Here is a 122,844-nt window from a genome sequence, read left to right on the forward strand (position 1 = left end):
CAAACATTAAAGGCTAAGAAATAGACAGTTCCATTCTCAACATTCGCTGAATTTCAAAAATATTTTTTAATATGGTAGAAAACGCTATTTTTAATATAAATCGCAATATTTTCAAATCTTTAAATATTTTAACGTAACGGAATTTTTGAGAAACTTAGCTTACTTTCATTTAGATAACCTGTAAGCTTATGATGGTCAGATTTTAAATTAATAAAAATATTGCTGAGATAATATATCTGTATCGTGGTATTATGTTCTAATATATAAAAGTAAATAGCTCCGTACATATCTCACCAAACACACATAGACGTAATCCGTCTTTGCTGTTGATAAATCCTTCTTATCCTTATTTTTTTAGTGTTTTTTCAGAAGATATTTCGCTATATCTAGCATGTATTATTTTTGCATTACATATCACAAAAGCCGTCCATAGCCTATTTTGGAAAATAGGCTCATGAGTCAGCTACTTTCTAAGCATCCAAGCTCATTTACAATTTTATTATACATACTTTAAAACTTTGCTTCTATAGCATCCATAAAAATATAAATAAAAAAGCCTCCAGTGTGTCTAGATTTTCTTTGAATGACACATAATGTGCTCTAACGATGCGTTCGTATTTAAAAATCCAGTGTCATCGCGTGTCACTGACGGATCGCCGACAAGATGGGATAAAAGGACTCTGGAATCCCCGAGGCGGTCTCTTTCGTCATCCTTTGTATCCAATACATATTCTCTGTACGCATATATGACACACATATAAGAGAGTATTTTTCTTCATTATTCAATTTCGGATGTAATCGCCGTGACAATAAAGAGGACAATAATTCTACGCATGTTTTTTTCTGACGACGCATAATTATGTCCTGACATTCCATCTGAGGTCAAATACTATATATTGTATTTGAATGTACCTTGCATAAAGTATCTTATATTCTTCAATTCAACATTAGTTTAAGACATGGTTTTTATAATTGTAATTTGCTCTATAGCTTAATAAAATAACTAGACCATTTCTTAATGATTATTTTTTTATAAGTTGTATTATGACAATTTTTTAAATAGCGGTAAAATATGAAAAAATAGTAGCATTATGTTATGTATTAATTATAAAATTAATTAATAATATGAAATACTAAATTTATATAGGCAGCCAAGTTAATGGTAAATTTATTTAACGTTTTACTGTTTACTTCAATTAAATAAAACATTGCTTCTTGTCTTAGTAAATATTTTAACATCTATAATATTATCTTTCATATTTCTTGGAAAGAAGAACACCAGCAATCGCTTGCTTTATTTAATATAAAATTATTAGCGAAAATACTCTCAACTCTTGATACTTTCAGTCCATTTTGGAGATATTGTTTATGTTTTATTTCCATGGTTCATGGACAGCGAAAAGTTTGGCAATACTTTAAGCTTGAAGAGAGCCAAAGTCGTAAATTTGTTTCTTAAATATTACACTTTTAAAACGATTACAATATATTATATCCGTATGAATGGATCACCGTCATATTAGTTCTTTCATATTCTACAAATATACGGCACCATTATATTTTATTAGAGGGCGTCATAACCTTCTTGACGTTTAGTCCATGAATGAAATTTCGATTTGTCAGAAAATTTCTTAAGGCACTATATACCGCGCTCATTCACGCATTTCTTGCCCTTTGTAATTTCCACACAATGCGTCGATTTCAACCCCGGACACAAAAGGATACTCGATGTTGTAGTGTGTAGAGAAAAAATATCGGGAATGTCAGCGACGCGCGTTATAATATTCTATGTACTCGGCGGTCACTTTAGCGAGGTTTTACTCCCTTTTTAATTCATGAATACCTAGGTATATGTGTATATATAGCGCATCGATAAGGGCTTTGAGAGATTCCCCCGGCTTGCGGCATATTCCAGGTATTTTTGCGTTATTCAAGCGTTCCACTGTTATCGTCGCTCCCTTACATCGCCCCAGGGGCGAAACGCTAGTACTCCAAACAATGAGGAAACCAAAAAAAAATCCAATCCTCGACGGAGATGAATACCTGCGGAAGAGATCATCGGCGGTCATTGTCGGTGGTTAAAATTGCGCGAAATTACAAGATGAGTTGCCTTATCGCGTTTTTGCCTCTTGTCATACGCACAAAGTAGGAATATTTTCAGATATTTTAGATTAGATTATTGAAAAAATCCATTATTATTATTTAACTTAGAAACAAATTTCAAAATAGCCTCATTATATAATGCATTTGCCTCTTCAAACTAACTAACATAGCATAAATTCTTAAGATTATCAATTAATTAACATTCGCTCTTAGTTTGATTATGTTCGAATTTTTACGACGTTATATAAAAAGTGTCGCATTAACCGAGATTAACAATTTATGGGGTTAAATTTACGTTGTGGGTTGGGTGCTCGTTAAATTTGCGATCGCTATAATCGATTATGGCCATCGTTAAATCACTGGTGTCCTTCATGGCAAATTAATAATGCACATAATCTTCGTATCCTTATGCTGTACGAAAGGGCGACATTTAATAAATGTCATGTTTTCCTGTGTTTTATATGCGTTATTTACATTAACAAATATTTTAATTTTGTCATATAATTGTATTGCTATCATATCATAGCTAATACTAATAATGAACTGTGATTCACTAATTAATGATTTAATTCTTGTTTCGATAATTAAATTAATATTGCCAATTATACGAGTTAATCTGATTGATAGAATATAAAGCAAATCACGTGTATTAAAATTGAAATTAAAATTTATTGTAAATTGATAAAATTTTAAAATAAATACAAATTAATACAATTAGTGTAAAATATGATTCATATTGTTTATTTATCATTTATACATATGAATGTATTAAAAACACAATTTATTTTTACAAATCTATGTAGAATAAAGGAAAATAATTTGATAAATATTATCTCTATTATGTTATATACTATTTTAATTTATTTATTATTTTTAATTCCATATGATAAAATATTTGAGATAATACCTTTAAAACAACTTAATAAAAACGCTAGCCAAAGGTATGACATTCAAAAATTAAAGTATTTACATATTAGAGTACGCTCGGGATAAGGATTCCGGTTTGTTATTGTGTGCGTGTACATGTATATGAGAGGGAGAAGCGATGTAGCGTGTACTTCGTTGTCTCGCTTTCTCTTTTAAGGACAGTCGCTGATTCGTCAACGCTGGTATTCGTCATTAAAGTGCAGTGTGGCACAGAAGTACGATCTTCTCTAGTGATTTATTTTAAATAATTTTGTGTTGATATTGGTTTAAAACCCATATATGCCCACTGTCCCATGGGTAGGTCACTAAACTCGTGCCACTGTTTTTTATTTATAAATGAAATTTTAAGAGAACAAAATTTCTTGGGCATATCTGGGTTCTTTGATATCAAGGCTTCAAATATACACTGTAAGTAATTCGTTCTCTTACCCGTGGATTAAAATATTTTAATTATTTTTCCATTAATCAGTTCGTTGTTGGTTTTTTTACACTATTCTCTGTAAGGCATAAAAAAGTTGTTATTCTTATCGTTGCGCCAATGATAATTTTTTAATTCATTTAATGGATTCTAATGATTTAATAGAGTCGTCGAGCCATTAAACAGTCTGCGAATAATTTCTTTCCCCATTTTATATTTTTTTGATTTTGAAGAATAGCTAAAGACTTCATTATTTTTTTGACTAGTGAAAGATTTTGAATTTTGCAAATATTTAATTAATGACATCAATGTCTGGTTTCTTCGATTATATAATATATTTTTAATTGTCCGTTGAAATTTCCAACTTATCTCAAATGTAATATAAAATAAAAAAAATAAATATTCTGAGCGAAATTGTTTCGAGCCACACAGTTCACGCACACAATAACAAACCGGAATTCTTATCCCGAGCGTACTTTACCAAAATTATATGTTTTTTATTACAACTACATATGAGCTCATCTTAAATTTAAGTATTTTTAATAAAAATAACTTCATTATTAAATTAACATTAGAACAGACTAGGCTATATTTTTTTTAAATGTCACCAAAATTTTTATTGACTGTAATAATATATTATTATAGAGATGCTAATAGTGATGGATTCCAATAAAATATAGCGGTATGTTTATTCCCTCGACTCTTTTGATGCCTACCGAAGCGTGTCTGTTTGAAATGCATCTGGTATTAGGAAATTTAAAATTAAATTATGAGCCTCGGGTATTGAGGGGGGGTATTCTTTCGTATTTTAGTAGTATATTTGAGTAGATAATATAATTTCAGTTCAAACTCATCAATTGAGAGCTTTCGAAGAGCTTTCGCGGCGGAGCTTTTTCGCCCGTCGGATAACTGTTGCGCCGTCCGTGGAGGGTGTTTTGTGGAGATGGGTGGTGGTGGTGGGGGGTTGCATCGAGGGATGAAGGGGCAGCGAGTGTAGCGCGGCGAAGAGGGGTTGCCACGTCGGTGGAGGGGGTGGTTGTGTGCGCGAGCTGCGTGCGCCTCATTCCGCCTGCGGCCTCCGTCGCGGGCGCGCGCGCTCCATGCCGCGTTTAAAAGTAAGGAATAGTACCGTTCGCGAGTCATAGTATTATATACATAGTAGCAGTGACCAGTGATATGCGAAGGGCGCCGTTTTGTGTTAAGTGTTTCGTGAACCTGGCGCGTCGCTGCCAACGCAGGCTGATGCTGTTAGTGAGGGTTCCCCTTGTCGAGGATTAGTATCGATATGACGATGAAGTCGCTGGGTAGATACGGCGAGCGGTACGGGGACGGCGACGAAGCGCTGGGGCCCGTGCCGCCGCCCCTGCCGAGGCGCGCACACAGGAACATCTACGCGGAGCCATTCGCGGATCCAAGGTATGCATTGTGATAGTGGAAAAGCTTGATTTTTGTGTTATTGTTTTTGTTAAGGGATGAACGGAAATGGTTTTTTTTCATATTGCCCCAGAACAAGATCGTGCGTTGCGATTTATATCAAAGCAAACTGAGCGGAAACAATACGATACATTTAATATTGCATACAAGGAATTGCAGAGCTTTCTAATCAGTCACCGATTAATAATTTATTTTATTCATCTACACAAATTTTATTATATTGTAGTATATAAGATATTATATTATTCGCTAGATGCATTGGTGTTAAGCTTTTATTAAGGTCTTGTGTGTTTCTTTGCAAATAAATGAAAAGTGTTGTGTACGCCTATTTAAAACGAATGGAAATGCAGTAGCAAAACCAAACCAACATCCATTTCTATAAACCTCGAAGAGTAATATAGCAATTAAAAAGTTGATTCCAGAATATATCTTATACTCTAACTATACAATAACCTAACCTTGTCGGATGGTGATTAGACCCATGAGTTTAGTTTGCACTTAATATTCTAAAACCCTTAAATAACTTTGTAGTCGAATCAGAATCTACCCCTTAATATTCTTAACGCTTCGTATGTATTGTAAGTGTCCCTTTTCAAACATACCAAAATGTAAATTGAATGTTCAAGAGAGCAAAAAAGCTTAGCTTTACGATTTTGTAAGGACAGCGACTAAGTTACAGCAGTTTCTATTACAACTAGCTCTCTTTTTCGTAGCAAATGAGTAGCTTAGATTATTTTTTAGATAAATCAAGTACCGAATTCACATATATCAAAACAATATTATATTTTACACGAAAATTTTAATTTTATGGTCTGTGTAAAAATTGCAAATTAATAAAACTCAACCCAAAAAGTCGTAATATATAAAAAAAAAATATTTTTAATCAAAATCATATTTAAGAAACATACTGTGTTTGTGGAAAAAATAATGAAATTAATATGTAATTCTACATATTTTATGTGCTTAATTATATTTTAGATTTATTTTTCAAGTTGATAAAAATTTAAGTTTTATAAAATTGTATCTACTCATTTATTACTCCATATTGTCTATAATTTAGGATCAATATGTATGTTTCGCTTAATAGTAAACTAAAAAGTTTTTTTTTTAATTTACGCAAATTCCAAAGTAACTAATGTAAAGTTCATGACGATGTCTTCAATCAAAATGCTATTTTGGGACTTCTGAGTGCCAGCAGCACTCACGAGATTGATTTAAAACGCTCGCGTCCATAAATAAACACGTTATGAATCATTAAAATCATGATCTTTTTTAACATTTTGTAATGTTTTGATTATCTTTTTTTTATACATTTTTGTCATTTACAAACCGACTATTTACGACTCACGAATGTCGTAACTCTTTCAATAACCCAAAATCTAATCATCAGAACATTAAAAAAAATAACACATCAACACATAAAACACCATCATTCGATAAATCACAAACCATTGGGAAACTTCCTGCGTTCGATACCGTCCATATTTATGTCTCTCGGTGATTTATCCCCGAGCGTTATAAATCGACACCTATACAATAAAAAATTTGACGATTCTTCTTCTGCGAAAGATACTTTTCGAACTTTTAACGATCGGTTCTTACTGAGAGCGCACGATTATAGACGAAAAACTATAAAAAAAAGCGTGAATCGCCTTTTATGACATAGTAATCGTAAAATATTTCCTTTTATGTACCGGCTATGGAGATTGCTTTCTGGGGCCGCATCAAAAATTTAATTCCGACAAATGAGTTTTTTTGGTGGCTCGAAGATACGTTATATTATTCGCAATCTTTCAGTTTTATCTGTGACAATTTCGGATGTGCGATTCTCAGCATAGATTGACCCTAAATATATGTGATATCTTATTATGTACACATACATGTGTGGTTAGTTTGTTAGAGCCGTGTTATACATATATCTTATAGTCTTGACAGTTTTATTCGTGGCGTTGAAGAACTTCATTCACGAACGTAATTTAATTTTACACTTCCTTTGCCGCATCGCGAGTTCACAAATTTATTTATACAGTGTAATGATCATTCCTGTTTCTTGGTAGCTGAAAATTCACAACCCACGCGCGTATTACATTACTATTATGAATAAATTAAGAACAATGCAGGAAATAAGTGTAATCAAAACATTGCACATTACGAGAGACAGTTCTATTTTCATGCTTAAAAATATTTTAGCAACATATATATGCAATTTTTGTTCATTAAATAATAACTTTTAAATCGAGTGCAATTATATTTGACTACACATATCCAATTTCTCTGTAATAGGGTTTTTACAGTATTTATTGTAAATTATTATTATACAATTTTAACGGTAAGTTACACTTACTTATATGCAAAATCCAAACCATTAAATTGTATACTAATGGTTAAATTATTATTCGCTATTTATATAATAATATTTTTTTATGTATTATAATTCATACTCATTTTCTGCCTAAGCCATGTAGTGGGCGTGTAACGAATGGACTAGGTTTACACACATTGCCTGTAACATTTTCATATATACATATATGGATTTTCCATAGTCGTTTCCCTTATTTACATTCGCTTCGTTTGCATTCGCATAACGAGCGGTCGGCCGGGCCACAATTTCCACGGAAGGATTGCGAGGAGTATTATTTATGAAAGGACCCCCCCGCGCCTATAATTTCCACAAATGGACCCTAAATTTTCATTCGCACAATTGGCTCTGATAACGCGAATTTCTCACGTTCTCCTCCGCGGATATTTTCCGTTTCGCGCTTTTCACGCCGCCAGATGCGAGCCGTGGAAAGAATTTTCCTTCATTTCTTAAGTGTTGAGATAGGCGGATACATAAATTATCTTTTTACGTTGCGGATGTTTTTTTTCCTTCCTTTTCTTCCTTCACTCGTGCTCAAAATAATGTAACGCCATTATTAATTTCGTTAGACTTTATACGAAAAAGAAAATATAGAACACCTCCAATAATAGTTTGCCGCTTTTCACAGCTTTAATTAGCTTTCAACTCTGGGGATGTTCGAGAGTACGAAAATAGTTTAATGATGTAATTTGAAAAGGGAATTAGGTTGATAATATAATATGCTAAAATCTAAGAATAGCTCAAACACCCACCATACGGAATATGTTATGTCCCTTCATCCCAACTTTTAATTAGGTTTCAATTGGATTAAATATAAAAGCTCGATAGAGTAACAATAGCACAAGTCCAATGCGTGATCAAATACAAATAATTTGAGACAGATTTGTAAAATTTTATGATAAAATATTAGTTTTGATTATCAACATAGGACTAGAAAGAGTTAAACATAGTATAGTGTATTGATTATTTTTTACAGATTTTCAGCCATCTTTATATCAAAACTTTTTTTTTAATTTAAATTAATTTTTCATTTCATACTAAACAGATTTTATGATACAGTATCACAAATAATGATTTAATAAAACATATTGTCTTTAATCACAATATATGACTACATCAAATAAAGTCAAGTTGTAGTAAGCCTTCTTATTAGATAGCAGCATTTTTATTTAGCGCTAAATTGAATGTCTAAACAATATTTTATTTTAACAAATCTGTTTCATCAGAAAATCTTTAGCGGTATCATAAGATATTTTTTTAGTCTTTCATTCAGCTTTCACATAAAAAAAATACGAGAAACGTTTAAATATTATTAAAACAATAGTTAAAGGCAGCAGGAAAAAGCTACTTTATTGAAAAATTATATGCGGTATATAGAAGCTACTATGTGTTTTATCATTGTAAATAACTCACTCTATAAAAAAATATACGATATGTTATACATGAATGAACCTAACATCAAACCTAAACATCTCTGACCACCAGTTATTATATTCCTTCATTCTGATAAACTATAATGGGTGTTGTGGTGTAGAATAGACACATTTTTTTAATGTTTATGGTTCGTAAATGCTCTATCCTAATCGATTTTATGGCGTGTCCTTATCTTTATTTTACAGAAACGTGATCATTACTCATTCTCTATTTTATATGAAAAAAAAACGTAATGAAACATTTATTTTTACGATTTTCTATGTAGTCACCGCAGATACGATGTGATGGAAAAAGTTTGCCGAATCATTTCCCATTTTTATCTAAATAAAATGGTAATCTGAATTTGTAGCTTTTATCGCCTAAATTTAAATTTAACTATTTTTTTTAGATAATGTTGCACATCCCTGACTACCATTCAGCGTGATGAAATTCCGCAAAACGGAAACTAGACTCGCAAATGCTAAATCTCTAGCGTTTCGTACTCTCGGACGAAAGCACAGTCGCGCAGCTATTTTTAACCACATATTTATGAACAAACATACTATATATATAAGCTATGTTTATATATATATATACATATTCGCATATAAGCACAAATAATACAAGTGTTGAGTCCCGAGTCGCTCGTTAGAGAACTCGCGTGTAATGAGGATATAGCGTAGTTGGTTTGTATGTGTGCATTGTGTACTTGGCGCGTTTTGATAAATCTCACCAAAATCACAAAGTCCGGTATCGGCAAGCTCGTTTGATTGTATCGAAAGCATTTTAATTGTGCCCCTACAGGGCCGCATCGGTAAACATTAAACGGACAATCGATTCGAATTCCCAAAACAATGGCAATTAAAAGGTCATAAATGGAGCGTGACCGTGGGTGGCTGGCGCCGTTTCATTTGCAAAACAAAGCTTCTCAAATATCATTGAAATCTTCGTGTTCTTATATTTATATTAGCTTCTGACTATTGATTTAAAGCGTTGCTTAAAAGGTAGCTTATATAGTATTAAAATAAGTTGGATAGTCATACTCGTGTATCGTACTATAAAAATATATTTTGCGTGTCGATTTTATATACAATATAAAACACACCGTTTATTTTTAAATGACAGATAAATGCCCTATGGTTCTTATATATACCCGACTCATTGATAATTTACCTACTAGTCTGTACTTAAGTATCAATATAAATCTTTAAAATCATCAACAAAGAGATATAGCAATTTTACGCTCGTTATAGCGCCATAAATATAAATGAAAAGTCGAGTTCATAATAACCGCCTGCCAGTTGACGGCTAAATCATATACCATTACTATCGGTAATTGATAACGTAGGTCGGCGGTACCTTTTAATAAGGAGGAGCTTTTAAAGCGAGCCCAGGTATGACATTTCACTCAATACATTTCGAGTCGAGTGGCGTCGGTCCAATTGGTCTTTAACGAGAAATAAAATCCATATATGGGGACACAGTCCATGACGGAACCCATTAAAAGTTGTAAAGCGAACTTGGCATGGGAAAGTCGCAAGGCGTGGGCGAGTGATTAAGCGCCAATTAACTGCTGCCCAAGTTGTGTACATGTATTATATGCGTGTGTCAAAAGATGTAAATGTTTGTATTCGGCAAGTCCGAAAGTTAAATTTTGTATTTGTAACGTCAGCGATTAGATCTGGGGTGGCCAACCCGCGGATTGAACATTTTTCCGGCTCGTGAGATTCATCACACTTTTACAAAATATATTTATTTTATAATCGCCAATTCACTATATAGACAATTTTTCACTCCAAAAAATGTCTATAGTGTATCGAAATCTAATATGGGGATATATAATTTTATAAAATAAATGGCCCGCAGAGTTATGATGTATTTCAAAAGTGGCCCGCAAGATCATTTGGGCTGGCCACCCCTGGATTAGATGATGCTGCAGTACAAGCATCAAGAAGCAACGAGTAAATACTAAAGTTATTGATTTTTTTATTATGAATCTCCCGTTCTTACATGACAGGCGTAAAAACAATTTTTATTATAAAAATATTTCTCATAAGAAACAATTTTAGAAAAATAAAAATAAAACGATAAAATCAAAAATAGTTTAATCATTATTAATTTACTTTGAATAAATACAAAATATATTTCATGTTACATAGATTGTGGTTCTTTGTATTGATGAATGCTGAAACTCGCTATTTCACCTCAAACATACATGCCCTTTGAATCATATATATATATGATTGGTTTTAAATTAATATTACTCAGTGATTGGATGGATTTATATTTATTTTAAAATAATATATATATGTCCCTACAATAATATTAATTTGTATAAGTGATTCAATTTAACGTTCCATTAACAATAATAAATTATCGAATCAAAAATTGATTTTAATAATCAATTAAGCAATGTACTTAATTATTACTTTAACAATACAAATATATAATTATATCAATATAATATATTATATTAAAGTATAGGAACATTTTCTGCATTATTAATTTGCCATAACTATTGACATATTTATTCTCTACATTTATCCACATCGTATTTATGTTTCATAAAATTAAAAGCAACACTGATGGACTGATCATTGTTGTATTTTTTAACCATATGCTTTTTGATAATATAATATAATTAAACTCAAGATAAAAATACTAATACTAACTAGCATCAATCGTGAGATTGCTGACATTCATTCTTGTCATATTTATCTTAAGTAATTTATAACTTTATCGAAACTCTTAATTAAGAGACGAAATTGACTTGTATAAAATTTACTAAAATATACATAAAAAATTTAGATAGTAAGATGACTTGTCATGAACTTTCGGACTGGCCTGGAAATCGTGACAAGTTTCTATGAAGACAGCATTGACCGAAATGTGCTCGCGTTGCGATTAATTCGTACAGCGGGACTGATTAATCCCTCGTGGAGTTGTTGCCCTAGGTTGTTAATTAAAACTGTGGTATGCCGCTCGAAGATAAGAGCGTTTATTGTGCTAAATCAACACGACTTCGGATAATCCTAATTTGGAATTCACATAAGAAGCGAGCGCGTGTGTGCTTTCTAGGTTTAATATTATAACATACTGAGTGTTTGTTTGTTTGTTAAAAGTTTTATTTATTTAGATTTTAGGGTCTGGCTAAATAAAATAGCAACCCTTATAGTTTTATAAAATAAATTTTATTTTATTTCTAGTTTATTATGTCACAAAGATTTATTGTTATAAATCGACGGATCGCCATAAAATAATTTATTATCTTTACGAAAATTTATTTAATAAATGCTTTCATAACAAATAATTCCCACATTTAATATGTTAATTATTAATCTTCGCGTCTAAAAATATCTATGCAACGCTTGTTGCTACGCAAAGTTGGCGTGCCGTGACTTATGAAAATATATATAAAAAAAAATTTCAGTCAGCAAATAAAATATGATGAATTTCACATTTACATTTAATTTTTAAATATTACATTTCTTTATTTCAATTATATTAGTGTAATATATCTGATGGGAACAAATGAAAATTAAAAATAAATGAATTAATACATTTTGCTAAAAATAATAATTGACATTCTTTTTTCGTATATGTACAATAAAAATCAATTATCCGTAATTTATATGTAGTATTTAACCGTAAAATCTAACATACAATGCCACAATGACAAAAACAACATTTTTTTTTCAAAACTTAACCTACTTGAAACATAATTATGTAGAGCTGAAAAAATAGTTTTAAATGAGTTCAATATATACTAAACATTTTAGTTTTGTAGCAAAAATCTTGGTATCGATTTTCTCTATGCTAGAGTCTAGGCGAGAGCATTGCACTTCCCCTAGTAATTTCAAGCAAATTACTCATAATTTATAAGGTTGTCATGACGCCACTCAAAACGAAATATGAGATAACATCTCAACCGATGCGCCACGCCCAAGTTATAATATTACACACACACACAATACGTGTATGTATATATTATACATACATATAAACATCATAACGCATATTCACCCTATCATCTCGATTCGATATTATGCCCGTATCGCAATGCATACATAATGCATGACGGTCGTTTTAAAAGGCCCCGATTCCCAATGAAGGGGGCGATGTAGAAAAAATACGCGCGGGCTCCCGAGCTTGTGGGGGCGCTCGATTTGATAAGTCGAAAGCGTTTCTGCGGCGATTCATAAAGTATTCAAGATAAGGCCGCGAGAAGTCAAGCGCTCGAAACAACCGAGAACCTCGTTGCCTTATTCAGGACTTTCAGGATACGGGGCATTCATTCTTCATGGCTTTCATCCAATTCGAGTGTGTTGTGTGCACACGACACACGTGCGAAATTGAAAATAAAGCACGCTCGAAAACACGGCAAAACAATACGTTTTTATTGCGTTTTGCGCTACACGCGATTGCACATTCACCAAATACACTAATGCATGTAATATATATAAAAACATAAACGGTTATGTATATATCATTCTGTAAATGCCAATCTATGCACATAAAAACAAATATGTGAGTATTATATGATATTTTACTGTCAGGTAACGTCAACTAAATTTATATATAAGGTTTTTTTTAACTGAAAAGCGAATAATAGGTGATTAAATCGTCTTGTAAGTCGAAAGCCATGTTTAATACTCTTATTATGATAATACTATCACTACCTGTATATTAAATGTGCGATTTCCAAGCTGTGTGAACTATTTCAGCATCCATGACAATAGATAAGAAATGACAGGTTCTGAACTAAATTCGTCATTTTTATTAAAAATAATTTTTAATTCCCTTTTAATGATTGATTATGAAATACTATGATGCAAGGAATGTACATATTTAATTAGCTAATTTTTAAAGAAAACGTGGAATTTTCCGCATGAAAATCTTTACAAGAAATTGATATTTTTATTTAGAAGCGAATCATTTTTATTACGTGATAAATTATATTTTATTTATCATTCGTATGCTGTATCATATTTTTAACTAAGATAACTCTAAATAACCTTTAATTGTCCCATAAAAATTTATATGAAATATGTTAATTTAAAATCAGTTATAAAACGACGAAGATATGCGGCACACACTTAAATTTAATTTAAAACTGAATTTTATGCCTGCACTACACTCTCTGGAAGTTGGTCAAAGTTGGCCAAGGACGGAGAATATAGTGGGTTACTTCGGTCGAGTTCGGTTCTGCCCGCTCTAAAATCTCCCGGAAGTTGTCCGAGGTTACCGAGAATGGGAGGTAAAGTGGGGGTAATTCAGTCAACTTAGCCAGCTTCGGGCGCTTCCGAAGTCAGAGCTGCTCTTTCGAGCGTGAGTTGTGAGACACTTCCCCTTTCGCTCTCTTGCGTGTTAAGTGACGAGAGTGAGAGAGATAATGATATTGTTTTTCGCAAACTGAGATAGAACGAGTAGCTCGGTTCAATTTCAGTATGCGCGTAGGCGTCCTATGGTTAACACGCACGTTAACGTCACGTGGTCAAGTTATAATACCACATGCTTATCGATGACTTCAACAGACTCTTACTGACATCTTTGAATATTTTAAGGCACCAAAAGGGATTAATTATATTTTTAATAGTATATTATTCTAACAAATATCGTTAATATATTTTTTTTCATATAAAATTAAATAATTAAAAAATAATTAGTGGTACTTGATTTTGTTAAAAAAATCGTTTCGAATATCCTTATGTATTTTCCTAGATCGGTTTATATAAATGTCACACCATAACGAATTCTTATTTAGAATCGATGGCGACAAATTCTAGGATAGTCACAGATGTGGTGTTCGTATTCTGAAGTATAATTTTTATGCCTTATGACATTATAAGAAAGCCGACAAAGATTTTGCGCAAATTGAATATTTACGACCGAAAAGGTTTCACTGATATTGTATTGGTGAATGTGCACACAAACTTTTATAATTATCAGTAGCGTAATTTTAATAATATGACAATTTACAAATTGCGATTATTTGGCACATTTTTCGATCGCATGCAAATATGCCGCCTGTACGTGACAGAAGCCGCCGTCCGGATGGCATATGAAATTTGCGACAGTGTGGTCGCTAACTCAAAGTCGTAGATCTCGGCCGATTTCAGTTGTAACTTCAGTTCGGACAACTTCCAGAGAGTGTAGTGTAGTGCAGGCATTACGCTATTAATTAAAACTATGATTTTTTCATATAAAAAGGGAAATATTTTTTGATATAAAAATATCATATAATATTTTTAAAAAATATAAATATATTAAAATATAAATAAATATAATAAAATATATAAAGTATAATAAATAAATAAAAAAATAGGATACTTAGCTCAGATTTAATTATTATGTAATATGTACATAAATTTATTTAAAACTAATCATAAAAAAACATTTTTAACCCTTTAAACGTCACCGATTTTTTTTGTGAGTCACCTCTTATTTCTTTTAGCGCGTTAATTTCACTTTCTAAAAATAAATATAAAATACTTGGCTTACTGATAAATAAATTTAGTACAATAATCTTTAATAATTAAAAAAATGTAAATAATTCGTTAACTTCTTTTACAAAATTAATTTGCCTAAGAAAATATTCGACAAGTGACTCACCGGTGAATAGCTGGTATTCAAGTGATTATGTAAAATATTAAAAAAACAAATAATTTAAATAAAATTAGTATGATATTATAAGTATAATTCGAGTTATCTTATATGTGTGTAAATTTTAGTTATACATTTATTACCCTTTATGCTTAGTGGTTACGTAACACGCGTTTCTACGTAAATGTAAATGGCTTTTGAAGAAAGACATTTACATTTACATCAATTAATTATTACTACACAAGAAATTAATATTAAGAATAGCCATTGTTATTTTGCCTGAATTTTCTTTGAATTCATCGTCATAAAATAATAACGTTTCCAGATATCATTCATAGCAGAAAAGGGTTTCCTTGAGTTCATTTTTATTTTCTCAAAAAATTCTCCGTTTCTTTGTAAACGAACCTGAAAAAACATACAATATTCATTCATAATAGAAACGGTCCTTTCCAGAGGGAAAGTCGTCCTCGAAACACACAAGAATTTACGACGAACCAACCGTCGCGCGCCCCTGGCCGCCGGGGAGGAAAAACAAATTCATTCCGCGGAATAAATGTGTCGCGAATTTATGAATAGCGGGCAAATGGGCGCACTTTAAAAATGTAAGCACGCCGTCTGAATGTGGAACAGTTTTCCCTTTTTCTTGCATAGAAAGCAATTACGTTTCCGGTGCGCTTCCACTCCTTTCGCCCTAAATGCGTAATGAACTCTCATCTGCATCCCTTCCTCCTGACGAAACACAGTGCGTCTAAACAACCTATAGTGTCAATGATAACGAAGATCATAAGCAAATATTTTTAAAGCAAATATACTAAAACTCAATATTTATTTTTTAATAACAAAATTTTTTTTTTAAATGACGACAAAATATCTTAGTTAACAGTCATATAGGATTTTTTATGATGTTCAGTGTTTATTTCGTTTTGATTCTTAGCTTATGATTATATTAATATTTAGTCACACTGTGCGTCACCTCTGAACTCCTAGCGGAGATGGTACTTTAATTTATTATGATTATTGCCGTCGAAAAATTCGCTAATGAATTAGGGTGGCACTTTGCAGACTTGCTAATTGCTTGAAGGCAGACATTTGCATTCTGGACATGTCGAAATGTCAAGATAAGAAAAACTGACGAGGGAAAAAGCGTGAGAAATCGTTACTTGAAGCGTGTTTGTCCGAAGTATTTACGATTATATATAAGCGTATATGGCGCGAGCTTTAAAAGTATCTTGATTGATTTTAGTTTTGTAAGGTTATTGACAATCAATCAATGCTCCACATTAGTAAAATAAATTTTAAAATAGTATGAAATACAATTGGGGTTCAAATATAACTAATTAAGAGCTAAATATTTAAATAAATATAATACGATTGAGGGTCGGAGGATAAGTTATTATCTCGACATTAAATACAGTGAATAAGTGTGTTTTTTATGCTATGAATATAAACTATACATCAAAAATATAATATATAGCACTAATTAGTTTTATATATCATAATAAAAAGTTATTAAATAAATCTATTTCAATGGTTAATACTCTTCACAAAATATTATATGATCAATACAAATCTACGTATACATATTATTTAATGTATACTGCTCTGATAGGATTGATTGATTTTCTATAGCTATATAAATATTTTCTGATTTTAAGCTTCGCCAAGCTTTTGTAAATCATACCAACCGTTATTAATTTATAATATAAACCGAATTTCTACAACTCATGAATATTCGACAATATACAAGTTAAATACACATTTATCATATGTGTATTATATTAGCTTTAGAAAATTTAACATCAAAACACAACAAACACCATTCATCATTTATATGATAATAAACGGAATACGTTGACAATATTTTTAGTCTCGGCTCATTTAGCGCTTGCGAGTAACGGTTATCGCTTATAATAACATAAATTCAGAAACTTTTAAAGCATACACGTGTATACATGTGTGCGCTATTCGAATAGATAACCGGATTTTTTTCACGTGCGCCTTTTACCGCAGTGATTCATTCTTCTACCTGGGCCCCTATGTATATAGATAGATGTATGAGAGGAAGAGGAGGAGAGCCGAGTGAAAAAAAACGTGTACACCAATTTTAAACCAATCTCGCATTCTGATCTGTCAGGTCTACCCCTGACTGTATCGTACGAAATTATCTCGGGTAGTCTAGATTGCCTCATGGACCGTTTTTGGGTTTGGTAGGTTGGAAAAAACTGTGTACAAGGATTCGATTCCAGACGAACGTCTGGCGCCCGAAACCTTCAAATTTAATTTAGCATACATGTCGATAGAGCTTTTTGCAGGTATTCGTCAGACTGTTAGAGGCTTGCTTGGGTAAAAATCGAATTTAATGTCGCAGCAACGAGATTGGATTACCAGAACGGGTATCGATTCCTGCGTGGGTGTAATGAATTTGTTTTTAGAAATTGATTCTGTGCATGTGTGTGCTTGATACTGTTGAATCAATTTTGTAGATTGCTTTTTTATTGGACCTGTTCATGCGAATATTCTGCGCATAGGTAATCAATCGCTCATGAGTAATAATGATATTTTACTATATTAGCTCATATTTTAATACATATATATTTAATTAATTTAATACTGATTTTCTATTATTAAATTTGTAATAAATGTTTTTAAAATATGTTTAGAACACTATGTAATGTTAGAGATTAACTTTGACAATGATTATTATTGATAATGATGTATCTGGATTTATATTTGAAAAAAAAATCTTTGTAGCAAAATATTTACATGTCATATGTAGCCATTAAAAATAATATAATTCCTAACACAAAAAAACTAACCTGTGAGTAAAAAACTACATAGCATTTTTTTATTTTTTTATAAAATATATTATTTTTTTTAATTAATTTGTAAAAAATGATATGATCGTGTTTAAAATATGAATTAAGCTATTAATGCTGAGTTGATGTTTTGACAAATTAAGAATTATTAAGTTGCAAAACAATTGTTTGAATACGTCTATGCAACTAACTGTACGTGAGGTCATAATTTTGCCATTCAGAAGCACATATCCCCCGTTTAACGATAAAATAAAAGTTTATCTGTCTCGAGATCTTGGAGCCAGACAAACAAACGATGCTTTCGAGTGATCTATATCATATTTGGCGTCAACGTTTGTTCTTTGTCTCCTAATCTATACGGGTTGACGGAAACGAGATAAGTTTTTCGTTTGACAAACGTTTTAAACGAAAAGAAATACAATATTGGGTCCATCTAGATTCTTGCTGCGTTTATATTTTTTTTTCGTCTCCACCTTCGTTACTTTGTCATAAAACAACGCACTACACATTCCGAGGGAAAAAAAGAACCGAAACTAATATTTCCCCGAGTCAAAAGACCGAATCGTGTACGTGCGTGTGTGGTCAAATCGAAAGCGTTGTTTCGTCCGAAATAAAAATGAGATTTTAATGCGAGGCCATAAAGCATGGTTGACACTAACAAACCGAAGGATCGACCTCATATAATTTTATTACTCCGTTTCGATTCTGAGTAGGTATGTGATACATACACATGGGGCAATGGTCAAGATTGTTTTTTCACGCCCCAAGCAAACCAATTTGATAGATTAAATCCTAGCATTTATATATTCATTATTGTTGCCACATTGATGAGATTCGCGATTAAGTGTATCTTATTGGTAAATTATTTTTGCAGCAATGCTATTTTCCTTTAATTTAGGAATTAAATTTTACGTATCGCGACAATGATGCTTAATATTTAAATAATGGGAGAGAGACAGGACCACACACGAAACAATTGTTTATCTCTGAAAGTTTGGTACTATATTATTATTATTAAATCTTATCTTAAAATATTTAATAGATTTTGTTATGCTTAACAAACTATTAAATAGTTCTGCGGAAAAATAATTTAAAACATAGATTAGTCTATTAATATTCTCAGGGGAAAATAAGCAGAAGAATAAGTACAGACAGACATCGCATTTCATATACTGCTCTACAGTTTGTCTGCATTTCAATATTACACTATGTTTTAAAAATATGATAGCTATCCTTACCGATATTACTATGGACTTGTAATATAAGAGGGCTGATCAAAGTATTTTGAAACCGAATTTTGGTCAATAAGAGAGCGCAAAAACAATTATCACTTCTCAGAAGGCAAAAATTCACGTCAAAAGCAATAAAATTGTGTTGGTGCCGTCGCAGTGGGAACGCTCGTTACCGAGCGTTCCCACTGCGACGGCGCCGACACAATTGTATTGCTTTTGACGTGAATTTTTGCCTTCTGAGAAGGGATAATTGTTTTTTGCGCTCTCCTATTGGTCAAAATTTGGTTTAGATGTGGTTTATTCGATTCTCACTCATAATATTTTTATAAAAAGTGTTAATATAAACGCTTGATAATCGAGTGTTTTCACTGCAATGGCACGATTTTATTTATTTTGACCTAGAGTGGAAATTAAGTATATGGCAACACTGAGCAGCATAGAAAACACGACTAATTATCAGGTAAATATTATGAGTAGATATTTTTAATGCCTAATTAAAATATTTCGCATGAAATATTATTTCAAAAAATATGTCTATAGAAAAAAATAAATAAAATGCAATTTTTTTAATGAGGCCCGGAATCATTGTTTTTCCAGGGCCCGGGTTCGTTCTCGGTGGCCCTGCTTGAGAGGCAACTTTCTTCGTGACGAATACTGATCTCTAACCAGCTTGTTTGTTATACGATTAAAATTCTTAATAACCCATTAATTTATATTTTTCCAAAAAAAATGCCAAATAATATGCAATTTTTAATACTCACTCAATTTAATAACACACCGCTACACCTTTCCACACTCACACAGATCGGTCAAGAATTGGTGTGGCAGGGGTGAAAAAATTTACGACACATAATCTTGCGACGCGAAATGGAAATGGGGTGTTAAAATTCGACGATAACTTTGAAACTTGTTGAGGCGCTCTTAATGCAAGTCTCCTCGCCACCCTTTTTCCTGCAGAAGTCCCTGCTACGTTATCTGGCTGAAGTGCTGACGGCAGTAAATTTATCTTTCTCCATCTCTCTCTCGCTCGCTCCGGCCTAGACAGGGCCGCGCTTCCGACCTTCCGGATCGATCGCCGCTGCCATTAATCTAGCTAGGGCCGGCCTTTTATACGATATTAATGATGATTTAAGGCCTAGGTAATTATTTAACGCCAGAAACGCTGAACATCAACCGCTATCGATCCCGCATCACTTTTTCACGGGTGACAGCCACCCGCCGGGAAGCTTTTGATGCGCCCGGGGCGATTAATTCCGATCTATTGCCCGATTTCGGCGAGCTTTTATAAAAGCCCCAGATAACCGCGGGTCACGTGGGGTATATGTAATAGAGTTTCTGTTGATAGAAAGCTATTCTCAATACGGCAGATTGTGTTATATAGTTGTGTATATGTATGTATATATAATATTATATATACATATACATAATTTATTTTTGGAGATTTATAAAAAATACTATCTTAACATACGTTTTTTAAATATGACGCGGCTAAATTCTAGGGTCCGTGAGATAAAATTAATTAAACATGAATACTTTTTTGCGAATTATTTAATATACAGAGCAAAGAAGAACATGTATTGTTACTGGCAAGACGAAAGTATGTTAAAAACTTATGTAGCTGTTCTCAAATCTCACATATTTGGCTTCCGTTCGTAAGTTGATTGACCTTATTAACCTTGATTAATGTCAAAAGCCTTGACTCTGTCATTGTGATGGCAGCCCGTCATTATTATCTGTCTCATACTATGATAAAAATTCCTTATCTTTCATTTCACCGCCTAACGACAAAATCTTCTCACGCCTATATAAAAGGACGCAGGATAGAAACAAAGGCGCCGAGTACTATTTAAGTTTGTATATCTCGGTGATTTTTTAACTTGACGTTAATCCGTGTAATGAGGCGCTCAGGTATCGCCGACTATAAAGCTGTTTTACATTGTCCGGTTAATTAAGCGGATCACGATAAATTATCCAGGCGTCGAGTGAGTCTGTTTTATACCATCTCTCTCCGGTTGCATTAAAACGCGGTCATCTAAATTAACGACGCCGCAAGGAGAGCGTTAAAGAAAATGAGAAAAAAGAAGTTGAAGGAAAGAAGCGTCGGTTTTCTACAACTGAGAAAAACCGCTTCGCTATCCGCGACTAATTACGAGAATTGAATTTATCGGCTTGAACTGCAAAAATAATTAGTGCACATATAATATTATATTATTTGTATTGTTGATATTTTTAAATTTTATGTAAATGATTTTAAGATCCTACCCTCTGGTCAAATGACGGCAAGCCACTGCTCTTTATATCTCACTAAACACAAAGCTAATTTGCTTGGATTTAAACTATAGAAGAGCTTAATTTCATCTCTTAATGTTTTAACAACATTTTTATGCCATTCATCTTTACTCACCAATCAATGCAAATAGTACTTAAATAAACACTTAAACGTCATATCTTAAAAAGCATCCTCATGTGATGCAGATGTCTCACCATGAATGATGGTTGACGTGAATTCCTTAATATTTTAACGCGGCTCAACATTCATCAATCTTAAAAGACTGGACGGACAATGAAAAAATAAATTTTAAATACAACATTGCATACGAGTATGACGAACCTTAATTGCTTTTATATATTGCCGTTTGTAAAAAAAATCACCTCTTCGAACTTCTATTCACATGCTAAAATTAAATATTTAAAAGGAAGTGTCCTTTACTTTTACACAATAAGACTAGCTGTGAAAACAGTGCGTTGTAAAATTATGTTAAGACTTATGCCTAAACTTAGCTATCAACTACCAATAATAATTTTTAAAAATGATTATAATTTCCAGACTGATTACGTCCAGAAACCATACTATTACAAATAATGTATTCAAGCCGCGAACGCTCTACGATATTCGCTTTTTTTCCGTCTCTCATCTGTGGGTGCCCGAGGGTAAATTTTACCCCACGGTCAACCGGTTCGATACTCCATTTGTACGGTGGATCCTTATTTATGTGTCCCGGGGGGAGAGTGCGATGGAGCGCTCCTCTGCGCAGCCAAAGCATAAAGAACAGGAAATTTGTACATTAACCACCGAGTGCGGTAATCCAAAACCTCGCCGAGCACGGCATCTGTCAAGCGAGATCCTCCTTTGTTAGCCACCAGTAATAATTTACACACTTTTTAACAATAAGTCACGTGCAATGGCAATTTAAACTACCAGTGATAAAAGCAAAAGATAAAATCGCGTGGGTGCTCGCTCTTCGCTCCGATGCTCGATTTATGGATTTATAGCGTTTGATAATATCTTCAAAATGCTATCTTTCAAAAGCAAATTGATTTCAATGTCTCGGTGTGTATAATTCTGAGAAAAGGTATGAAAATCTTACCGCAAAATATAATATCCGATCGACTGACACTAAAGAGTAACTGATTCTTTTCATTTGATACTATACAGTTATTTATTAAAATCACTAGACTGTGTAAAAGCCGCTTCATTTTACTTATATCGGTCTAGTTAATTTGAAAATATATAATATTAATAATTTAAAGCACATGTGTGTCTACCGAATTTTATATATAAAGTTTTTTTTTATAAAAACACATTTTTCCTAGATTACAACTTATTTCATATGATAACAATAGAGACTATAAATTACTTAGGCATACATTGATAAACTGTAGCTTTATATCCTATTATAGAAATATACAATAAAATTGTGAAAGGCGCGTAAAATCTTGATAATTAGTTTTAGACATAAATTTATTTTTACATATAAAATATTTTAAAGTAGCTATTATTGTGTTATGATTTGTTATTATTTTTTTATGTGTGCTACACAAATTTAATAAGCTGTCATTAACCATATTTGTTTTATTTTGTTACAGGTTAGTACAATGCTCGTAGACTATCTGGTAATTTTTTTTTAAATATAATTAAAATAATATTTTATACTGGCAATTTTTCTTATATATAATTGTTATAAACCGTCGCTTGCGGACGCGCTTATTTAAAAATAAAACATTCTCCTTTCAATTTTATTTTGTTAGTCTGTATATAATAAAACACGTAAACAAAAGAAAGATATTTAATTATTATAATAATAAAAATAAAAATTGAATTGATTTCCAAGCCTCCGGTAATGAATTCTGTTGTTTCGACCAATGAAAAATAAGCATTCAAATATAAATCAAAATGGCGGACAGTAACGTGGCAACAGTTTTAAATAATTTTGCTACGCGACAATAATTTTCATTATTTTTTCTTGTGCGTTGTTCGATTGGAATGAAATATATACATAATGTGTGTGTGGATTAGAAGAATAGATTGATTAAATCATATAAACAATCATAAAACAGTCTTCGTGTTGATATCTTCCAATTTTGAGTTGCGTTGACGAGCTTCCGAGGCCGAAAAGTGAGTTTTTCTTTTACAATACATAAACATTATTACTGTTTCCGATTTAATGTGTATATTCGTTTGATTTGCCTGAATATAATAAAACTAATAAAACTATCTTTCACGACGATCGCGTGACAATGATTGTGATGAAGTCGGTTATTTAGCTGAAGAAATTTGGTTCCATTTTTGCATAGTAATATTATTGCTCGCTCATGGCTTCAAAAAAAGAAACACATAGTGTTGCAAAAATCTCATTTACTACCTAGTTCTAGAGGAAATTACACAAAATTGTAAAACACTAATTTAAATATTCTGACACTTTAATTGGGTCAATCTATAATTAAAATGCCACACTTCTTAAACAGTTTTGTTTTTAAATGCTGATAGTTTTACTTATTGTCCCAGTTATTTATTCGAGCTTTATTTTAATTAAAAGCCATCACTTAAAATACAGTTTTAACACCGTCAATACATCACATTAATCGTACTGGAGAAACACGCGTCGATTTTTTTTATGGACAATTATTACAGAGACTAATTAGTAAACATAATAGGGCCCCGCGTAAATCACGCGGCTATATTGTGCGAAAACGTATAATTAAGCCGTTAGTTTACACGAATTTACATATTTAAAACATTACCGAAAACACGTAGGAGTGAGACGCATACCACTCATACACACATGAGCTATATTTATAGAATAATGAAAAAAAATCATCGCCTTCCCTCGATTCTTATTTTGATTTACGCCTACTATTTCTGGTGCTGTGTGATAAGCCATTTGTCCAGTGTTTTTTTCTAAGTTTCTAGTCGCACGCCCGATTAATTAAAGACGAGAGCCGATCGCGTGGGGACTGTAAATAATTTATGCCATGCATAAATTAAACTCGATCGCTTTTAATCAATTAAACGCGTGATAGGATCTTAAATTGGTGCTGTTTTTTTATTAATCGCTTGGGGGCTGTTTCGTAATGTATGTTGCAACACGTTCTTGAAGATGCTTGAATTTAATTAAAGTGCTGTCAACGTGCGAAAACAAGATTTGCAGTTTACGTGTGTTTAATTTAGGCTTGCTAAATGTAGAATGTTAATTAGCATCTTGAATTAATATACTATCTTAATAATTACATATGTACTTATGTGTATATAAGTTGCCTGTTGGGAAAAAAACTAAACTTATATTTGTTCTTTACGTTATGTAAATTAGGGGCATTTAGCATTTGATATATTTCATGACTCTAGAATGAATTTAAAACATCCTAACCCTAGTTTTATCGATCAAAAACATGTCCATTGTTTTAGACAAAGGACCGAATTAGTTATGTTTACACACATTAGAATATCTATACACCATCGTGACGCTTGTAAAAAATAATTGTCAGCCGTTAATCATTATAAGGGTGTCCCCTCCCTTTACTATGCATAAGTCTGCTCCAAGGGAAAACTCGCTCCTTTTACCCATCCATTCGGTGAGATTATTCATTTTTACAATGGGCGCCTCCGGGGCTCAGGGCGCCTGGTAAATGGGGTTAAAACTCTTGAATATTAATGCGAGGTTAAAATATTTTATGTAAGGTGCTCTCGCGCGCTCCCGCCACTTTGAAGTGAGAGACCATAAAGAGTCCCTCCTGTCTTCTTCCCGGGGACACGGAGCGGGTAAGAACCCGAACCCGGGATCGACGCTCCAGATTTTAATTAAGGCCGTAAGCTATGAAAACCGGGCCGCATTCACCTGTTGGCGGTTGACGACCCATTCAAAACTTCAATCTGAACGAAAATGCCCTCGAAACCTCCGACGTATGTGTATGAATTACTCAATTGATCCAGAAATGGCTGGCATTTTGCGGTTCTGTTCTACGAATTTGCTTACAGTTTCACACGAAAGCTTTACATGTGTTTGTTTTTTTTTTGTTGAACATATGTTCAATGTTTATGAAATTTTCGGCATTGTTTATTTCTAAAAGCAGTTACTAAAAGCGTGTTTTTGTTTTCTGAGAAATCATGGTAACATATGCCACGCTTATTTTTATTACAATATATACTAAACCGCAAAAATATAATTTAAAATACAATTAATAGCGTCATGAAATTTAAAAATACATAATTTTGTCAACTTCTTAATAATATGAAAGCTAAACTACTTTATTCATTATATGTTCTTATTAATATACTAAGTTTAGAAAATATTTATAAAACCAGTATAAATTTGTGCGTAGTCTTACTTAATAATTAAGGATCTGACGGATACATTACGCTAATTACTAGATATAAAATGTGAATGACTGTTTAATTTTATAAAGGGACATACATATAATATGTATGTATATACTATTTATTAGGAAAATGAATTTTAAAATATTATATATTAAACAACTAGCGTTTCTTTTCGAGAATTTATCAATAAATATTTCTCATTTCTCCAAAAATTTGCTGATTTCTCGAGATTTTTTATAGAACATTTTTTATTAAAAAATAAATTTGTACGAATATTTTTAAACGTTTTACAACCGCTGTATAAAAAAGGGTGGTTCCGTGTCAGATGTTTAAAAATATACATGCTATCTTGGAAGCCTTTAATAGAAGTCGAAAGTATTTAAATGGCAAAAAATGTTTAATAAATATTATCTATATAATCTTCAATTTGATAATCTAAAAACTATTTGATAATCTAAAAATTCTCGGGAAAATCGAGAAACCAGAATCCTTATAAACAACCAACCAAGAATAAATTTTCACTTACACCAAAAAAGTCAATGCAACACCATTTTATATTTTTTATTCTTGTAAATATATACTTAGTAGCTTTCTTCCTGATACATTGTCGTCGTTATAAATGAATAATATTTATTTGGCATATACTATACAAAACATATTATTTTATAGCCAATCCACGTACAGTCCTCGAAACCTTGCTTGCATCCAAAGCGATTTTCCCAGTCTCAATAGTTGACATTGCTTTATTAGGTTTTAGTTTTGGATGAACTCTCGTGTGTCCCAATCGGGATTCTCAGGTGAAAATTTTTGGTTAATTGTTTTCCGAAGCGAGTTCCGAATGGAAGTGTCGTTTTCGGTGCTGAATTCCAGTGGTAGGGGATCGGTGCTCGTCCACTTTTTGCTGCGATGTCCAATTACAGCGCTATGAATTTGTTATTATCTGTTTGTTTTATTACTTAAATATTTTGTATTGGATGATCTTTAAAGTTAAGGTAATTTAGTAACTTGTCTTTCGATTCCCAGTCAATATAAGCAATGCTTTTAGCTAATCACTAAATTGTCACTTCAATGCATAACAAAGGCATCGCAACTTGATGCTATGTCGTAATGATTCTGTTTATGCCACTTTTAACGCGTAATTTTTTTTTCGATGGACATGTATGAATTCTGATTTTAAACATGTTTATTTCAATTAAATGAAGAAAAAATGTTTTTTTTTAATATTTATTACAATAGGAAAAATTACAATTAAAATAGATTTGTCTAAAGATTTAGAAAATTTGATACTGTAAAACCTTTTGTAATTGATATAAAAATAAAATTGTATTTTAAAATAAAATATTTACATCAAAACATATTTTAAAAATTATATTTTAACCCAAAATGTGTTGAGAAAATATAATATCATGAGACGAAGTAACAATGAAAACGTTACTCATAAGTCTTAACTTTTCCATGCAAAAATCACATTTTGCTAAACCTTAGGGTGAGTTTGCATTTTAGCCCCTGGACTAAAACATGCTAAATTTTTCATTTTCTTGAAGAAATAATTTCTGAATTCTATAACACGATTTAAGACTTCTCAGCTCTAACTTTTTGCCAGTGTTTTTATACTTATAAATAAATAAATAACTTTTTTCAGAATAATGCATATGAAACTATTTATTTTATAAATAAATCATTCTTTAGTTCAAGTACATCAAAAGCTTTTGTATTGCATAAGTTATTCTTTAATGCACATATCACTGACGTATCAAAGACCAAGAGTTGACTGCATCTATTAAATATAATACAATAGGTTGGGTCACTTTATTGAATTGATCGAAAACATCGTTAAATTAACATATTCCTAATTACATAACTTATGCTGACATTTGATTTAGAATATATAAAAACACACGTGTTTCATCGATTGTGTAAGATTTGCTTTAATATGTACATATATAACAATATATAGAAAGTTAAGAAAAATATTTTTTCGGTAGTAAGTAGACATACCTGATTGGTAAAATATATTGCTTCGGCAATTCAAGCGAATCTCAAAATATTCTTGAGGTTTAAGTAGCCTTAAAGTTATCTTTTTCACATAAAATAACTCTGAGGCGTTTTAATTCAATATTTTCCAAGGGAATACGTAGATCAAAATTTCAATTATTACCACACTACGTATTTTTCTTTGACATTTTTGTCTTGTATAATTTATTAACTAGTTTAATAACGAGCCTCTTTTTCAATCAACTGATTGTTTTTAAAATGTTCTATAGCTCTTAGTATTGATATAAGAGATCCTTCAATTTATCATTACTTAGCTTTTTCACAGCATAGCAACAATGAAAGCACAGAATTATTGCATAGCTTTTATATAATTTCCCAAAATAGTACACCAAACCCGAATTGCGTCAAGTGGTGTTTTAGGCCGCCGTCCCGGGGATTGTCCGTGGACGTGACCGGTTTTCATAACTCGGTCCGAACTCTGCGTACAAAGTGCCCTTTGAATTCGACCGAAGAATGGCTCGGTTTTAGCTTATCATACGACAATGGTGGTCTCGAGCAAAAGGCAAAAGTATCGCCCGTTTGTCCCCCGTGTCGTGAGAGACCATTCACACGAGAACCGCTTCGCGGAATTCGAACCGTGAGCTTTTGTTAGTGAAGCCGAATCGTCACGACACATCACAATGCCGCTGCGGGGCTTAATTAGACGGGTTCGTTAGTTGGATTGTGTGGTATATGGAAAGTCACGTTTGTATTTGCAACAAAAAATATTCGTATATAAATAAACAATAAAAAATCTTTTGGTTAGAATGAATGGTACGAGAGATTCTATAATAGCTAATCCCTCGGGGGAGATAATGTGATGAGTGTTTATATAACGTGAAATAATGAGTAGCGTCATTAGATTCTTATTTTTATCTTTTCATATATTCTCTGCCATGTAGAATTATTTACGGTTTTAGTTAATACATATTTTTATAGCTTTCTTATTATCTTAATCGCTTACGATTAATGTTTATTTTTAGTTTATGACATCTTTCTACATTTATTTCGATACGATAAAACATTTTTAGGCGTATAAAAATAGCTACACGTTATGCTAATAAAACAATATAAGTTCACAGATTCGATTAAATAAATATAATATGTACTTATAATATGAGTGTTTCTTTTTATCATATCATTCAACACTCATCATGCTTTTTAATTATATTTGCCAGCAAATATACGAGGTGTCATATTTTTCATGCCAAGCAAAAAGTATGTATTTATTCTTAAAAAATAATATGTATTCTCTAAAGTAGTCTCCATTAGATATGTTGCTTGTTACAATCCGCAAAACATTTATGGAATGCACTATTTGGTATAATTTGTTCACTCGAGGATCTCTTCTATGGTTGCAAAACGTTTTCCTTTCAATGTCAATTTCGATGTAAATATGAAAATGGTAACTGCGGCATTACATTTTTGTTTTTTAGCTAAATATTAAATAAAAAATGCGTTGTCAGTATTTGACTGACAAGTGCCACTTGCAGTATTCACAAAAGTAGCTACGTAGTTAAAATAATGTATGAAATCCAAAAAAAATGTTTTTCGATCATACCTCGTATGATACAAATAAAAATGCAGTGTACTCTCGATTAATCGTGCCTTAATTAATTTTTTAATGATTTCATTTTATTAAATTTATTTATTTATTTTAAATTTTTGGGATTCTTGCACTTTGGTGCGTTACTTCGCAGCCAGTAAGACGCAGGTGGAAACTAGTGAGAATTTTATTAGATTATATTACATATGATGAGTGAGAATTTTTCTCTGAACAGTGGTGGAGAAGCTGGCGCAGGGATGTTATCCATGGTTGGTGTGCCAGCAACGGCATTGCGAAGGTTGGTCCCTCTCTCAGGGTCACATCCTCCATGATCGTTTGTTGTCCGCGGGCGAGCGGGCATCTGCTAGTCTCTTCGAGTGTCTTCCAAGTGACTGTTCTCTCCTCATTACAGTTCAGGCTTAAGTATTCAAGGCTGCAAAGCTTGCTGACCAATCATAATCATGCAGTGATCATCCAACCAATCATGGCACTCGCTTCTTAAAACAACGAAATAAATATACGCCTTTAGAAAGTGACATTTGCTTGATGAATATCTCCAATGTCGAATTGCGCAACGGGAATTTTGTAGCCTTACGGTTATTTTTGTCTTCCGGTGATATATTGTTTTCCGTGACTGTTTCGTAACAAAGAAAAATTTATTCAATGTACCGGAGAATCATTGCGTGTTAGTTATGGAAAACCCTTTAGTTCTAGTCGTAGCGAGAGCTTTGTCTTATTCATCTTTATTGATGAATGATTATTTTTGATCACAGATTTTATTTCGAGTTATTTTTGTAAAAAAATGACGACATTGGAAGCTACACATGGAATAGCACAATCTTAGTCAAAAGTAAAGCCAATAACACTTGTTCGATCGTGGAGAAATACCACAAGACGGCACTGACTTTTGTTGAAACTTTAATCAATCAAAGAGGATTTGAATATATCGATATAAAAACTTTTATTGAGAGATTATCAAAAGCAAACAAGAATTATCGATTTTTTAATAAATAAATAAAATGATATTCTGTATCGTAAAAATATATATTTTATATTTTAAAATCAAATTAAAATATGATAGTTCGGAATAGTACTCTATATAAAAGTATCTGGCAAAAGATTGCTCTCTAAAAGATGTTTATATCTTATTATATTATATATTTATTTACTCTTCTCGTATAAAGTACAGAGCTATGTCGATCCATTAAAATAGTGGCACATGTTTTTTTGTACGTATTAATTTCAGCATTTAACGACCCATGTATGAAATCCTTTGAAACTGTAAGCATATGCAAAACGTAAACTAAAATAGAATCGCAGCATTTCTGCGGCCTATTAAAACGCAGTCTTAAATATTTTTGGCCGTACATCAACAAGTACAAGCAGATAAATAAAACCCCGAAATGAAAACAAACGATTTCCGGTACACCGCTATACTTCCAGAATTAATACGGGACCAGATTATGTATTCTGGACGGTTCAGTCGAGATATATTTATATGCCGCATAGCCGGGCATAATTCGCATGGTCGGAGAGAGGCAAAACAAAGATCCGTTCTATGATATTATAATATAATACAATTCGTTTGAATATAATTTCACCGTCGATCGCACCGCGGGATAATGTTTACGAATAGTTAATGGCGCGGAATTAATGGGGGACGAATTCCATATTTATGTATGTAGTTCTCTGATCGAATAACGTCGGTTATATTAGTCCTTCGCGGATTCAATTGCTTAACAATCGGTTCAGACTCTAGTTCTTTTTTTTAAGTTGCTTGATTCGTTGCCAAGGCTCGTTTTCTTGTTATGCTCATTCATGGAGCTCCATTGTTGTTGACGACGGTCAGTAATTTATGAGCGATTAAATAATGACGCTGGGCTCTATGCATGATTGTGCAATTTATCTCTTGGAGCGTAGCTTTTTATCTTGCGTCTGATTTGCATCCAAATATTTCACAATTACAGCCATTGTATAGCAGTAATATTCAAATATTATGAATTAGTATGATTATCATACGCGTAAACTAAAATTTGTGGCGCGGGGAGTTACGGTGAAGTACAAAGTGACAGTTCATAAATGCGTTAGTATATCGTATAGCGCTAATGGATAGCAAATGCTATTGTTCAATGGCCCTCAACAGAACAATAGCTTTAATAAGGTTTATACCAGTTGGAACAAAAAATATTTGCAATACAATTTGGTTTCAAAGGTTTCGTAATATGTATCTGTCTTGATCGGCGTTACTTAACCTGCGTCCCAACACGCATAATCGTTAATTTGTAACCGTTACATTAAAAATACACTAATATGCTACTCTAATAATAACATTAAAATAATTTAAAAAGTTTCTACTCTTCACATCGGAACGCAATAAAAAAGAAAATCTCCGTCCATACATATTGCTATAGCTTAGTTTTCCGCATTCCATACGAAAAACAAGGCAGAAATGAAATCTCATTGACTATTCTCTCATGTTTGGGTTACTATTATATTATATCGTTCTCTCTTTACGCATATGCCCCGGACGTATCGCTCGCTGCGTACCATGTACCCGTATATATGTATACATGTACAATAATATCTCATATTCGTTGGATGTTACACAAGAAAAAATCAAGATTTATAAGCCCAGCATGATATATTGTGTGTGCATATGTGTGTAATATTATATATAATACAAGCGTATTTATATCCGAAGAATAATGTTTTATTCCGTTTGCCGACAAACATTCGAAACGTAGATTGAACTTGTATTACGCATGTGTAAGCTTTTATGTTCAAAAGCGCGTATGCATATATTTGCTAGATGTGTTTTATACAATGTTTACTTTTATTTGATAATAAGATGGAATACAGATTTCATCGAAATGTATTCGTTTTATGATAGCTTATGTGACATATTGCTATTACTTACAAATGTAGTTTTGCTACCACAATTGCTGTAATAAACGCAAAACGAAACTTGAAATGATAATATTGAAAGTATAAGTATACACTCAATTATCCGGGCTAATGTTGGGGTAAGAACCTGGATAATTTAAAATCACGGATATTCTAAACAATTATTTATTTGCTTTTGAATATACATATTTATAATATATTTAAAATTTCATATTTTTTTATTTATTAAGAAAATCTGTGAGAATCTTTAAATATTTTTTTAATATCAGTACGATATTTCAAAGAGCTTTTATATTGTTATATTCGAATCTTCTTTGATCGATGTAATCCAGTAAAGTTTCAACAGAAGTGACTAATTGTATTTTTACTATTACTCTCTCTTCTACTTTTGCTTGAGTTACAATAGAAACGATATCTACATCATTTAAGCATTGAAACATCCGGGTTTTTTGAATATTTTTAATGCACTTGAAATTTTCTAATAATCTGCATATTTTAGATATATCAATTGCCTTAAACTCTTCGAAGCCAATACATATATTTCCAATTAAGAAGAATCTTTCTCCACGATCAAACAAGTAATATTGACATTAATTTTGACAAATATTGTGCTATTCCATGTATAGTATTCAATGTCGTCAATTTTTTCCAAAAATTGATCAAGCCCATCTTTCTCAGCAAGAGTTTTGAAAGACTAATACACTAAAACCGTTTCATTGCTGATATAGCATCATAGTCCATGGGTTGAAAGAATTAAACTGGTATTATGCGGTAAAAAAATTACAACCATAAGGCCGTCATTTGTATTCAATATGCTTTAATGCGGATGAAAAGGAGCATTATCTGTTGACAACGCTGTTTTTTGTGCAACTTTTTTCATTTTTAAAAAACTCTCACTTCAAAACCTCATTTGCTTTTAAGCCACAAGACCACTTTACAAGACCTCTGAGGATCTCATACGGACATCATCCCTACGCTAACTTCTCCACCACGGCTCGCGCTCGGAGAAAACATCTCGGCATTCATAGTTTGTCACAATATATAATATAATCTAATAATATCCTCACTAGTTTTTACCTGCGTCTCACTAGCTACGAAGTCACACCCCTCAGGGTTACTAAACTTTAAATATTTATCAGCACTCTTTCTGTATGGAATAAAATCCTACAATGCATAGAAATAACACATGACTGAAATGTTTATTTATGGATTAGATTTTATAATAAACGAAAAAGAATAATAAATAAAATAGAAATAGATTTTAAAAAAGCGCCAGATGATGTAAACCGAAATAAAGGAACACGTTGTCTTTGGAAACTATGAGGTTTCCGATTAACAAACATCAACCCCACATTTTACTAATAAGTATAACAAAAATTCTTTTCGTGTCTGGATTAAATTTGTCATATCCGTTTAAAGATTTATTAGGATCAGACTAGAACGATTATCCATAATTTCTATTCAATACAAAAATATGTGAATTAATCTGAGCTTTATCGCCTCTTCCCAAGAACTGTCACTGCATAGTGCATCGTCATTTTGCAAGTAGTTCTTTTTTCGTTACCGCGTGAAATTCAAGCGCTTACCAAAGGCATTTTTCAAATTGTTTCATGCACGAGCTGCGTCAAGATATCTTCTGTGCCAGCAAACTCATCCGATAGGTCGGCAATCTCGCCGCCTCAGCGGGAAACCGTTTCGTGTAAGCTTTCAATTGAGCTGTGTATCTGTCTCTCGAGTGCACTGAAGGGGTCGCGTAGGGTATGCCGAATCGATCGGTTTAGGTGTGAGCTTTTTGTTCTCAGTAAGTAAGTGCTATCTATAGTTCGATATGATACAAACAAAGCCTAGTTCATTTTTAAGTGTAACCTTATCGTCGAGAATTTTAATCCACAACGTTACGATGGCATATTATGTGTCATACAAACTCTTATATATATATATATATTAATATTGTGTCCCAAACTGAATTTATCGTAAAATATAACACATCAAAATATATTTTTAATAAACCATCACTGATTTTATTATGTAAAATGAATAATTTATAAAAGTCTGTAACACACAACTCGTGCTTCATATCGCGAACTTTGCAAATACGGAAGCACATCTGAAATCAAAACCGACCGAAAGTAAATTGATCCACCCTCGCTTTGAGTATTCGTACATATATAAAACATACCGTAATCACGAGGCAGGTATGCAATATCAAAGAAAATTGTGTTTTCCGCTCCGGTGCGGTCGGGCACAAATGAAAATGTTGCCATAAGCCGTATTCCAAGCATTTTCCTCTTATCCTATATGTATCCTCGACAGGTCCCGGGGATGAGAAACGGAACTCCTCCGGAGGATAGCGGAAATTAACTCGCATTCAGGGGCAATAAGCGCTCAGTGTTGGTCGGTCGCACAATTTATCAGCGGCTCGCATTCAATTATTCGGTCTGGGTTTAATGAACACTTGAGGCTTAATTCCGCGCGAGGGGAAACAAAGAACCGACACCTGAGTTGATCGGTCTATCGATTTAGTTGCCTATACGTGTTTATGTACATTCGCCAATAATGCACTCGATGGAGATAAACAACAGTGGTCTAATTAAGAGCTGATTTACTCTTGAATAAGAGTATCTGTGGCTTAATTGAAAATTGATTCACTCTTGAATAATCTAAATGGCATATTGCTTAACCAAACATAACCCAAGACAGTTTTCCTAAGATGCTTCGCAAGTTTACATCTTTTCATAAAACTTACACTGTTTATAAAAAATAAATAATTTACATTTAATTAGTTTCACGCTTTTAGAATGACCGTGACTTAAATCCAATAGAGCATTTATTAAATTCGTCAAGATATTTGTAAAATGATTGATTGGAAGCCAAGGGGAGATTTCCTGCATCATTTATTGATTAAATCAAGGCTGTCAGAGACATATCTTTGAGAGCCGAATTAAAAGAAAAATTAACGAGTCAGTGTAAAATGAGTGATTGCATTACAGTGGTTTATTCCATGACTTTAATCAAGACAAACACATTCATCAATCTATGCACTCCTTCATAAATACGTGAATTTTCTAAACAATGCGTTTTCATTTACCCACCAGGATTTACCCAGTCCGTCCGGTTGATTATTTCGGTCTGAATTAGTTAGTGAGTTTGATTGAATACCCAACCCAGGCATTTGTGCAAGCGCTTCTATACAATAATGTAGGTGACCAGTTTTGAACGCACACAATCGTCCCACTTGCTTCGAGCCAGTTGTGCGGAACTTTGATTGCCTCATGAATAGGTGCCCCGCCTCCCTTTTCAGCTGAAAACCCTCGACCGGGAGCTGACATGTCTGCATAATGGCGGCCTTCGGGTTGCCACTTTTTTCAGCGGCAGCCGTATGTAGCATAATTGCGAATGTGCCGTCATTTTCCGTCGAGGTCCCCATCGCCGCCGACGAACAATGGCTCTTTAACTTGGCGGCTCTTCAATGCGAAATGCCCGAGTGCAACTTTTTTTCTTCTCGGGACTCTACAGTACACCCCCGCGGCTGTTTCGGCCCTTTTCAGCTTTATCTCATCATCGTTATATATTTTTTTGTCGTAATTGCTCTCTCCTTTTCGTGTCAACTGCCTTTCGAGAGGATTAAACTGTTGCTTTCCAGTTGGAAAAATTGTTTTATTATTTTTTTAAGTGCTCAGTTGAGTTCTCATATTTTATGATGTTCAAAGTTTGGAGTGAACACGGTTTGAAAATTGTAATAAACTTGAAACGTTCTTAAAATATCTTATCTGTCTCTCATTTTTGTTACGATGTGAATATAACGGAATGTATGCACGTATAAGTGATTTTAATTGATAGAGATATGTTGACCAGTGAAATTTTATGAATATGAATGTGTTTTGTAAATCATCTTGTCACGCTACAAAATAAAAATAAATGCTTTAAGCAAAATTAATTCAATAAACGACCTTCGTCGAAGGACTAAAATTAATGTATTTATTGTATACAACTTTTGAGTCACGTTCAATTTGTAAAATTATTATATATATATTATATATATATGATGTACTTGTAACCTTTTTGACTGCATCTGTAAAATTCATTAGTCTTCCATGATCGAATTAGACTAAATTTTGGCTAAATTCGTAGCTAAATACAGATGAATTCTATTCCCAAATCATGAGTAACTGACGAAAGCCCTTAAAGAAGGTTTATTTTGGAAGTAAGTGATCTGCGCTATGTATGCGCTTATATACGCTTATTCAAGATGTAGGAGGTTTCTTTGCTTTGGTTCTATTCGTTCCGAAACTCTTTGAACGAAACTCTTATTGGGGTAATAATTATAATAATTTGCGACAACCCTTATTCACATGCACTTGAATAAATAGGAATAGAATTTAGAGCATATATCAAACGCAACATTTTTTCAGGATGGCTTTTTGAAAATATACTTGCAAAATCTATGAATTACTTCTCTTTCGTTAAGTAATAATCTGATTGACATGTTCCTAAATTTAATTTCTCTAAATGTAAGCTGAACAGCAATATTTTTTGTGAAGTACATCCTTTATTAAAGTCAAAGTGGAATAAAACGTTTTTAAGTCAATAACAGAATCATTTTTTGAAAAATCGTCGTGGTTTTAAATGTACAGCAGCACATTTATAATATGGTCCAAAATCAGGGACGTCATTTACCCCCTCTTGAATCTAGTAAGAAAAATGCATGTCACTTAATAAAATACTATGAATTTTAATAAAAACAAAATATTAAAAAAATTGATAACTGACTGGCCAAATTTTACCCCCTCTCCCTGAAAAAAACCATAAATTACGTCCCTGACTCCAATCCAGAAATTGTCGGGATATCCCTAAAAAAAGTCTGAAAAAAGCAGTCTCTAATTTACCCGGAAAATATTTTTTAAAATATGTAGTTTCAATGAAAGTATACCAGAATATATTTTTACTAGTAAAATCTGGCAGGTGCTAGTAAAATTATATGATTTCAAATTTTCCACAAGTAGTAATATATACATTTACATACTTATCATTATTTATTTATATGCGATGTATATTTTTCAGTTAAGTTATATTTTCACTAGTAAAGTCTAAATACATTTTCACCAATAAATACATATTTCTACGCGAAAATATAATTTAACTGATATGCGCTAGTGAAAGCATATGCTGTTCTAAAATGCCTTTGAAAATCAATTTTTCAGTTGCGAAATGTAAATTTGATGTTCAAACCCAAATCTAACCTTCACAAATTTGGCAAACCCAACTAGTTCTTAAACTAATTGCAATTTTATAAATTTCATTAGGTAGAAAAAATTAGGTAAAAACTTACCAACTCAACTCTCAAATAAGCGAAAATACAGACAAAAGACAGATATCGCATCTCGCATATTGCTCCAAAGTTTATTTGCACTTCGCTATTACACTGTGTTTTAAAAATATGATAGCTATCCTTACCGATATTACAATGGACTTCTAATATAAGAGGGCTGATTAAAGTATATTCAAACCAAATTTTGTTGCAGTGGGAACGCTCGTTTCCACTGCGACGGCGACGGCACGATTTTATTGCTTTTGCCGTTGCTATTGATATTGCTTTGGAAATATAAAAAATACCGTAAAATAAATGCTGAAACGCTGTTCCACTGCGCTATATGACAAAAAACCCTGATAATGAGTATAGGATTCATGTTCATCTGTGAAGGTCGGTAAAACTTTAATGTTGATCCACTCTAATGGTTTCCTACTATATATATATTATTGTGATCACTAAATTTCAACTAGACTACGAACCGTAGAAATCTCTTATTTCCATGTCTTCTAAGAAGCAATGGGTTGTTTTACGTCCAAGTAGTTATATTGATGATTGAAGTTGAATAAAGGTTTATATTGCATTATTACTGACTACCAAATAATTTATTAAACATAGTACTAAATAGTAGGCTTTAACTATGGATAGAACACATATCCACAGTTTAACCGTACTAAATAAATTTCTAATAAACGAACGACATCACCACAACCAATTAAGCCGAAACTCGGCCGAGATTGCGACCGCATACCGACAGGGATATTTTTAAACGTTTAGCGTTCGTTCTCGGTGAGAGCGAGAACTCGTGTTTTGACTTTTGGTTTTAACAAGAACCACATGTTGGGGGCCCTCCGCGACAATTACTTGTGGGGCGGACGTGGAGCCCGCACATCGCCATTTGTTGCTTTTAACAGCTATTTTAGATGTTTGTGAAAAGGGTGAGGACGCAATATTTCAAAGGGTTAATCTGAGAGACTAATTCGATCCCGGGACGCTCGACTGGGATAAATGCTCTTGTTGACGATCCAAAGGGAACGATTGTCAAACAGAGTAATCCATAAACCCTATTGTTGCTCTGGACTTCCTAGTTTATAAATATATTTTAATACAAATGAAAATCACCACATATGAATTACGTCACCAAAATTTATTGTTGGTCTAATTTCACCTAGCTAATCCAGGAATTAAATTGCCATATCATATATAAGATATACTTAAAAATAAACGTTTAATTGGCTACATATTTCACTTTCACCCTAATTAAACTTTGATGTACTTAGCCAGCAAAGAGACAAACGATTCCGAATGGGTACATTGGAGTTGAGCCGTAGGCATCCAAACGAAAGAACAGATCTGCGTGGAGTTAAAACAACATCATCAGTTTAAAACGAGGGTCGGATGAGCAATAGACAATAAGAAGCGAGGGAACCGGTTAACGAAGACGTTTTCATTACTGCAGAAACGTTACTCAATTATTTCGGCGAAGTACGTCGATCGGAAAATTTAATTTTCTCCCTTTCAAAATAATGGAATTGTTGGATAAGCTGCTTGCTTTTAATTATTGCGAGTTCTCGCGCTGAAAGACTGTAGAGAAGAATTTTGGAGAAATCGATTTTTATAATTTAATCAATATATGATAAACTATAGGTTATATTATATATTTCATGGACGAATTCAAGCAATTATATAAGATTTGCATAAGAAGTTTATTTGTTTTGTATTAAATACTATAAAACACAATTTATACTGTATCGTGTTTGTTATTCATTTTATGACTCATAACAAAAATTCGCCGGAATATAAACTACATATTTATATTAAATAATATAAAAAAGAAGATATTAAATATTTATACTGTAAATAAAACATGTACATTTTTTCTCTCTCTCTCTCTCTCTCTCTCTTTCGCCAGCATTAGAATCTCTGCTGAGTAGGACCTCATAAATTTCCACGAGACTCTTTTATGGTCTTTGTATTACCATTTTCCGACAGTAAATAACTATTGATGAAATAACTAAGAAGCATTTACGTCGCCGGCATTGCATTATCAAACTTCGTTTATATACATATGTACATAATATAATACAAACTCAATATTTTTATCTGAAAAGATCATAAATTAAATTTAGTCTCTCTTGAAGTTTATCAAAACTATTGTGCTGCCGTCGCGCTTTATACAATAAGTATCCGACTTAAGATAATATATTGCCGAATTGTAATAATGAATGAGTAAATAAGAAAAATAATAAATTTTAAACTGCGGTTTGTTGATGTGAAGTTTACGTTGTGTAAACTGTATGTGTTTGAACTTTTGCACCCTTTCGAAATAATTTTGCGCGGTGCCCATTCACGTGGTATTGGTTTTGTTTATTAATTTGTTTTGTTTTTGTTTGTTGCAGGTAAAGGCCCGAAACTGAGTGTTCACATATGTATGTTCACGTATGTATGCGCAAGAAGGGTTAAAGTTGACTTTAACTCTGCCGGAGAGCGCGAGGGTTGAAAAAAATATGTATGTATTTAAAGGCTTGTTAATTTATTGAACCGTTTAAAATTAATGTATATAGGCTAACCAAAGATAATAAATTTTAATACAATATTAGGCCATATGTGGAAATTGCAAAAGAAGACAAATAAAACATGAATTTTTGTTAATAATATTTTAATTAAATTACAAAAATCCATGTAGCTTCGGTAGTACACAGGCTCTAAATGATATATATTTACCTTTAGCTATTTAATTTACAATGTAATTACCAGCACAATAGACGAGTGGTATAAGTCTCTGACTATTAACCTAAAAGACCTGGGTTCGAATCCCATACGAATCTTAGTGTTTTTAAATAAATTGTTATCGTGTCTGGGAGATCGGAATTAGTGATTATTATATAATTATAATTCCGATCGATCATCACAGATTTGGTTTACCTTGATTTCCTATTCCCACTGATGAATATCGTGGTGATTAATTAAAATCGAGCTTAGGTCGTACATATCTGGTTTTAAAACTTCTCTAATAATGAGCTAAAACAGCTCATAAAGAATATCTTATATGTATTAAAAAATTAAAAAATATATTCTTTGCATGGATTATACAGCATATAATTACAACACCTTGATACTGATTTTATGAGTCTTTCTATAAAATGTTACATTTTGAATTCTGGCTGTGCATCTACAAAATCATCCAAATAAATATTTAAAGTAACGTTTATATTCATTTCCTATACTAAAAATATTATTTACTATACTTTAAATTAAAAAAATGTTTTTTTTCTGTTGGGCCACAGAACAAAAAAATGTATTGAGCCTTAATCCATAATGTGGTAATATTACGTTTATATTATGCCATCCGTTTTTTAGTTAATTTTTTCAAATTACCAAAAATGTAAGAAATACATTTAGTTTTTTTATACTTGCAAGTATATTTTTATAGCACATACTCAGATGAAATTGTAGACGCGGCATCGATTAGAAAATCCTGCGGCACAATGGAGTTTTCAGAGGGCTTTTCAGATGATGAGTCTGACGGATTGAAGGGATGGGATATCGGATGTGCGCACTTTGGCTGAGGCACAATGAGGGGCCGGGGCTGAAAAGAGGCTTTCGCTTCAGTAATTAATTAGTCTGCCGAACAATGCCCGGGTGATTTTGTATTCTGGCACTTGTTCACCGAGCACTCACTCTGTGTGCTCCGCGATATGTGTGAGTGTGTTTACACAACACGAAACTAGACTATAGATACATGCACATATATCATACATGTATACGTTGTATATGTATGTATATACGGAAAACTATTATGACAAATATACAATGGTCGGCTCAAAAGTAGGGCGGGTAGGGTAAACGACCGGGCCGGACCAAATTTCAGTTTTGAATAATCCTGAATAGAACTAGAGTGGATGCTAGTTTAAAATTCAGAATTTGGCAAAGTTATGTACATACATATTTATGAATGTGCTAAGGGTTCATCGATGGTGGGACTTCAAATTTTGGCCCTCACTTAATATAAAAATAACTAAACTAATTTTCCTGGTATTTTTATTTTATTATGCACAATCTTTAGATTTCTTTAGACATGAGATTAATCATTAGAAACGATCCACTGTGCATAATAGATTTGTTTCCTGTATATTTTTTTTATCTCTAAATTCAATTTTTTTGGTATTGTTTAATCTTAATCAATGATTAATGAAAACTCTGAAGATTTTTTTACATTTAATATAAAAAGTCGTAGCATCAGATTTTTCAGTCATCATTATTTGTATAGGTTTCGATACAAAACTTTTTTTGTAAAGAAATTTGCCTATTTAAGTTTTGAGAACCCTAGGGTATGATGACTTCGTAGCCAGTGAAACGCTTGATGGAATCTAGTTTGAGTTTTTATTAGATTATATTACAATTACGTCAGACGATAAATGACGAGATGTTTTCTCCGAGTGATTGTGGAGAAGCTGGCGCAGGGATGATGTTTGTGAGAGGTACTCAAAGGTCTTATATGTCTACAGCGACAATGTCTGGAGACAATTTTTCTTGCTGCGATGATTGTGTTCGGGAGTGTCAGGGCGTATCTTCGCGTCTGTCTCTGGTCGACATCTCCATTATTATAAACATTTTTCAAAACATATATTTATAAAAAAATATTTAAAAATTATTTCTTGACATTCCCATATTTTAAATAATTTAAATGCTTTGCTTATTTATATTTTAAATTTTGCCAAAATAATGGATGAAACCGTTAATAATATTTTTTGCGCTATGTAGTTTCGCCTCTGTGGTCAATTAACATCAATAGTTTTTAGTGAAAATATACAAAAATGAACCTCATGTTTACTTTAAGTGTCGTCCTAGGTAGACGTCTAATCACCTCAACTACTGCAAAATTACTTCTTCACGCAACGTCGATTATATCCCGTATATTTTAAGTAAGGATGTGTTTTAAACACATAAAAATCACTAATGTACACATTATACAGTCATAAATTAGCGTAAACGTCCCGGGGAGATAAATTATGATCTCGGCAAAGACAAATGGGGCGCATAAAAAACGCTGAGATCCAATTTTATGACAATTAGTATCGCATTACGCCTGCTGGGAATACTTCTGTACACTAGTTAAAATATATCTTTAGTATATTTTCTTAAAAAAATAATTATAAAATACTTTAATCTACGCAGTACTTTAAGATTTAAAATTAGACGCCATTACTACATAATGGCTGTAGAATCCTTTTACCTCTTTCCCACCCAGCCACGTGTTTCTTTCGAATCGATAAATATACTTGAGCGTTTGGTTAGTGTCAAGATACACAAAGGGCTCACTGTTTTTCGGTGAATAAACGGAGGCTGGATGCGTTACAAAGAACAACAAACATCGAATAAAAAGCAAACATGAAGCTCGATATTAAGCAAACATTTATTATATGTATATATACTCCATGTATATTCGTCTCGGAAATCGATGTATATCTTTTATGAATCACCAAATGGATACTTGAGAGGTCAAGCACCGTATCTATTTATCGAATTAGAACCACACAATATTTCATTACGTTTTGATTTGATTTTTCTTATTATAAGTTATATTTTTATGGTGCTTAATTACAAGTGGTTTAAATATATTTTGTTAGTTTTAAAGCCTATTTTTATTTCATTATCACCTAATATATTATTTTGGTCAGTCTCGTATCCTCTTTGCATCGTAACAACAGTACATTGCTTGTTGTTTTTTTAAAGGAAGTAGTGCAGCTTAACATATAATATAGTATTAACGTGAACATGCCGTTTTTAGTATTGACTAGTTTCGTTTCATAATTTTATTTTTAGAATATTAGCTTTGCACTGGCTATGATGATTATTTACGATCCATAGTGGATTCAGATACTTGGCTAATTTAAAGAAAAATTCTAAAAAGATTGAGTGCTGATTAGCTAAATATAATACATTATTTTTATATTGCTATAATATATTGCACAAAAAATATTTATCAACCCTTGAAGATACCACTAAATAATATTTAAAAAAATCTTTTTATTTAACTACATTAATTAAATTATAGATTGCTGTCTTATCACGACAATACCAGTAATTCACTAAAAAATAAATGTGAAAATTTACATATTAGAGTTTAGTTATTTTCACTTATTCTAAACCCTGCAAAGGCTAAAAATTTGAAACCAAATATTTTTGCATTTTGATTAAAATTCTATCTTAATTGGTTATTATATTAAATATTGTATTTAATAATAATAAAAAATACATAATTACATTAATAAGCGCATAAAAATCTTATAGTGTACTTGTCGATGTCTCACTATCGTGAGCATCCGCAGCTAGCCGGTGTATGTTTACCGGACGTTTATGCTCTTGTGTTATTTGCTTTTCAAATTTTATTTTAAATATTAGTAATAAATCATTGTATAACTAAATAATAGCTTTCATATAATACCCGTTTCAATTAAAAACGCTGCACATAATGCTAATTATTATATTTTTAATAACATTTGTACTCCCATATAACTTATAGAGTTCGTGATTGACCATACAAGTGAATACTATATATTGTTAAAATGCCGCTAGATGCGTTTGATAAATATATAAAATCGTATTAAAAACGAATAAATAGCCTCCAATTTGAAACGCCCACGAGCGGCTCTTTTCCTTCATCCGACACACAAAATTTGTTCCGCGTCTCATTTTTACGGCATTATTGATTTTGATTAATGTAAAACTCATTAAGCTCATGCCGTATGTCCCCCGGTGGTAATTGAAGGTGCGCCTTCCGATTCACAAACGAGATGGTTATCGTCAATGGCCCATCCGCCCACTGCGATCGCGGTTATGTGAAGATATTTCCGCCCACCGGCGCAAACGAGATGGTTGTAAATCACTGGACGCGTAAAACTACCGAACTTATCGAAGCGTCCGCCTCGTGTCTTTTAGATATAATAAAATAATTTGAGTTATAGATACGAGGCTAAAAAATAGCCATAATTAAGATGCTCTAATTTTAGTTATATTCGTAAAATATTCGTCTCGTTAACCTTGCTACGGTTCTTGGGAAGTTATCGAGCGTGAACTCTGAAACGATCCAGTTAATACTGGTAATTATATATTAACCTTTAATTTAAAGAAAAATAATAAGCTATTTATTTAGGTTAAATTTTTGTAGTAATTTTAAAAATAACCCTTTTTACGGTCTTTCATTCGTCAACATTATTACGAGTAAATAACATAATTATCCCATGCTTTAACACTCATCCGAGTAATCGATATGTCGATATTATCTCCTTTGTACGTTACTGAACAACTTCATCGTCTAATTTCGTATCCAATTTCCAACTAACCCACCTGCTGGGTCATGTTTCGAATAAATCTCGTACTATGAGACTTCCTACACGTCCGTAGTCTCCTAGAGGCCAGTGTCATGTAGCGAGGAAGATTCACCCGGGCCACCCACTATCAGAACCAACTTAAATTTTTGTATCTTGTTACCCGTTGCAATACCTCTTTTCGGAATGGCTATATCACTGCTGTTAAGCATGTATCATTTGCATACTTGGACCGTATCCGAAGTTGGAATACGACAAATCTCCACTTGACGTCATTACGTAATGGATAAGGTTCAATTTGTCGATTTAGGTATCGGATTAATGAGTGGGTGTTATATGATGAAAAATGAATAATATTTATCGCAGCGGCTACTAGTTAAACGGTTGGATGAATTGTGGAAGAAAAATAATGATGAATGATAAGCCTCAGCAAAGATTTATGGATGTTCATATTATTGTACTCGAATACTTCATACTTTTTTTATTCAATATTCGAATAGTTGTAAACTATGGATAATTTAGTATTCTACCTATATAAACTAAAAATGTTGAATATTATTAATTACTAATTCTTAATTCATATAAAATCCACGTGCTTCAATTCATAAACTGTATCAAAAGTTTCGAACCGGATATTAGTAATTGAATCAGAATAATAAATGTAATAAATAACAATTAAAAGAGTCTAAAATTAGAACATTTTAGAATCTCTGCAATGGCCATAAAACATTTAAATCACTCAAACGCAGCATCTGGTGATAATTACAGCGATTAAGACTCAAAATAAACAATACAACGAGTGTGCTGTGGTGTGAATAACTTTGATAATTTAGTTTGTACACGGTTGCCAGTAAACTAAGCATATAAAAACTAATATTTTATTTAAAAAATAAACTCTAATAGTTTATATTTCTTTGTATAAGCTTGTATATTTAGCTACCGTTGCTATAAAAAGCGTTAATTGCATTAAGCAGATTGATTTTTATTATTTTCCAACGAAAGCTGACACGCAATATATTACTAAATCTTGAAGTCGTCTCAAGCGACCGCGATGCACTTGAGCTGAACTTTGAGATAATCCGTCTCTGGTATATTTGATATATTTGACCCTGAATATTGAGTTCTTAATTATTTTAGGCTGATTATAGACCTTGTAATTATAAATCTGAGGGAAGAGCTAGGTTTTGGTATCCTATCATCCTGATTTCACTATACATAAAACATACATTTCCTTTTTTGTAAAAATACGTATCCTTTTCTTCTGTAAACGAAACATACATTTAAATGTATTATTTTATTCACGTAGAACTTCGTGCAACACAGATTCATGTTCTCATAGTAAATGCTCATTATTCCTAAATAGGCAAACACCAACGCCAACCACGTTGATTTGATTTCTAATGATAGCAAAGCCTATCTTTTTTATCTGCAGATCCCCTCTTCTCAAGCGATGCAGATCTGAGGCGCCGCACGGCACAGTTTGACGCCCCCGAGCCGTCGGCTAATTTGTTTTCGGCAAACACGTCCGCTGTGCGCAAACATGCAATATTATTCAGCATCCCCAATCTGCATACTGATAAGGGCGGGCACACCCATCCAGGGCTTTTTGTTTTGTTCTGCCGCGGCGATAAAACGGCGTATATTTCGCGCCAATCAAACGCCCACTATTTGCATATCGGATCGCGCCGAACGCACCCGGCGCTGAATTATTCATTAGGTGCGGCCGTGTGGAAAAATGCGTCGTCATAATAATTACGGACGCTTTTCCGTTCGGGATAGGGGATACTGTTTATACTACGGCATATCAATGGGATGGCGCGAATGCAGCTCAAAGATATCATACACTTGTATTACTTTCATCATCATCGTAGTATATACATATAGCTCTTAACCAAATGGTCAAGATCACGTCCATTGTTTCTTACTCTGCGCTCACAAACTCCTTTTTGACTAGCACCATCAGTGAATTCACCAGGATCAAATAATGTCTGAAAGATTAAAAAATATTTTTTTTGTTCAAATCATTAGCTTATTGAAAAAACAAAAAAAAGATAAAACACATGATTATGAAACTCAATCAGGTGTAAAATTACCAATGCGAATCGCTCAATCGTCAAATGCAAATTTAAACCCGAACCTATGATTAATTATAGTGCTGCGATGCACATACATATAATACATACTGCGTTGCCAAACTCAATTAAATTCCTATCGCGAACTTTTATATTTAAAATGTTTTCCGGCGACCGTGATTAATTCGAGCGCAGATTATCGGAGGAAAACTTGATTAAAACAGACAGCCGGGAAAGTGGGAAAAAAGAGTTGATTGTGTGATTTTTTCTGGGACCGAAGTCCCAAACCGAGTTTAATTAATTACGTTTTTTTCCCGGTGTCGTTGACAAACGATTAGAGGAGAGCCATCTGCCTGTTCTAGGGATCGAAAGATAACATCGCGCGTTTTTTAAGACGGGGATTTGGGGAATATTTAGTTCACAAAGCATGACTAATGGAGTCCCATTTCATAGAGCACATAGTAGGAGAGATAATGGTCCACAATGGCAGCTAGTGGTAGTCATTGTGTTCCATGGCAACCGACACAAAGGACAAGGATTCCGCAGAGACAATGAAAGTGGCGAAGGAGCTTCGCGCACCGATCATTCGTCACGCTGATGGCCCGAGACGAGAGCTTCCAAAACGTTCCGCTTCCTTCTTTGCGCCGGTCTTGTCTTCGTTTTTTATAGAATTGAAAACATTTCACAGAAAAGTCGGATGGGTGAATTAGTCCTGTCGACACGTAAATTTAGTTGGGTGAAAGAAACGTTGCGTGAAAGAAAATCTCGAAGTTTTACATTTCCAATATATGGTGAATCGCTATAATAGCAATTAATAATTATACAACAAAGCTGCTTTCGGGTTTAAAGACCGAAGGGTTGTGATTGAAGCCAAAATAATGCTGGTAACAGTTTATTTTATAAGCATAAATTTATAATTACCACATGTATATGGAAATGTAGATCAGGTGGTGGAATTTAAACGATAAGTCTTGAAAGTCTGAGAGTCTTCGCTGGAATGTCGAGTTAAATTATTGTCAGCTGTAGTCTGTCGTGATGCAGGATGATCCACTGTGTGTCTCGTACTGACTCTACCGATGCGTGTCACCACGTCTCTCGTCGAGTCTCTGGAGAGTCTTCTTCCGCCTGTCCCTGTCTGCATCTATGTGACCAAGTATCACATATATTATATTGTTGGCGAGGCATTTGCATATATTCTTAGACACACTCGTGAAACGTGTTACACTTTAAAAGTGAAACAGCCCAAATGGCCACTTCGGTGATCGTTAATAAAAGTGAAAAAAACAATAGTCTTTTGCACATTGTCGCATCCTTTTTACGCAAAGAGCTATTTTTTAATTCTTACGCGGGATTAAAGTCTCGAGACGGATGTACTAAAAGGTGATCCATAAAATAATAACAATTATTAACGCAATTGTGTAGTCCCGTGATATCTCTTCCGTTGGTAGGCCTTACTTCGTGACGTGTTGCTTTCTTTTTTGCTTTGTTCGAAGTGATTGTTAAAATGACTACTAAATTATAACGAATTTTGCAGTTTATTGAAACCCACACGTTTTAATTTCTGTGGTTTTTATAACTATATTTGTGTTAACACGGTCAGCTAGGGAGCTATATATGTATTTCATCATTATTCACAATTAAGAAAGAGATGGCAAGTTTGGATTTACGCCCCTACTTTTAGCTGTAAAGCACACGATATGGATATATGTTTGATATATTTATCATTACTTTTGTTTATATTTTGAAAAAAAATATAGAATTTAAAATCATCATTATATTTATTAAATTTATCAAACAGTCGGAGTAATGATAATTATATCGAACGTATATCCGTATCGTACGCTTTAGAGTTAATAGTAAAGGCGTAAACCAAAACTTGCCATCTCTTTCTCAATTATGAATAATGATAAAATGGATAGCTCTCGAACCGACTGTGTTAACGCAAATAAAGTTAGAGTTACATTACAACCAACAGCAGTTTAAAAAATATACAGCCCAAAAAGTTAAAACAAATACGATTTAATTTTTGTTTGTAAGGGAATGACTGAAACTTAAGATGTTATTAATACATATAAATTGCACGGTTCTATTATTTTTCCGGACATGATTATTCCGGACAGGAACTTTCCGGACACTAATTTTTCCGGACAGGATTCTTGCAGATACTGAGTTGCAGACACTACCGAGTTCAATGTATCAACTTGAATTAAATCCAATGAATCAATATTTCTACTTCGTATAAAAACGCAAAAAAAAAACAACAATCTTGAGCTCGTCTAAATAACTTTTTTTTCCATTTTTGCCTAAATCCGTTCCAAAGGATCTTTATAAAACATATTAGTAGTGAAAAGTAACAATATTAATTCCTTGCGTAACTTCAAACCACTTTTTTCTAGTGTGTTGCCTAAATGGCCTATTTCCATTACTACCTAGTTTTATGTTACTTATTTTTTTTAATATAACATTAAAAATATTTTTTGTCTGTAATAATCTATGCCCGAAATAATCAGTGTCTGGAAAGGTCCGGTCCGTAAAAATCTGTCTGCAAAATACGTCTCCGGAAAAATCCGAGCACCAAATTAGACAACTAACTAGTTAACTATCACCTTTCCGGAAATGACAAAAATTGTATGGAATACTTTAATTTTTTCTATATTTCACAAAAAATGTTCATTACTTCCAAGATCAACATTTTCAGACATTATTTAATGTTTCTTTTAATGATGAAAGAGTTAAAAATTGTTTTGAGAAGTACAATTTTAGAATGGTTGGGGTAAAGTGGCATTAAAAAGTATTTTTTACCTAAAAATTGCGGTTAGCCAATTGCTACTTAAGACCATTGCTTTAATTTTTTTAAGTAAAATAATAATTATAATTATTATTTTAAGAATAACATAAAATTAAATGTATACTGACTAGAAAGTATTAATATAATTTTTAGTCAAAGATATTTTGTATATCATAAATATTTTCTTGGACTAAACCTGAAATCATGTTTTTAGAATTATACATAGAAGATTCAATAAAGGATTAATCAAACTGTTTCTGTAATTGACTTTGAGTTTGACTCAATAAGTGATATTTTGGCATGTCAAACGAACCATGGCTAAATAGGTGTTACAATGAGTTCACGTGCCATTACACAGCAGAATTGAATAGAGATTCATCGTTGTCGGTTCGTCTGATCGAGGACCCTTTGAGCAAACACCAATTTCAACGAACTTCCCTGTTTGGACACACGCTTTGTAGATAAATGTATGCATCTGCGCATACTGATGAGCTTTCGGATGCGCTTGCATGCAGTCCGCATCCGGAACTTTACAAGGAGACGTAGGGATGCATCTCAAATCGGACCAACTTTCAACCAACAATAAATAATCATAAATGCAGCAATATACAGTATCATCCACCTGTTTTCAGTTAAGAGTCGTTTGGTGGTTTTTAAATAAACCGGACGAGTGCATATCGGAAACTTTTAAGGCGCTCTTATAAGAAACATATGGCTTAGGTACTCAGATCGTTATAAACGGGAAACGAGCTTTGATGTGCACCGACTCCTTTCAGATTTGGATCTTTTGCATCCGAAATGCACATTATTGTGATTCAAGTGGAATTTATGAATATATGCGAGTTGCCAACACACGTGGGTGCAATTAGCTGGCAGTGACATGTTACTGGGAACATTTTTATGAGTGGCAAGATTTATCAAATTAAAATTCTTTCGACAAGTTTGTAACATATATTTATTATTATTATTTTGAATAATTTGTACCGGACTAATCCATAGTTTTCCAAATATATAAAACAAAATTACTTGATTTAGTTTGGAATGAAAAATAATAATTTCAATCCTTTTTTTATAAAGAATTCAAGAGCATCGCATGTCCAACGTGTTTCAACATCATCATTATACTCATATCATCACACTACCATTTAGCAAAATATTACACCAGCCGTCATTATTGCGAAGTAAATATATGGCATGTCCATTTCCACTTTAGCTATTAGACTTTTTGACAGCATCAGCGAATCTTAACTATGTTTATTTTATATTACCCAATGTCGATTGTCAAATATCAATCACTATGAAACACGCTAGAGCCCCTCATAATAAAAATATATTATATAAAAATCAATCCTGTAACTTTTCAACTACACAAAAACGATAGATGAGGGTCAAAAGCAATAAATCCACATTTCCATCAATGAACGTCACTTTTATTGCTTTTTATTGATTATTTATGTCGTCTAATACATTTTTTAATGTTCTCAGTGATAAACTCGACTGCCATAACAGTTTGACCCAGTGCAGTGTTTTCCCACAAATGCCTTCTTATATTATTATTAATAATAATACTAATATATAAATCGTCATGACCAACTTCCTTGTTTGTAGACGTTTATGGTCACTTAAGAAAATTGGGTATCTCCAGGGGACACGCGCCCGGGGCCAATGTACGAAATATTGTCTTAGCGAAGCGCCGCTTCTGACCTGCCAAATGTGTTTGCACAAACTAATTTATTTCCTGGCAAACAAAGCCTCTCTCGGCGAGCAATGGTATAAAGTGGGATATGGGACGCTCTCGGTGCCGAAAGCTTTGATTCTCCAGTGGATTTCGATAAAAACAATGCGAGCAATCATTAGACGTCTTCCAGGGAAAAATGTGTTTACCAGCTCTCGATTCCGGAGCCACTTCACAGTATTATTATTTATTTTATTAATGCTTTCGAGACAATTGAGAAAGTTTGTTTGATCAAGATTCACCATGAAGTATATTAAAGAACTCTACTAACCAGGGTGATTTCTCAGATCTCTTCTACACTAGATCCATTGATGATATGCGGGAAGCCCCCTTCTGCATTCATATATTACACTAAATAAATATCGAGTTAACAACACAAGTGAGACGCGTGCACCATCTCGAATGGACATTAAATCAGAATCGGTTTTACGATATCTGATACATGATCGAATCTAATGTATGGTTTTCTCGCGTCACCAACCCTCGACGCGCGTGCTACAAACTGTATTACATAAATCACCATAGAGTTTATCGTAATTAAATCGATCCCCAGTTTCTTGAACGAAAATCGTTGGAATACTAGGTTATTTCGAACACATTGCACCCGTGATTGGATTGCGGGCCCCCAAGTTCGGGGCCCTCGGGGACTCAGCGGGCAAAAGAACCATATTCCATTATCGCTTCGTGTTCATTGGGTATTTCATGGTATCCTTTGTAATGTTTGGAACCGTGTGTTGTTCAAACGGTGCTCACATATTACATTTTTCGTTCGATGAATAAATTATTGTGGTTCGCTCAAGGGTGGAGCGTTAAGGTGGCGACTGTTTGGAAAGGGACTGGTTGTTATTTTTTTTATATTTTTATTTTCATCATATTTTGATGAAATGTTACATCACAATTTTTTAATAAACCTCATCACAACGGCAATTTTAAACAGAGCATCAAGCCGTTCTTTTTTTATTTCTGGTTCAATTAAAAATATATATGTATATATCGGTTCGGTTCTGATTTTCGTTCCGGAATAAATATCGATTTTTACAGTTTTTGGTTCAGCCCCGAAGGATTATTTTTTAAATGTTTTTATTTGTATTAAAAATTAATTTTCTACCATAACATTTTATTTCTTCTATTGCTTATAAGTAAACTAGAGTAATTGATACAATAATATAATATAACTAATAATAATTAATACGACAACATCATTTATTCAACGAAACATATGTAAACAAATCAAATTCATATGTATTTTTATTTATAATTAAAAAAAATTTAAGTTTCCTTAAATTATTAATATAATATATCATCCTTTAAATTATTTCGATTGTATCGCAAAAAAAACTTTAAGCGAGAGAAAGTCCTTTCAACACTAGCTTGTGTTGCTATAGCTCTTAAAAAAACCATTGCAATTTTGTATAAATAAGAATATGTATTTTTATTTTCCTCCTAAAATTCTATATATGTATTTGTTTTTTCTGTCTAATCTTTGAACATGGTTAAAGTTATTCAATATGAATGTCCACATCTATAGAAATAGAAAATTTATGTATCTCTATTGTCAATTCTTTCGGTCTGTATTATCATCGGACATTACAATAGATTCAGATGATTGTGCTTGTTCATTTGTGATTAAAATTAATTTCTCTAAAAATTGTAATTTGTTTCAAATAATTTTCAAATGTTGCACAACCTTCACTTTTTGTGACTGATAAATTCGTGTGGCCTTGAGAAGCTCGCCTCTGAAAAAAAAATAACAAGAAGATATTTATAAAATATTATATATTATATTACTACGGACTTTTGATATGAGAGTATTGATCAAAGTGTATTCAAACCGAATTTTGGTCAATAGGAGGGCGCAAAAACAATTATCACTTCTCAGAAGTCAAAAATTCACGTCAAAAGCAATAAAATCGTGTCGGCGCCGTTGCAGTGGGAACGCTCGGTAACGAGCGTTCCCGCTGCGACGGCGACGGCATGGTTTTATTGCTTTTGACGTGAATTTTTGACTTCTGAGAAGTGATAATTGCTTTTTGCGCTCTCCTATTGGACAAAATTTGGTTTACATATGCTTAATTCATTCATTATCAAAGGCTTTAGCGTCGCCTAGGAATATTGCTGAGCATTTATTTTATACTTTAAATTATTTATTATTATTTTTATCCATGAACTTGCTCAATGGTATAGGTGTTTAGGGACCCATCAATGTTGTCAATATATTTAAAGAACTTATTCTGAATAAAACAGGTCATTCAAGGGAAATAAATGACACTATTATTTAGTGTTTTAAATATGTGGTGTATAGTAACAGAATTAATAATATTACAAACTATTTTATGTTAAAAGTGCGATAAACTAAAATTTATATTATTATTTTGTTACAGGTTAGTAAAAACCTCAAGGATTTTATCGCACAATATAGTACATACTCATGAGCTCAGGTACAAAATATTTTTAATAATGTAATATAATTTCTATAATGATCCATTTAAAAGAAATACACAATTTATATTACACGAAATATTTTTGATATTCAGTTTCCAGTCAAATTTATTTACATTTATATATACTAATTAATTAAGTCAAATTTATTTACATTTATATATACTAATTATTGCAAAGATATTTTGGGGCCACATTTTTATTGCTATTCAGTGGCACAGTCAATGACTTATAACCGAAAGACCTGTTACCAATCACATATGCATCTTTTATATCACTTATGTATAAAATAAAAATAGTAATTTAACAATAATACTGCAATATTCTCAATATTAATTTATTTTTAAAATCAGGTTAGATTCTAGAGCTGCTATTAAAACTACAAAAACATCACTATTTTATATATGTATAGCTTACTGTCAGGACAGATTCTAATTAATCAAAGCAATTGTATAATTTTCCATTCGATTGAATAATTATTCAACGGTTCTGATATACATGAATGTTATATTGTTGGTGTTGTAATTTGTTGCTCTATATAATAATTAAATAAAAGTAAATTCATTCAAACATATATTATATTGTGTTTGTATACATTTTCGTGTCTTTGAAAAAAGTTTTCTACGTGTCATAAGCTGCAAAAGGAATTTTCCCGGCCTAGGTCTACTACGATTTGCGGCCGCTTTTTAAAAATGTCCCGGCCTGTGCGGAGCCGCCTTGTACTGTTATATATTATTCAAACTTGATTTTCTTGGGTTAAATTTGTTAGGAAAGAGGCAAATCCCCGAAGTCGACTTACCCTTGTTTAGGCTCCTGCCTGGTGGTGGGTCGGAAACTTTCACCCGCTATCCTCACCGACCAACTTTGCTCTCCCCTGCCTGGACTTGTAAATGTGTTTCAGAAAAAAAGGCACACGCACACATAATAGGTTTTTTCCTTTGGTGAGATATCTCAGGCGAGCTATAGACTTGTGTGGATTTAGATAACCTTCTGTTTTCAACTAGATTAAGTCACACTCCAGATTTATTGAAAGGAGTATATGAAATTGCCAGAATGGATTGATATAAAAACATGATGTTATTTTATAACAAGGCAGTGGTAATTTCTTACAACTATGTTTCATATAATTGAAACAATTACATTTTAAATAAAAATAAAATTATACTCCCACACTTTAATCCTATCGATTCCACCTCTCATCATTCAATGAACGAGAAAGTCCACACGAGGGTCACTCGTCATATGATTTATGTGTTTGTCTTTCGGACGCAGAAATTAAAATCGAAAATCAAAAATTACACCCTATCCAAACCGTGGATTGTGTGATGTCAATCCATCAATTGGACCCCGCTGAGTGGCGCGCGTCGTGGCCATAAATAACGAAGCAATAAAAAAAGCAAAACACCATAGATTTTTATTGTACGATCGGTTGTCGTTTGTTCACTCGGCAGGGTGCCGAGAGGAGCGTCCCGTGGGGGTACCCGCGTACCCCGCTCTCGATTTGCCTACTACATAGGCAATGTCATCGAACGGTTAAAGCGATGATCAATCATTTGTGGAAATTTAATCGGCGGTCGGAAAGTGAGGGTAAAACGTCGCAAATTGGCGATACGCTCCGGGGAATGCGAGATTGAAACGGTACATCTCCTCGAATGCTTTGATTGAAGACGTATTTCGAAAGCATTGTCAGGATTGGGGGTAAATGTAGGTTGAGATTGGAAAAAAACATGTATTGTGGTACCTACTGTTGTGTATCTATTCATATCGATGATTTGATTTCACATAAATGGTTTTACTAGCGTCGAATTCATCTTGCAAGCATTAGCAAAAAATGCTCGATATTTCTAATCTCACTTTGCTGCACCATAAATATGAGTCTTCAAAATAACGTTAAGTTTAGTAAGAACTTGAAATTCTGTTATAAATCGGAACATTAATTTTTCATCATAAGTGTTTTTATGCGATTTTCGTGTGGAAAGCAAAAAAAGACCCCAATATATTTGTTAATATATAAATATATGACACTATAGGAAGCTTGATGAAGTGAATTTTTGCTATTTCTAGAACTCATATTTGTAATTGTGCTGAGTAAGTCTTTTGAAATATTTTTACGTTCTTACAAAAACACCTTTGTTAAGAAAATATGTAAGCAAGCATTTACTGTTCTTTTTACAATTTGTTATCTTACATATTAACAATTTATAGTTGAGAGGCAACTCATTCTCCCCCTAGAATCTATCTATATTTCAACTGAAGAGGCGTACCTAACATACTAAAACTATTATATACATTGGCAGATATTCCTGCGCTATATCAGCTTCCACCATAAACAAGAAAGTATCGATTTGTTTACGTATATGTACGAGTATCTCCGCCAAGTTTCGTTATGCGCTTCTTCTCGTTAGTCTTTAATCCATTCCATCCCTCACGGGAGGGCAGCCATCCGGCCGGTGGAAATTGGGAAAAGCTATGAATATTATCTTATCTTATTTTATGAACGTAACGAGAAATCTAGCTGTTCCCGTTCCGAATCCACCTTTTTTCGCCACCCCTCCTTTCAGAGGAAAATAACGTGCGTACAAACACGGGGTGTGCTCCAATTTCTTCTCCGGCGTCGAAGTATTATATTACGTCGAGGGAGGTGAGCTCTGAACTGGTGTGGGTATCCCATCTCGAGGGTAGGTGGGACAAGAAGACGAACGGGAGTCTGGAAGTTTTTCCGCGCCGGCCCAATCTCTGTCAAGTGGCCACACTTTCGCGGGGATGAAATATCACCGACGTCAGCTAGCGTTCTCTTCAAAATTTATTATGTACCGCAAATTTTATTTCTGCCCCCGGAAAAAAGCAAACAATACCCCTGTCTGAAGTAGAAGGTTGGAGTTTAAATTATGATTCCATTCCGATCGCTCCGTGACGTACGTATATTTGACAGTTGAAGTCTTTGCAGTGTACGCCTGAGAAATTAACCGTAACTGGATCGGACCACCTAGGTTTGTGTGGAGTATCGAGTGTCTCCACACGGTTGAACCACATTTTAAAATTTGTAATGTCTCATATTTCTAGACGTTGCATTATTTAGAAAGATTTTTTATCAAGCAACGCTACACAAAACGGGTGCGTGGTTTGAATGAGAAATATAATATTTGAGTTACAAGTATGATTTTAGCTGACATAATATATAATTAAATATTATTAATAGCACAAATACATCGATGAATAATCAATAACTTTTAATTTATATGAAATGCACGTTTAAGATTTTTTTCTATATCTGTTTAATGTCGTGGATTGAATTCTTTTTTCTCATTTTTTCATTAAGCAATTTTCCTTTTTTTAATGCAAAATTATAACACACATATTTATTTATTTTATTAATTTATTTAGCTTAATAGCTAATCTTTACATCTAACAAATTTAGTAAACATATATAAAAATATATAAAAAATACATAACAGAAAGAAAAAATAAAAATATACAATAATAAAGTCTTAATATTATAATTTATTTCTATATGTACGAAGGTGTTTTTTTATTCCATTTATGAAACCCGTTATATTTTTGCTGTTTCGGATTTCTCTTGGAAGACTATTATATAAATCAAAACCTCCGTACATAATTCCCCTAGCCGTACTCGTTTTCTTATACTTAATTATCTTTAAATTTTCTCTATTTCTAGTATTATATTTATGTACATCTTTATTTCTTATTAAATACTTATTAAAATATTCTGGTAACATATTATTTTCTAACTTATATATAAATACTAAAACATTCATACTCAATATTTCTTGAACATTCAACCATTCTAATCTATCAATCATACTTTTACAATTAGTTAATCTATTTTTATTTAAGATTACTCTCATTGCCCTATTTTGTAATTTTTGCAACATTTGTTTATCCAATTTATTTAACGTATTTAATAGTGTTGCACAATAATTAAAATGGGGCAATATTATACTATTGTAAATTATTTTTTTTGTATTTATACTTAATATATTTCTTAATCTAGATAATAAACCTATTTTTCTACTAATTTTTTTTAATATGTAATTACAATGTTCTTTAAAATTTAATTTTGTATCAACAATTACTCCTAAATATTTTATATTATCCACTATTTCTATACTAGAGTTATTTATTACTATTTTGGTACTATTATCTAACACATTTTTATAATTAATAAACATACATTTAGTTTTATTCTCATTTAATTTAAGTACATTATTCTTTAACCATATTTCTAATATACTTAATTCATTATTTAAATTATTTACAATTTCTTTAATGTTATCACCTATGCAATACATTAATGTGTCATCCGCAAATAGATGAATTTTACATTTTTTCACGTTATTAACTATATCATTAATATACAAAACAAATAACAATGGTCCCAATTTAGACCCTTGTGGTACTCCATAAGACACTAATTTCTCTTCAGAATATACATTATTTATTTTAACTTTTTGTTTTATTTTATATAAGTAATTATTAAACCATCTTAAAACTATATCACTTACACCTATACTCTCCAATTTCTTTAACATTATTTTTCTGTCTATTGTTTCGAAGGCTCTCTTGAAATCCAAGAAAACTGCTCCAATGATTTTGTTTGTATCCTTAGCCAACAGCCAATCATTTATCACTACTTGTAATGCAGTTTCAGTGGAATGCTTTTCTCTGAATCCCGATTGTTGTTCACATATTATGTTTTGAGAAGTAATAAATTCCAAACAGAATAACAAACAGAATCACCACAATATAATCTTAGAATTTAAATTTTTAATTTTTAAATAATTTTTCAATGAATTATTATTATTTAAATACATACATGTTATAAAAAATGGACCTTAATATTTTTTAATTTCTATCGTGTCTGAAAAATTAGAATTAATGATTATTATATAATTATAACTTTGATCGATTTTCCATGATTCGAGATTTTCCCAATCTCATGGATGAATATCGTGATGGTTAAATAAAATATATATAAGTCGTACATATTAGGTATTGAAACTTCACTAATTATGAGCTGCTTTAGCACGTGTAGAATATTTAAATGTATTCAACAAAAAAATATATTTATTGTTGCCTTATATCTTTTCTCTTAATTGTTCGTTTTCAACACTTTTGCAAATCGTTACTTTTAGATTAACACATATTTTAATTAAAAATTGTTTCGGTTGTTTATTTTCTTGCTACTCTGGTGCTCCAACTTCATCCAAACAATACTATTCTTCTAGATTCAGATTCAGCTCTTAGGCTATTTTAACTAATTTGCTTTGAACATTAACTTTGATACATAAATTAAATAATTAAGGTTTTATTCGCAGAAAATGACTCTATTTTTATGTTTTAATATAGTTACACTGTGGTTGACTTAGTCCATTATCAAATAGAGTACGCTCGGGATAAGGATTCCGGTTTGTTATTGTGTGCATGTACATGTATATGAGAGGGAGAAGCGATGTAGCGTGTACTTCGTTGTCTCGCTTTCTCTTTTAAGGACAGTCGCTGATTCGTCAACGCTGGTATTCGTCATTAAAGTGCAGTGTGGCACAGAAGTTCGATCTTCTCTAGTGATTTATTTTAAATAATTTTGTGTTGATATTGGTTTAACCCAGATATGCATACTGTCCCATGGGTAGGTCACTAAACTCGTGCCACTGTTTTTTATTTATAAATGAAATTTTAAGAAAACATAATTTCTTGGGCATATCTGGGTTAATTAATATCAAGGCTTCAAATATACACTGTAAGTTATTCGTTCTCTTACCCGTGGATTAAAATATTTTAATTATTTTTCCAATAATCAGTTCGTTGTTGTTGTTTTTTTTACACTATTCTCTGTAAGGCTTAAAAAAGTTATTATTCTTATCGTTGCGCCAATGATAATTTTTTAATTCATTCAATGGATTCTAATGATTTAATAGAGTCGTCGAGCCATTAAACAATCTGCGAATAATTTCTTTCCCCATTTTATATTTTTTTTATTTTGAAGAATAGCTAAAGACTTCATTATTTTTTTGACTAGTGAAAGATTTTGAATTTTGCAAATATTTAATTAATGACATCAATGTCTGGTTTCTTCGATTATATAATATATTTTTAATTGTCCGTTGAAATTTCCAACTTATCTCAAATGTATGTATGTTAAATAAACATATATTTTCTTTTAAAATAAAAAAATTAAATATTTTGAGCGAAATTGTTTTGAGCTACACGTTCACGCACACAATAACATACCGGAATCCTTATCCCGAGCGTACTCTAACAACAAAATCTTAAATACTAGGCTATTACGTTGCATAAAATTATTACAAGGGCAGTCTTCAAAAATCTCTGTAGTAAACCATGCTCTACATATAACATAAAAATGTTATAAAAATATTTTTTAAAACCCTTGGGTTTTTCTGTATTAAAATATAAGTAGTTTGACTTTGCAATCTCTAACAACATTTCTAACTAGTAGAATTGTTTTTTTTCTTTGCTTTTTTTTCCTGCATCTAAATTTAATGTAATACCATTGATGTAATTTTTTTTTAAGTCACATAAGTACGAATTTACGTAAGTTCAAGTCATGAAAAAATAATTATTGAAAATAAAATTATGGTTAGAATAGATGAGATATTTTTAATTTTTATTTACTTTTTAATTATTAAATATCATTATCTATCAAAAATGCTTATTTGATATAAGAAATTGTAAATTATTTTTTGCATAAAAGAAGGTATATCATTTTTTAAAAAAAAAATATACCCCCAGAACAGCAAAGTTTTTTTATAAAAAACACATCTTCCCTCCGCAGCATATTGATTACGCCCAGGCGACATTCGCCCGTCTCACAAATTCGGGACTTTTCGTACATCTACGAAAAAGAAGTAGAAGAAGAAACTTTTCCAAATTATTTTCCTTATAAATATATGCACGCTGCGGCTCGTCAAACTTTTATTATTATGTAAACGTACTACCTTTTTCCCTTCTTCGAATAGTCCCAGGGATTCGCGCGAGCGTGATATAAATTACGAGCTGATAAGTTTGGATACCTCCCTTCGTAGTAATAAAGGGCGCGAAAAGTTTTGATAAGCGACGCGGTACACGTACTATATGCATTGTTTATTTTTGAGGTTATATTTTTTTCAGGAAAGAGAAAGCTCTAACCCTATAACAAGGTATAAGTGGAAAAGTAAAGACGAACCGAAATGTATCGCGTCCATCAAGAACCAGAACACGCCTCAAACTTTGCCTCCGAATCTACTTTGTATCCCGTTGTTTTTCTGAGATCCTGCGAGATATACGTGAAAAAACTTAACGTGAGATTATTGAGGATCAGGATTGACGGGGTCAACCGAGTGTTTATGACTACGAGGTAAGTTCTCTATAACATATAGCATGCGTAGCCAAGACGAAGGCATTTTAGATAGCCCGCGGTAAAAGATTGGCAAATAATTCATAAATTGCTTTTACAATTCAATATATAAACTTTTAATGAAAAATAAAATTTGTTTTTTAATTTTTATATTAGCTACTTTTCATATCTAAAAGATTTTTTATATTGGAATGGGCTGATAATTAGTTTGCGATGGATTCCACAACTCAGTAGACCGCTCTTGATTTTTTTTATATATTAAATAGACCCGTAAAAATTTTATTTTGATCTTAATAAAATTGTCATTTACAAAATATCTCAAGAGATCACATTTTTGTCTTTCTGAGACTGTTGCGTTGATATGATGAACCAAATATTTAGACAAGCTTAAAAACTTTCGTCAAAACACACACAAAGCCATTATACGTATTATGTTTGTCTCACGCAAACCTCTAAGCAAATTACTATGCTAGACATATTAAATTTGCTCACGTGCTTCACAAAGGCAAAATTTTGTGCGATTATGCATTTATAAAATAATTATAAAACAATTTCAGATTAGGGTTGGGGTAAATCGGCAGCTTTATTCCCCTAGTGCAGCACCAAGTGAGATATTAATTCGATATTTACATTTCGAAGCTTACATCTCATCTTGCACGAACGCTTGGATTTTTTATGCCTAACTTAGTAGGGACACCATACGTTTCATGTTCGCTGGGACAGTCAATATGGGCGTTAATTAAAAAAATATGGGGTAAACTGTGCAGTGTACGAAACTAACGAATTTAAAATTAGATACACATTGCCACTAATATTTTAAAATAACTTAGGGGGAATTATTGTAATAATATTAGTTTCTCTCTATTCTTAAGTTTTTAGTTAACGTATTATAACAAGCATTGAACTAAAAAATATCTTTAAATAAAATTTGTCTGTACTATGCTAATTTTTATCATATATTTATTAAACAATGTTTTTTTAAATCTTTATACACATTCTCAATCCGCCTTAGTGTATTTTAGAAGTGAATTTATAAGGGATTACCCAACTTGCACGATCAAAATCAGGACCTGGCTGCCTCGCTGCGAAATCCTCCTTGGATTAAAAGCAATTAGGTTTCGGCTACAGGGACGGTGACTCACTATCACGACACCCCGTCTAGTCTGCCACCTACTTACTGTACACACAGTGCTAACTCTCATTTCTCACGTCGATAAAACGTAATCGTCGCAACGGCGACGCCATTAATTTTCATTAGAAAACTTCGATGTGGCGTCGCGGAAGATATATATCTGCACCCCTTGTCCCCGGCACGAGCTGACCTATCTTGGATCTCCCCTTCGGTTCGGCCATCTGCCAGAGATCCGAAGCTTACTAGATAAGTCCGGGTAAATAAAATTTATTCGATCGGCTCCCCCGAACTGGATGCTGCTGCTCCTCCTGAAAATCCTGGGAGACGAGCGTTCCGGAGCAGCGTATCTCGTTTTGATCTGAGAAGACTAACGGGGGTTGAGTATTGACTTAGCATGTGTTTAATATTGATTCTGTAAATGTTGACATTAAATATTTAGATGTGTATTGAAGTGTAAAAAGACAATGCTTATACAAGAACCCTCGAGTAAAACTAATACAATTATTATAAATACATTCTCTTTCGATTTCAAAATGTTTTTACTTCTACAAAATTTTGTATAACTTCTATACATTTCTTACATTCAGATATGATTTTTTCTTTAAATTTAATTCATACCTCTTCGTCACTTATTACAGAATCTATACCAACTTTTATAAAACATTCTACAAAGTTTGGCATTAACTTCTTCTGAGATTGCTCTTGTTTAGGGTTACCATATGGTCCAAAAGGAGGATAAGTCGTTTTTTTTTAATTAAAATATAATGTCCTCCATTAACCCCAAATTATCCTTCTTCTTTTAAAATGTCTGTGCAATATAAAAGTAACAATAACAGCCGCATAAATATTTTTTTTGAAAATACATATTCGGAAGTATTCAGTTTTGGCCATAATAATGAGGCACCCTTTAAAATGATGTGTAACTTTTTATAACTGCATAGTCTAACCTTGGCCAACCTTGGCCAACTTCCAGAGAGTGTAGTGCAGGCATTATATTCAATTGCGTGATTTCGGATATACTTGACAAAGCCAAACCGACAACTGTGTAAGTTTGTGTTTTGAAAGGATGCTACTTAAAAAATACCAATAGTACAAAAAACGACTATATGACCAATTTTGTCATCCCTTAAATTTGAAAATAAAAGGAGTAAGTTTTTTAAGCTTATAGGCTGCATGAGCAGTAGACGGCATTTTTTTAATCTTGTCCCAATATTGATTGCTTTTCGGAATTACTAAAAATTCGTAAATTTTATTTTTGCATTCCTGCTTGAGAGGGTTTTTTTTACTGATAACCTCTCAATGAACCAAGGAACGGAATAGACTTAATGGGGAATCAATTAAGGCGCTAATACTTATATTTCGCTTGTTCAGCAACATTTAATATGGCTAGATTGTCTGGAATTCTAGTAAAATACTCCTTATTTTTTTAGATAAGGTTTACGGATGGTTTTTGTTTTTGTATCATGTTACATTTTTGCTAGGATTGTCGGGATATAATTCATTACATTCTTGGCGTATTGTCTATCCAATGAAGAACTTTTAAAAATTGCTAAAGGGATCCACCAAACGCAATGATGTTTTCAGCGATAGTTATGAGGAGCTTTTTAGTCATGCAATATATTTTTGAAGTTTTTAATATTTTTTGATATAATTAAATATATCATTTGAATTTTTGCTAAATATATGTGTATGTATACGTATGTATATTTATGAACTGTTAATGATAATGACGTATTTGGGAAAGCTGTTTAATCCATTAAGGACGAATCTGTAATAAATAAATTAAAAATTATTTAAATAACGGGTTTGTGCTTATATTTCGGCAGCAATGTTCCTGACATTATCATGAATTCAAACATATTGCCGTTTTATTATATATAATTATACCATTAATGCGACTTTGCACGCGAAAGGAACTTCGGAAGATCGGCGACAAATTATCGCAGATACTCAACCGTGACACGCGTGCCTTGAAGGCACGCCGAACAACGCCCTTGTGTGATGCCAGTCACATTTCTTTTCCTTATATAGACATTATTTGTTACTAGGGCATTACATTCGCTGCTTTGATTGGCGCTTTCGCTCGTGAGACGGATGCTGGATGGGCGTAGGCACCATAAGAAGTCAACCGTGAAATTACACTTTCATAAGCAATAAAAGCTCGGCTGTGTGCGTACGTGTGTATATATGTATATAGAGCTTTTTATCATCTCCGTCCGTTAAATTAACTTATTTATTTCGCTTGGTGCGAAACTATGTCTTTGACGCGCGTTCCGACACCCTTGCACAACGTAAACGTTGTTTTAAATCTCCTTTGCGGGGTTAATGAAACGTATCGAGAAAGCTGAGGAAATCTGAGAATTGGGGCAAAAACTGGAGCACATCCTCCCTTGATCTACGTAATTAACGTACGACACGGCAGAAAATCTTAAGCGAAGCTTAAAACACAACCTAAAATCTCATGCGTGTGTAACAAGAGCAAACATCATCATAGTTTAATTAGCTTTTTCTCAATATAAACTTTCATATCCTAAAAAATATATTGCGTGATAAATATAATATTCAATTGCTGTCACAAATATTTATGTGAAGTCTCTATTTGATTGATTGTTTTAATAATCAATTATGCAAACATGAAATCAATACACGCTGCTGGTTTACATTAACTTTAATGATTTAATATATTAAAGGCCAGATTAATTATGTCTAAAATTATGTTAGTGCCCCAGGTGATCGCACGCTCGACGCCTACTACACTTCAGAAAAACGCTGGTAATATGCCAGGTAGAATATTTAGAAAAAATAAAAATGCAAAACAACACAGAGACCAGCGAGCATTAGGGAAGTAATCTTACAAACTTCGACTCTAGTCTTAATGAGTTGTCAGCATGCAACGTTTTATTACAGGGCGTCAAACAAAGATACCGATCGAGACCTAAGTTTACTTCCAACTTTGTAAGCTTTTAGCGGTATTGTATCACACTTATTTATTATATGATAAAAAAAGTTTTTTTTATATATATATATATATATATATATGTGTGTATATCTATCTCTATACTGAATCCACTACTGCGGCAATTAGCTCAGATTTTAAGCGAAGATTTTTCAAAAGAGGTTTATTCGAGGCATTAAAAAGTTTCACAAAGGACGACCTTTGCATAATTGTTACGGTTCGTTAATTAATGTCCTTATTAATCGCTCCGTGACTCGTTAACATTTAGGGGATGCAAAAAACGCGGTGTCAAACGGTTACGTGATGTAAATATTTTAACAATTTCGCTAGTACCTAAGCACGGTGCTCAGACATTCAGACCCTGGAGTAGTAATGCTTTGTAAATAAAATAAAAATGGTAATGAGGTACATGACTTAAAATATATGCTGTAAGATAAATATATTAGAGTAATTTTATTAAGATAATTGAACTAATCATGTCGTTTTTTTATTGTTACAGGTTGGTACAAAATGCAATCAAAGATCAGAATATCAGTAGTTTCATCAATATGGTAATGTACGATATAAATAAATAATCTCTTGACTTTGCCCTTGCACATTTAAACATAAGTAAATTACTGACACCCTACTGTGATTAATCTCTATTATATTATTAAATCGAATTGTGAATTGAATCATTAGGATTTTAATAATTTACATGCCCCATTCTGGAATATTATATACCACAACCAACCACATTTCATTGCACAGTTTTGTGTATCCAAATTAATCAAGCTTGTTCGGTACTCCATTTACATTCAATAAATATAATCATTATTTTGACATTTGAGTAAAATAAACGTGCTACAACTGATACAAAAATAATATATATATATATATATTAATTTTTAGATTTTTTTTAAAAAAAATGGCATTTCAGTACATATATAATAGAATGAACCCTAAAGCAATATTTTAATTGCGTTCACGATATGCACTCAAATTAAATGTTCTATTTAAAAATTCGATCAATCTATCTCTGTATAAATTTACAATGAAATATGTCAAAAGCATCATCATTGTCAGTGACAACAAAGGACCGAAGCGAAAGCTTCACGTGAAATTTCGTTCGATGTCGCGACACACAAACGTATCACTGATACGACAAACGAATCCGCGTCTAGGTTATGTTAACTGACGGTTGGACCAGTGTTGCCAGTCGCGTACGTGCAACGGGTTCATTATATTACTCTTCTCCCTCCCCATCCATTTACATCCGTTTCATCCGGCGGATATCGACGAATGACAAATATTGTGATAGGCCTCTGAGGGGCGATTTTGACGAAACAAAACGGAATAGCCCACCCTGCTGCAAACAATGGCCCTGGACAAACATCCGTAATTGCATTATGACGTTTGCGCACGCGCACTAAACGGATTTGAATAAAATTTCACGCTCAACGTATGAATATATAAAATTCAGTACCATTCCACTAAATGATATTGACAGGTATCTGGAAAGAATAAAAATGGCAGAAATGTTTTTATTCGGATAGTAACGTTTCTTCCGAAATCCTCAAATTACATAAAAATACATCATATTTTGAATATGGCTTATAAATACAACTCTAATATAACTGTTTTTGATTTTCTCTCACACACAGTATAGAAAGTTATATTGGTTTAAGCAGGCACAAATTTTTTGATTGTTACTTTCTGAATATTTCTGGTATGAACCTATAATATTTATTGTATTGTTAACTACAATATATAATGAAAGGTTAATAGCTATTTTTTTATCGCAATAAACGGATTAAATGAGATTTTCGCCACTGTGCCACACACACAAATTGTGCCACTGTCGTGGCGCATACCGCACAGATAGGCTTAGTCCTTAAATACTCTATTTCAAATAAAAATATTTAAACATACAGCAGATGATCCAACGATAAAAAAGCTTAACGCGTAAAGTATTTAAGCCCGTACATAATATATACCCACAGAATCCAAAAGCAAGTGAATGGGTTCAAACCCTTATTCCGGAGATGTCATTAGACATCACCCCCCGGGAGTCTTCCTTTGTCCCATAGCAACTGTCCCGGATTGACCCGAATAAGCGGAGACTTGGACACGTTTAAATTCGTGTACCTACTAACCAAAAGAAAGTGTCACGCAGGAAATAAATTAGGAATTGTTTTTTGGGTCGCATGGCAGACGACAGGGATGTATTGACAGCGAAGGGGTTGTCGACCCCCGTTTGCGCTGGGATACATGGGTATATAGGTATGTGAGTACATACGTTATCCGCGTGCACGTAAATTGATGGGCATGCGGCCCGTGGGACAGGGCCGCCCAAGTGATAACAATAAACCGTAATGACGATGGGCCGTTCTGACGTGGGGGCGCAAGTGGGTGGCAAAATGGCCCTGCGCTGATTACGTAACGAAAATGAAACCTTCGATGCAATGAGTATGAAAATAAAAAAATCTGCGCTTGTTGTTGGAATCGATCATAGATTTAATCAGAAATATTTCCAGTATTATTTTTTAGCGTTTTTTAAGCATAGTCTATTTTTTTATTGGATACTTGACTTTTTAAATACATATGTGCAGAGCTTAAAAGCTTTACGCCAATGCATCCTACGTATAAAAACAGGAACCCAAAAATATTGTATTAATAAATAATACATATACTACTAATAAATACTACACTTTTAAAAGTATTATTTTTTTATTAAAAAATGTGCTCTTTAGAACATATTTATTTAATGGAGTACGATTTATTTACTTGTTGTATTTTTTCAATTCGCTTAGAACTTGCTGACTTATGTTTCTTAAATCACTAGGCTCAAAATCACGTGAATAAGGATGATGTGGTAGTAATTCTATAGTAACTCAAAACGAAGTGTTATGTCTTGTGTTGTCATGATGCAGTTAAGGTGCATTGAGTGTGCAGCTTTTCTTGACGCTGTTTTATCAAATTTATATTGATCCACTAATCCGGATTAAAGTAAAGTAATCAAATTTTACCATTCACGATTATTCATTCCAAAAAAAATGTTGCAGCATCCAATGTAATAATTTAATCCCTGGAATTTCCCAAGCTATCATCTTCCTCAGCAAGACTTTTAAAAAGACTAGCACGGTAAAGGCTTTTCATTGACGATGTAACACCTTGGTACATGGATTCAATTTAACACGTAACATTCGGCGGTAAAAAATTTGCAACCATAAGACCGTCGCTCGTTTTTAATATGCTTTTATTCGCATGAGAAAGAGCATTATCTATGTAATGGCAATACTTAATAAAAATCTTTTACTTCAGGAACCTGTTTGGTTTTAAACCAAACTTCTTTTTGCTAAAATAATCAGCAGGAATGTTTTTTATTTCAGACCCCTAAAATGATCTATTTTTTGCTTCTCCATTCAGCAAAAGTTTCATTCTATCAGCTTAAAATATATTTCCGTAACATATTACTGTAATACACCCTTTCAATGATTAATTTAAAAAATTTAATTTATTATATGGATAATTCATACCCACACTGTACTTCATCAAACATAATATGTTGTAGGGTATTTGTGAGATAAACGACTAGATTACTAAATGACCGATATTTTAAATCATTTCATATGGCTAAATAGCATAGAAAATATGTAGATATTTATTTTATTACAAGACTGACAGTTGATTAAGAAGTTGCAGAACATCGACTACTTCTTCGACCACTCAAATGTCGTTTGACCCTCATGGGAATTAACCCTACCTTTGCAACATATTATTTATAGATATACACAAAGGTCTATTGTGCGTGCACCCATGTCCGTTGCCCTTTGTTATATTTATGTTTTATAATTGTTTATGTAATATTAATACTTCAAGTGTGGTCCTTCAAACATTGTATTGTTCATACCTGTGTCCCATGCTCTTTGCTATGTATTTATTGGTCCGTTAATAGCTTAGCAAAATTGAATATTATCGATAATAAATAAAGAAACGAAATAACACAGTATAAATTATAAATTTAAAACATTTATTTTTCGCTAAAGGCGAATTTAAATGTTTTTTTCAAAATGATAGATTAAAACATTGCGTGAGCGTGTTCAAGGGCAAAAAACTGGAGGACTGATTAAAAGAGTCAATAAATCAAGTGCTTAGATATTTAGACCGAAAATATCAATCTTTTCTCAGATGCAAATATCTTACAAATTTTTTTTGTGTCCTTTTCATTTCTAATGATTATTTTATCATACTCAGATTTAATATTATAGATATATTTGTATCATAATATTGAATCCACTAAGGAAAAGAGAAATTAAGTGATTCGTTTTACTTTTTTATTGAAGCAAACGAATTATTATTCGTTCGATGGTCGATATCCGGCTTCAGCGGAAGAGCGAGCTTCCAATGGCTTCCCATTGTGTTCTCGGCGAAGGAAGTAAACAGCGATTTAGGCGCCGAATTGATTATGGAAAGCTCTCGCGAGGAAAAGGGAGTTTTGGGAGTAACTGCCAAAACTGGGGTCGGTGGAAACTTTGGGACCGTTTGCGCTATTTGTCATCTCTGCGATGACCCACATTAAAACTTGTCACTGCCGACAATTTATTTCGGCGATGGCCGAATAAATTTCGCCCCGAGTTGCTTATGCATGTTTAATGGCACGATCGGAGTCGACGACTAAAGCAATCAGACCTGTTAGAGGACAATAATTTTGGCGATAAATAATGGACGAGCCGGTTGGCAAATGTTCGTGCAGCGCAAGAATAATAGTTTTTCAAAGGCGTGTAAACTTTGCAGCTGAAAACTTTGGGCGAAAGAAGTTGGTCAGCAGTTAGTAAAATGCATTAGTTAACTGGAGATTTAGTCTGATGACTCTTAGGTAACAAATTTAAAATAGTATAAATAATATCTACAGCATTATGAATTTAACAGCAAAATATTGAAGATTTTTATAGTTAATTCATATTACTGTGAAAAGTACATGCGGAATCTAGAAATTTTATCACATGTTTCCATTTTTGTTAGATCCAAATTTCTCAGCACATTAATTAATATTTTTTTTTTTTATATAAAACAACATGTACAGTTGCACTTCAAAGTACATTTTCCCCCGATTTCACATGAAGTAATTACAATGACTGAGCATTCTAGGAAATAAAAAAGGAAACCATAAATATCCCACTCACGACGTTGCGCTTCAGGGTAGATTATACGGCGATCGATTGGGATTCAACCCCCTACGTGATAAAAAAAAATGTGTATTGAAACGAAAATGGGATACACCAGTGCGTTTGAATAGAACTTTAAGTTTTTTACTACAAAAACTTGTGATTAATTATTCTTTACAATATTTACAACAAGCAATGATATTCTACTTATAAATAAATATTCATAGGCTAATGGATTAAGTAATGATGTCATTATAATTTGAGATTATACGCTTTGATCTAAGGTATCTTAATTAAAATTGATTCAAGGGGTTCTTTGATGCGGAAATCCTATACATTAACAGATAAAACTAACTTTCGATTATGATTGCCCAAAAAGTCTCAATGAGCCGTGTCTGCTTTTGTAATTAGAGAGCAGCTAGACCGCGAATAGTGTCATTCCATGCACTCACCTCACCTCATCAAGAAGAAAAAAGGGGCTAGTCATCACCTCCAGGCCAGATAATGGTTCAACATTAAACAAATTCGTACCGCGGGGCAATCAGACTCGAGGTTTATTGAGCGGAATAACGACGGCCCTTCGGAAGAGGCAAAGCAAAGAGGGGACAAAGGGCCTCTGGTGACCCAGGAGCCGATCGTCATTACCGAAGGAGCGACGATCCGTGACTCAGGAAACGGGAGGGACTACGGCCAAGTTTAAAGATTGTGCACAGTCACCGCTATTACTGTATGATTGGAGAGGTGAAGCCGAACCGAAGCCGACATTTTGATCCGTCGAACAATGGAACGCTAATGTTACTCACGTGACTTTGGATCGAAGGAAATAATGAAATTAACCACCGAGAGATATCACGAATTGGAAATTGAGAAAGCGATAAAACGGCCGAGTGATGGATGATTGTGTCCGTGTAAAGTATCATTGATGGATGATCACGAGAGAGTGGCTTACCGAAAAATTGTGTTCGATTCTTGAGATTCACTCATTTCATTCCAGCTAAATATGGATTTTTTTAAAGATGTTTTACGTAAATATTCTATATGATTTAGACACTGTGAATAATGTTCTGACAAAAATATGGACAAGTATTGTAAACAATATCTGCTTTTAACTGTTATGTTATGTAGAAGAGTGCCATTCAAAAAAAATCTGTGCATTACGTTATTGTTTACTTTATAAATTAAAATCCACTAACGTAATCATTCAAAGCGAAATATTTGCAATATGTAGGAAGGGGTGAAATTAAAGCTTGACAGGCGTAATATTTTTTTCTTAATTTCTTACTTCCTTATTGTGAAGCATCAGTATCAAATAAGAATGATTTTTATAGCATGACTATGTTTCAGTTAGTTTATTGTATAGCAAAATACGAGCTATTTTATATTGATTGGTGACCGAAAATGTAGATTCTGGATTAATTGACCAGAAAAAAACTGAATGGACTGAACCACTTCCAAAGCCTACTAGAAATACTGTGTACCGGAAAAGAATGTCGTTTTTTTAATAAAATAATTTGGTGCATTTAACGATTAGCCAGTGCAGGTCTTTTTTTTTTATTTCTGCATCTAAACGCTCTAGTTGATCACAATGCATTTGGGCGTTAATTGTCTGTCCGGGTTTTAATGTTTCAAAATAAATTATTCCCTTGCAATCCCACCAAACAGACAAAATAACTTTTTTTGCAGTGAGCCCGGACTTAGGGGTGGGTTTTGGTACCTGGCCCTTTGAAAGCCATTGTTTCTTGCGTCTTTGGTTTGAATACAACACCCGTTTTTCGTCACCAGTTACAAGATGTTGTAGAAATGGAGTTTTGGTATTTAATTCCAATAACTCAGTGCACGCGTTTAGACGCTCATCTAGATTTTTCACTTAATTCATGAGGTATCCATTTTTCTTGTTTCCACGTCTTGCTGATTTTTTTGATATGCTCTTGCACGCTTGACCATGAACATCAGAGTTGCTCCGCGAGTTCTTGAATCGTTGAAGATGGATTTTGCTGAATCCAGGGTTAATAATTCCAGGGTTATTTTTTAGATCAAAATTGCCGGATTTAAATTGTTTAAACCACCTCTGGCATTTACGAACATTCAAAATATCTCCCAGTAAATCACAAATATTTTTGTAACACGTGTTGCACTTTCTTTCTTCATGAAATGGTAAAGCATAAAATTTCGAATAAATTTCTCATTCGGTACAAAGCTCTCCATTGTATATAGGGTTGTAATTTTTTTTGTTTAAAAGTCCTAATACACTCCAGGTATACGTAGTCAGAGAAACAACACATAACACGTTGTAAAAGTTCAACTGATGAAGCACAACTGACCACTTAAAAGCGATAACAAAAAAAACGACATTCTTTTCCGGTACACCTATTATTTTCTAGATAATCAATAATACCGCTTTTTATGAGCTTCTGCCAATTTTCATTTTTCTTTCAATATTCCTCCCCCCCCCTTTTTATTTTCTAATTCCTGTTCTTCCTAATTTTCTCTATATAATTATTTTCCAGTAGTTTCAATGTGTCTATAATATTATATATGAGGTCTATAATATTGTGATTAAAGCGAATCCTGTATTGCACATCCATCTATATTTATTTTATTTATTGTAGTTTTTGTAGAAAAGTTAAAACAATAAACATTAAAAGTCAACGCGCCGTGCAAGGATCTGAAAGAGATAAACCCCGGAGTTCCACAGTGATGTGTATTGGGACCGCTACTCTACCTAATATATACAGCTGATCTACCAAAGATTTTCAGACGATACAGCTGTGATGTCTTCTCATCAGGACTCATTGAAAGCGTCAGAAAGCCTCCAGAGAAACCTTAACGGAAAAGAATGGAGAGTGGAAGTAAATACAATGAAATCAACACACGTAACGTTCATTTTGAATTTAAAGACCAACGCAAATATGTCGCAAATTTTATAACATAAGGAGTGTATTTGGACAGAAGATCCAGAGATTCCAAAACAAGGTTTTGAGAATGATAGTCGATTCTTCCTGGTATGTTCCTAATGACTTTATATATAATGAAAGACGAAATAACGTACAAATACACGATATACGGAGATAGACTAAAACTCCACCCAAACAAAATGGCTACCGAACTACTTGACTGTAGATTTAACGACACCAGAAGACTTTAACGACTTAGACCATCTGACATACTACATACAAGACAGGGTTCGGTTCGATCAATATATACATACACATATGTATGTTGCTACTTTATTTGTACCTTAATTGGTATTTTTAATATAAATTTATTACGATAGCTGTTGCGACCTCTCCCCTTTGGAGATGGCCGTCTTTTCTTTTCGAAGGACCACCGTCTCTCGACGGAATTAAACGCCTCTAACCATAAAAATGCTTTATTATCAGAGTTTACATCCTCAGAATCCTTGCTGACGCACGACCATACGCCGTGACAGCTGAGGCGTCTTCAGGTTATTTATACACAAAAAACCACGCACGGCCATAACACACTTTTATTCGGCCATGCATAAATATATGTAAAATGGTCGGAACATTCTCCCCCCTTGAAGGAACGTACATACTTTGAACAAGGGAGAAGTATTGTTCTTTCAAAACACTAGTTGAACAAACTTATTGAAAAACAGTTGGCTGAACGCAATTATATTAACTATTAAAAAAGGTTCGCCTCTCGGATAAATAAAAACTCTACCACATAGGCGCAGAAATTATAACACATGAGTATTCCCAACCGAAAAACAATACCAAAGTATACACAACAAAAATTATAATACACAAGTATACAGAACAGATAACACGTACAAACATCGTAACATATGAACATTGCAAAAACTTATGTTTGGAACATTTTTTCCTCTCTACCCTTCAAATAGCTTTGTATATTATTTTGAAAAGATTCTTGTTTACTCACTATTTTCTAATTTCATCGCCTGAGCGATGTTTACGCACATTTGTTTTATTACACTGTGTCCTGTTGCTGCTCCACTGGTAAGAGTGCTAGCCTGCTGACTGCACGTTTGGTGATGCCGCTAGGCGTTTTTACCGAGACAACGCGTACAACTCCATCTTCTCCTGGCTGCAACCCGATCACCCGTCCAAGTTGCCATTGAAGAGGAGGCAGATTGTCCTCCCTCAACAACACCATGTCGCCAATGTCAGGATTGGAGGAACCCGATCTGAAGCTGCGCTGCTGCATCAATGTCACATACTCCTTGGACCACCTGGCCCAGAAGTGCTGCACCAGCTGCTGTAAACGTCTGTACTGAGACAGCCGTGACTCCGGCACGTCGTGCACGTTTTCCTGTGGACAAGCAGTTAGTGGCTCGCCGATAAGGAAATGACCAGGAGTCAATGGAACGAGGTCATTTGGATCATTGGAACTTGGAGTGAGCGGACGCGAATTTAATACTGACTCGAACTGCGCAACGACGGTACTGAAGGCCTCGTATGTTAAGGACGCGTTTCCCACTACCCTTACCAGATGTCGCTTGGCTGATTTGACAGCCGCTTCCCACAGACCGCCAAAATGCGGTGACCGTGGTGGTATGAATCTCCATTGAATCCCTTGTTCAGCTAACGAAGCCGGAACTTCCTTGAAGTCGGCAGATCTTAGAAGCCTTCCTAGCTGACGAGAGGCTCCCACAAAGTTCGTGGCATTATCGGAGTGCAACTCGGCAGGTTTGCCCCTCCTCGCGATAAATCGTCTCAAGGTGTTCATGAACTCATTTGTAGTGAGTCCCGTGACAACCTCCAGGTGCACTGCCTTTGTCGCAAAACACACAAAGACACACACATATCCATTCATCATTGATCGGTTCCGATATGCCTTGATGGACGCATCGCAGAATCCGACCAAGTTGATGGTAGACTGACACTGCGCAAACCTATGGCGTGGGGCAACTATTGCCTTTAGGCCATTTAAACCCCCGTACAACAATTGCCAGGAGCTGAATAAAGAGCTGGGGATTTTATTATTCCAGCCAAGCTTCTCCTTCCACAACTGCTGCATGTATATTTTTAATATTACAACAACAAGACCGACGAGACCCAGCGGATCAAAAATTTGTGCGATCGACTTGAGGATCTCCCTTTTGGTCACTGGGACTGTCTCCGGGAACGCTGCCATAAAAAAGAAACTATCTGTTCTCGTTTCCCAGCCCATTCCCAGTGTCGTTGACTCATTCGTCTCAATGATATGGTGAGAGATCTGTCCCTTTGCGTCCTCCTTGAGATCGTTTATCACCCTCGGCTCGTTTGACAGCCATTTTCTCAGGGTGAAACAACCCTTTCTCAATATGACGTCAATTTGAGACCGTAATGCCTTAAGGGCTACAATGGAATCTGCTCCGGTGAGCAGGTCATCAACATAGAAATAATTTTTTATGACTGCAGAGGCTGCAGAAAAATCAACCTCTGCCTCAGCTGCAAGTTGATGCAGGCAACGCACCGACAAAAATGAAGCTGGAGCTGTCCCGTACGTTACTGTGTTCAGCTGGAACGATTTCACGTCGTCCTGTGGGTCAGATCGCCACAAGATTTTTTGAAATCTCCTATGGGAGGCGTGAACCTGAACCTGCCGGTACATTTTCTCTATGTCAGCCGTAATGACATACGTGAACCGACGAAAACGAATCAACACGACAAAAATATTCTGCTGTAGTTTTGGACCAACCATCAGTAGATCATTGAGCGAGGCACCGTTGCTGGACTTGAACGATGCATCGAAAACCACTCGGAGCTTGGTTGTGAGGCTACTTTCCTTTATCACAGCATGGTGTGGAATGTAGTAACCCTCGTCCCTTATGGACGGATCGGTGGGAAGCTCAGACATGTGACCAAGAGAGATATACTCTTTAAGAAAGTCAGTATACTCATCCCGAATCTTTACAGACTTCGCCAGCTTTCTCTCTAAAGCAAAGAACCGCTTAAGCGCTGGCTCGTATGATACACCCAAAGTGCGGTCATCAGTTTTGAATGGAAGGCGTACAACAAATCTACCTTCCGTTGTACGACTTGTTGAACCCTTGAATTCTTCCTCGCACTTGTCGCTGTGACTAGCTCTTAGGTCATTACTGACCTCTTCGAGCTCCCAGAACTTTTTTAACTGCCTGTCCATCTGCACCAAGCTAAGATTGCAGGCAGGATCTTTAGCGACCGGTGCTAAGATGCTACCTGACACTATCCACCCAAATGTGGAATTTGACAGAATTACTACTGACCCATTCTCAAGTTTGATTCTTTTGCGCCCACTGCGCATTGATTCAAAGAACCAACTTGCGTTAAGGATGACATCTACCTCTCCCGGCAAGTCAAATTCATTGTCTGCCAGTTGGATATATCTAGGGATGGCCCTACGTACATTGCTGATGGCCATGCTTGGAATTTTTGCAGTCAATTTCGGCATGACCATAGCGTCAATTACCGACCACTGCTTTTCCTTCCTCGAGGCTATTTTTAGCTTTACAGAGCCTTGACTAGCAGCCACAGACTCCGCTACACCCACTATGTTGGCGCTGGATTTGCGGATGTTCAAACCCAGCCTGTCAACCAGTGCACATGATACAAGGTTCGTCTCAGCGCCAGTGTCAAGAAGGGCACGGCAGACTTGCGTGGAATCATTTCGACCCCGGATGGATAATTTTACCGTCGAAAGTAAAGCTATTTGCGATACTACCTTACCGGTTTGACCTGGCCGGCAGGCCATTACAGTGGACATTGTCGCTTTTGGAGCTTCTGCTCGATCCCTATCTTCATGGAGCAAAAAGTGATGCCTTTTTGCACACACTGAGCAGCAACTGCCCCTGCAATTACCAGCACTATGACCTTTCCGCAGGCAATTAAAACATAGTGCGTTTCGTTTCACGATGACCCACCTTTTATGGACATGCAATTGTTTGAAACTGGGGCACTCACCCAACTTGTGAGTCCTCTTGCACTGAGGACATACCTCGCGCAACGGCTGATGGCTCACTTGGTGAACAACTTTAGGCTCCTTAATAGGAACCTGAGTCGGGATAATTGTGTTTTCCAACACTTGATGTTTCGTTTTTAGGAATGTTAACAACGCCTCGAACGTTGTCAATTTGATTGTTAGTGCTGTCGCTTCCCATTCGCGGGCCAGCACCACTGCCAATTTTGACACGATGACCTGCACTAGGACAAAATCCCAATGCTGCACTAGCAGCCCAAGACCTTCCAGTGCTCTTACGTGCAACGTAGCCGCATCGATCAGCTTCCTTAACCCCACATGGGAGCCGGCGCTAACTGTCGAAATACTGAGCAGTGCTCTCCAGTGCTCAGTGGCCAAAATTTTCGGGTTGTCGAACCGTGATCGCAACAACTCCCATGCGATGTCAAATGACTGACCTGCGGACTCTATACCGCGAAGGACCTCAGCGGCTTCTCCCTTGACCGAAGTCAACAAATAGTGGACTTTCTCTTGATCTGATATGTTTGCCTTTCGGCAAACAATATTTAGAAAAAGGCTAGAGAAATGCGGCCAATCTTTGTAGTTACCTTCAAATGAAGGCAACCGAAGGGCAGGTAATGAGACATTAGTAGGCGGCGTGACTGTTGGGAGGGGGGGTTGCCCCCGTGCATATCGCACTATTAACTCTTTTGCGGCGTAAATGGTTTTGTAATAATCCCTTTCGAACGCCGAGGTAACTTCATCGTCCACCTCACCTATGGTGCATTCGATGTCCTCCTGGACCTGCCTGAAGGTCCTTAAGACATCCACAACGTCATCAAGATGTACTTGAAGACCCGACGCGTCTCCTTTCGACACGCAGCCCTCAACAGCGTCGGCAAATCGCTTAAGCTGCGACTGCAGCCTAGAACGCTTCAGTATGTCGCGTTTCGACATATTGACTCGAGGGAAAAGTTTGAGGTTAGGAAATAACAAGTGGGGAACGGCTAACCACTAACCTAAATGTCCTCTCCTCCGTCTGCGCAGCTTCTCGACCCGGCGGCTTCCCTGTGATGCCCCGCAGTTGCTCAGCTGCTGCTGCCCCGAATGCTTCCTCAGCGAAGCGCTGGTGGTCCATCCGACTCGTAGGACCAAATGTTGCGACCTCTCCCCTTTGGAGATGGCCGTCTTTTCTTTTCGAAGGACCACCGTCTCTCGACGGAATTAAACGCCTCTAACCATAAAAATGCTTTATTATCAGAGTTTACATCCTCAGAATCCTTGCTGACGCACGACCATACGCCGTGACAGCTGAGGCGTCTTCAGGTTATTTATACACAAAAAACCACGCACGGCCATAACACACTTTTATTCGGCCATGCATAAATATATGTAAAATTGTCGGAACAATAGCTTTGATCATAAAATTAATGATAATCAAATTGTATGTTTTTTCATAAATAATCTGATAAGCGAAACTAAATTAGTAAAGCTGAACGTTATTGTATAAAATCAGCAAATTTATACAGAGTGAACAGAACTTCGCAAGAAAAGATCTTGCCATCTATAAAAAAATCAATTTTTTTTTGCATAAAAGCATCTGAAATTTTACAGAGATAAAACATTTATTCAAAAAAATAAGTCAAAACTTTCGCATCAACATGATATGTAAATTTAAAATTGCGACCCTCTTTTCACAATATATAAACACACTTTAGGCTCGTCATATCGCTATAATCGAGTCTATACGCATATACGACAATATCGGCAAATCGAGTTATGCGTATACGTATATCTACGCACTCTGGCAAAACTTTTGCAAATTACCCCCGAGCCGGACGGTTGATTTCACCCCGTCTGTTCATAACAAGTGGTAATCAGGGTAAACAACCCGTCGAGGGTTACCAATCAAGGTCCATTGTGTGTGACCTGCGGCTGTTATGAAAATGCGTTTTTAAAAATCTATGGATATATATTGTATATTTTCAGCGAGTATGTTGTGTGTACATGTAGATTGTGTGTGCAGGAGGAGCAGCAGGACCCTTTTGTGTTAACAAACAATTTATTTGATTAGAGTTTTATTGTACACTTATTGGACGTAATTGAAGTTACAGAGTGGATGTCGGTTTGTACACAATGGAACCGACCCAGACAGGTCCGCATCAAATCTCGCAGTGCGGTCCTTTGAATCGCCGCTGCCGGACCAATTGGCCTTTATGTGATGTAATGGCGTATAATCTTGGTCCTTTCCGTGCATATCAATTCGTCGTCGTTACATTTGCGAACTCGCATTTTGTAACGGTGATCGCGTAAAGGGTTATTGCCTATAAACAACGTTGTACTTTACATGATAAAAAATAAATTTAAACTTACATGAACATTGGACCAATTTACTTTTGCCTCATTTTCTCAGTGTTGCTTGCCCATATCAATCTTCTATTTTTATTTTTTTAAGCCTCAACTTATGTTGAGCTTTGGAAAACGCTTTTCGCTGTCATATTTTTATTTCATTTGCTGATCTGCACTTGTAAGATATAATTTATTACACTAATATGACCATAAGTTGATTGTCACATCCCTTTATTTAAAATATATAATATATATTAATACATCGTTATCACGATGTTACTTTTCCATCTTGTTTGTTTTTCTCTTAAACCAAAATTATATATTTACTCATCCTTCTCCCTTTTTCCGCCGATGCTTCCTATTCTTCTATTCTAGTTGCTAATTGCCGAGAATGCTAAAAGCGAATTGGCAATATTTTGAAGTATCCACGAATATTTATGATGTTTACTCGTTCACGGCGCGACATTAATTACTGGAAACAAGGGAGAGTGACTTTGCAGTAACGAGATTATAAACAGTAATTTTCCTTTCACTTAAGGTCATCCATCAAACTCCTCCGCCGGCCACTATTCGTTTTGACGTTGAAGCAAAAAATCGCCTCGCGAAAAATCTGACTTTTTCACGCCCAATTGTGTTATATAACATTATGCCATATCATACAATAACACATCTTATTAATAAATCAAAAAGTACAACACTTCGAGTGGCACGTGTCAATGTCTGTTAACTTTTGGAATACTGTAAAAGACTTTTTTTCAAAACCACTTCATCAAGCTATCAAATCATGGTTATCAACGCCTTTCAACTATTTTGACGTGCGTCATCGTTTACAAAAATACTTAAGCTTTTGCCGTATGAGAAAAACGTGCTTGAAATATTCAAGTTTTATCTTGATGGGAACAAAAACTTGTTCTTAACTAACATTAAGCATTTCATCTGACTTTTTGAAAAGTTTCCGTTATATTTTTTTGCGGTATGTCCATATCTTTAGCATACAATAAATCAATAGCTATTATTTTATTGTAGAACCATATTACATTTTTCTTTATACCTATATTTAACGTACTGATAGTATCGAATATATTTATTATAATAATTCTGATGGGACTAATTAGAGCATTCGTTATATCTGAATAGCAAATTTATTTAATTATTGTGACATGACATGCATTTCCGAATGCGTTACAACTGGATAAACACAATCAAATGATACTAAATAAGTAATGAGACACTAGTCTGTGAATCAGTAACATTCAGTTTATTATTTATAAACTTATAATCAATTGTCACTATGCACGACATAGTTCAATTTTTTTGCGATAGTGTTCTAATCGAAAAATAAAGGGAAAAATTAGCTATAAGGCAAACCATATGCAAACATATATTTTTTTGTTGAATACAAAATCAGATATCCTCATTATTTTTTTTGTTTTGTGGAAAAATTCTTCTCTTTTTGTGTTGTTGCTGGTTTAATAAACAACAAGATTTCATCTCCATTAATCCGTAATGTGTTGGTTTTTTACACTACTCTCTGTAAGACTAAAAGAAATTTCTTGCTCTAATTGTTGAACCAATGATCAATTTTCAATTTCTTTAATAGATTCATATGATTAATGGAGTCGCGAGGGTCCTTAGAATTCGTCGAGCCATTAAATAATCTGCTAATAATTTCTTTCCCCATTTTACATATTTCTGCTTTTGAAGAATAACTAAAGAAGTCATTAATTTTTTGACTGGTAAAAAAATTGGATTTTGCGAATATTAATGACATCAAAAAATTTCTAGCTTAGCTCAGAATTGATATTTCCTATTGTTTTAACAAAAAAATCAAGGTCCCTTCGGCTGTCAATAATAATTGTGAAACAATTGTCAACAACGGCTGTTGCTACTTTATAAAAACAGTGCAAAAAAACATTTTTGGATTATCTAAAGAGAGAAATCGTCATATATCGCTTTGCATTCTGCTGATTTATCTGCGTAATTTATTTTGATCAGAGCGGGTTCTTAAATCACCAAAGCATAGAGTTAGAGTAATAGAAAATCGCAAAAAAATTCTTGGTCATTCAAACACTTTCGCTCTTCCGAGAAAGTTTGCAAATTTTCAAACACTTGGCACGAACACCTTCGGAAATGTTTTTTATCTGAGTGTCTTCTTTTATTACTAAATCAAAATAAGTTCGAGTGTTAAATATTTGTGAACATTTTTTTCTCATTCCCTGACCCCAATTAAAACCTTCCAATAAGTATGCATATTAGACATGAATCCGCCTTTACTAATGCAGCGTTATAAAAATGGTAGTGGTTAAGAACCTTTTAAAAATATTCGTACAAAATTAATTTTTTGTAATAAAAATGTTTTATAAAATTTCTCGATTTGTCATTTTTCTCGAGAAGAAACAATGTGACGATATATGTTTGCTGAATACATGGGTATTAGCTATGAGCAAGGTTAGAGGTGAATGGGGAATACTCAATTATTTCCTATTACAACTTTGCCATCAAATTTTTTCTCCTATTATATTTATTATCGCTTATAACAGGAACGTAATTTCAATTTTTTCCAGGGGAAGACAAAAGTTGGCCAATCAGTGATCGTTTTTTTAATATTTCCATTCCATTAAGATTCATAGTATTTCATTAAGTGACCAAATTCAAGGGTGTCAAAAGAAAGTCGGTTATCTAGCGTGCATATTAATACTTTTTATATATTAGTAGTGATAATCAAATAAAGCACATCTAAACCAAATTTTGCCCAATAGGAGAGCGCAAAAAACAATTATCCCTTCTCAGAAGTCAAAAATCCACGTCAAAAGCAATAAAATCGTGTCGGCGCCGTCGTAGTGGGAACGCTCGTTACCGAGCGTTCCCACTGCGACGGCTCCGACACGATTTTATTGCTTTTGACGTGAATTTTTGCCTTCTGAGAAGTGATAATTGTTTTTGCGCCCTCCTATTGATCAAAATTCGGTTTGAATATACTTTAACCAATACTCTCATATTAATAATATATGTTATAGCTATTATATTTTAAAAACATAGTGTAATATCGAATTGCAGACAAAGTTGGATTAGTTTGTGTTTTAGATATGACTTATTTTAGAACATTAGTTTAGGTTTGGATTAAAAACAGCTGGTGGACGTTTTGCAACTGTCAAATTGCGTTACATAGACATTTTAGAGCAGCATATTATTTATTTCAATGTCAGTTGAATTATATTTTTGCTAGTAGAAATATACATATTTACTGGTAAAAATGTATTTGGGCTTCGCTAATGAAAGTGTAACTGAAAAACACACATTTATACATCGCATGTAAATAAGTAATGATAATTATGTAAATATATGTATATATTATACATATATATGGAAAAGTTGAAATCATATAATTTCACTAGCACCTGCTAGATTAATTATATTTGCATTAATAGAAATATATCTATCGGTGAAAATGTATTGCGATATGATTTCACAGAAATGACATATTTTAAAAAATATTTTTAGGATAGATTCCAGACTGTTTTTTTTTAGATTTTCTTTGAGGGATAACCCAAGAATTTCTGGCTTAGAATCAATCATGTTATTTCAGCTCTTTAAATATTTCTGTTTCATTAAGATTTATAGTGTGTAATTAAATGACAAATTCAAAAAGGGGGAAATCCCCCCACGTCCCTGTTACTCAGCTGTGGTTCGTTGTCAAGATATTTATCACCTATATATGGTTAAGGTAACAATCCATGTATAATGGCACGCAGTTTTTTAATGTTGCAGTAGTATTCGCATATTACGATGTCACTACAAAACTGAAATGCAGCAATCAGACTCCTTAAAAATTCAGTAACATTGGTATTAACAAACACTACCCAGAAACTTTAATCCAAGGTTGTGTTATTATAACTGCAAAAATCTAATTGCTTATGCATAATATAAGGTCGATTTGCGTTACGTCTTTGATACTTCGAAAGGCAATGCTCAAATATGTAGATCTGCTTTACGGTCGAAAAAATTGCACAACAGTGTGCTATTTTAAAATGATACTCATTGAGAGGCGCCGCCATTTTTTAGTAGCTGCTTCTCTGATTCGCTCTTTCGTACGTTACTTGCCTTACATAACATGTCACTTGGATAATGCTTACATCTAGCAGTTCAAACTTTTATCGCCTTTTTCAGAAACGTAGAGATGTTATGATACATATATTATAAGGGTGAGAGCAAATTGATATTGTTAAGCAGTTTTCACTTTAAAAGAGAGTTAGTCAATATACACTTAGAGCCATCGATATATATTTTCATTTAAAAATGATCCTCGAGCCCTCGCTTCGTGAAGTCTCACGCTATGTAGCTCCGCTACTGTGGGTCACCTTGTACCACTCTCGCAAAGCAATTTATTCCACGTTGGTGGTTTCCTTCGAGTTGACATTCGAGTGTAGCGACACGCCCAATATTTCCGTACGCCACACAACGTATCGATACGTGACGTGTAACGCATCTGCGGTTAAGCGGCCCGAGTCACGCGACATCGAGCCACGTAATCGCGTTAAAATCGAAGCGCTCCACGTTAAATTGCCGCACGTCCCCTTCTCGCCGGCTTATGCATATTCCCCTTATTAATTTATTGGCCCATCAAACTGTTGCGCGAAATATCGCAAAACATGCCTTAAAAGCCGACCTAACGCCCCGAACGTACATAGGTACCCCACGCCGCACACACATTCCGCCCAATTCGAAACATTTGTATTCAGCTCTCGGTCCTGGGGGGCGCGTTGCGACATTGCCGCCGACCCCTTTTTCCCACCCGAGCTTTTAATCAATACACACTTTTGGCGCCACCTCGCATCCATTATTTTTTTCTTTTGCTCGCGCTGGAAACAAATTAACGCCACAACAAAGCATTAGCGCGAATATTCCGCGATATTAATAAACGATGACACGACGGGGATTTCCGCTTCCGCTATATCCACCCCCTCCCAGTGCTACCTTCCTAAAAAGCTCCGCTATGAAAAGTTTTGCCTGCTAGATAAAGTAAGCTCTGCTCCATCATGGTTGCCTTTAACGGATACGGCTCTTTTTGCCGGATACGGCCCGACGGTAAACCACATAATTTAATTTATAATATATATATTTATATATATAACAGAGATGGTCATACTTTTGATGAATGTCTTTTACTTGAATTATTTAAATCAGTGGTCACCAACTTTTTTGAGAAAAGGGTCAGATTGATTTTATTTTAAACTTGGGAGGCCGGATGAAAAATAAATTATTATTCCGATTAGAATCCAATTAGAATTCATTGCAAATTAGACATATTCATTTATCTCTGTTTTTCACAAAAAATCGAATGACCACTGCTCTAGTTTCCTTTTCTTTTACATCATTATATTGGTGCACTATAAATGAATGAATTTCAACTGTAATTTTAAAAACAAAATATACATATTCTGTTTTATAAAAATTGTGGGAGCTACTATCATAACATACCTCAAATAGGGAAATCACCGCTATTCACTATTACTATTCCCTTTAAGCTTTCACAATAATCAAGCGATGTGTACACTGCAAACTTTGAAACGCAACTCAATATTTTCGATTCGGCCTCTATTTTGCCTCAACTACCCTTTTTTATCTTGCTTGCAATTCTTAGAATTTCAAAAAATGAAAATTTTTGAGTAAACGAACATCTGGTCGCCTTCAAAACCCAATTCTACGAAAACTTTTTTTACTTTGGGTCCACTACCTACTACCTAATCAAATTTCGATTGATGAATTGCAATAAAGCTGCCGTGAATTCACTACCAAATAACAAAATTATATTAAATTAATATATCCTATATGAAATATTTATACGCAGAAATCGGGATTTTTGGAGGGCCGGATCCGGCCCGCAGGCCGTATGTTGGTGACCACTGATTTTAAATCAATCATGAGTAATCCTCATTGATTGTTTAATAAATAAAAAAAGTGTTAGCCATGTCCAAAATTATCGTAGAAACTAGATTAAACATTTATTATGCACATATTCATAGTCATCTAACATAAATGTCTTGCGTTTGGGGACTTGCAAGTAAATTTAAATTAAAATCTATTTAACATTGTGCTATAAGAAATTTGCCTTACACAAAAGACACATGAAAACTAAAATTTTGCCTACAACTATTCTATCAAAATATGAACTAATAACAGTAACCAAAAAAATGCTGGAGGAAAAATCGAATATAAATACTAAATTTAAATTTAGAAAAGAGCTAGATAATTATGAAATTAGATCTGTTACTGTTATTTTTATTTTATTTTTTTAAATATTTTATTTTTTTAGTTGATTTACTAGAAAAAATTTCAAAGAAATTAACAAATATTTTTTAAATAAATTTATACAACTTAATCATAAAATTAAGTTAATTAATAATATATATCATATCATTTTTTTTTTCATTAAACATGCTTCTTATTTCTCTTATTTGTTCTTTTAAAATTCAATAATAAATATTTTTAGTGTATTTATTATTATTAACTAAATGTATTCGTATTCAATTTATAATTTTAATTTATTAAATTGTAATCTCAGAATGAGTTATTTCTTATTGTGTGTGTAATATTATTTTGTAAGTTAGGTAAACGTTAAAATTATTTTCTGAAGTAGTTTTCTCTTAGCTATTTTTGCTTAAAGCATACTCACATAATTTTGCATTTCTCATTTTATTCATTATTTTTTAATTGGAGTGGATATAAACTCGGGTTTTTCCAATTCCCGGTAATCGAGAATCAAAGTCCTGGTAATTCTTGGAAGTTTTATTATTTTTCATTTGGATCATAGAAAAAAAACGATGTAAAAATGTTTTTGTGGAATAATTATTTTGGAAAAATACGTATTATATATATACAAAATATTTTATGCAATATTTATTTATCAAATATTTTACATATTCAGGGGAAAATAAAATTTCAAAAATAGTAGCATTAAACGATGGATCGAATAGTCTATTTATTATTTTAGTCTGAAATTCAGCTCTTGGAATCAATTATTCTAAGATCTATAATTTTGCACCATTGAGATATTATGATGTTGTGTTAATTTTTTATCTAATGCTTCTGTAATCAACATTATTACAATACAGTCAGTGCTTTCTTCTTTCTCGATTACTTAGATATTAGAATTTTCTGCACTGGAAAATAGTCGTTTTAATAATTCTTTTCCATATATATGACTTGAATAATAAATTTTATTGATAGCAAAATTGAGGTTTTGTAACAAATAAAATAAAGCAAAGAGGTACATCTTTTGTCTTTATTATATTTTAGCTTTCATAGCTTAAAACATTTCTTGCGATCTTCAACTATCTTGCTTTTATACCAACTAGATACAGGTTATTTGGTTGTTTATATGAAGAGTCTCAATTTTCGGGATAATTTTTTCAAAATTCCTGAGACTCATATTACTTACAGAATATAAAAAAGATGAATATTTTATTATTATTAAAATAATTAAAACACAAAAATAGCATTAACATAGATTGGATATAAAATGCTTCTTAGCAGTTTACAACAACTAGTTGTTTACATTTACGCAACACCAGGAAACAGTTTATAAACTTACACAAAAAATTAAATGCTATCATCACTCCATTTCGTAGGGTTTTTAAATATAATATTTCATATAAAATACGCTAGTTTCCTAAATAAATTATTTGACTAAATAAAAAAAAATATATAAAATGACATTTGTTACAAAATTAAACTTGAATTAACCGAAGATCTGCACAATTTGGCAAAAAACTTTGGTACAAGTCTCATATGGTACTTGACTACCATTTTTTCTCATCACTACCCTAATGTACACACACAAGTTGTATATGAATTTGTAATAAGAGAAATTGGTGCACAGATTTAACAACTTAGATCGACACCCCCGCGACGCAGAAAACGCGGCTTGGGGGCGCACGAACCGACTAATAATGCAGTGAGCGATTTAAAATTCTATCTGGTGCACTGTTGGTAAGCGCCCCGGGGGTCCAAGGCTTATAGGGCTCCTGAGGGGGCGTACGCCGAGGGGCGGTTTTTCATCCGGGCGCTCCCTTCTTTTTTGCGCGCGCGATCGCGGATTAAAAAACAAATCAGGCGGCGTTTTGCATAAATCAGTATTATAATGCGAGGCCAAGTTTCAAAAAGACGTTTGGTGTGCGCTAATATTGCGGTATTATACCACATATAATAACGGTGACGTCAATTAGTAAGGGTATCAAGGGCAAAACATTGCAGAATCCTTTTGATGGCGTCAGTTTCTGTAGTAGCGTGGAATCAACTCAAGCTATTTTTTGTGTGAATATATTCTACGATGGTTTATTAAAAATTAGATATTTTAAATATCGCAGCATTTCATTGACATTATGCTCTCACTGAATACACCGAAAAATCTCTGAAATGCACAGCCTTCAATGTCATATTTTTATGTGTAAAGGAAAATAAAATCGAAGACAAAAAAATAAAAGTTGGTGTGTTCTATAAAATAGTTACTGCATCTATATTAATTTAAATTAAGTAGTATAGAAAATAGAAGCACAACGTTTTATTGTATAAAATGAGTATTCTATTATATTATGCAGATAAACTCTGAGTATTATAGTATATAGAATTAAATATTGAAATATTCTGTCTATTTTTGTAGATAACCTAATACAAACGCTTGAGACCTTGGGTTTGCTTTGCGGCCGATACGGCTTCGACGTGACTTATTTAAGAGTGTTTCTGCGATTGTTTCGGGAGCACCCCAGAGACAACAAATAAGTTTTGGCTCGCTGGCCAAAAGCAGAAAAAGCGTGCGAAAAATTGCCTTAGACGCCGTTTATTTATAGATACGCGCTCGCGTGTCACGTATTTCTTTTCTTCTCTAATTTTATATATAGAAAAAAAAACAAATGCTTGCAATAAAATCTCAGACAGTTTTACAAGCGCTGAGGGTGGTTTTAATTCAAAAGTTGGTGTTGACGCATAAAACCTGCATGCGACATCGGCGGGTGAAATGAGAGTAATGTGTCTGGGTGCACGTCTGCATAATCCTTCAAGGATTATAATCACTGAAGTTTAAAATAACTGTGAACATTATTGAATAATATATTATTAACTTTTACATATAGCTGTAAGCAAAACAGTGGGGCAGATTAATACATTTATTTATTTTTAATTTTATCAATGTATTTTTTATATAATTTATTGATGTTGATTTTCAATTCTACCTGTTATATTCTTACAGATGAACACTGCGGTTTATGTAGAAAAATCCATTGATAGCCGTTTCTTTTTCTAATCGATTTTTAATGAATTTAATGACCTTGCTTGCAATAATGATATTAAATATTTTCTAATAGTTTTTCCGGCCAATTGTCATTATTTTTCTTTTAATGCAATTCTAGACTTGTATGTATCACTCATCATATACCATAAGTACTTAATCATTTTAAATTAATTTTAACATCGTAATTAAGCAAATAATTCATAAATTATGTGGGTCTGAATCAATAGAATTATTTTTTTAAATGGAGCTTTTTTCTCATTTATTTTTCCGAAAAATATCCATTATGTTTATAAGTAAATTACTACTTAATAGCCTGAAAAAATATCGCGAGTGATGTTTATTACACTCCAAAATATAACTCTTTAACCACTGTTTGACAGTTATTATTTTATAGCAAATCCTACCTGTGATATAAAAAAATCTAAATATAATAAAATAAATAATAAATATTGATATTTTTGGTGTCAGAATTAAAATAATAAATGTCATAAATATCAAATGGTGAGAATAAAAAAAGAATTTGGTCAGAATAAAATTATTGGAGGATCAGCATTAAAATTTAAAAAAATAATATAATATTTATAAATATAAATAGGCAATAAATTATTTATTTTAGAAATATCTCATAAAATATTTCGGTCGCAACCGAGCGAGCGTTGATCAGAACTTTGAATACCTTTGAACCATAAATAACTCAACGAATCTATTTAATTGTATGTGACACGAGGGTATTCAGAGCGACGAATGAAGCGGGAATAACGACAGAACGGCGGTGGAAAGCACAAATGTGCTGCAAACTGACAATGTTGTGATCCCAACCAAACAAATTGCCTCTAAAACACCATATATAATTATGCTAACTATCAGTGCAATTTAAATTCTAACCATTTCATATAAATCCTGAACATCTAATATTAATTTTGGCCGCTTACGTTCTGACTGATATATTAAAAGCAAAAGTTTAATCAAATTGGAAACCAAATTTTTGTCCATTATTTTGACCACCGGGATAAGTATTTAAAAATATTTTTAATATTATTATTAAAAATATTATAACTAAAATATTTTTTTTTTTTACTTTCTTGGTTTTCTGCTACATATAATAAAGATAAATCATATCTATATATACTAAATCATACTATTTTTAAAAGAGATATATAGAGTATTATAATTAAGACTTATTTTTTTTAATTTGTATCAGATTTTAATTGGACTGTTGTTTTTTTTATATTTCAGGTTGACTCCTTCCCAGCTACAAGGCGGCATGGGCACGCTGGGCGGTGGCGGAGGCGGAGGTGGTGGCGGAGCCCTAGGGGTGCCCGCTTTTCCCCTGCGAGCCCGCCCTTCTGCGGCACACTGCGCCCCCTATTCGCCATCTAGGTTTCACATCGATAAACGATGCCAGCATCGATGCTCTTGGAAGTGTTTTTCGATAGCATTGATCCTGCTGGCTGTCGCCTTGGCTTCTATGCTCGCCTATTTTGCAAGTGAGTAATAATTATTGTCTTTTAAAAATAATTTAATATATGTATATAACACAGTTATTGGGCAATTAAAAAAATAACTCAAAAATATTTTAAAGCCATCTTAACCGCAAAAAAATATAAAAATTATTTTTATGTATATAATTTGAATCATTTTAAGTGTCAATCTGTATGTCAAAAAAATGCACAATAAACTTTCGGTAAGTTTATAAAAAACTTTTGGTATAAATCCATAATGAAATTTGTAGTATTTTTATATGTAAATTACAATAAAATTGTGTCAGTTAACATTTCTATATCAGTAAAATTGCTATATTTTCTAGTAAATATATGGTTACTGAAATACCTTTATTCATTCATATATTATTCGGCAACAGATGCGCCCATATACCTTCGTCTGTTTATATTACATATAAATATAACCTACCCGCCGGTAAACATATATAATACAATATATTACATACAATTTCCATTATATTATTTTATACTATTTAAAATTTATATAAAATAAATATCTAATATAACTAATTGCACTTAAGCACGATTCCAATTTCCTAACACAAGGCGGTAAATAATTTGCAATAATTCTAACCGCCCCATCGATGGCTATCATCGAATAAGGCGTGAATCAACTGGAAGGTATCAGTACATAATGTGTTCTTTCATTGCATACACAATGGACGTGATATATTTATTTCCCTGACTGGCAGTGATTAATCGCAGTTTTAATTTTTTACCACGTGAACTATTTAAAAAAAAATATTCAATCTATGTAATCTCTCTCGTAAACAGGGAGAAAATGAGTGCTTACGCCTGGAAAAATAAACATGCTTTCAATTAACCCTCGTTTTGACTTAGCTTAAATATTTATCTCAATTAAAAAAGGTCTGAAAGGGTGCTTTATAACAATTTTATTATTATTTTAGCTCTATCTTCAATGAAACCCAACGTGGATTCAACAAATTGTATACTGGTCCAAGATGTGAAGGCTGTGACGCATGACCAGATGACTCAAGACTCAATGTCTACTCAATCACCAACAGAAGGTGAGTCCTAATCTTTGCAACGTTATAATGATAATCTTTCATTATTATATATAGTTTTTATTTATATAGAATCAGCAGCAACATTTGCTGCAGAACGTGCTGCGACGACGCTTTCAGTTCCTCATTTACCACAGCAACAAACGCAAGCGCAGCACTGGCCGCCTACGCTCGAGCTTAGGGACTTTGACGTCCTGCATTCAGCAACTATACCGCCCTTCCAATTCTGGAATTCCGAATTCCGGAACAAGCAACCAGCTTACGTAAGACTCAATTTCACCCTGCCGTGGGGTGCCAATTTTGCCGTGTACGGCAGAAGAAACGTAGCACCTAGTGTCACCCAATACGACTTTGTAGAGTTCGTAAGAGGCGGCAGGGTGGATCATAGACTGAGAAGAAGACGCGACGTAGAAGAATCGCACAGTATAAATAAGGACATTCAATCCCGGCAGCAGAACGCCAATGCTGACGTTTTGAATACCATCTTGAAGAACTACGAAGGAACTGATAGGATTTTATCTGACGGGGAACAAAGAGGACCTTTCTATATCCCATCTCGTAGACCTAACTCTGATTCTTTAGAAGAAGAAGAAGATGATGAACCGTTAGAAGAGTTCCACGTTGCCAAACCTCGTCCAACTATAGATCTTCAATTCGAAATTGACGAACACATCATAGCTAAGAGATCCGCTATTCCCGAGAGCATGATGGTCAACGTTAGCCTTTTACAATATTTAGATACCGGTCGGTGGTTTTTGTCAGTGTATAACGACGAACTTCAACCCCATAGTGTTGAGCTTATAGTATCAGAAGCAGAAGGAATTAGCAATTCGTGTCCGAATGACTGTTCCGGACGTGGTTCCTGCTATCTAGGCAAATGCGATTGTATAGACGGTTTTCAAGGCACAGATTGTTCCAAAAGTAAGTTATAGCTCTGTGAATGTGTCCCTATTGAAGTATTCCACAGATTAATGGTAAGCTACATTTTCTTTAGGCGTATGTCCTGTGCTTTGTTCTGGACATGGACAATACGGCGGTGGGGTGTGCCACTGCGAAGATGGATGGAAAGGACCAGAATGCGATGTGCCCAAAGAAGATTGTTTACCCGCAGACTGTGGTGGCAAGGGTCGCTGCATCGAAGGTACTTGCCGCTGTAACAGAGGGTGGAAGGGCGAAGCCTGCGACGAACGTAAGTATACAGATTTTAACGAATCTTTCCCTTTATACTACTTTAACCCCTACTGACCTTTTACTGTGGTGTGTCCAAGTGATAAATATTGGGTTAATGTAAAAGATTAACCTTATTTTTTCGCTTGAAAAAGTTGACTTTTATTAATACTATTTTTTAAGCAATTGTAATGACTAAAATAATAGAAAAATCTGTAGAACAAATAAAATATTTTTAAAAGAATTTATAACCCCAAATTAATTATACTCACACATTTGCAAATTTATTTTCATAAAAATTTGATAAGTTTGTTATCTTGTAGTTAATTCTAAAACTACAAATGATCAATCGTGTTTTTTGTTCAATGGCAATTTCTTAAAAACAAAATATATAGACATTTCATATATATTAGGGGTAGTACAACAGGTAGTACTTTGAATAACTTATTGCAATCATATTTATACAATATAATAATTTTTTTATCGTTTTTTAAAATCTTATTCCATCTCACCAAATCAAAAAATCAATTTTTATAAAATTGTTTCGGTTTTGAGTTAATCAAGTGTTAAAAATTATTTTTTTTATTCCTCAAAATGTTCTGAAGTTAATATCTGTTGAAAACAGAGGTGTGATAAAACTTCCCTAGACAAAGACTATTAATTTTTTCATGAGTTAATTTAGCAGTATAAGAACTGACAAGTTCCCTTGCTTTGCTCCAAGAAGTCATGCGAAACTGAAACTTCTTCTCTCCAAACTTTTTCTGATTTATTAATTTATCTTTGGGTGTTTGACCACAAAGTTCCAACTCTCCTAGATCAGGGATGACGAACCTAAAGCACGCGTGCAAGAGGTGGCACGTACAACATTTTAACTTATTCACAGATTCTGATGGATCTAATATTCTCTTCATTTTATACTTTATTTTTGTACACAAATAAATTATTTTGCTGCAACACTGTTACAGACATTTGTTGTCATTAGAGGTTGTTAATTTTTTGCTATTAGTCTCAGCTTATATGTAAATATGTAGGTCATTGAAATCTATTATATTTGACTGATTTGTGTTTACATTTAAATTAATTAAATATTAAACACAATGTGCTAAGACAACAGTAATTATCATGTTTAATTTTAATAAAGCGTTTGAAGCAAAATTAGATTATTTAATCATGACGTAGTAACTAACAAATAAACATATTTTCTGAATACAAAAAAAAATTGAAGACGAAAAAAAACTACAAAAATTTAAATAAAAGCTATGACAAAGCTGAGTTAATAGTTTTATGATTATGAAAACCTAGTCATTTATTCTATAGCATATTGTTACAATTACTTCAAACTCTCAGTCTCTCGACCATAAATAAAATTGTTTGCAATTAATCTAGATGCGTCAGCAGTTTCACATTGTGGAGACAATAATAACAACTAAAATTTGTAGACATTAGTAAAAAAATACATTCCATCTATAAAATCTATAAAATTCATCAATAAAAAACTCCTATATCCGATTAATGTTTCCGAGAAAAACTCATCAATCAAACGAGTAACGACGCGATCGATCAAGCAAGTTTAGCCACGAAAAACTTGCCTATCATCGACGCCACCCCCTAGACCCAAACCAGGCCGCAGTATCGAAGAGTATCTACCGCAACCTGTTCCCGGGAAAACAAGCGTGTGACTTGTACATATTTTTTTCTATCGCTCCATCTCCGGTCACGTGAGAAACTAATTAGAACTATTCCCTCGCAAGTCTTGATAGCAATATCCGCTGGGCTGCTAATGCTTTCCATTGAATGTTTTTTTTCTTCGTCTTCCTTCTACGAAGGCAACGCAAACTCTTAATTTGTTCTGAAAACGTCTATCGATTTGTGCGCTGAATTGAGAAGTATCTATTCGAGTGCCGTGTACGCTTACGCCTCTCGAAACTTGAAGTTTCTCGGGCAAACTTCGCCGCAAAACCTGTAATGACGTTAGCGCGGCGCGCTCAACTTTCGGCCTAAAATATTCAAGTTTAATTTTGATTAAAATATATTTCGTTCGCTTTCAGCCGATTGTCCGGAGCCAGATTGTTCGGCCCACGGAGCTTGCGTGGCTGGACATTGCTACTGCAAGGCAGGGTGGCGGGGCGAAGCTTGCTCGGAAGTGGATCATCAAGTGTATCAATGTCTGCCGAGCTGCTCTCAACATGGCACTTACGACTTAGATAGTGGAAAGTGTATCTGTGAGAATCATTGGACTGGAAGCGACTGCTCTCAAGGTACTTATAATCATATATGATGCATTTAAAAGATCTGCATTCGCTGATTTCGATGTTCTTTTAGCTGCATGCGGATTGGATTGCGGATCTCATGGATGGTGCGCCCAAGGAAGATGTCAGTGTGCTTCAGGATGGACAGGAACTCGTTGTGAGCAAAAGTCCTGCGATGAACGCTGCGCAGCTCATGGACAGTGCAAGAATGGAACTTGCGTGTGCTCTCAAGGATGGAACGGAAAACACTGCACGCTGCGTAAGTACATACATTAAGAATAATCCTCTTTTCACTATTTACATAAACACTAATTATAAATAATCAGCAAAAAATTAAATTCCAACATCTTTACAGATACAATTAACCCTTAAATTTCTGTACTTTAAATAAATTCAATTTTTTAAGATTGCTTTTAAGTTTTTTTCAACAAGAATAATTTAAAGAGTGTGAACAAGTGTTGCAGAAATGCATCTGAAACTCATTAAATTATACCTTTGATGATTAGAAAAGCAAAAAAACTAGATAATTTAAAGGGACTGAAATAAACCGAAATTTAGGCTGGAATCTTTGAAAGCGTGGGTTATTGGATATTTTCCAAGAGAGGTGTGACAGCAAAATAAATAAAATATAACACATATTACATGTAAATGTATCTTGAATATTCTTTTTCTTCACTTTAGAAAAATATATTTACACCTCGATTATTTTCTAGTCAATTTATAATATAATGTCAGGAACTTGTAGCTAAAGATGAGCTATAAATACTGATAATTTATTTAATAATTTAGGGATATAACGTAAATGTTGCAATTGTAAAGCAAGTACGACATATTAGTAGTATCGGTTAAGGAACCGTCTTGAATCAGCGCAGGGTATCATTACCGCCGAAACTTGTTAGTCTCCAATCTCATTCGTTTCTGCAAACTTTACCCTCTGCTCACTGCCTCCAATGCATGGTCACTAAGTCCAAATTTGCACAAAATTGCCCCGTAAGTAAGTTATCAGCGTCGTCCCGGGAGCAAATTGCCCGGACACACAAAAGGGGCACAAAACATGTAGGTACCATGGTACCTAGACGGCGAAAGGACCGCGGGCGTCGTGCAACTCTGATAGAATTCAGAAGTTTGTTGGCCGTAAGCCCATTACTGTCTTACGATATTTCGTGTCGAATAAACAAGCCATGTATATGTGCACCGGGCGAAATGGTTGTTCCTGTTGAACTACATATATATCGCTAGAATCATTTCCCTACGCTATTTTCACGAGAATTAATCCCTGGTAGCATGCAATATAAATAGTTGCACGATATAAATATTATGGTGAATTTTTAATAAAAATAATATAATTCAGAGTATAATACCTTCCGATCCGGAATATACGAAGCACTCCTTTATTATTTTTCTCTCTGGATCTTGCACAGCTGCATGGGGACATTTTTTACTATATCTTTCGCCATCTTGATGACGAACATAGAGCACGACATAAATTTATTTTACTCTCATTAAAAAGCGTCGCTTTTCCTCAACCCAAAACAGTCCAGCATTTTTTCAGGTATATAACTGCATATATCCGCTTCACAAATCTACATAAGCCCATTCGTAATATCACTCAATATTAACCAAGTTATTTTTATCCTAATTTATTGTAACCATTTCGATTTTTTTTAATCTTTGAACTGATGATTGGTTATAACCGACAGATTATTAAATTCGTCTTGTCAATAACCTTATTGCCGAATAAAATTAATATATTTTTTTTACTTAAACTAAATTATGGATGATGTGGCATTTTTACTACGAAATCTGACGGTCAATTTGCTATTTAAAAATTTAGCAATATAGACATACTCTTAAATTCCGAGAAATCCAACTAAGGATTAAGAATAAATCTTAAATTCTTTATGATTACGAAAAGTGGTGTATTTATATATGTACATATATAAAAAAAAATATCAGAGATATTCGCATTTCATTTCGTAGCAATGTACACAGGTAAGACATCAATAGAGAACACATTTTCGGCGCAACTTTATATATAGACTTAGTATCGAATCTTTGGATCTTTCCACAGAGGCCCCTAAAGGCTATGTCGCAATTTCCTGTCGCAAAAAGGCATCTTTTCACCTGAAATCTTGTATATGTATGAGTGTATACTATGTGTTATACTTTTATTGTTCGTTTTAAATCTTTATTTTATTCTCTTAGCAGCCGGAATGAAAAGGAAGCCGGAGCAAGAGCAAAAGCCTTAGGTGTTCTTTGAGTTTCCCACCGCAACGTTCGTTGCAGGTTTCGGTTAACGGGATGGATGCCAAAGAGAAAAGCGATTATAAAGAGACTAAAAGTTTCCGCGGCATCATAATAAAACGGGGGATGATGCAAATGCTGCCGGGGCTAAACTAGATTCGAGAACATCAAAGGGCCGCGCCCTTAGACGTTATTAGTTCGCGGAGGGGTTTTTTTTAAATATTTTTTTACCTACAACCTTTTAACCCACATATAGTTGAGGAAATCGCTCTGTGAACGAATGAGTTAGATTTTTTGCGGTATTAATTACAAAGCTCCGTAACGGTCGAAGCGTACATGGTTGGCGGAAAAAACGCTCATGTAAATCGTGGAGCTAAGAAAATATGTGCTTTATTTTTTTATAAAAAAACAATGTAGAGTATCGTATTATTTCGCTGTTTTTATTATAATTAATAATAATAAAATTGTAATATTTTACTCATAATTGTTTATGTTGTATATTAAACATTTTATGAATATATCATTCCATATTCCATATTATAAATTCGTGTTATGCACTCATAATCTCGCGCAATTGGTGATTGGTGACTCTTGCGTACTACCACTCGTCGTCGTTCAACGGCGAATATTATTAATAAATACTAATTGTATTGTTTTCTATGACGCATTTTTATGCAGTTTACTTTTATTTTTTTTTTGTTATCTGATACATACATTTTTAATCTGAAATAATTTGATAATAGTTTACTAAACTAATTATTTTAATTTATAAAAGGAAACTGTACAATTTTAAACTCATTCTGTATCTGTATTCATGAAGGTCCGAGGAGATACTACCACCGCGTCTCCAACCCCACCAAACAAAAGTAAAGATTTTCCCTTGCAGATACGTCGCACGTTAGGGAAATTCTCCGATATAACCGTCTCGCTCTAGCGCACCGGGAAAATGTTCACTTGTAATTTTCTTTTGCAAATGCATTCGCAACTTTGCACGACGAAGTCTTACATATTTAATCGCGAAAAGATTACGCGCTGCGCATACCTACATACGTACGCGTAATTGCGAAGGTTCAGAGGAAAACTTTGAACTCTTCGGATAATCCCACACGTACCGGCAACTTTTATATGCTGACTATTTTTTTAAGAAACACCTTTTTATATCTTACAAATACAAAGCACATCGGTGTATTCCGTTAATTCATAATGTTCCATAACAATGGTCCATTATTTTTTAAAACTTGCGGTTATATATGACACCGTCATACGACTATATATATGTAATATTTACAAGGTAGTGAAATTAAAGTCAAGCGCATTTATTATGCGGTCGGAAAAGGATGACGCCGATTCCGACCGCGCACTTATGATCCAATAACCTTCTTTATTCTTGGCCTTAACAACTACTACATAGTTAAATATACATATATACACTTTAAATACATGTGGACTTATGTAACATTAATAATACCTTTCAGCTGGTTGCGAAAATGGATGCTCTCGTCATGGACAATGCAGCTTAGAATCGGACGAGTACAGATGCGTTTGCAATCGAGGGTGGGCTGGAACCGATTGTTCGATACCCCTGGAACTAGAATGTGACGATCACATCGACAACGATCAAGGTTCGTCTTTTAAATACATTTTCAAAAAAAATATAAATCTGAAAAATGATGTAGAATCATTAGTCATTTAAAGTTCTAAATCTGAAATTTAGAATTTATCACAAATATAATATATACTTTAAAATAAATAGTAGGATAAGTATTATTCTTAATTTTAAGTAGATCGTATACTTGACTTTCAAAATTGTTTCGTTACTATAGAATATGTAGAACAATTATATTTTATAACATTAATATATAAATAGTCATTAACGCAATGCTCACAAATAGACCCCTCCCTTATTTTACTGCGTAAATAACACAAAAAAAGTAAAATTGACTAATTTTAAATCGATTTAAAATTGACTAATTTTTACATAGATTTTTTTTAATTAATAACAATAAAAATAAAATAATATAAAAATATGTATTAAATAAAATTTACATCTCTTTTAAATATAATTTTTGGAAACTACTATTTCTCACTCCTTTTCACTCACTCTCGTCACTTAGCACGCGAGCGAGCGAAAGGGAATGTATCTCACCGTACGCGCCTGATAAATAGTAATTATAGATGCTACAATTCTTTCGAGTATATCATGATATATTACAAAAGATAGTTTTTAGATCTGCTTAATTAACGAAACTGTCATATAAATTAATAATATAATATGCAATATAAGTAATACCTATAATACACTTAAAATATCATTGCACCCTTTTCTTTGTGATTAAGTTGAAATTTTGTATTTCTGTGATCTTTAAGATATTTAAAAATATTTTTAGTCACTATATTAGTAAAATATTTATTTTAGCGTTTTAAAATAATATGTTTTCCGTCGTCGATATAGCTGTCAAATGAGCCGGACATCTATCTCGACGTGAAGCCTGCAAAGCGGTTAATTATTACATGGCATTTTGAAAGTCTAGTATACGTCCATTTTTGGCAGAGCTTGTAAGCTGTAAGATACCTCTGCTTGAATTAGTTGTTTTTATGTATAATAATACACAAATTGGGTCAACTTTAATCTAAAATCGAATATTTGGTGTCGTGATTCCACATCAGATGGCACAGCTGACTGTTCAGACGCGGAATGTTGTTCTCGAAACGCCTGCAAAGAGAACATTATGTGTTTGGCCTCCAACGACCCAGCGGACGTACTCCTGAGGAAGCAACCACCGTCGGTAACGGCCTCCTTCTATCAGAGGGTCAAGTTTTTGATCGAGGAAAACTCGGTACAGTCCTACGCGCACGCCGACGAGTACACCGAGAGGTAAGTCCTCGTATCGCCATACCATTTTATTTATTTCTTCTCAACAACAACGAATAAAAAATCGAGACGATTAGTTAAGTTTTTAATGGTTTTTGCGTTTGTTTTTCGGATTGTGTTTGATTTTTGTTTTTTATAAGAAAAAATATGAATAAAAAGGTGATCGATTTGCATCGGCGCTCGATTCGATAGGACAAGCACGACGCGTACCAACCCTTGATATAATGAACCCACCCCCAGAAAAATGACCGGTCTCGTCCCTGAGTCCCTCCCCGTCCCGTTCCGGACGCGGAACGCGAGCGTGCCTTGTTTTACGGTATCACGTGACGCCGTAAAATATTCACGTCCGCTCCGTTGCTCCGGGATGTTTGTGTATTGTCTAATGTTTATCCCTTGTGTGCGTCTATAACCTTTTTTGTCTGTCTCACCTATCTGTTTCACACACCACATTGGTTATATATTATATTATATAAATATAATAAATAATTTATAAAATAATTAAATGCATACACGCGTCCGTTTCTCTCTCACACCGGATGGAGAATCATAGATTTATTTTAAAAATAATAATAATAATAATAATAATGAATAAATAAGTGATTTACGCTTGCACGCACTTTCCGCTGTCGATTAAATTTTTTTTGTATTATTCGATTTTATTTTATGTTTTTATTTTTGTTTTTTTATTGTTATTGTTGACGACGAAATGTAAGCGTATCATCTAAATATCGAATAATTAAAGATTTATGTACGTTGGCCTCGTCGAACACGAGCCACGGTAGACACAAGTTTTCGCTCACATTTACAGACGATCCATATTTATTTATTTTATTGTGACGTCTTTTATATATTTTTTCTTTTTGTTTATATATATATATAATATGTATTTGTGGCGTCTATATAGTTATTTGCTACTTGTGTCTGTCATGAGCTTGTACAGTAAGTTTATTATATATATATATATTATATATTATTATATATATTTTGGTCGATACCCATTGACAACCATTCATCCCCATTGTTTTTTTTTGTTTTTTTTTATTATTTTTATTTTTTGTGTAACATATGATAAATTTTTGTAATGAGGTGTTTTGTTTTTCTCTAACGGCTGTGTGTGTATGTTGACATGTGGGTGCGAATGTGAGACGACACCAGGAGAAGTAAGCGCGGGCCCCCGGGGTGCTCCACCCCCGGGACCCGCCGTAGCTATTTGTGTAGTAATCTGTCCTGTGTTTCTGTGTCCCCGTGCCGCCGTGTGTCCGCCACTCCTAGCGAGTTCTGGAATTCCTTTACACCGTGGTAAGTCGCCGCCAACAAAACCCCCAAATGCCCGTTATCGACATCTCTGTTTTCTGTATTCGTCTCTTATTATTTTCTGTGTTGCTCTCAGTTGTTTCGTTTATTTATTTGACGGCCTAAATTGCCGCAGCTTGTTTTACAAAAAAAAATATTTATTAAAAAAAGCTTCGTCTTACCCCTGTCCTACGTTTTTATATTTATATATTTATCAATTCTTTATTTTTGTTTTTATTTTATTTTTTCTCAAAAATAAAGACAATTTTGTTTTTTTTTGTCGATTCATTTCTTTGTATGTGTATGTAAAGTATGTGTATGTCTCGCATTAGTTTGTTATACGTAATTCTTTAATTGTTCGTCACCTCACACCGTTCACGCGCGAAGCCACGCGTACGGCCGAATATTTGTTATTTTGTTTTTTATCGTTTCCTTATTTTGTTTTCACTTGTGTGTTTTGTGTTTTCTCACAAACAAATGGCGCGTATTTTTCGACAAAAATAAATAATTAAAAAAACGCGTACGCGCTGCTTCGCACTACGTTCCCAGCTCGCCATTGCTATGTATCGCGCACTCGTTCTCATTTTTGTTATTCATTGTCTGTATTTGTCCCCATTTGTTTGTCTCGTCCACGTGCTTGATATATATATATATTACCAATCCTCCTATATAAAACACAAACACACACACAACAAAAAAACAAAATACACAACACAAAAAAACCGCGGCTATATAAAAAAAAATAACTGGCTTATTTGTTTGTTAATTTTTTGCAATGACTAAAGAAATAGAGAGTTTTTTTAATAAAATACACATATGAAAAATTCTTGTGTTAGAAAGAGAAGAGAATATCGCTCGCAGCTTATCCACTTGCAAGTATAGAGTGCCGTCCAAATTAAATAGCTTTAATTTATAAACTAATATATTCATTGGAACATATGATCGATTTTTGTTAATTTCCATTGGTAATAAACAACAATATTTCATTGCCCGTAATAATAGCAAATAAATGCTAACGACGATCGTTATGATCCTAGAAACTTTTTAATGTGTGTTTTCAATATTCAAACGATTGTTTTATATATTTCATTTTCTCCCTTTGTACAATTGTCGAAATTATCGAAAAATATATAAAAGATTTTTAATCTATTACCACCATAAAAACAGATGTTTTGCCATTGTCATAATGAAACACAATTTCTAGGACATCTGAAAAATGGACAACATAAAAGTCTGGCATTGTCTTTTAATTGTTTAAGAGTGTTCTATCGATCGCTTATTTCAACTGTGTGCAGTACTTAGTGGAATTCATAGTTCGCCTTGATAACGACCGTTCCAATCCCATCAAATAATTAACTGGCTACGCTGTGACCATGATCATATTTTTTAATGTACTACATTGTTGTACTAAATCAGCTACTAATCGCCCATGATCTTGTTTTCATTACATTTAAGAAGAAATTCGATACATTTAATTTTTAATGCACAATTGATGCACACCTTCTCAGCCATCCCAAGCTTTCGTAATTATCTCGAAACTAATAGTAATATTTAGTGCAAGATTTTCGTAACCACTTTCTGCACATTGAATCATCTACAAGTTTGCGAAATTTGATAGTAAGAAAGCATAATATGATATAGCATATGTAGGTTTTAAATTAATCCAAAATACTAGAATTGAACGTTCATATGAAGATTATAATAAGATTTTCGACTAAATTGCCATTATATAAATAAAAAATATTTTCTTATGTCTCTACTTTTTATGCAAATCTAGTAGGAAAATAATAATCAAAGATGCAGAATCGACAATAAAATTTATAAAATGAATGGTATTTTAAGGACTCAACTTCAGTCAATTATTTCAGTTTTATTGAATGAGCATATATATTATATAAACTTGAATTTAATTATTTTTTATTTATAAATTGAGATACATTACTGTGTTAAATTTTAAATTCTGAAAATTCAGCGCTCGAAAATTCCTGAAATAAAAAGACTTGATTTTTATTATATTTGTAGAAACTTAAAAAATGTATTAAATTCCGTGACTAATATTAGAATTGATAGAATTTTTAACTTTGTTTCACATTCGCAAATTTAAATTGTACTATATTAATGTTAAATTGATTAAACAGAAACACTAACATGATATACCAGTGATAGTCGGTTACTAATACCTGAAAGACTTGGGTTTGAATTCCATATGAAAACTAGTGGGTTTTTTTAATTTCTATCGTATCTAAAAGATCAAATTTAGTAATTATTACATAATTATAATTCCGATCGATAATCAAAAATTAGGTTTTCTGAGATAGCTTATAAAGAATGAAATAGATGTCGCTGATTTACAGACTTTGATTACAGTCTAATGTTTTCTTACTTGTGTACTTAGTATTTTTGATTTTGTTTACCTTGTTATACATTAGGCTAACCCCTGGCATATTGAAATAGAAAATTAACAATAAATATTGTGAGCTTTATTGTATCAAAACAAGAAAACTAGCAAGGAAATTAAAATGTGAACTTTGTCTGCTTAAAGGAATATTTTGTTACTTTACAGAGTAAAGTATACTAAATATTTATAAAAAAAAAATTGACAAAAATATTTACAAATATCTTCATTTTTAATTTCTGGACAGATTTTATACTAATAATAGATCATTAATTCAAGATGTAGATTTCCGTTTTCCACTGTTAACGCGCAGCACGCGCACGACAGAGATTAGCCGATTGGCCAGCTAAAAACTGTAGACACAGTCTTCTGCATACAAGGTGTTAATTATACAGCGAGTTGCAGCCTTTAAATTCAAACTTAGTGTTTAGTAGTAAATGTAATTAAAAGCGAAGCGATGTATACTAATCAATTTAATTTTTATTAAATATGAAATTGGAATTAATTATAATTCCAGTCAATCGACTCGGAAGTATTTTTGTTCTGTCTTTAATATAATAAATTAGTATTAACATGAAAAAATTAAAGGTCGTAACTTACATTAAATGAATAACTCTACCACAATCAAATTAATATAGCTCAATATATTTCTGTGAAAATAGCATAAATATATAATCTAAAATATTTCTATGCCCTATTAGGTACTCATAAATTTAATAAATACACAGTTTATATCTAAATTTATAAAGTTTATTGATATGTTTTCGGCGTAAGACGGCACTGCGTTAACCTAGCAAGTACACGAAAAACAAAGCATAAGGGCATATTCTCTCTATTCTTTAATCATTGATTTTTTATCAAAAAAAATGTGTTCGTCGTGTCCGACCATACATCGGTGATGAGAGTTCGGTAATTGTTCGTTAACCTGTTCCCTTTGTCTGCGTCTCACTTGTTTATCTGTCTACCCCAATCCCACCCCCGTTAACCCATTTGTGTTGATCTCCTTACATTCACGCCGCATAACCCCTTCCCGACCGACGTGTCTCCTCGGCGATGACCGACGACGACAGGGCCGAATCCGGAAGGTCGTCGAAACTCGCGCGTGCGAATTGATAGCTAAAAAAGAAAAGCGGAAAGCTCAATCGTAAATTGTCATAAGTAACATGCAGCAGTTGATCCGCGTTATTATTTATTTCTTTTAAATATTTTTTTAATATTTAATAATTCACACCTTGCATGATTTATATTATACATAAAAAATATATATACAACAAATTAAAACGGTTTTATGAACAGGTCATTTGTATGCCGATTTTTTTTTTCTCTCTGAAAGCTCTATATATGTCGTGTTTAGAATGTGTTTGATATAAATAAATATATATAAAAAAACAAAAATGACAATAAAAGTACTATTATTACCGCAATGTGTCAGTAGTTGTGTAGTTTTAGTGGAACTAATGAATTTTTAGATAGCTTTGTAAATTGTGCTTGAATTGTTCATCAATAAATTTTTTCATGAAGAAAAAAAACACAAACATAGATATATGGTGAATCACTTCATGTCATGCTTGCATGTTTATAATGAAATTTACACTTAAAACCATCAATGTGTATATACATAGATAGATGTGTACACCTAAATCACTAATTGCATTATATCATATATAAAAATACAATCTACCACATTTTTTTATTTTTTTTTGTATATATACAACATCTTACAATATGGAAAAATTTTCACAATCATTGAGTATACGTAAATTTAATATATTATTAAATATACTTTTTGTTACTGAAAGAAAAAAATATTTTGTGATTCAATATAAAACAATCGTTAATTTGTAGAAATCATGTGTGACGTTTAGAATCAATATCAGTTTTATATAGTTTCTTTACTGTTTCTAATAAGCCCAGTAAAGTTAGTTTCTCAGACATTACTTAGGTAAGTATTTTTTTTAATATTCATGACTTTCTTATAGATTCAATACATATGAGTACACTATCTAATAAAAATGTTATTTCTAATAATTTAGAATGTATTTTTTTTAATTTTATTCAAAACTAAGTTTATATAATAGGTCTGATATATTTCAGAAATGCTGATTGAAAGAAGTCTTAAAATTATATATCTGTTAGTAGTATGTTTAATTATTTTTTTATTTAAAAATATCATTGATTTTTCAGGTTATATACATTAAAATAAAAGGTGATTATTGCACCTTATGTATGTATGTATTAAATTTTATATAGGTCGATTTTTGTTGTTGTTATACGTCTGGATTAGTCTTTTAGACTCAATTTAATAAATATGAATCGTACGTCCTAATTGTAAGCTTAATGGAAATATTTTTCCGTTCTCGCGTAAGCCGCAGATTTTTCCGATTGTTTCCAAATTAAATTTCGCAATATAACAACCCTCTGGAAAAGTCTAAACGAATTCCCGTAGGAGAGCTCCGTTTGTGCTTATAGTTCCAGAATACGGGATTACATCACCCTTTACCGAGCGTACGAAATCCCGAAATAGCTAGGCTAAACAACGGATAATAAATCTCGGGAAAAAGCGCCCTAGAAAATATAAAGTTGTATGTATTATATGTACAATTTTTCTTTTTGCGAATAAAAAACGCGTATTTATATTGCTCGCGTTCGATAAGCGTCCTCCATTTTCGACCGTCGCCATTTTCCTTTCTCGGAAGTTTTCTGTCGCCCGATACAAAAAAGCAATACTGTGACGTAAGAGCCCCATTTCAGAATTTCGAGATTAACATCAAGAAGACAGAGTTCACCCCCTTCGCGTTGTTTCGGCCGAGAGGACCTTAACTCGAGTGGCACTTTAGAGCCGTACTACAAGTTTCTGGAGCTTCAAACTCGTTTTAATTACGAAGGCCATGAAATTTTAAACTCATATGTATAACGACTCTCTTTTTTTTCGTTCATATATATTTTTTAAATATAGCTGAACCAGTTGCATATTTGAATTTATCTGTCAGTTTATGTAACTGACAGATAAATTCAATTACTTTGTCTTATTGTGTTTTAATAATAATTATATTATAGCGATATAAGAATAAAGAAACAAAAAAACACATAAAGTGTACGGCATCCACACCCGCCAAGCAGCTGCGGTGACTCGCAGAAGTGAAACGTCAAACGCTGTTACGAAAGTAAAGAAAGTTTAGAAGATATTTCTAAGACTTTTACCTAAATGCCTTTTTGGGTTTAGCCATAGCCATAATTCACCGGGGAACGAATTTCTTTATTACATGGATTAAAATGGAGAAAGATCTCTTGCTGAAACGCAATTATAAAATAAAGTTTACTTACAGAAAAATCAGCTTTAATGAACAATTAATCAAAACTTCTTTGAATTTCAAAATGTAATAAATACGAAAGCCTCATGAACTTCACAAAAAATGTACTCAAATATAATGCACAAGCGTTAAACAATAAAGAATGTCTCATTCCGACAAATATATAAAATTCATACATAAATGATCCTTTTCATTCTCAACTTTCTCAACATTTCATGGCGGAAATCATCCGAAATAAAATCAGTTATTTTTATTATAAAATATACTTTTTAAAAGCAGAACGAATTTGTGTTTCTTAATTTAAATAAAATAAACTTATTACATTTGCTCTGTTGTAGTGAAAATATATGGAATATTTTTAACCCTTTGAGAAGTATCGCTGTACATGTAGTGTGGTTAATCTTCACTGTTTTAAGGTATCCCAGATAGTTATATATTTACATATATTTATAACTGAAAAATAATATATAAAAAAAAAAAATTAATGTGAATTATTTCTGTATACAAATACCAATAAATTAAAGAGTATGAAAAAAGTAACATATCAAAAAAATATTTTATATTATTTTATAAAAAATATTTAAAGTCTCTGTATTGATATGAAAAAACCTGCAAACCCGAATATTATATAATAAATTCGTAATATATATTAAGAAAATTTAATAATGGAAAATTAATAAAATACACTAATACAAAAATTAATAAAATGTTGAGAATCGCCGTTTTTTCTATAATCTCTTAGTAAAGCAATATAAAATAATAATACTAACAAATTGACAAGTGTGTACAAATTAAATCACTACTCAAAGAGTTCATAAACTGTTCTTGCCGATGATTAATTACAATCGTATTTTTCTGTTTCATGCGAAAGCGCCCTTTTACAAATAATTTAAAGTTTTAAAATTCACTCAAACATGATCTGTATATTCTCAACATTCGCAACATTCCATCAAGATGTAAAAAAATAGTTTTAAATCAATCCGACATTGTCGAAATAAAATTAATTTCATTTGCTCGATTATAGTGAAAAAATATGGAAAAATATAAAAATTAATATTTAACAGATTTTGACAGCGATTAATTACTGCTGTATTTTTTCCGTTTCATACTTTAAAAGTGCCTTTTTACAAATATATACAGAAATGGTTCGTTTCATTCTCAACGTTCGCAGCATTTCACAAAAAAAAAAAATTTTATCGGGTAGTAATGCAACTATTTTAATGACCCGTTTCTAAGTTTTCTGGAACGGTGTTTATGAGAGTAACGACACAATTTCATCCTGGTTTTATTCTACGTCATAAAATTATATTTTTTCGGCACCCAACGAGCGCAGTTTCTAGTAGCCGAACCTTTTACCTGTTTCATAAGGAACAATTTTAAACACTTATTTTTTAATTGCTTGATAACATCATCAAGTTGATGATGAATTACAATAAGTTAATTTTTTGCTTAGAAGATATTTCTGATATTAAAAATAGACATTTCTGATATTGATTTTTAGCTATCGTTTTTAGCATAGCAAAAATTAGATCAAGAGCATATTTTCATAAAAACAATATATTAATTCAGTTAATATTTAATGTCATTAAGTTAATAACATACAAATAAAATTAATTCCATGCACTCTAGATATATGTCTTTGCCTAAAACCTTGACAACGCCATTTTAATATTTTATGGTTTTCTCCATGATATACTAGCATAGATATTAAATAAATAATTATGTATAATTACACGCCCTTAAAAATGAACTTACCGCCAAATTAATTAAAGGCGTTTCTGCGATAATTTGTCATCTTGTATAAAACCTCGGCTTCGGCGCCGCTTCTTGTTGATTGAGCTTTCAATCACGACTTTGGCAGTTTCGCAAACATTTTTGCCAGCTCGGCGAAATTGAAGCGGGGGTGTTTTTAGAAGGAAATACCACAATTTCACCTTGGCTCTGCAGCGACCACCCCTTGCTCATTATCGTGTCAAATGTCGTGCCGAAATTAAATTTTGCGCCGACTTGTTTGCTGCGGCCCTGTAAATGGCCCGGGGCGACCAATCAAAGGGTGTCGTTTGCAGAAATTTGCAAAATCGTTTACACCGGATGTTTTCGCATATCTATAACAATATCATGTTTGATTAGAGCTGCCATATTGCTGAAGAGAACATTCAATCGAGTGTTATATTTTGCTTAACTGCTACGCAGAACTCAATATAGAAAATTTCATGAATCGAAACCCTCAATAATGTAGAATTCTACTTAATTTAACATTTTTTTACCTTTTTCTTTAATTTTGTGTAAATTTCCGATATACAAATACTCCATCACCCATCAGTAAATAAGGTGTATCTAATTGAAAAATTTGTCTCTAAAAACAACAGAGATCTACAATATAAGGTCTTGTTATTATCTTTTTTGAATAAATTAATGTAAATCACACAGTTTTTTCCTTCTGTAAACTTAACAATTATAGAGCTACATCATTTTTAAGGCCATAGATATAATATAATACTAATAAACAACTTGCATTATTGGATTTTTTCACGAATCAAAAAACAATTCTGAAACTATTATAGTATTTTCAGAAATCGCAGTCAGTAGGCAGTCTTTTAAAAAAATAGATTGCTATGGTTTCACTGATACTTATTATGACTTTCCAAAAAGGTGCATATGTGCATCGTTTTCATGTGTATTTTTATTACTGTATCTGCTATAAATTAATATGTTAAAATATAATGTTAAAAAATAGAAAGAATCCCAAGATAATGATTTTGAGAATTTCGGATTTTTTATTTCATAAATAAAAACTACGATTAAATAGATGATAACATTCACTATCTTAATATTATATATATATCATAGTTAAATTATACATATATATATAGATACAATGTAGAAAGAAGTGATGATTGTGTAACCCGAATGTGATAGCATTCCTCTGACTGTGATTTCTGAATCGAATATAGTATCCGAGGAATTGTTTTTAAATTCTTGAAAGTAAGTAGCGATTTTTTTTGATACTTTTTTCTTAAATGGCTATTTTACTCAAAAAATGAATTGTTACTATATTAAAATGTAATGCGTATTTGGCCGAGCAGCGCAAAATTTATAGATATATTTTCTTATAAACCGACCCTTTACTAAAAATAAGGTTACCAGTCATGCATCTTTTAAGAGGCCTTAAATTTATGTCTGGCTGAGCTTAAGAAATTCAACTTATTTTAATTTTATTTATAAAAATTATATTAACTCAAAATCTGCTACCTTACACAATATCTATGTTTGTTTAATGTACTTAGCTATTAATCTAAAATTGTTAAATTAACAAAGGTCAGATATTCAGACTCGTAGTGTTAAATCACTATAAATACAATCACATTTCAATTTAGAATATGTATTATCCTTTACTACAGTTTTTCATTCTTAAGAAATATGTTATACTCTTCACAAAGCTTTCTGGATTCGTTAAATCTATATATACAATCTACTATGGTGAATAGACGTTAACGATTGAAGGATTACGGAGTTAATAACATGATGTATTTTATACAATTTGTATATAATATGCAACAGACTCTTCAGGACTTTGATTATGTAAAGTTCATATACTATCTACTTATCTATTATGTTGCATCACCTATCTGCACGATATCATGTAATGAGAAGAATACCATAAATAACGATAAAATGCATGTACATATAGACATTGTCATTTAAATGCACTTGTAGCTTGCAGTAAATCGATACAAAAATAAAAAATATATTTTGTAACATATATTATGCATGTTTTATATATTATATAAATAGCACTTTGTAGCTATATGGGTGCTTAAGTACTGTTGTAATTATTTTATTGATTATTTTATTTATATGTGTTATTTCGACAGTTGAAAGTGCAAGCAAGTCGTTATTTTATTTTATTTATATAAATCTAAATCTAAAATTCGTGAAAATTATTCTAATATACCTAATGTATATATGTTGATTTGCTTCTTTTTGAACTTATAATGCACCCATTATTTTTATGTTTACACAATAAATATATTAATATATATATATATAAAACACATGCTTTTTTATGATTATTAAAATATAAATAAAAATTTAAGATGTGATTTAATAGCCTTAACAAACGATTCTAGCAAATAATAACTCATTCAACATTTACTGCAAGTTATAAACAATTATATGCATGATTATTTGATTTATTCCCATTGTTATGCATTGATCAATATTAATACTATTAAGTGAAAATATATTTATATATTAGAATTGATTAAAATGTTTTTTTTTTACTTTATTTAATTTGATAAATAAAACCAAAATAATAGTGTAACGAATAGCAGTATCTATTGATTCCATCTTGATTCATTCATAGAAAAAATGCATTTATGATCATTTTCTAAAAATATATACTAATCCAGAATAAACATTGTATTGTATGCGTAACTAACTTTTGAACAAGTATACATTTTTTTATTTATATACATCAAACAAAGATTTATTCTGGAATAGCCCAAATTTATAATATATACTTTTTTATAAAAAAAAATACACATGTCATTCCTATAATAAATACTTTTCTTAACATGTGCGTTTTTTATAAATTTATTTTCGATACATCAATATGAATAGCATCCCGACTCAATTTTAAAAAAGCCATGTTGTGTTTCAGCCGAGTGTCTGTGATGAGAGGTCAAGTGCTAACGCCGCAAGGTCTAGGAATAATCGGTATAAGAGTATCAGTCGATCGTGATACTCGATTCGGTTTCACGTTAACCCGTCAGGGTGGTTGGTACGTATGCACTGTCTCCACCATGAACCATCTTAAAAGCAATATAATAATCCTTATATAAAAATATAGGTTCGACGTCCTTGTAAACGGAGGCGGTGCCGTAGTCCTACAGTTCCAACGTTCACCGTTCAAACGCCTGATTCGTACTGTGTTCGCACCATGGAACCAGATCGTCGTATTGCCTCCAGTTTATATGGAACTAGACGACTCCATTCGCTCAGAACCTGGGTTTGTACTAATCACGTTACCTTTACATTGTACACATGACTCGTATAACTCATTTTATTATTTTTATAGAGTACAACCTAATCATCATTCTGGATTCTGGAGCTTCCTCGGACTCTCATCATCAATCTTTTCACGTGGCGCTGAACCTTGTCTTGCTCACGATCATGAATTACTTTCACCGAGACTTGCGGGCACGTGGGCACCACATACTATCGGTGGTCAACCTGGTCGTAGCCTGATCTTCGCCGAAACACAGGTATTTGAAATATTTTTATACATATACATATGCAGTACCTAGCCATTAAATTGCTTACAAATTTGCTTTAAAAATAATAAACTGTTTAGTTTCAAGCTAACCTGAAAAACTTCAAGTTGTAAATCATATACTATCTATTATATATCATGCTCACCTTTAAAAAAAATAGCGTGTAATTGGTATGCTATGACATTTTTTCTCTCTTACCAATAGACGACTTCATCATAGAGTTTCATTCCAATGTTCGGTCTAATTGCAGTATTTCTTCAGGGGTATCTAAAACCTTTTTATATTGATATTATACATGAAACAATTACATTAAAGTTCATAGAAAGTATAGATACCCAATTTAAAATTTACTTTGCATCACAATTGATAAAAAAAATCCTGAAGTATATTAATTTTCTTTCATTTAAATATGTGAAGAAAAAATAACTGATAATCAAAAAAACAGCAGCATATCAAAGCTCTTTCTATAATAAGAAAATATATGAAAAATTAAATGAAGTAATTAACAAGTATGTTTTTTTAATGAAATTTACCATAATAGCTCTTAACATATCTTGCTCCAGTACTTTTTCCTACCAAAGGGTCTCTAGAGCTTATTGAAATGCATGTTTCGTCAGGTAACCTTAAAAAAAAGTCTGAAAGTGTATTTGTCATGTACTGTTTTCCTTGCAACTATTGAGAGTTTAATAACCTAATTTTATCTCAAATAAAAATATATATCTCCAATAGCTATCACATAATATATTTTTAATTTTAAAATCAACCTATGAATCATTCTGTGAGTGTTTGCTGAGTCAAAAGTATGATAAAACAATATGTAACATACAACTTTAAAGAAGACATATATAATATTGCTTCTAAACTTCATACATATCCAAATTGATTCAAATCATAAATTTCAGATTGTTCAAGAGTCCATACCGATCCCCGGTTCAGATCTGCATCTCATGTATCAATCGTCTCAAGCTGCTGGATATTTGAGTACAGTACACATGAAGCTGACGCACGAAGTCATCCCACCTTCGTTGACACACGTGCATGTCCGCGTTGAGATTGAAGGCTCTCTACATGAAAAAACATATGAAGCCGACCCCAATCTCACTCACACGTTTGCATGGAACAAACGGAACGTTTACAAGCAAAAAGTATACGGAGTCGCATTAGCAAAGATCTCCATCGGTTATCAGCATAAGGGATGCAAAGAACCAGTTTGGGAATCGCAGACTGCCACGCTGCAAGGATGCGACGTGGATATATCCGATATTGGTGGATGGGGATTGGATATTCATCATCATTACAACTTCCACGAAGGCATTCTTCAAAAAGGCGATGGGTCGACCCTGCATCTGAAGCAATATCCAAGAACTGTGCAAGTTGTGATGGGAACTGGATTACAAAGATCGCTCACGTGTCCAGATCATTGTAACGGAAAAGCTAAAGATGCTAAATTACTAACTCCTGTCGCTCTAGCTTCTGGACCTGATGGAAGTTTGTATGTAGGTGATTTCAACTTGATTAGACGAATCACACCGGAAGGAACAGTTCATACAGTTTTGCAATTAAGGTGTGTCTTTTAACTTATTCTTAATATTAATTATTTTGTGATGTATTTTATTATTAAAAATATTTTTTAGTGCTACACAAGTGGCATACCAATACTACTTGAGTGTTTCTCCTGCCGATGGATACCTTTATATATCAGATCCGGAGAAGCATCAGATCTTTGTAGTCTTGTCGTTGGATTCTTCTGTTCGGGAGCCATTGATCAATTTAGAAGCAGTCGTAGGAAACGGAGAACGATGCATTCCTGGCGATGAAACCAATTGTGGTGATGAAGCTGCAGCTGTAAATGCTAGATTGTCACATCCAAAAGGTATGCATTATTTTTAAACTAGCTTTCGTTCTTGGATTCTCTCATTTTAGCTATATCGTATCCTAACATTTTATCATAGACGATTCAATTAAAAATAATTCTGTAATATGTATTATATCATAGAATATAAATATTAACATGTTTTTGTTATTCAGGCATAGCAATAGCTGCCGATAGAACCATGTACATCGCTGATGGAACCAACATAAGAGCAGTAGATCCAAAAGGCATAATTCATACGATTGTCGGACATCATGGACATCACAACCACTGGAGTCCAGCTCCGTGCAGTGGCGCTATACCAGCCCATCAAGCGCAATTACAATGGCCTACTGGCTTATCGCTATCACCATTGGACGGATCACTTCACTTTATCGACGACAGACTCGTTTTAAAGCTGACGCCGGATATGAAAATTAAAGTAGTCGCAGGATCTCCGCTTCATTGCAGAGCAAATAATCCACCGAGCGATGCCACTGATAAAAATGAACATGGAAACACAACCGCAATAGAAAAATCTAATAACATACTAGGAACAGTCTTGTCTTTGTCTTTTGCGCCGACTGGAGAACTTTATATAGCCGAGGCTGATTCTAGAAGAGTCAATCTAATCAAAGTCGTTGATACGGCCGGAAAGATCACCATATTTGCTGGAAAGCAGCAGGATAAAATTAAAGACATATTGTGCGAGTGCAACTCAAGTTCTTCGACTACTAGTAATCCACAATTGAACCGAAACGGAGATCAAATAAATGTAAATTGTCCGTGTATGGCGAATATCTTTGTAGAAGAGACTACGAGTAATGCGGAAACTCTTTTGTCGTCAAACGCGAAGTTTCAAGCTATCTCAGCTTTGTCAGTCTCGCCTGATGGTGTTTTGAATGTGGCTGATCAAGGTAAGAATAAAAACAATATAATTTTGACATTAATATAAGATAACACTGATTTATATGTAAAATTACATACTGAAATTATTTGTAGCATTTAGATTTTCTTAATTTTTTAAACATTTCTTTTAAACCTACTCAAATAAACATTTATCATGCGACATAACCTATAATATTATTACGTTGCATGGAAATTTTATAAAATCAGATTTATTATTGAAAAAAACTAATGATTCATCTGTAATCGAGTTATCTTATAGTTAAGTTACATAAATTTAACATATAATATTTTTTAGGATCGTTACACATACTAGCCTTGAAACATTACCTACCAAATCATGATGAAAGTGGAGAGTTCCATATACCATACCCTCCGACGTCAGAAATTTACGTATTTAACCGTTATGGGCAACATGTAGCTACAAAAGATTTAGCATCGGCAAAAACTCGTTACTCTTTCTTATATTCAAAGAACACTTCTTTCGGAAAATTGTCTACTGTGACAGACGCATCCGGTAATAAGATACAATTTTTGAGAGATTACAGCAACTTAGTAAGTTCTATTGAGAACACTCAAGATCATAAATCTGAACTGAAAATGTCTGGTGTCGGATTTTTGATTAAACTGACTGAAAAAGGAAGATCTGAGATAGAATTGGATTATGACAGTAATACAGGACTATTGAATAGCAAATCAGGGGTGAGTTATTTATATTTAAATATGTGATATATTTGGAACATGTTTTTTTTAATAATTGCTATTATTTATATATAGGGAGGAGAAACGTTTATATATGAATACGACGATCTTGGCCGAGTTACAACACTCATTGTCCCTACAGGAGAAGTTATCAACATCGGATCTGGATTGAGTAAAAATCATGGTTTATTAGTGGAAGTCAACAATCCAGTAAAGGCAATCATTGTTAATGATAAGCAACACAAATCTGAGCTTCTTATGCAAGGGCAGAACTCAAGAGCGTTAATGATCAAAAACGAAGAAGAACGTATTGATGCTAGTATATATCCAAACGACACACTTTCGATCATCACACCTTGGGGTGGAAAGTTAGAGAGCACGGCAGTCGCTAAGCATCCTCTACTCGAAGCTGCACTTCCAGTCGAAGCTGAAATGCTCCGAATGTGGTCCCATCAAACTACAACATTTGGTGAAAATATGGTAAACACCATGTCTTCAGTATACAGTTTAGTCGGAGACGTTAGAAACCCGCAACAAACAATCAATAGAGAAATTTGGGTAAACGGCTCTAAAGTACTCGCGATCGAATTCAATCAATTCACCAGCAAAGAAACGTTTTATGATAGAGATCATCAGCCGTTATTAGTAATCACGTACGATCCAGCTGGACTGCCTCAATCTTTTGTACCGGCTGATGGAGCTGTGCCACTCAACATCTCGTACGATCGATTCAATCGGATCGATGGGTGGAAATGGGGGGCTTCTGAAGAAAAATACAGCTATGACCGTCATGGATTATTATCAGAAATTACAAGCGCAGAAGACGGAACTAAAATAATATCATACAACGACTGGAATTTAATATCTAAAATCACTCTAGCTAGTCAGAGAAGATTCTCATTGATTTATGACGATGAAGGTGGTTTGAGACACGTAACTTTACCTAGTGGCACAAAACATTCGTTCAGTGTTTCGCCGTCTCTCGGTTTCCTCCGAGTTACTTATACACCACCAGGATCGTCTCGATCATATTTACAGCATTACTCACACTCTGGTGCTCTTTTGCAAACTGTATATCCAGGAGACGGTGCTAGAATAGTTTATAGATATCATGGTTCTGGAAGATTGGGTGAAGTAGTACACGGAGACGGAAGAACAGAGATACGTTATTCTAAAACCACCGGATTGCCGAGCGAAGTTCTTCACACAGAAAGAGACATGGATTATCGATGGGATTATCAATATACTGGAGGGTTATTGTTAGAAGAAAGAATAGATTTTGGAGCTAAAACTGGACTGAGCAATGCTAAATTTACTTATGAATATGATAGTAATTACCGTTTAACTTCTGTCCAAGGAAGAATAGGCGGTCAAACATTGCCTACTCATAATCTCGCTTATAGTGGTAAAACTGGTGGACCTGAACAAATCAATCAATTTAAGATATCAAAGCCTAAACACAATGAAACTATTGTATTCGACGGCACTGCCATATTCTCAAGAACTGTCGATGAGAAATTCCTGGAGAAACAAATAGCCGTTACCATTCATCGCATCGAAGTGTTCAGAATGGAGTTCTCGCATGATAGTCATGGAAGGATTTCACAAACGAGAACGTACACCAGGAATGTTGGTATAAATACATACACGAATGTGAAGAATTATACATGGGATTGTGACGGACAATTGACGGGACTCGAAGCTCAAGAACCATGGGGTTTCCGATATGACGATAATGGAAACATGCTTTCGCTTAATTATAAAGGTAACATTATTCCTATGGAATACAATGCAATGGACAGGATCGTCAAGTTTGGTGAAGGACAATACCGATACGATAACAGAGGTTCTGTGGTACAAAATGCACGAGAAGAACGATTCCAATATAATGCCAAAGGGTTATTAGTGAGAGCTACAAAGCGAGGAAGATTTGACGTGCGCTACTACTATGATCATCTAGATAGGTATGCTAAATAATTTTTATACATTTAAAATTAAATTTGTGAAAAAATATTATATTAATCGATTTATTAATTACAGGTTAGCCACAAGAAAAGACAACTTTGGCAATGTAACTCAATTCTTCTACAACAATCAAGAAAGACCACATGAAGTCAGTCAGATATATTCGCCTAGAGATGGAAAGCTTATGACACTAGTCTACGATGATAGAGGGCATTTGATTTATGCACAAGTATTGATTCATTCATTATTAGATTATATTTAATAAAATATATATTAATAATTTTTTAATTGTATAGGTTTATAGGCATAAATACTATTTTGCGACAGATCAATGTGGCACACCCATCATGGTATTCAATCAATATGGTGAAGGAATCCGCGAGATGATGCGTTCTCCATATGGCCACATAGTATACGATTCGCATCCTTACATGTATTTGCCAGTTGATTTTTGTGGAGGTTTATTAGATCAAGTGACGTCTCTTGTTCACATGCCAAATGGTAAAGTTTACGATCCATTAATCGGCCAGTGGATGTCTCCGCTGTGGGAAAATATCGTAGAGAGAGTTGCAAATCCCACTTACCTCAACTTGTATCGTTTCAATGGAAATGATCCTATAAATCTAAAACAACCAAAAGAAAAACCTACAAGTACGTATCATAAAAATTCTAAAATATTGCTACAAAAAGATCAATTTTCTAATATGAAAATGATTTTAGAAAAATCTTATTAACTTAGATGTGTAAACCATGAATAAAAATCATGAACAGTTAATTTGTCAACTATAAATTCAGATATCATGGTGATCTGTAATATGATTTTAAAAATCTTTTAGCTGAATTCAAATCAAGTAGCTTGCAAGCTCATACTTACTGGTAAACACAACACAACACAATCTCGTGCAAAATACCCAAATTACTTTAAGTAACAATTATTGTTTTCAATGTTAATTGTATTGGTAGCACTCCATAATTATTATAAATTGCTTCAGCAATGTTGTTAGACTATTGGATTTTTGACTTAACACATTAAATCCACGATTTCCTTATTTCTTAAATGCTTTCTGAAATAAAATTGTTAATTGATATTTTTATTGCAATATTACTGAATCATCTTTATTATAAATAGTATAACTAATCTGAGACATGCTATTTAACAATTTAATTGTTTATAGATCACCTGAGTTGGCTCGCCAGAATTGGTTATAATTTGAAGAGCTTAGCACCACAATTATTCCCAGATGACTTACCAGGAGGTTCTGTTTTACCGTCAATCACTAGACAGCCCACGATTTGGGGCAGTTATCGTGACTCTTGGACTCTTCAGTTACCGTCGCTCATGTCCAATTTGCCAGCGATCAACGTCGAATCCGGTTTCATATCGTTTTTGTCCCTACGCACAATGTCCAAGGCCAAATCTTTATCGACGCCGCCCAGATCAGCTCTCAAGCAAAACGTCATGGATCTAATACCGAAGAAAATAGGAGCCGCATCAGATCCGCCGTTCGGAAAGGGAATCTTAGTCTCTCGCACACCGCACGGTCAAGCCATCATTTCGAGCGTTCCTGCAGCTAATGCTATATACAAAGATGTTTACACGTCAGTATTCAATAGATCTAGTATGCTGCCGTTTACATTCGTCGTCCACAGCGCACAGCAAGACGCATTTTATTTCGTGAAAGAAGAATCGTGGCGAGCCGCTGAAGATAAACAGCAATTGAAGAGGATGCAAGGACAAGTCAATACAACATTCCATGAAATACCAAGAGAGAACGGAAGCGGTAATAATTATTTGGATGTTAAAATACACGGATTGAACGCTGTAATCAATTTAAGATATGGTACAACAGCTGAGAAAGAAAAGCAGCGACTTTTACATCACGCCCGTCTCGCTGCTGTACGTAAGGCGTGGCATAGAGAGAAAGAGATTGTACGGAACGGTTTCTCGGGTAGCATAGAGTGGACCGCTTCGGAAATGGACGAGATACAAAAGCAAGGCTTTGCGTCTAATTACGAAGGCGAATACGTGCACGATATACAGACTTACCCCGAGCTGGCGGAAGATCCATTCAATATTAGGTTTATCAAGAAGCAGACGGATCAATCAAGACGGAGACGGAGAAAAAGACAGAGTAAAGACAGGGAAAAACCGGCGTGCGCCGAATCGCTCGGCCACTCCAGTTGCTAGTCGTAAATTCGAGTTTCATTATGACATAATGATGTGAAGAATTTATTATACCATACATTATCAGAGACTTCATTTCGAAAATTATTTTTGAAAGAAAAGGACAATTTTCTTTTTTATATGATATAAAAAACGAAAAATAAAGAAACCAAAGTATATTTGTGTATTCAAGATGCCAAAATTGTGTGAGGATGTGAGCGAATGTATGTGCGTGAAATATAATATATATATGTGATTAATTAAAATATATAGTGAGTTTAAAATGTATTATTTTAACCTGTAAATATTTAAATTAAAAAAAAACAATCATGTGATGAAGACATACAAAAACGTTATTATCATGCGAAGATATACATACATATACCTTCGGCTAATCAGTGGTTTTCTCTTGTACCAACTCAAACACTGAACCCGTATCTTTAGTTAAATAAATAATTTAACGCTTAAAAACACATTTATTTGACCAAAAGTTCTTAGGGTCCAAATTTGGTCTACATTCATAGCATTGAAATAAAATCAAATTTTATTTTAAAATGATATGTTTTTAAAATTCAGTCATACAGATATGTTTAGAAAGCTAAACGTTAAAGCTTTCAAATGATACCATCATACAAATCAAATTATACGAAAATTGTGTAAATATGTAAATAAATTATGTATTTATTTTTATGTATTATATTATAAAACATGTAATATATTTTATTTTAAGTGTGTAATTATATAATTTAATAAATGAGCGTTTACAGCAATTAATTAATTAACGTAAAAACCTTTGTATCTGTCAATAAAAGCTCAAATTGTATGCTTAATCGTGCCATTATTTAGCAGCTTATTTAGAATGATATATAATACGCATTTTATTTTATGTAAAGCAGGGATATGAAGTCGAGAAAACCACTGTAAATTAATTACGAATTCAAGAGTCGAAACTCTTCTAGATAGCGTCGCGGGAGGATGATGATAATTAAATTTAATCGGACTGATTTATTATACTAATTGTATTAATGATTATGTGTAAAAAAATTATTTATTTTTAACTATCTGCCAATGCTTCATCTGTGCCCAATTAATCGATACGACCATAGTTCAGGAAACATTTGTGCCCAACGTAATTGATAAGTACTTAGTATAGTGATTATCCTGAATTTGACGAGGGCAAAAAAGAATCTGATTAAATTGTATAATAAATCGGGGAAAGAGAATTCGTTTAAGTTTGCAATATTTTTGTATATGTATAAATATAAATTTTTGTATACACACTATATCAATTTTTATATTTAAGTTATAAACTTTTATAACGTTTATTAACAGAAACTCGGATATTGGAATATGATTTTGTTGATTTACATATGTATATCGTATTATTAAGCCATTCTCGAATTTATACTGTGATCATTTAAAAACGTGTTTTATTATATTAATTTATCTATGATTTTTTCGATACGTTACTACAGTAGAGATAATTTAATCTATAGCTCGATGTATGCTTACAAACTATTTTTGTACACTTAACCGTTAGAAGCATGTTCCACTTTTGTCAGTAAACATCATCGTATATAAAATATATTATGTTGTGAAATCATATTTCACTAACGAAGAATGTAGAAATCTGTATAAAAGTATTCATTTCGGTGTCGATGCATTGATGTTTTGTGTTATATTCTACTATTAATATATGTTGTTTATGAGAAGAAATGTTGTTATATAACCATAACGATTTGTATATTTATTGGATGTTTATATTTTATTTGTATGGGTAGAACAAGAAGCGTACACACTAAAATGCCAAACTTTAAAACCTCAGCCGTCTGAACGATCAATTATGGATCGAGTGTAATATAGCGCTCTTTCAATTTTATAGGGTATTGAGTTCAGACGTTCGAGGTTTTGATATATTGAAAACATATCTTTAGTATTCTGTGTGAAATTCCTTATATATGTCTTTTGTCATTCCTTAACATGACAATAAATTTTATCATTTTTATATGCAATCCTTTTTGAGTATGTTTCATATTTGAGCGAGCCTTAAACTTCTTTAAAAATGTGGATATTATATTTTTAAAATCCTGTCATGCCTTAAAATGAAACAATTATAATATTTTCCAAAAAAAATTAAATGAAACAAATATCTGTATTGTTTATTTAAATTTCTGCCATCCAAATATAATGTGTAAGTACTAATAGTTTTGGTCTAAGCGTCCATCTCATTGTCATCATAACATAATAGAAAGTAATATAAGTGTTTTAAATAAATATATATATATACATACACACACATATATATGGAAAAAATAAATTAAATTTGTTTTTTAAAATGTGTTTTATTTAATGAATCCATTTGTATCTTTTGTCTATGTATCAATCTAGGTAGGGGCAGAGGGGCAGCAAAATATAAAAATAAAGGCGTTTCCATATCCAAAACAGTTGTTTAAATGCGTAAATTTATTAACTACTTTGTAATTATTTTATTTCATTATATTTTTTTAATTATTTGCGAAAGATAATTGATGGTCGAGTAGTATTGGTGTACGTCAGCTCGTGTTTTAAATGCAGTGTACTAATAATATGTGGGGGAAAGCAACTTAGTTTTTTACTTGGGGCGCTAAATAACATAGGGCCAGCCCTAAATCTAGGACCATTTACATATTTTGCTAAATAATTTTGTCTTACGATTATAGAAATATGCATAAATTAGTATTGTTTT

At 33.3% G+C, this 122,844-nt stretch overlaps 1 protein-coding gene across 4 annotated transcripts; it reads left to right on the top strand.

Moving 5' to 3' along the window:
- The first annotated feature begins 4,507 nt into the window (after nucleotides 1-4,507).
- On the top strand, nucleotides 4,508-120,288 carry Ten-a (Teneurin-a transmembrane protein). Of its 4 annotated transcripts, XM_088191619.1 has the most exons (21): nucleotides 4,508-4,861; nucleotides 90,433-90,683; nucleotides 91,607-91,726; nucleotides 91,796-92,644; nucleotides 92,718-92,912; nucleotides 94,939-95,148; nucleotides 95,213-95,398; nucleotides 98,859-99,005; nucleotides 100,051-100,258; nucleotides 101,528-101,554; nucleotides 111,918-112,037; nucleotides 112,107-112,265; nucleotides 112,335-112,521; nucleotides 113,433-114,094; nucleotides 114,165-114,403; nucleotides 114,559-115,299; nucleotides 115,587-115,990; nucleotides 116,066-117,954; nucleotides 118,031-118,184; nucleotides 118,252-118,606; nucleotides 119,131-120,288. In XM_088191619.1, the coding sequence occupies exons 1-21, from the start codon at nucleotides 4,731-4,733 to the stop codon at nucleotides 120,141-120,143; spliced, it is 8,247 nt and encodes a 2,748-aa protein (XP_088047745.1). In that variant the 5' UTR covers nucleotides 4,508-4,730; the 3' UTR covers nucleotides 120,144-120,288. The 4 variants fall into 4 exon arrangements, with proteins under 4 accessions (XP_088047745.1, XP_088047742.1, XP_088047746.1 ...); XM_088191616.1 differs by having other exon boundaries at nucleotides 112,107-112,521; XM_088191620.1 differs by lacking the exon at nucleotides 101,528-101,554.
- Nucleotides 120,289-122,844: the final 2,556 nt, after the last annotated feature.

This window comes from Plectrocnemia conspersa, unplaced genomic scaffold, assembly GCF_051122295.1.
Source record: "Plectrocnemia conspersa isolate PC_06_02 unplaced genomic scaffold, ASM5112229v1 ptg000009l, whole genome shotgun sequence".
In the NCBI taxonomy this organism is placed as follows: Eukaryota; Metazoa; Arthropoda; class Insecta; order Trichoptera; family Polycentropodidae; genus Plectrocnemia; species Plectrocnemia conspersa.

What these genes read in the sequence shown, in the direction of transcription:
- Ten-a (XM_088191616.1), top strand. Translation starts at nt 4,731, where the DNA reads ATGACGATGAAGTCGCTGGGTAGATACGGCGAGCGGTACGGGGACGGC. An exon ending in GAGCCATTCGCGGATCCAAG is followed by an intron (nt 4,862 to 90,432) that starts GTATGCATTGTG and finishes TTTATATTTCAG; the next exon opens with GTTGACTCCTTCCCAGCTAC. An exon ending in TTAACCCGTCAGGGTGGTTG is followed by an intron (nt 112,038 to 112,106) that starts GTACGTATGCAC and finishes ATAAAAATATAG; the next exon opens with GTTCGACGTCCTTGTAAACG.